General features: G+C 42.6%; 5 protein-coding genes across 12 annotated transcripts; 4 read left to right on the top strand and 1 right to left on the bottom strand.

Annotated features, from left to right (window-relative positions):
- Positions 1–32,134: 32,134 nt before the first annotated feature.
- LOC139537185 (protein phosphatase 1D-like) lies at positions 32,135–43,828 on the bottom strand. 4 transcript variants are annotated; one of them, XM_071338212.1, is made up of 7 exons: positions 43,127–43,828; positions 42,295–42,520; positions 36,853–36,977; positions 36,497–36,678; positions 36,161–36,397; positions 35,846–35,918; positions 32,135–32,988 (listed from the first exon to the last, which is right to left on the bottom strand). In XM_071338212.1, exons 1-6 carry the CDS (start codon positions 43,638–43,640, stop codon positions 35,847–35,849), a joined length of 1,356 nt encoding a protein of 451 aa, XP_071194313.1. In that variant the 5' UTR covers positions 43,641–43,828; the 3' UTR covers positions 32,135–32,988; position 35,846. The 4 variants fall into 4 exon arrangements, with proteins under 4 accessions (XP_071194313.1, XP_071194312.1, XP_071194310.1 ...); XM_071338211.1 differs by having other exon boundaries at positions 32,135–32,985; positions 43,127–43,810; XM_071338209.1 differs by lacking the exon at positions 35,846–35,918 and having other exon boundaries at positions 43,127–43,810.
- Positions 43,829–55,183: 11,355 nt separating this feature from the next.
- LOC139537184 (amyloid protein-binding protein 2) lies at positions 55,184–73,145 on the top strand. The gene is made up of 13 exons (XM_071338207.1): positions 55,184–55,502; positions 63,532–63,620; positions 63,808–63,959; positions 64,033–64,156; positions 64,270–64,438; positions 64,538–64,627; positions 67,638–67,705; positions 67,797–67,902; positions 67,986–68,110; positions 68,496–68,581; positions 68,825–69,015; positions 69,291–69,456; positions 69,572–73,145. The coding sequence occupies exons 1-13, from the start codon at positions 55,365–55,367 to the stop codon at positions 69,826–69,828; spliced, it is 1,761 nt and encodes a 586-aa protein (XP_071194308.1). The 5' UTR covers positions 55,184–55,364; the 3' UTR covers positions 69,829–73,145.
- Positions 73,146–76,077: 2,932 nt separating this feature from the next.
- LOC139537183 (ubiquitin carboxyl-terminal hydrolase 32-like) lies at positions 76,078–103,124 on the top strand. The gene is made up of 34 exons (XM_071338206.1): positions 76,078–76,570; positions 81,584–81,711; positions 83,996–84,101; positions 84,372–84,490; positions 84,849–85,008; positions 85,121–85,252; positions 85,343–85,450; positions 90,772–90,887; positions 91,015–91,077; positions 91,175–91,258; positions 91,349–91,410; positions 91,507–91,609; positions 91,718–91,901; positions 92,061–92,224; positions 92,344–92,484; positions 92,592–92,712; positions 93,381–93,535; positions 93,686–93,767; positions 93,854–93,928; positions 95,378–95,516; positions 95,686–95,791; positions 95,943–96,116; positions 96,302–96,476; positions 96,738–96,889; positions 96,994–97,117; positions 97,462–97,667; positions 97,776–97,960; positions 98,081–98,167; positions 98,259–98,379; positions 99,721–99,912; positions 100,118–100,361; positions 100,465–100,856; positions 100,982–101,074; positions 101,215–103,124. The coding sequence occupies exons 1-34, from the start codon at positions 76,513–76,515 to the stop codon at positions 101,386–101,388; spliced, it is 4,725 nt and encodes a 1,574-aa protein (XP_071194307.1). The 5' UTR covers positions 76,078–76,512; the 3' UTR covers positions 101,389–103,124.
- A 598-nt stretch (positions 103,125–103,722) lies between these two features.
- On the top strand, positions 103,723–113,062 carry LOC139537181 (fibroblast growth factor receptor homolog 1-like). 4 transcript variants are annotated; one of them, XM_071338204.1, is made up of 13 exons: positions 103,723–103,848; positions 103,985–104,120; positions 104,215–104,308; positions 106,017–106,275; positions 106,376–106,514; positions 106,637–106,735; positions 109,149–109,309; positions 109,437–109,574; positions 109,666–109,780; positions 109,872–109,971; positions 110,089–110,188; positions 110,332–110,430; positions 112,924–113,062. In XM_071338204.1, exons 1-12 carry the CDS (start codon positions 103,798–103,800, stop codon positions 110,398–110,400), a joined length of 1,461 nt encoding a protein of 486 aa, XP_071194305.1. In that variant the 5' UTR covers positions 103,723–103,797; the 3' UTR covers positions 110,401–110,430; positions 112,924–113,062. The 4 variants fall into 4 exon arrangements, with proteins under 4 accessions (XP_071194305.1, XP_071194303.1, XP_071194302.1 ...); XM_071338202.1 differs by lacking the exon at positions 112,924–113,062 and adding an exon at positions 110,702–112,243; XM_071338201.1 differs by lacking the exon at positions 112,924–113,062 and having other exon boundaries at positions 110,332–112,243.
- A 3,272-nt stretch (positions 113,063–116,334) lies between these two features.
- Positions 116,335–137,747, top strand: LOC139537180 (amyloid beta precursor protein binding family B member 1-like). 2 transcript variants are annotated; one of them, XM_071338200.1, is made up of 14 exons: positions 116,335–116,485; positions 117,270–118,078; positions 118,240–118,445; positions 118,719–118,781; positions 118,956–119,032; positions 119,136–119,196; positions 123,073–123,219; positions 123,308–123,435; positions 124,606–124,720; positions 124,886–124,970; positions 127,926–128,006; positions 131,171–131,286; positions 131,437–131,613; positions 132,535–137,747. In XM_071338200.1, the coding sequence occupies exons 2-14, from the start codon at positions 117,289–117,291 to the stop codon at positions 132,694–132,696; spliced, it is 2,208 nt and encodes a 735-aa protein (XP_071194301.1). In that variant the 5' UTR covers positions 116,335–116,485; positions 117,270–117,288; the 3' UTR covers positions 132,697–137,747. The 2 variants fall into 2 exon arrangements, with proteins under 2 accessions (XP_071194301.1, XP_071194300.1); XM_071338199.1 differs by having other exon boundaries at positions 127,926–128,021.
- The last annotated feature ends 6,432 nt before the right edge of the window (positions 137,748–144,179 follow it).

The following is a 144,179-nucleotide window of genomic DNA, read 5'->3' as shown; positions in this document are numbered from 1 at the left end:
CAAAATGTTGAAAGTGATGAATGGAGCTCAAACCAATTAGACCACCAGTTTGTACAAAGATTAGGGAACTCCAAACAAACAAATGAAATATGTCACGTACACAGTTTACAGCAGGTATAAAAGGTGCAGCGAAATGCTTGCGTGCTAGCTCCCTCAACGTTAAAGTACAATAATCAATAAGAAGAAGTCAAATAGAAAATGTATTTAAAAAAGCAGCAGTAGTAGAAGAGGGACTACTAATAGCCTGATATGTACACAATAGGATATACAGTATAGAGTATGCATGTTCTCTGTCAAGTATGATTGTATTTACAAATAGAAAGTGGGTAGTGTCTTGGTCACACAGTTGCATAAATAGTATATACTAGAACAGCAGCTTTGTGTGTGAGTGAGTGAGTGAGTGAGTGAGTGAGTGAGTGAGTGAGTGACTGAGTGAGTGAGTGAGTGAGTGAGTGAGTGAGTGAGTGAGTGAGTGAGTGAGTGAGTGAGTGAGTGAGTGAGTGAGTGAGTGAGTGAGTGAGTGAGTGAGTGAGTGAGTGAGTGAGTGGGTGAGTGAGTGAGTGAGTGAGTGAGTGAGTGAGTGAGTGAGTGAGTGAGTGAGTGAGTGAGTGAGTGAGTGAGTGAGTGAGTGAGTGAGTGAGTGAGTGCATGTGTGCGTGTGTGTCCTTGTCCTTGTGTCGATAGTCTCTGAGGTGCAAATAGTCTCCAAAGTGCAGGTCTGAGCAGGTAGACAGCTAGGAAACAGAAACCTCCATGACAAAAAAAAATAGGATTCTTTATGGAAACTTAGATAAATATATGCTTTGAGAAGTGGTCAGTATTAACTAGATATTTCTTAAGAGTTAGACTCTAGCATGTATATGCACAGATAGCTTTGGACTATCAAATCAAATCAAAATCAAATCAAACTTTATTTGTCACATGCGCCGAATACAACAAGTGTAGACTTTACCGTAAGGGCTTGTAAGTAAGCATTTCACGATAAAGTCTACACTTGTTGTATTCGGCGCATGTGACAAATAAAGTTGGATTTGATTTTGATTTGATTTGATAGTCCAAAGCATGCAAAAAGTACTACACGTAAAGTGGTGTAAAACTGTGCTTTCACTAATGTGCTTTTACAAAAACTATTTATTGAGCATATCCAATGTACTTATTAACGACAACTCACTTAGTAATCATTTTATATGTATAATATTCAGTTGACATATTTAGTCATATGTCCTGTATAATGCAATAGATATTACACACTTCATAAGCATGTGACTTCATAACTAAATTGCCCATTTAATCATACTGGTAGTAAAAGGCAACTTTTTACAGGAAAATGTTTTTTATAATAGTTTTTAGTGTGGACAAAGCTAAAACAATATGTTGCATTTGGACCAAACTCACTGAGTGGAAGCCACAACTATTCTGCTCCTCACATACGCCATTTCCATTCTGCCACCCAATCTACACCCACAAAACAGCACTCAGGCAAAATACAGAGAGAGAGCAGTGAAGTAAATCCTGAGGTTGTTTTCTGGGGTTTGTGACCATGTAAAAACTGTGAATGTTTAGTGACTTGGTGAATCTACAGCTTTAACTCCAGAACTTGGAGCACAGATTGTGTGTGCCTCACATGAAACTTATACCATCCTCTCATATTTGGTCCTTTCTAGCACCAGAACTGACGCTCACGCAAACCCCACATTTTGGCTGATGATTTGTGAGAAGTGTCAAGTTTTATTTTGGAAAGTAGTGAATAAATAAAGTGGACACAATGTTTGAATTATCTAACCATGACATCCTCTCCTAGTGCCTGGTGGATAGGGAAGTATTTTTCAAACCTAAAAATATACTTCTATTCATGTGGTGGTTATATAAATGCATGCAGCACAAATGCCATTTTCACATGTATTGCCAGCACTTCTGTTTTAAATGTGTTGTATGAATTACTCCTTACTGGATATGCATTAAATTACACCTTTTAGAGGAGAACGCCTATAATGACCTATCAAATAAATACTTTGAGAATGAAGTTATAACTCATTTATTAAGTTATAACTACGTTATTATTTAGTTATAATTATATGTACATAAATATTCTATCAAACATAATGATAGTGAATTTGAGTCAAAGCTCCCAATATTACTTGAAATTATATTGATCATTTGTTACGGTTACAAAAGCCTTCCTCCACTCAGTTTTAGTGTGGCATAGACGAGAAGTGTCAACACAGAGACTACTCCATTTTCCAGTTATAGACAGGTGAACCTTACAACATGTCTTTGAAATGGAGGCTGATTTACAACACACACAGACTGCTGCTCGGAGACGCACAGTGCTTCACTGCCATGATGTCACTCTGGCCCATTCCACATGTTACATCCCCACTGGTCAGTCATTTAGCTGGGGAAACCAGAGGAGAGATAGGAGTCGCTGTTGCTGGTAAATAATGGGGATATTTATCTGTCTGCTGTTCATCTGCTCTGTATACACTGAGTGTACAAAACATTAGGAACATGCCCTTTCCATGACAGACTGACCAGGTGAATCCAGGTGAAAGCTATGATCGCTTATTGATGTCACTTGTTAAATCCACTTAAATCAGTGTAGATGAAGGGGAAGAGACAGGTTAAAGAAGGATTTTAAAATATTGAGACATGGATTGTGCATGAATGGGCAAAACAAAATATGTAAGTCCCTTTGAACGAGGTATGGTAGTAGGTGCCAGGCGCACCGGTTTGAGTGTGTCAAGAACTGCAACTCTGCCCAGTTTTTCACGCTTAACAGTTTCCCATGTATCAAGAATGGTCCACCACCCAAAGGACATCCAGCCAACTTGACACAACTGTGGAAAGCATTGGAGTCAACATGGGCCAGCATCCCTGTGGAACACTTTCGACACCTTGTAGAGTCCATGCCCCGACCGAATTGAGACTGAGTATATTAGAAACGTGTTCTAAATGTTTTGTAAATTCAGTGTACAACTCTTAAACCTCTGCCTGTTTGGGTACCCCATTCTCAAAATGCTATGGTGTTGTTGCAATAATGACAGTAGGCTCCATATTAATCCCATATCCTCTAACAATAAAAATCTGTTTTAAAGATCTAGCAAATATACTTTAGGTCTAGGTTTGCCTGCAGGACAAAATGGTGTCCTTCGGGTAATGAGATGTAGAGGACAGACATTGATAATAAAGCACGATGTAGAGGCAAAACCAGAGCCAGCAGATCAACAACAATAACATCCACCACAATAAAATGCCATCATTGTATCAAATAAATCTCTCTTTTACAGTAAGTTTCTCAACAAAAAAAACTAATGTTAAGATGAGAAGAATCTTATAAAATAACCTTACAGCATTAACATAGTATCGCATTGATCTCCGTAATCCATTGTTTGTAATGTCTGGCGAGGCTGCCACTCAACAGCCTTCAGACTATCTACCGGGATTCCTCCACTAACAAAACGCACCAGATAAAATCTCTTCAAATATTCCAGACATGCAGCAGAGACAAAGGCGAGAACGGGTGGGGGTAACCAGTGAGACCATCTCAGACAGCACAGGGTCAAATAGGGATGTCTTTGTCACATTTTTGATCCGTGAAATGGGTGGCTTCAGTAGTCTCTGCCAATCCCTGGCCCTGGCCAGACAAAGTCACATGTGTACCTGTGCTTTTCATGTGGGCCGGCCTCAGACACTGAGGGAATAATTGCCTGGGCAGTGACAGATAATGGCTATATCCCTGCCCATCACCCTCTACAATCACATTCCTGGAGGATTGGCTTTCTCCCGTTTAAGGTAGCTGCTACATTGAACAGCTTTGATTAAAGCTCTGGCCTGCGATGGGTTTGGAATGTAAGGTCAAAGCAAAGGCCTCATGCCAACCAACGCTAACCAGCGCTAAGCTGATCAGTCTCAATAGTGTGGCCCCTTGTTTCTCCCCAATAGTCCCCATCATTGAGTTGATGCAGAGTGATACATGATACTGTACATGTACAATTACTGTGTGAGTATTAAGGGATGGTGTTCCATATAAGTGGTTAAGTTTGATATACATACAGCCAAAGCCATACTAAAGGTAATATAATTCAGTTCATTGACTCCAGCATCTTCCAAGCCCTATCTTCAAAGGTCTGGGCAGATTCCAACTCAAGGACATAAAGTCATTCCAGGGTCTAGGACAGAGGGTATATAATGGAGACCACTGGCTTGCCCCACTTGGTAAGTAAGTGTACTGCATTCTAAACAGGTTGACACTGAGTTACTGCCCTGGCCCCCCTGGCCCCACAGTACCCCCTCCCCTGGTCGTCAGCAGGGCCCGTTTCCCTCCACCACCAGCAGCAGCAACACCCGCTGGGGTCAGTCCTGAGAGCCCTCTCAGAGAAAGAACAAGCAGAATCAGGCTGCCAGAAAGATAAGGCAAGGTCCCAGCCATCCGCCGGTCACCATTATCAGTTTACTCTGGGAGAGATAACGCAGCTTTCAGGACGCTTTCTCTCTTCTCTGTGTTTCTACTGTTTACTGGGACCGGGATCAAAGCCTGACGCATGAGCAGCCTGCAATCCTCTGCTGTTCAGTCTTTGACAAATTAACCAGCACTCATCTGGACTGAGGCCTGCCCTCCCATTGCCGGCCCCTGCCATTCTCTCCTCTCCCATGGCTTTGTACACGAGCAGTCCGGCTCCCTGACGGAGCCTCGAGGTGTTTTACACAGCAATTACTCTTTCCTAATGACAGCCCACACTACACTAGGTTGTAAACTACAGGAGGGTCGTAAAGTCGCTGCCACCAGCAGAGGCGCAAGCTTTGTGGCATGGGCCTGCAGCTATATGGACAGCCCACCCACAAACTCTACCTCACTCTCTGGGTCTCGCACAAAACACCTCTGGTGGGGCAAGTGCACCAGCTTCCAACTCAGTCACCTCTCAGATGTCATACTAGTAAAGAATGCTCATCAAGTCAATAAACTGTAAAGAGAAGGGACTCTACCGGAACATCTGACTGTGCCGGCCACAGTGCTTGTTTTCATGCGTGAGCATGAGTGCATGTACGTGTGTGTGTATACCACGACCCTTTGGGAGTAAATATTAGTTCTGCTGAGTCAAACAGAACCTCACAGGTTAGTGAGGTCACAAAAACAGGTTACAGAGAGCGTAATTTTGAGGCCACAACTAGTCTTTACATTTCTACAACATAACAATGAGACACGGATACTTGTTTCAGAATAACCTTTCTAGTGGCCTTGTCACCTCTTTACACCTACATTTAAACGTAGTCTCGAAGATTGTCTCACCAAGCAAACATTTTTCAGGCCAATTGTTCCAAGGACAATAACCAAGACCTCCTATTTACCAAGTACTTCCTATTTACCATGTACTTCCTACAGAGAGACAGTCAGCTATTTACTTCCACTGTAAACAACGCTTTTTTTCAAGGCCAGAGATATTAAAAATGCTTTATTAAGTTTCGATGGGACCATGGCAGACGACACATCAGTGTCCCTAGACACTTTACCTGGTCAGCACTGACGGTGGCCTGAGTATGTCCCAAGGAGAGACTCAGGGATAAACCAAAATACTGAGCTCGCTCTGGTCTCAGACACTATGAGACAGTGAGAGTTTTTTAACAAAAAATGCACAGACTAGAATGCTTCCAGAAGCACTGAAGCTAGATATATAACCCCCACACAAAAAAATGGTTAGATCTATCTAGAAGAAATACAGACCTATAAAATGGAAGAGATAACGGTTGTCATTATTTTCCAAAGGCAGCTAAGTTTGAACTTACAATTTGATTTAGTAGTACTTTAGCCACCAACTTCACAATATTAGATTTTCCTTGTTGAAGCTCTGATAGCACTATCGACGGAGAGAGAAAAAACTGAGCTGAATGAACACACAATCAGCCACTTATTACCACTTTCTAGTCATCACACTAATTGTTTTGGCTTTGAAATATGTTGCTTTGGATGGCAATGACTTGATTCGGAACAATGCTGCAATTCCGCAGCTGCAAGACATTTTGTCGCACAAAGGTCTTGTTTGTAAAAAGCAGTCTCTTGGTCTAAATTATGACTCCCACAAATCAATCCAACTCTTTTGAGAAAAAGAAGAACTATCTGGATTTTTTTCTTCTCTACGGATATCTTCATGGCAGTCCAGAGAGAGTCTGTTAAACAACACCCCCGCCATTTGGGAAAGGACCCTGTATGTATGTTTGTGTATGTGTGTGATGTGTGTGATGTGTAAGTGTGTGTGTGTGTGTGTGTGTGTGTGTGTGTGTGTGTGTGTGTGTGTGTGTGTGTGTGTGTGTGTGTGTGTGTGTGTGTGTGTGTGTGTGTGTGTGTGTGTGTGTGTGTGTGTGTGTGTGTGTGTGTGTGTGTGTGTGTTTGAGGTTTATTCTGCTATAGTACAGATACAGTGATTCTCAAGTGTGTCTGGGAGTCACATCTCTTGACAGTATTTAGAAAACACAGGGAGTTACAAGGGAGGATTAAAGGCATTGGGTGAATGGTGATTTCCAGTTATCGTTGAGACACAGAGCCGCAGTAAACACTGCACTGCTGGGTGGCCCTGCCGGAACCTAAACACACAGAGAGGAGCCATGCACTGTTACAAAACCTGAGAGTAGGGTTTCTTAACATGGCTCCAAGATCTTCTGTACCTCCTACATTACACACAGATTCATCTCAAATATATTACTCCGTTTCTGTTTCTATTTCAGAGAAATGAAAGAATGCGTGATGGGAATGACCTCCACTGAGAAAGCTGTCGTACTTTGGTAATGCAATTAGGATTCCATGTCATGGTTGGTCACCCAAAGTGACTTTAAGATTAGAGTGGTGTTTTGGAAAAACAACTGCTTAAATAGCCTGACTTGTTATTGACATTGTGTATTCATAAGATGGAGCTACCATGCAGACTACAGGAAGTCAACATACCAGTGTCTGTGCGCATGTGACCCATTATTGTAGTACATTTCCAAGAGTGAAGTCTTGGGGTGAGAAGTAATATTCAGTACTTTGATTTGTTGTAGTCCCTTCGTCACATGGTTCCAATATTCTCAATGCAAAACATTTGCTGAATCCAATAAATAGTTGCAGGATGTTTCATATACAGAAGTGAGTTGCCACAGCCTCTCTCTCGCTCTGCAGGACTAAACAGATTGGAAACAGCAGCTGAAACAGTAACCTATGTCTTATAGGCAGCAGTAACAGCATTTTATATTCAAGTGTTGACTGTTGACAGACATTTTGAAGAGAAAAAAGTTGTCTTGAAGAAGAAAAAAAAGAAGTCTCTCAGTGGTCGGAACACATTTGCTGGATTCACCAAGTTTTGGCATTCAGGCCAACTGTCTCTAGTCTAGGCTATAAATCACAGTGTGGAGTGTGCAGAAAACACACAATTGGGAGATGCAAAGACCAGGAAGGTAGCTAAAGATCGGGAGAGACCATGCAGGACACAAGAGAGTGTTGATACTGGGTTACTGACTCACCCACACCTTATCACAAGCCATCTTTCCCCTTGGCCACCCTAGTCTGGAATCCCAGACAGAGTCATCATACAGCACGGTCAGTTAGTTGTTAATGGTTTACCGACAAACCTGACTCACAGTTTCTTCACTTTAATTAATTTCCTAAACAAGGGGTTGCATGCTATTTTGCTCTTTGTTTATGTGTTAGTCTTAACAAATAGTTTCCACCCATTAATTGACATATGCCCAAACTCCTGTTCCTTCTCAGTGACTCCACTGTGACTCACAGAGAACACAGTAGAACAGTGATGATGACTGGGCCTGCACTACTGTGGGTGGCTGGAGCCTAAATGAATCCGAGTGGTGGGAACCATCAAGAGTGAGAACCAGGGGACCAGTATGCAGTGGTGTAAAGTACTTACGCAAAATACTTTAAAGTACTACTTAAGTAGTTTTTTGGGTATCTGTACTTTACTATTGCTATTTGCTAACTTTTACTTTTGCTCCACTACATTCCTAAAGAAAATAGGAACTTTTTACTCCCATACTTTTTCCCTGACACCAAAAAGTATTTGTTACATTTAGAATGCTCAAGCAGGACAGGAATATGGTCCAATTCACGCACCTATCAATACAACGCGTCAACCCTACTGCCTCTGATCTGGCGGAATTACTAAACACAAATACTGCACTTGTAAACTATGTCTGAGTGTTGGAGAGTGTCCCAGTCTGTCCATAAATTAAAAAACAAGAACCCCGTTGCTTAAAATAAGGAATTTGATGTGTAGAATTTACTTTTACTTTGTACTTTTACTCAAGTATGACAATTGAGTACTTTTTCCACCACTGTACTTAAGTACATTTAAAACCAGATAATTTTACTCAAGTAGTATTTCACTGGATGACTTGTACTTGAGTCATTTTCTATTAAGGTATCTTTACTTTTACTCAAGTATGACAATTGAGTACTTTTTCCAGCACTGCCCGTATGGATGATCCAGCAGGGTGGCGCACAAAACACCCCAGAGCTCTCACTGTGACGAGTCGGGGCCACAGCATGCCACATAGGCCCTAGTCATGGGGAGGTGGAGCATTGTTAAGGACTGTTCAGTGGTAACTGAGAGCCATGATACATCCTCAACACAGTGACACCAGCTACAGCGATTTAAGAAAACCACACCCAAGGTCCCTTTGAGGACAGAGAGAGAGAGAGGATGGAAAAATAGCACTGGTAATTTGCTTGATACATACTGAAAACCACCAGCCTACCTAAACCACTGTAAAATCTACAATCTGCTGTTGTCCCATGTTTCCAACTGAACAAGGCCATACCAAATGTGACCAAAACCAAAGAGAGAAATATTAAGATTCTCACAAATGTTTTCTGCGTTTCTAGGAAAAAGAACACAATTTCAAAAGGCTTTAGGGTTTAGAGAATGTGTAACCTTTTACTTCCCCACAGACCACTAAAATCTCAACCAAACCTCCATATCCCAGATTAGATCAAAGATCTGAACAGAGTAGCCAAGTTCCTGACAATCAGGCAGTCTGTAACGCTCCTCTTTGTATCGGAGTGTTACGTTAACTAATTAATCCTCCCAAGCATGTCCAACACACAGGGAAGATTTCACAGTCTTTACCATTCTCTTGTTCCCAATCTAATTGGCTTTGGTGGGGATTAGATTTATTGTAAACTTTTATTTTCGAAACTCTCCATAGTTTCCACAGTACTTCAGTTGTTTTGATGACATACGCGAACGTAAATACAAGTGGCAGAGCCAAATCCTGTTGTAGAGAGAAACTGTCGCCAAGGATGCAACCACAGACAAAATAGTCCTCTCCTCATGTAAAAACAACAACTCCAAACAACCAAACACACTGTGAGGAAGTTCACTTGATGAAATGTTATTTTAACTGAGAGAGATGTGGTGTGTATGTTCCATCAAACCGTGCAGTGTTGTGTGACAAAGTGGCAACCAAAGACAACACTTACACAATCTTAATGGAGACACCATAAAAGAAGCTACTGAGCCTTGGACCTTAAACATTGTCAAGGAACATTACCACCGGGCCCACAGGAAAATGGGAGTCTACCAGTTGAATGAAATGCACATCTCTCTTTTCAGAGCCCATGGCCAAACACAGTCCAAAACCAAGCTAGTCTCTGTCTGACTGCTCTTCTGTGGAAGAGCAAATTCCTTGATTCTTATCAGAGAGGTAATTGAGGAGAATTATAGTGTCAGAGTCTCCTGGGCAGTAAGGATCTGTCCACACCACCGCCACCCCCCTCCACCACCACCACCCTTCACAGGCTCCCATGATTTTACAGCTAATTCAATTCAGGCTTTTCCCTCTCCTCTCTAACCCTCCGACCACTCCTCCTACGAGACCTTTTTGATCATAGTATAAGCATTAAGAATGAGGGAGGCTAAATCACAGCAAGCTTGGCATGCAAGTCCATTTGCATCCTCCTCAGACTTGTTAGGCTCACTAACGCAGGTATAACTGGTGACTGGCTTCATCTTTTTCTTTGTTCTTTTGGTGCCAAACAATTTCATAACTAAAAACAATTATTGGGAAGGTTTTTAGATTTACACTGAATCAAATGAGGTGATAACAGACATCTCTCATTATTTCTAATCAGAACTGACAGTGGAGGCTGGGAGCGTTTGAAGTCCTCCGCATCCTGCTGTTATCTGAAACTAGCCGCCTGCAGACCTCTCGCCATGGGGCATCTGTGTTGGCGGCACTCAGCTTACCCCACTGTTTCTTAGGCCTTTCACAGAGATTAACGCAGTTGAGAAAGGTAAGTCATGGAAAGTGCTCGCCACTGTAAATACAGTTGGTGCCAGAAAATGTAGCCTAACCACATATAGTTTTTATCCCATGTGTTATTATTGTAATAGTCAAACATATAAGAGCTCATAAATGTTTTATTTTGACTATTAAAAAAGTGACTAATTGCAGTACAAGTGCACACTTATTCAATGTGCATCTAGCCTACATGCAAAATCAGTATTTATATAATTCCCATTCTATTTCTCAGTGTAATGTTGCCAACTCCAACAGTGGTGGACATACAGTACATGCATGGCTGTAAGGGAGAGTACTGTTGTGAAGTAGGCATTTACATTACTCTACCCTGTGGAGGGACCAAAGGTTGACCAATAGCGCCCCCTGGAGATAGTGCTACACTGTCCGAGGTTGAGTCTCGCCATACCGTCATATTCTTGTTGTTTGTCAAATCTGTATACCTGACTGTTGCTGCCTACTCCTTTCACCTGTCCTTTGGTTCTTACAAATAAACAATGCTTTGATCCAGCAACAATAGCTTTTGAAAGTAGGCCCTAGATGTGATGCTGATTTCTAGGCTGATATAAGTAATATGATATTCTTCAACGCTCACATGATAAAAGGGCATCTGTAACCAGGTTTCCCTTCAACCTTTTTATGCGGATAAAAAAATGTCATGACAGGCCTTATGGAAACAAAAATGTTTTCGCTAAACTTTCCAAATGTCGACAAAACGCTAAACAATGTGGAATCTTTTTGTGTCGGTAAAATTAATTTATCGAGAAATCGCCGTGGATACGCTTTTAAAGGGAAATAATAACCATTATATCTTAGTCAATTTGGCGTCACGCGATGACATTGTGTGTGGTCCTCCCACTACGCCTCGGGAAACCATGTAGTTTATTAGACTACATATTAAATCAATTATTATGAACTTCACAGGGTGGTGAAAGTGCACGGTGATCTTGATGCTCCTTTCCAATAAATAGCAATGGTCTTATTCTGGTGACATGATGATCGATGTTTGACTGCCGTTTGAAAAATAAACATTATCGCTCTTATCCATAATAATCTCATCATGTAGACTAGTTTACCCACACAGCCTGCCCGCACTTTGTCTGCGAGCTATTGGCTAGAGCGCTTGTGTCAAAGTATTCACATTTGCTGTTTAACGCAACAGTTTATGTGACAAAACTATCGGTCGAGTTGAAAATGCGATGGAAACACACTGAACTTCAGATTTTTATTCTGTACATGAAAATGTAAGCGAAAAAGTACATTTGATGTGCATTACGTCATCACGCACTGATCTTTATCTGTAACAGGTCAGTTTGGTGGGAACACACCACTGGTGGGAAAATGTGCATACTTCTTTATGCTTATTTTTAGAATATTCGCATGAAAATCTGTGACCAACTGGATGGAAACCTAGCTTCTTACAGTAACAAAATGACAAATGAAGTGCTAAATGTTTCAAATCGAATTTCTTGTCAGTAGAGCTGCATTAAATATCTTACCTTTTGTTTAGCTTCAATAACACCATAATCACGACAATGGCTGAGACCCACAGCTAATCTGTGCTGCTTTCCTCCTGGTCAGATTCCTAATATCCCTCTATGATACTTCCTGTCTGCCTGTATAGAGAAGACCAATTAAGACCAAGGTCACAGAATGAAAACTATGCTTTCTTTCTCCACAAGGTTCATTTCCAATATGACACGAGTGCTTAGAGAAAGCAGGTTTACAGTAAGACTGTTGTCATGGTCTGCTCTCACCTCATTAATTAACCTGGATTAACATGCTGCACTGACAACAGATGTGATGATACAACATTACAAAGGATGTGGGACTAGTTTGAAACACATTATTTTGCAAATCAATGACTGATAACGTATCAAGCATAAACTGAGAGGAATCACTTGTACAATACCGTAGCAACAGACTAGGAATTATTTCATGATTTGAAGTATTTTATCTTGTATTTTAAAGTGTGCCTTGCAGTGGAATAAACTCCCAGAAGTCTCAAAGGGCCAGCTTTGTGTTCACAATGGAACATTGTTTCCAATCCTATCTTTTCCTGGAGGAAACAGAGCAGCGATAGGGAGAAGCAGACGCTGTATGATTCAAAGCCGTCCACAGGAGCAATTCCAGCGTGAGGTCAGGACATCTCTACAGGTAGGCCAGGGCTCCAAGGGGAAATAGACAACGCTAAGGTCTTTGACAACTCACCATATATGCAGATTCCCTCTAGAAGTCAACACTACAATTTCATAGTTTCTCTGGAATATAAACATGCCCTAATAAGGATGACAGAGCCTGTTAATATCTGGGCTCGTAGCAACAAACCCATCCAACAGCAAACCACAATATAATCAACAGTATAAAATACAGTACAATAGATTCATTAATTGTGCAATACATTTCTGTATGACGGATAATTGCACCATGAGTTCTATGTTAAGCCTTTAAGCATCAATAGGTTGCCTTGCCAATGTTGCAGAACATAGCTTTATTTCCCTACTGCAGCAGCTGTACCAGGTTACCCCCAGCCTCTTCTCTCCTCCTCTGTTCGTGACAACATCCCTACAAACACTCAGCCTCACACCTACAGAGGCCTGTCCACCATGTCAAGCAGCACTCGGCCATCTTCTCACCCTTTACCAATCAGATCACTGTCTCAGCCGTGCGCTTACAAGCACCATCTCTCTCTCTCTCTGTGTTTGTGTGTGTGTGTGCATCTGCCGGAAGACCAGACTCATCGGAGCATGTGAGAGCCAGTGGAGAGGAGAGGGCCACAGTGTGGTGCGCTGGGGGAGAGAAAACCCTCCTCTGACAGGAGTGAGGAGCTGGCTCGGTCTGCTCCTAATGGACACCCGGTCTAAGGGCTAACGGCTCAGAGTAGACACCGCTCCACTTAAGAAGCCCAGGCTGATGTGTGGGAGAGGCATACTTACCCTTAAGTGCACCAAAGAGCTGCCTCTAAGACAGAAAGCCTGGGGAGGAGAGGTGTGGATGAAATGAAATGTCTGTAGTACTACAGTCTGTCTGTGGTTGGTACAGTGTGTTCGTGTAAAAGCTTTTGTTTTTCCATTTGAAATGAATTGACTCCCAGCTCTGGTGTTCTGATTTCAGGGGGATCTCAAAGTGTTCTCTGTTGAAGAGCTTTAAAGAGACAGGGTGCCATGCCCTATATGCAACTCTATAAGAGTGAGTAGTGTTGGCTCCTACAATCTTTGTCTCTCAACTAGGCACTGTAGCCTGTGTATGAATAAATTAAGCTATGGTAAATCACACCACAACTTTTCAACAACAAAAGTCCAAGGTACACTTTGAAAAGTTGATCCAAAAGTAACTAAACTCAAACATCTACAATTTGAGTTGACCAGGTGATAAATCTGTGGCCACATTGCAATTATGGCCCAATTACGTCTTATAACAGGATCCCCCCCAAAGAACAGCAAAAGCACCACCAAAACACCAAAACACAGACGCTTATTCCGGATGAAAACAGATCCCTTTATTACGGATGGTAGGACAATATTGTCCTGTCGGGTATCCTGTCGTTCTCTTTGAAAGAGAATTAGCAGCAGCCAACGTCTGTGAGGTAATCCTATTACACAGGAGACAGGGGGCTCACTGCACTCAATCAGAGGGTCAGTCCTCTCCTCTGAAGACGCCGCCCCTGTGGGGACAAAGGGCTGAGGAACGGCGCTAAGAGGCCTGGGAGAAGGCATTGCTGAGGTGACCTGAATGGCTGATTCTGTAGGCTCCCTCCAATCTCTCCTTTCACAGCAGCAGAAGGCATTTGGTCCTGACAGAACCCAGGCCTGCACCTTGACAGAGCTGAGAGCCAAGCCTCAGGAATGTGCTTCCAACAAGTCTGTGAGTGCTGGCACTACTGCCAGGGCTGAGGCTGAGCTGAGTATTTGAATGGCAGTGGTCCACCATGAGGTAGGCAGAGCCAACACAGACATCCTCGGCCCCGGCCTCCAAATCTACAGGGAAGCCAACAAGATTATTCCTGCTCTGATCTCTAACAGGGGGAAATGGCCACACTCTCAAACATATATGTTATAAAAGGAAAAAAAGTGAGGTCACTACCAGGACATAACTGTCCATGTTGAAATATAACATTCATGATTCTGGATTCAGTTTTATTTTCACAAAGCATACATCACAGTCCATTTATGAAAATGTTTAAAAGGGACTGGCAAAAGGTGTGTGGGGTCTGGTGGTGATTGCGTAAGGGGTATAACTCAGTTCTCCAGAGCAAATTAAAAAAACTCAGCTCATACCAACTTTTTACAACCCTCGGACAAGAGGTCTGTGTTCCTGGGGTCATGTAGCTCCACCACTGGAGAAGGGAGAAAGGCTCTTACTCAATCAGCCATGTGTGAGCACAGCAAACGTTTAAAGAGCAACTGCCTTTAAAAGGCAACGAATCCCTTTGAAAACGTCCTATGTGACATCAATATGAGTCAGAAACAGTTATTCTACTGTCAAAATTGACTCCAAAGTGTAAAATAGGATCATTCTGATCATAAAGTCAGTCTCGTCTGAAACGGAGTTTGGAACATATGTGCGTCACAACGGGTAAATGAAGGTTGGGTTATGATTTGACGATGTACATTTTTCCACTAACATGGGGTGAACAGCTGCGGTGATTACTCTCTATCCAATAGCATAGACAATGAGACAGACCTGCCCAGCAGCTCCGACTTTGTTTACATAAGACAATCTGTAGCACATTTTTTTAACTTGAGAAATACTGCACCACAGAGGTTGGTGGGACCTTAATTGTGGAGGACGAACTTGTGGTAATGGATGGAGCGGAATGATATCAAATACATGGTTTCCATGTGATGCCATTCCAGTCGCTCAGTTTCAGCCATTGTTATGAGCCGTCCTCCCCGCAGCTGCCTCCGCTGTACTGCACCAAACACCTTAGTTAGATGTAAAATTGCGCAACTAAAACATCCTTGGCAAAAACGTCAAAATGTATTACAGATTTCTAGATTCATTCTGGGGATTGTGAGAAAGTGAAATAGGCTTCTGCGTCTTCAGTGTCTCATGGGGTGACTAACATAATTATCCAAATGGGGAATCAGTCAGGAAACACACCTCCAAGACTGAAATTTCATTTTTTCTAATGAGCAACAGAAAAACACACATGCCAATTGGCATGTTCAGTGGCTCTTTAAACAGCAAACAGTCAAAAGAGCTCCATGTTAGAGGTCATTTTCTTCAGAGTGTGACGTAGGTGGGGGGTAGATATGTTGAGATTTATGGCAAGAGATTTTTTTTTTTACAGTTTCCAGTCCTCAGACCAAACGGAAGGACGAACCTCTCTGAAAATAACATATTTAAAATCTTCTGTTGATTCACTGCCTGCCTTCATTCAGCATAGTGAAAGCTGACATGCGTGACCACACCTGGAGGAGATTGGCAGCCTGTGCTGCCTGCTGAGATGACTAAAGAGCATTTACAGTACAGTGTGTGTTTATCTGGAGCACTGGCAGCGAGTGCGTCCTCATGACAAGGTGATGACAGTCCTCGCCACATGGAGAGATGTAATCTCCACTGAACAGGACAGACGCACAGTCTGATTTAATACAAGGTGCAAACTAAGTGGACCGAACATGGAAACGGGCTACAAATTGTCACAATATCCCCTGACTCACCACTATAGAAGTATATAAAAACAGACTGTTTTCAAGCAGAAAGTAAAGAGAGATGTCTAAACAGCAAATACAAATTCAAACCAAAATAGCACTAAAGTAAGGATTAGATCAGACCAGTAGAAGCTGCTGAGGGGAGGACGGCTCATAATAATGGTTGGAACGGAACAAATGGAATGGCATCAAACAAATGGAAACCTTGTGTTTGAGTTTTCACCATTCCGCTAATTCCACTCCAGCCTTTACTACGAGCCCATCCTCCCCAATTAAGGTGCCACCAACCTCCTGTGGATTAGACAGTATACTACAGTATGTAACCTGACAATGTTATAACTGCATGCATCATTGCATGAAACATTTGCCAATATACCATATCTTCAAATGTAACATTCCAATCACCTCTTTACACAGGACTGTATAAAGTTGGCCACATTGACTCATAAGATGACCCAGGTAAAATAACATCTTCTAATAGCTCGATGAGGTGGAGGTCTGACATAAGACAGTAAAGCAGTGAGTGACTTGCTGTCCGTCACCCAGCAGTGAGTCAGTGACATGATGGGAGTGATTGATGATGAGAGAGCCAGGCAGCTCCCCGCCTTAGTCTGGCTCCAGACTGCTCATCAATACTACTGACTACTCTGATTATCACTAAACACTCTTAGGTGCAGTGATTAGAAAACACACTACAGTTAATCAATCCAGAGGTTAATGCTTCTCTGAATAATTGATGAGGGACAATTTACAAACTGTCAGTGTAGTTAGAGGCTTTACAGACAGAGAGCCCTGCCAAGATGGTTAAAGTACTAATCTATATAGTATACAGTAAGTCACATTGGTTGAAGCTGAAATATGCATAAGGTGAAACAGTGCCCCTGTTCACCCCAGTGCATTTGTTGTTGTTTTGGTTTTGTTGATGAAAAAAACGGAGGAGCATCCAGCAACAATAAAACAAATGGCAGTACATACTCTGCTGTTCTATCGCGCGTGCAATGATGTCCGACGGAATAACAGTGTTGGTTGTTTGAAGCAACTTCTTTGTTGTTGTACTCTTGCGACCAGTCACATGGTTTCACCATGTACAAATTCCAGCTTTAAACACAGCCACTATATAAAAGTACAGATTTCGAATCGTTCTGAGTAGTCCGATTACAGCTTTGCTTGTTGGGCTCCTACAGCTGTTCAGAGTGATTGGAGGGGTCGTTCTAGCTGGCTCCCGGGCTGTCCTGATCCATGGCTGGGCCCACAGACTCACAGGAGAGGAGATGCGAGCGAGAGAGAGGGGGGGGCTGAAGCTCGCCTCGAGGGCATCGTTACAAATTAAGGCGCTGTGCTGCAGACGGGCAGTCTGCACGCTTAGTCCCTCTAACTTAGTTTTCTCCGTTCACCTCCATCTCGGCACAGCCCCTTTGATCTGGCCCACCATTAAGGCTAATGGCCCTTGTCTCGCTCAAGCTGTTGGGAGCTCATTAGGGGGCTTTGGAGTGGCAGGGGGATACAGACGTAACCTTAATAAATCATTGATAATGCTTGAGAGGCTGAGAGAAGACTGGAACCATATGGGAAGCAGAGTGATGCTGATTCATCAACACAGAAGAATAAAGTATTGTATGGTAAGATATGTTACGTTTCAGGACACTGCTGGTCCTGGCCCTCCTGAAGAGATGGGTATTAAAGGTCAGGTAGTATGACATTTTACCCACATGGGTTTCAAGTGTAAGCTAAAGGCCTGCTGTACTCTGATAAGTAGATATCAATATATTCGGGAGATCTGTTGGGAAGGAGAAAGGAACCACTACTCCATGGTGAAAAAGCAAAGTTGTGACTCCTAATCTGCACACACAGATTGCCCCCCACCCCCCAGGTGTTGATGAGTCATGGCTGAAGTCAGAGGCTGGCATGCGGGGGGAGCTGTCACAGGACCGCTGACAGGTTGAGCTGCATCCAGGGATGGACCATCATCACAGACCCCCACCACCACCATACAGGTATCACTGGACTCAGGGAGAAAGAGTAAGGGTAGAGATAGTTACACATCACACAGAGACAGTGAGCCTCTTGGATCAACCAGATACATAGACAGTGTATAACACCAGGTTTGGGCAAGAGAGACAATGTATTGCGTCAAGGGGACAATTTGCAGCAGCCATTAAAATAAATGTCTCCATCTAAACCTATTAGGCCTACGCGTCTTAACTGGCAGCCACGTTAGCCAGTGGCTGGAAGATGGCTCCTGTGCTGATTAACTGACAGACATATTGACCCCTCTGACCCCGCTAAGCCCTAAGGGGGGAAACCACTGTCATGAGCAATCAATTTGACCATCCCACTGCAACAACTGAGCGTGGAGTTCTGCTGAGCTAATGGATCAAAGCAAACACACACACACAGTGTTGGTTAAGTCTTGAGGTTCCTCGGGTCTCCCCCGAATCAGGTAAATCCGCTTTAGTTTTAGTGCCCCCCACTGCTGGAACAATCTGCAGATCTCATAAAAATGGGATGTTTTGGTGCCACTCAGTCAGTTTCAAGTGTTGATTGAGAACCGAGTAGCTAAGAAATGCAACTGTTGTTTATGATTGTTTTTTGCGGATTTTTGTATATTTTAACATGTACTTATGGATGTATAGTTTTAAAAGTACATATTGTATCATGTGTTGTGTGCACAGGGCTCACCTGGAAATTAGACCCTTGTCTCAGCGTTCACTCCCTGATAAAATAAAGGTTACATTTTTTTTACAATACACTATAGGCCAGCGTTTCCCAAACTAGGTTCCCAAAACCTGGGAACATCATGGGTGCACGTTTGTTTCTGCCCAAGCACTACACAGCTGATTTAAATAATCAACTAAGTTTTGATCAAGTTTTGATTACTTGAATAAGCTGTGTAGTACAAAGGCAAAAACGAAAAAGCGCACCCCTTGGTGTCCCCAGGACTGTTTGGGAAACGCTGCTGTAGGATATACAGTGGGGAGAACAAGTATTTGAAACTGCCGATTTTTGAGGTTTTCCTACTTACAAAGCATGTAGAGGTCTGTCATTTTTATCATAGGTACACTTCAACTGTGAGAGACGGAATCTAAAACAAAAATCCAGAAAATCACATTGTATGATTTTTAAGTAATTAATTTGCATTTTATTGCATGACATACAGTAAGTATTTGATCACCTACCAACCAGTAAGAATTCCAGCTCTCACAGACCTGTTAGTTTTTCTTTAAGAAGCCCTCCTGTTCTCCACTCATTACCTGTATTAACTGCACCTGTTTGAACTCGTTACCTGTATAAAAGACACCTGTCCACACACTCAATCAAACAGACTCCAACCTCTCCACAATGGCCAAGACCAGAGAGCTGTGTAAGGACATCAGGGCTAAAATTGTAGACCTGCACAAGGCAACAACTGTTGGCGCAATTATTAGAAAATGGAAGAAGTTCAAGATGACAGTCAATCACCCTCGGTTCGGGGATTCCATGCAAGATCTCACCTCGTGGGGAATCAATGATCATGAGGAAGGTGAGGGATCAGCCCAGAAATACACGGCAGGACCTGGTCAATGACCTGAAGAGAGCTGGGACCACAGTCTCAAAGAAAACCATTAGTAACACACTACGCCGCCATGGATTAAAATCCTGCAGCCCACGCAAGGTCCCCCTGCTCAAGCCAGCGCATGTCCAGGCCCGTCTGAAGTTTGCCAATGACCATCTGGATGATCCAGAGGAGGAATGGGAGAAGGTCATGTGGTCTGATGGGACAAAAATAGAGCTTTTTGGTCTAAACTCCACTCGCCGTGTTTGGAGGAAGAAGAAGGATGAGTACAACCCCAAGAACACCATCCCAACCATGAAGCATGGAGGTGGAAACATCATTCTTTGGGGATGCTTTTCTGCAAAGGGGACAGGACGACTGCACCGTATTGAGGGAAGGATGGATGGGGCCATGTATCGCGAGATCTTGGCCAACAACCTCCTTCCCTCAGTAAGAGCATTGAAGATGGGTCGTGGCTGGGTCTTCCAGCATGACAACGACCCGAAACACACAGCCAGGGCAACTAAGGAGTGGCTCCGTAAGAAGCATCTCAAGGTCCTGGAGTGGCCTAGCCAGTCTCCAGACCTGAACCCAATAGAAAATCTTTGGAGGGAGCTGAAAGTCCATATTGCCCAGAGACAGCCCCGAAACCTGAAGGATCTGGAGAAGGTCTGTATGGAGGAGTGGGCCAAAATCCCTGCTGCAGTGTGTGCAAACCTGGTCAAGAACTACAGGAAACGTATGATCTCTGTAATTGTAAACAAAGGTTTCTGTACCAAATATTAAGTTCTGCTTTTCTGATGTATCAAATACTTATGTCATGCAATAAAATGCAAATTAATTACTTAAAAATCATACAATGTGATTTTCTGGATTTTTGTTTTAGATTCCGTCTCTCACAGTTGAAGTGTACTATGATAAAAAGTACAGACCTCTACATGCTTTGTAAGTAGGAAACCCTGCAAAATCGGCAGTGTTTCAAATACTTGTTCTCCCCACTGTATATACTGAACAAAAATATAAATGCAACATGTAAAGTGTTGGTCCCATGTTCCATGAGCTGAAATAAAAGATCCCAGAAATATTCCATATGCACAAAAATATTATTTATCTCAAATGTTGTGCACAAGTTTGTTTACATCCCTGTTAGTGAGCATTTCTCCTTTGCCAAGACCTCCACGTGACAGGTGTGGCATATCAAGAAGCTGATTAAACAGCATGATCATTACACAGGTGCACATTGTGCTGGGGACAATAAAAGGCCACTCTAAAATGTGCCCTTTTGTCACACAACACAATGCCACAGACGTCTCAAGTTTTGAGGGACCGTGCAACTGGCTTGTTGACTGCAGCAATGTCCACCGGGGCTGTTGCCAGATAATTGAATGTTCATTTCTCAACCATATCTCAACCTCCAATGTCGTTTTCGAGAATTTGGCAGTGCGTCCAACCGACCTCACAACCGCAGACCACGTGTAACCATGCCAGCCCAGGAATTCCACATCCGGCTTCTTCACCTGGGGGATCATCTGAGACCAGCCACCAGGACAGCTGATGAAACTGAGGAGTATTTCTGTCTGTAATAAAGCCTTTTTGTGGGGAAAAACTCATTCTGATTGGCTGGGTAGGCCTGGCTCCCAAGTGGGTGGGGCTATGCCCTCCCAGGCCCACCCATGGCTGTACCCCTGCCCAGTCATGTGAAATCCATAAATGCTGGCCTAATGCATTTATTTCAATTGACTGATTTCCTTCTATGAACTGTAACTCATTAAAACCATTGAAATTGTTGCATGTTGCATAAATATTTTTGCTCAATAGAGTAAAACAACTGTTGGCTGTATGGTATGTGTAGGACTATTTCTAATAGGCCTGCTAGAACCACCACAGTGTGGTGATTGGTGAATAAAAAGTCCAGAGAGAAAAGCTAATCATTTGGAATGCGGGAACAACCAATAGGCCCCTGTGATTAAAACAGTTTGGACCAAGTGCTATCCAAAATGTAGCGATAATGGAAAAGCATGAATAGCAATGCAAATGTGGGTGTCGTTGAATGTGTTATTACCTTAACAACAAAACTTATCCCAAATGGCTTATTTGCAGGTTTTTTCCAAGGAGCAGCTGTCCCATCCTGCTTTGCAAAGCCAACCAAGTCCTCCAATTACAAGAGGTGTTGCGAAGCCATCCTATTAAGAAAGGTGTTTCAGACAGTGTTGCCAACTTAGCGACTTTGACTTTGACATTTTCCTAAAAGCGACTAGCGACAAATCTAGCGACTTTTTCTGGTGTTATTGGAGACTTTTGGAGACTCTGACGTGAAAGCATGTATCGTTCTTACTCTTCTCAACGAGCAACGGGTGCTGCCGTGGTCCCCACCCCCGTCCTCGTGCAGCAGTCCCTCCCAGCTGCAGTCAGAGCAGGAGATGTTCACCCCTCCGCTTCCAGACTGAAAATGAATTGCGCATGCGGGAAGTCGCCGCTAGCTGTTTCTGGCCTGGCTTACATTTTTTTTAAATATTTACCTGAATTAGGGCCAGACTAGTTACCATAATTGTATCACATTGCCATTGACAGTTTTTTCTATTGTCTCTTTTTGGTCCATTTAGATTGTTATGTAGATTGTATACAATTTTTTTTTTAAACATTTTATGGTTAAAAATGTTCATGTTTTACTGTGACTTGTTGTAGGCTCCTAAGTGGACCATAAGGTTAAAAACCAAACCAAATTAGGAAAACTAAAATAAAAAAATATAAAATAATATAAAATAAAAAATGTAATTTAAAACTAAGTAACTCTGCCATAGTGTCTCTTTTGGGTCACTTTTGCCGGTCCCAAGCCCGGATAAAGGAGGAGGGTTGGAATTGTGACATAAAAAAAAACAAGAATCAACAAAAGAAAGTTCATTTGTAGTTCTAAACATATTTAGGGTGTTTTTTACTCACTTTTTGTCTCTCCTACGATGTTATTCCTCTCTCCTACAGCGTCCGTCACAATTACATGCACATGGCCAATTATGCAAATTAGGTGATGACGTCATTTAGCGACTTCTAGCGACTTTTAGTACAGCCAATAGCTACTTTCCTTACTGAGGAGTTGGCAACACTGGTTGCAGACCTCACGTAAATGAAATAATTCCTCTATAACCAAATCTGTAGAGCTAACATAATGCCTTGGAAAACACTTAATTCGGTGGTATAGCCAATAGCCACCTTCTACAAAATCCCAATTCTCGCTGCCTAGTCTATTTCAAAGTATGTCGGCTAAATTAATGCGCAGGCATTCTTGCATTCGTAATTAAAGTACTCCTAATGTTCTTAGATATTGCATTATTATAGCTTCTCAAATAGGCCTACAACAGAGATCGAGGCCCCTTGAGAGTTAGACAGGCAGAAGTAAATAAAATACATCTCACACCCATAACTATAGTAGGCCTACGTACGGTTAACCCAGAACTAAAGTCTTGCGTAATTGGTCAGATGTATGTTTACATAGCCCCCACATTATGGTAAAACGTCTTAAGGGACAGTTGACAATTAGGAACATGCCACTTGTATTTTGCGCAAGGGCCTTGAATCAAATTTTTATAGATTCCCCCTCTTCTGATGAACAATTTCCCTTTACTGATGTAGCCTAATGTAATTTTTACATACTGGAAAACAAAAGCACGGTTTTAGATTGCAGTGATTATTATGAATAATATCTGAATGTCAGACCCTGAGCAGCGTCTTCCAATCCTGTCTAATATCTGGTATGATTGCATTACATTAATGTATCAATTATGGTGAATCCGATTGTCCTTTAACTGGATATCCCAGAGGACCATCAGGAGACAGATCATTGGATTAAACTGGGGTGATGGCTGCAACATATACAGAGCCATTATAATCAGTTTAGCTGTGAGAGCCTCACAAGAGCATTGCCTTTGATAGCAAAGATCAGCGTGGTCTATTGTAATAAGGTCATGTCTGATTTGAACATGGTTTGAGGTTTACTCAAAGGCATATGTTATATCTAAGCTGACAAACATCCATACCCTTCAAATACCAAGTTGGTACTACTTCAATTTAGAGTCGACCAGCACATCTCGGAAAACCCTTAATAATCAGTGAACCCCAAAGCCTATGCCCACAGATATGTATGGCTATCCACATTAAAGGATTCATTTAAACAGTGATGAGTATTCATAAGCATTGATGGCAATAGTGCAAGTCCTCTACTCAGTTAGGAAAGTATTTCCATTGTGAGTGCCTTTGGCACAAATTCTAGGTAAACGGAACATCACACATGCTTTTTTCCTTTTTGTAGTTTCCTACTTTTTTTTGTAGATCTTATAATCTTTGCCCAAAGCTGAACAAATCAACGTCTAAACCCAACAGAGCCACATTGGCCCACAGCAAAAATCTGTTTTCCATCCATGTGTGAAGAACAAGTCTGCATCTTTTTAGGTGGTCAACAAAAGCCATACTTTTGAAATGATTATACAAAACATTGTGTGAGGACATTTGCAAGTTTATGAGCTGGTTTATGGAAAGGATTATTCCCTCTGGAGGCTCACAAATAGCAGGTTATTTTCCGAACTCTTGTGTTGAGATGACATGGTCTCTGGTTATTCCAAGGCCTGCTCCGAAGACAAGGCTATGCTTGAGAGGGATAAAGTATCAGATGTGGGTTCCTTCAAAACAGTCATTTCTTATGCGGTTGTTTGAGGAGACACATATAGTATGACAATGTCATGTTGCTTTGGCTATGATGAGGGCTGGAATGGGTTGGGACTTTGGAGGAACACTGCAGCTGAGACATCTAGGACAGAGAAGTACAGTGGAGGGCCCCCAACTGTGAGGTCTGAATGGTGGATGTAGCTCATGGCCCTGATAACTGTGAGGTCTGAATGATGGATGTAGCTCATGGCTCTGATAACTGTGAGGTCTGAATGATGGATGTAGCTCATGGCCCTGATAACTGTGAGGTCTGAATGATGGATGTAGCTCATGGCCCTGATAACTGTGAGGTCTGAATGATGGATGTAGCTCATGGCCCTGACAACTGTGAGGTCTGAATGATGGATGTAGCTCATGGCCCTGATAACTGTGAGGTCTGAATGATGGATGTAGCTCATGGCCCTGATAACTGTGAGGTCTGAATGATGGATGTAGCTCATGGCCCTGATAACTGTGAGGTCTGAATGATGGATGTAGCTCATGGCCCTGATAACTGTGAGGTCTGAATGATGGATGTAGCTCATGGCCCTGACAACTGTGAGGTCTGAATGATGGATGTAGCTCATGGCCCTGATAACTGTGAGGTCTGAATGATGGATGTAGCTCATGGCCCTGACAACTGTGAGGTCTGAATGATGGATGTAGCTCATGGCCCTGACAACTGTGAGGTCTGAATGATGGATGTAGCTCATGGCCCTGATAACTGTGAGGTCTGAATGATGGATGTAGCTCATGGCCCTGATAACTGTGAGGTCTGAATGATGGATGTAGCTCATGGCCCTGACAACTGTGAGGTCTGAATGATGGATGTAGTAGCTCATGGCCCTGACAACTGTGCACTGTTTTATGTGTTTGTTTCATATTAAATGTTATACTGATCAAAGAATAAATGACAGACCTGTGCTGAAATTGGGGCAGGACTGTGTATCGTCACTAGTTACTTGAAGTGGTTTCGTCTAGAGGGTGGTCTTGTCATTGCCAAGCTGTCACCGGGTTCCAGAGGACCTGTGAAGTGCACAGGAAAATACAAAAGTCTAAACAAAGCGGGTATTCTGCTTTAAAAGCCTTTTGAAGTCTCTTGTCTATAGTGTCCCCTACTGAATTACTACAGGCGGCAGGAAGTAGGACTCAGTCACCACAACAGTGGTTCTGTGATTAGATTAGGCCCTGAAAAGTCATGCAAAAATATGGTACAAATAAATCTGTACCATCTTTTCCCTTTCCTGACAACTTACTAACTTGTCTTTCCTGACCACAAAATTATGCAAGGTTTGGGAATGAGAAGGGCAACATGCAAACCCACTGAGAAGAGACAGGGAACAGGCACAACACTGTTGAACTGGAGCCCTTAGTTTCCAGAGGATGGTGAGGAGAGGGAAACAGTCAAGAAGAAAATCCCCAATAGTTCCCAAATTGTTTGCAAAGAAAAAAAGGCAGAAGCCTATTTAGATGTAGTCCACCATAATCATGCTGGCTAATCCTGGTCATTTAGACAGTGTCACTATTGGACAAATTGTGCTGTCAGTCATTCACAAACCAACACCGTAGATTTGACTCCTTTTGTGTTTCAGCCAACCAGCCTTGAAACATGCAGCATTATTAAGAAAGAAATAAAGCTCACAGAGTTTCTGATCTGTTATATAAACTATGCGAATTGATGACATAGGCTATGGCTACTCTTTCTTTTGTGTGTGCTTGCACTGGCCTCCTTTAGGCGTTTGGAAAAACACCATTACTGACACCTCACCTCTATGTCTGAACATGTCATTCCCAGCAACACCTCCTCATCCCAACACGTTCTCAATTAGCCCAGCAAATCCTCCCACGTACTTCCCAGTGGAGACGTACACCTCGCCAGTCAGAGATCCCTCGTAGTGAAGATGTTAATGTGCACACACACTCAGGGTAAATAGAGGCACACACTGCAGCAGAGACGTGGGGGAGAAGTGTTTCCTTGCCATTAACGAGGGTGTCTGCTTAGTGGCTGTCATGAACATTTCACAATCACTCATGCCCTTAGATTGTGCAGCTTTCAACACTTTCCCAAAGGGAAAAACATAAGCATGAAAAACATTTGGTTCAAAACCAGAGGAGGCTGGTGGGAGCAGCTATGGGAGGGCATGATCATTGTAATGGCTGGAACGGAATAAACGGAATGAAGTCAAATTCCGTTTATTCATATTCAATTCATATTCCATTACAAGCATCTTAACTTGTTTTTTCATGTCAAATGGTTCAAACTATATTCGGCTCTGTGCTGGGTTTCCCCAAAGCATCGTAGTACTAAGATCATCATAATTCCTCTGACACTCCATGGATGAAAGATCATCATAATTCCTCTGACACTCCATGGATGAAAGATCATCTTAGTGCTACGAAGCTTTTGGGTAACCCAGCCCTGCTTCAAACTTGCCCTTGTCACCCACCTGAAATTATTTTGATGTATTTGGTATTTGATATTTTATTAGGATCCCCCTTAGCTTTTGCAAAAGCAGCAGCTACTCTTCCTGGGGTCCACACAAAACATGAAACATAATGACATAATACAGAACATCATTAGACAAGAACAGCTCAAGGACAGAACTACATACATTTTTAAAAATGCACACGTAGCCTACATATCAATGCATACAAACAAACTGTCTGGTCAAATAGGGGAGAGGCGTTGTGCCGCGAGGTATTGCTATATCTGTTTTTTGAAACCAGGAATGCTGTATATTTGAGCAATATGAGATGGAAGGAAGTTCCATGCAATAAAGGCTCTATATAATACTATATGTTTTCTTGAATTTGTTCTGAATTTGGGGACTATGAAAAGACCCCTGGTGGCATGTCTGGTGGGATAAGTGTGCGTGTCAGAGCTGTGTGTAAGTTTACTATGCAAACAATTTGGGATTTTCAACACATTAATGTTTCTTATAAAAAGAAAAAGTGATGCAGTCAGTCTCTCCTCAACTCTCAGCCAAGAGAGACCGGCATGCATAGTATTAATATTAGCCCTCTGATTACAATTAGAGCAAAACGTGCCGCTCTGTTCTGGGCCAGCTGCAGTTTAACTAGGTCTTTCCTTGCAGCACTGGACCACACGACTGGACAATAATCAAGATTAGACAAAAATAGAGCCCGCAGAACTTGCTTTTTGGAGTGTGGTGTCAAAAAAGCAGAGCATCTCTTTATTACGGATAGACCTCTCCCCATCTTTGAAACCACTGAATCAATATGTTTTGACCATGACAGTTTACAATCTAAGGTAACACCAAGTAATTTAGTCTCCTCAATTTGTTCAACAGCCACACCATTCATTACCATATTTAGCTGAGGTCTAGCACTTAAGGAATGATTTGTACCAAATACAATGCTCCTAGTTTAAGAGATGTTCAGGACCAGTTTATTACTGGCCACCGATTCTAGAACAGACTGCAAGTCTTTGTTAAGGGTTTCAGTGACATCATTAGCTGTGGTTGCTGATGCGTATGTCATCAGCATACATGGACACACATGCTTTGTTTAATGCCAGTGGCAGTTCATTGGTAAAAATAGAAAATAGTAAAGGGCCTAGAGAGCTGCCCTGCGGTACACCACACTTTACATTAGAGACGCTTCCATTAAAGAAAACCCTTTGAGTTCTATTAGATAGATAGCTCTGAATCCACAATATGGCAGAGGTTGAAAAGCCATAGCACTTAAGTTTTTTCAACAACAGGTTATGGTCAATAATATCAAAGGCTGCACAGAAATCTAACAGTACAGCTCCCACAATCTTCTTATTATCAATTTCTTTCAACCAATCATCAGTCATTTGTGTCAGTGCAGTACATGTTGAGTGCCCTTCTCTATACACATGCTGAAAGTCTGTTGTTAATTTGGTTTCAGTGAAATAGCATTGTATTTGGTCAAACACCATTTTTTCCAATAGTTTGCTAAAACCTGGCAGCAAGCTTATAGGTTTGCTGTTAGAACCAGTAAAGGCCGCTTTACCACTCTTGGGTAGAGGAATTACTTTGGCTTCCCTCCAGGCCTGAGGACAAAGACTTTCCTCTAGGCTCAGATAAAAAATATGACAGTTATGAGTGGCTATGGAGTCAGCTACCATCCTCAGTAGCTTTCCATCTAAGTTGTCAATGCCAGGAGGTTTGTCATTACTGATCGTTAACAATAATTTTTTCCACCTCTCCCACACTAACTTTACACTGCTTTCTTTTCATTATTTGTTTTTTTACACATGAATATAATTGCTCACTGTTTGTCATTTCCTGCCTAAGTTTGCCCACTTTGCCAATGAAATAATAATTAAAATAATTGGCAACATCAAATGTTTTTGTGATTAATAAGCCATCTGATTCAATGAAAGATGGAGTTGTCTTTCTACCCATAATTTCATTTAAAGTACTCCAAAGTCTTTTTCCATCATTCTTTATATCATATATCTTGGCTTCATAAAGTTTCTTCTTTTTGTTGAGTTTAGTCACATTATTTCTCAATTTGCAGTAAATAAGCCAGTCAGATGTACAGCCAGACTCCTTTTGCCCCATCTCTTTTAACCATACAGTTTTTCAATTCCTCATCAATCCATGGAGCCTTAACAGTTCTGACAGTCAGTTTCTTAACAGGTGCATGTTTATCAATAACTGGAAGAAGCAATTTCATAAATTCATCAAGTGCAGCGTCTGGATGCTCCTCATTAATCACATCAGACCAACAAATATTTTTAACATCATCCATATAAGAGTCACAGCAACATCTTTTGTATGATCTTTTATATACTATTTTAGGCCCAGCTGTTGGAACTTTGGTTTTCCTGGATATAGCCACTATATTGTGATCACTGCATCCAATGGGTACGGATATAGCTTTAGAACAAAGTCCTACAGCATTTGTAAAAATGGAATCGATACATGTGGATGTGAACTAGTGTGCTGTGCACCTCCCTTTGAAATGCAGCCGTCCCTCTCCTAACCAGCTAATGAAGCAAATGCAGTCTTTGAAGCAAATGCAGTCTTTGTTGGCATCTAGTGGAGAGATTATGACTGTGCAACACCCAAGAGCAAATCCACTTATCAACATGGTGGTAGCGATGGCTATTTTGAGGGCCCTGGCACTCTTCATAGATATCTGTATGTGTTTGATTGTTTTATAAGATGTTGATGGTTGTGCATTAGTAACATGTAGTCATTCTAATGCCTGACTTGATTTACCTTGACAAATATACTTAATCTCACTCATTTTGGTTTTTCCAGGTTACACCAGTTGAGGGCACTGTCTGTCATCTCTGACTGCTCTTTCTTTTAGCAATAAGAAAAACATAAATTCATTTGAAACGACAACGTATTTATTCAACACACTTATTTAGTCACATTCAAGGCAGGTATTGCAGTTTGACATCAAGCCATACATTGATTATCACTGTAATTGACGTAAAGTGGAAATTTCTAGCAAATAATATTTTCTATGAAATAAAGCCATCTCTTTATACACTTCACCACAAACAGAGCTAATCATGCCACATTCATGTACAACTCAATGCCTGGTTTTGCATAATATACTGTACAAATAAAATCATATTTACAAAAGCACTTCAATGCTATGGAAGATATTTTTCTGTTTTCAAAATAACACACAATTTTATTAATCTATGCCTGTACAAGATCAACATTATTCTGCAGAGTGTCAATGGTACCACAATGGTTGGTGTAAGAACAATTATCTGTGCTGCAAATGTGCAATTATCCGATTTGTTAAGTCCAGTGAGCCATGGGTGCACTAAATATGACATCATACACCATATATATACAAAAGTATGTGGACAGCCTTTCATATTAGTGGATTCTGCTATTTCAGCCACACCCATTGCAGACAGGTGTATAGAATCGAGCACACAGCCTTGCAATCTCTATAGACAAACATTGGCAGTAGAATGGACTTACTGACGGGCTCAGTGACCTTCAACGTGGCACTGTCATAGGATGCCACCTTTCCAACAAGTCAGTTCGTCAAATTTCTGCCCTGCTAGAGCTGTCCCGGTCAACTGTAAGTGCTGTTATTGTGAAGTGTAAACATAGAGGACAACAACGGCTCAGCCACAAAGTGATGGCCACACAAGCTCACAAAATAAGACCCCCCCCCCCCCCCCGAGTACTGAAGCGCGTAAAAATCGTCTGTCCTCGGTTGCAACACTCACTACCGAGTTCCAAACTGCCTCTGGAAGCAACGTCAGCACAAGAACTGTTAGTCGGGTGCTTCATGAAATATGTTTCCATGGCCGAGCAGCCGCACACAAGGCTAAGATCACCATGAGCAATGCCAAGCGTCGTCTGGAGTGGAGTAAAGCTTGCCGCCGTTGGACTCTGGAGCAGTGGAAATGCGTTCTCTAGAGTGATGAATCACGCTTCACCATCTGGCAGTCTGACAGATCAATCTAGGTTTGCGGATGCCAGGAGAACACTACCTGTCCCAATGCATAGTGCCAACTGTCAATTTGGTGGAGGAGCAATAATGGTCTGGGGCTGTTACTCATGGTTCGGGCTAGGCCACTTAGTTCCAATGAAAGGAAATCTTATCGCTACAGCATACAATGACAGTCTAGACGATTCTGTGCTTCCAACTTTGGGGCAAAAGTTTGGGGAAGGCTCCTTCCTGTTTCAGCATGACAATGCCCCCATGCACAAAGCGAGGTCCATACATAAGTGGTTTGTCGAGATCGGTGTGGAAGAACTTGACTGGTCTGCACAGAGCCCTGACCTCATCACCCTAATTGCCTAACATCAGTGCCCGACCTCACTAATGCTTGTGGCTGAATGGAAGCAAGTCCCTGCACCAATGTTCCAACATCTAGTGGAAAGCATTCCCAGAAGAGTGGAGGCTGTTATAGCAGCAAAGGGGGGGACCAACTCCATATTAATGCCCATGATTTTGGAATGAGATGTTTGACAAGGTGTCCACATACTTTTGGCCATGTAGTGTATTTGAGGTGTATTCCACTTGTCAGGTTATGAGAACTCAGCTTTGTAAACATAGCACTATTTGACTGATTGAAGTTTAAGGTAATTGTCAAACACATTTTAGCTGAGTTTAACTCCAAATTTCTCATCATACAAGCAAGGCCAACTTCCCAACGGGGTGACATAATGAGCTGTCATTTGTTGATGGTTTTAAGATTTAATTCACACTTTTGGATTCAGAAACCCAAGAGGGCATTAAACTGACACAACAATCATAACTTTCAGGAGATCAAATCCACTATACATTATGTATATGTGGTATTTGAACACTTGCAAAGTAAATCACACAGCACTGAAACTACTTGACACCACGTTTACACTTGCAGTGGGTGCCCTCCAGTGGATAGCTGCAAACAATACATGAGAACAATGATGCAAGGCCAACTATTCATGGAGAACCAGGGAAAGATTAAACTATTTGAACTAACAATAAACTATGGGGATATATAAAGTATTTATAGCAGGTAGCACATTCTGGATATTCTACATTTAACACATGTAGTTGCGAAAACACCATGGATCCCCCCCTCTCCCGATTCAAAACACCATGGATCCCCCCCTCTCCCGATTCAAAACACCATGGATCCCCCCCTCTCCCGATTCAAAACACCATGGATCCCCCCCTCTCCCGATTCAAAACACCATGGATCCCCCCCTCTCCCGATTCAAAACACCATGGATCCCCCTCTCCCAATTGAAAACACCATGGATCTACCTCTCCCGACTCAAAACACTTATTTGGCATTCCTGACTGCTCTTCACCTGTCCAGTGATAGAAACTAGGCACCTTGATCTCCGCATGTAAGTTAAAACAAGGTGTGGCGTTTATCACCAAATTCATTCTACCTCTGTGGTTTAGTTCAGGATAGTCAATTCATTATGATTTTTAAAAATACACATTACTAAGTATGAAAAAATAATGTACAGTTTGGAAAGAATTTAGTATAATATTTCTCTATTGGTACAGAATATGGGATTTTTATTTATTTATTATTTTAAACATAAAAGGGGGTGGAAATATGACCAGCAATATACACTAGATAAAATATGTTTTCCATTAAAACAGTTAATAAACAAAAGATCATAAAAACATTTTAGGTGTAAAGTAAGCATATACACAAACATCACATTTTTACAATTTTTTTTAGATGGTACCAGACTCCACTATAAAAGTATACTTAATCTATGAATGGAACAGTGGCATACTGTTGATACATGAGCACACAATGTTCAGATGCCCTTATGCATCTCTCTTTGCAGAATGATAAAGGTCATCATCCTAGTCAATCTGTCTGTCTGTTCATCCGTGGTAAGATGAGTTTCAGCATACACACAAGGCAGCTTTACGTTTCTGTGGTAGGATGACAGGAACATTGGGGGAGCGTCTCTGTCCCTTTTCACCTCGCCTCAGAGGGGTTCGGTCACCGAGTCTACGGCGAGACGTTCTAGGGGACAAGGGACTGCGTGAAGAACGGGCCAGGCTGCGGCGAGGCATCCTGGGAGACAAGGGACTGTGCGGGGACCGACCAAGGCTGTGGTGTGCTATGCTGGGGGAGAGGGGAGTGTGTGGCGGCCTACGAAGCCTCCTCACCAGAGGGGTGGATGGTGCAGAGAACCCTGGAGTCCCTATGCCTTCAATTGCACAAACGTTCAAGGTTCTGTCTGTTGGGGTCACTCTCTGAGAGTCCACCTCTGCCAGGGGCTCTGAAGGGGGACAGAGACCAGCCTCACACAGGCTACTCCTCCACTCCAGAGCTGGGAGGGGGAGAGGCTCACCCACAGAGGACACAGTGTTTACCTCTGGGTTCTGCTGGAACAGGGCAGATAAACAAACAAAGGTTAACATTCTATATTCCATCAGTCATGATATGAAGCAAACAAAGCACACCTGAGTAGATTCCAGAAAATAAAGGTTATTGCAACACTAATGTAGTGCTGAGCGATTAAACCAAATGTTGGTTACTTTCTGGTTTTCAAAACAACTAATTGACTGACATTGGTTCAATTATTTTTTATTCAATTTCACTCAGTTTTGTTCTGTGAGCTTAAATGCGCACATTGTGCAGTATCTCTAGAGATAAATCAGATCAAGCCCGAACAGGGCAATGTAGAAGACAATATTCTACATAGTTTACCGCATAGGGAAAAAATGGTAATTAACTACAAATGACCATAATTCATTGCACACCTACTTGTCGGGTGTGTTTCTTATATGCCTGTTAGGTTAGTGTGCGGCAGACACGGAGAGCAAGAGAAGAGACAGAATAATGTGCGATTGAGAGGGATTGAGTGCAGTTGCTTTGTGAGGCATCTCTAACCTGATGTGACCGAAATTATTGATAGTCAATTATTGATAGTTGGTATTCAGCAGTCAGAAAAGTATGTCTTATTTATTTTGAAGAACTACTAAAATAGTGATTTTGTCAGACAGCATCTCTATAGAGATGAGATGACATGGAACAAAATAAAGTAATCAAATAAAACAAATGTAATATACACAACTGAAATATTTTAGTAAAGTAAAGTGAATAAATTGGTGAATAAATGGTTAATAAGTGAATTTAAAGTGAATAAATGGTTAATAAGTGATACTCAGTAATGGGCAGTCACTCCCATCATGGGATTTTTATTCATGGGTTTATTCTGTTTTGTTACAGCATTCAACCCATATACTGCATAGTGCATTTAATGTTTTTTTAAATGATCTTGACTGAAAACCAACCCGAAACGACCTCAGAAAGCACTAATCTCTCAGCACTACATAAATGAGAAAACAAGGTGGCTGCCTTCATGTGGAACGTAACTGCCAATGACAGACATCCTCCAGCTCTCCCGGAGTTCTGGTCAACATCATTTTGTTAGCTTAAATCAGAACGATAAGAGAATGCAGATATGCAATTAACCAAGATCCATCACCTAACCCTGAGTCAGAGGTCTGGACTGGATCAAGATGAAAAACCATAGCCAGACCACAGGCTACCTTTTTAGCGTCTCTATGTCTAATCGTTGTTTTTAGTTCAATTCTGCATTATCAGCATCACAAGTGCACTGCAGGGAAAACAGGAGAAGATCAAAGAGTCCCTCCCCTCACCCTGAATAAGCCCACGCTCCACTTAAAATGGCTGTGAAAAGGCTGTGGCAGCAGAAACCTCTTTCTCAAAGCTAAGGATCCAGATCACATTCTGCGCATGTGTTATTTAACACGTTCTTTTTCTACATAGCTGCTGCTCACACGCCCATTCCTTCAGTTTCTCTCTTTACTCACCCTCTTTTGAACCATGTTCTAGCCAGTCTATGCCTCATTTCTGAACAGCTGAAATAAATAAACTGCAGCGATTTGAACGAACATTCCAAAAGAGATATAGCCTATTATGAAGGCTACAACCTTCCCTGTCTGTTGTAACGGATATTGCAGTTGCACAAGCAGGACGCAGTCCCTACAAAAATCTGTGTTTTGTGTGATGTAGGCTATAGTTGCTGCCATAACGTAGACACAGTTCCTGGGGGGATAAAGTAACACTACTACTTAGAATGGCTCTCTGCCTTCTGCTTAGCCAATGTTTGCAATGAAGAGACATTCAATCTCTAATTAGACTAACAGTACGTGTCGGTGTCTTGCTTGTGTTTTATATGCTGCCTAGATAGCTTCATGTAAGTCCCCACTTCAGTTTTGCATTGGGGCTAAACACAATCTGAGTTTTTCGCTTCTTTCTCAATGATCCTGAAAGAACCGCACGAGTAGGCTACCTAGCTGTTCCATCTCTGGGCAGACGAACGTTCTAGGCAGCCAAGCCGGTAACTAGAGTCTGACAAGGGGCGAGTTCGTTTTGCGTCGACTGGTGCGCCAACATGTAAATAGTTTTGTATGTAGTCTTAACTCCCCCTCTGGAAAAAAAAGAACACAACATCGTGATCATGCTTAATACCCTAACCTTTTGCAATAGTTTGAATATGTCGACCATGTCTTTTGTGTACAACATGAACTTTGAAGGCTACACCAGACAAAGGCGTTCATCGCCGATTTAGGAGGGGCAAGCGGCAGCGGAGCAGGCAGCTGAGTGAGCTCAGCTATGTAAAAAAAATCTGAAAGGACAGGAAAGCGGTATGGGAGTGTGCAGCAGCAAGTGTAAAAAAAAAATTAAAAAAAATAAAATTATGCACATGCGCAGAAATATCTGTATCCTTATCCGCAGCGTTATCCACTCCGTTTCCAGAAAACGTCTGCCTGCTCTCTAGCTTTCCTCTCTTACTAAAACACTAGACGGCTGCTTCTTTGAATGGGCCAACAGTACACAAACTACATGCACAGGTCTGTTAAAGTCAGAGTCCCTCTTCATTTGTGAATACAGAAATCGGGGCCCACTCATCGTCAGCAGCTTTGTCTCCCTGTTCAAAAACAGCATCCATGAGGGTAGCTACACTCCAACTGCTTGGTGTGAACACAAGCAACGTAGCCTAGCAGAACATTTAACAGCTGAGAGTAGTGACACTCCTAAATGTTAAATTATTTTTTACAGTTCCCTACATCAGTATATATCTGAAATGTGACACCTTCAAATCTTAAAAATGTTTATGACAACAAATGTCAATGAAGTGGCGTTCATTTGAACAATTATCAATCACACGCTTGTACACTTTCATTTACAATTCACTGAGTGGACAGTCACCTCACTCCCATTCTAGGTGTCGCCAATGCCCATGATCTTCATCAAAATAGACCTCCCCCTCCTCCTCCTCTGTCTGTCCCAAAAAACAAAAAGTCATCTTGGTGAAGAAGCGGTCAGATTCCACAACGCAGCCGTAAACGACTGGAAAGACCCACTGACACTGGGGTTCCAGGTCGCACTAGCAATTCTGCTTTTAATCAAGGCTTCAAATACAATGTTCAATGAAATGCAAATAAAACAAACACTGGTTACATTTAAACCTGACGGAAGTATTAAAATGTGATGGTGCTTTTCCAAGTTACCCTTGGTACGTACCATAATGGGGCCGTCGTAACGGCGGGGAGAGTTTGCGGTTGTAACGGGGGGGATCTTATCAAGGCCCTCTGCCATATTGACATAGAGCTCCTGTAGGTGCATGGTCATGGGTGGCTCATCAGGGTGCTGCACGGTTATCACTATGACCGTTGTGTTGTCTGCACGGAGCATACGCTGGCGCCAGAACAGCAAGGCCGTGCATCCTAACCGTTTGGCACAGGACCATCCCTTAGGGCCCTAAGAGCAGACATAGTGACACCATCAACCTGTTAGAAGGGCATCGGCAGACATCCAAGACGGTTGGGTCTGAATGGGAAACAAGAAGCTCTGGCTTACCACCATCTGGTCGTGGCACTCACACATAGCGACAGCATCCTTAGCTGGCATCATGTTCCACAAGCCATCACTACCCAGGATGATGTAGCGGTGCTTCTTAGGGTCAATGGTCATTACAGTGACATCAGGCTCTGGAGAGACCACAAACTCCCCACTGTAGAAGTCATAGCTCCACAGGTCCCCTGTCAACAACAAACCACACACGCTTCATCACTGGGCAAATATTAAATGAAATGATTGGATGACAAGCTTACTGGAAATCATACTGTTTGCATAAAGGCAGCAGCTATGGAGCGGTAAGGTATCTAGTGGAGGGCAGAGGAAACTTGTGTTTAGGCCAACAGTGTAGTGCTTACCCAACGCTCTGGCCACAGCAAGAAAGGGAATCTGGTCTATGACAGTGCTCCTCCTGACAGGGCCATTGTGGGTCAGTCTGGGCCTCTTCCACACCACACGGTTCACCCCGGACTTCTTCACTACACTGAAAAAGGACACAAGCACAACAGGCACGGAGGATTTATTATGTGATCATATCCTGAACAAAAATATAAAAACGCAACACACAACAATTACAGTTCATACAAGGAAATCAGCCAATTGAAATTAATTCATCAGGTCCTAATCTATGGATTTCACATGATTGGTCAGGGGTGCAGCCATGGGTAGGCCTTGAAGAGCATAGAACCACCCACTTGGCAGCCAGGCCCAGCCACAGAATTAGTTTTTCCCTACAAAATGGCTTTATCACAGACAGAAATACTCCTCAGCATCCCCCACCCCCACTCAGACGATCCCTCAGGTGAAGAAGCCGGATGTGGAGGTCCTGGGCTGGCGTTGTAACACTTGGTCTGCGGTTGGACATTCAGCCAAATTATTCCTGGTGACAGCATGCCAATTGCACACTCCCTCAAAACTTGAGACATCTGTGGCAAAACTGCACCTTTTAGAGTGGCCTTTTATTGTCCCCAGCACAAGGTGCACCTGTGTAATGATCATGCTGTTTAATCAGCTTCTTGATCTGCCAACCCTGTCAGGTGGATGGATTATCTTGGCAAAGGAGAAACGCTCACTAACAGGGATGTAAACACATTTGTGCACAACATTTGAGAGGAATATCAAATCACTGTTGCGCCGCAGGACAAACATACTGCATCTCTAACCCCCCCCAAAAAGAAACCTGCAGGTAACAGACTCATTGGTCGGCCAGCTACTTGTTCTACTTCATAAATTAAACTAGGCTTCTTTACTTTTAAAAGGTTAAATTCCCTAGTCAGAAAAGTCTGTATAGCCTTCTCCCGCTAGAATGAACGATATACAGTACATCTTCTAGTAATCTATTGATAGAACAGGCGCCTGTCAGTCACAAAGTGAGTGATGACAGGGAAACTGCTGGTCTGCCGTCTGTCCTGCCTCTCGTTACCCGTGTTATTTATGTGCGCTGCGGTTGGCTGCAGTCAAACTTATTTTCATGTTAGTTAATTTACACGTAATGCAAGTGGTAACGATGAGTTGAAACACTTCATTGTTGTGTGGCACATACATTTTTTCACATAGCCATCCACAGAGTCGGGTCGCATAGGCTATTTACTGTGTGCTTTGATTGACGACCGAACAGTAAGTGTTGACTAGTTCAGTGTTTCTCAACTCCAGTCCTCCAGGACCCCCAACAGCACACATTTTTGTTGTAGCTCTGGACAAACACACCTGATTCAACTCATTGATGATTAGTTGACAAGTTGAATCCGGGGCTACAACAAACAAAAAAAGTGTGCTGTTGGGGGTATTGGAGGACTGGAGTTGGGAAACACTGGACATGCATTTATTTAAAAGGCGTCGAACTGACTGAAAAGTCGATCTCCTCTATCCCTTTGCTATTTATAGATCATAAAACGTAGTTATATGTCCATCGTATCGCAACCAGTGAACCAAAGATCTCGTTTGTATTTTCCTAGGATTCGAAGCCTATGTTGAGACTTGCCAGGGACCGCTAAAATGACTTGTCAGTGTAGCATACTGATGGTGACGGGCTGTTCGAACTATCCGCTCTTTCTGAATGGCTCTTTTAGGTGAACGTCAGGAACCGAATCGTGATAGAGACATTCATTTGGCCCTCATTTGCATACTGGAAGGTTTCTACTGCTTTTTGGCAATTATCTGCAGCTAAATTATGAAAATATTCAATGAAGATGGTGAATCCTCACTGCAGGAACAACAGGTAGTGGCTAGTCTCATTCTGGTTCAAAATACAAAAAGCTAATCATACTTACACTACATGACCAAAAGTATGTGGACACCTCCTCGTCGAACATCTCATTCAAAATCATGGGCATTTATATGGAGTTGGTCCCCCCTTTGCCACAATAACAGCCTCCACTCTTCTGGGAAGGCTTTCCACTAGATGTTGGGGATTGCTTACATTCAGCCACAAGAGCATTAGTGAGGTAGGGCACTGATGATGTTGGGCGATAAGGCATTGCTCGCAGTCAGCGTTCCGATTCATCCCAAAGGTGTTCAAATAGGGTTTAGGTCAGGGTTCTGTATAGACCTCGCTTTGTGCACGGGGGCATTGTCATGTTGAAACAGGAAAGGGCCTTCCCCAAACGGTTGCCACAAAGTTGGAAGCACATAATCGTCTAGAATGTCATTGCATGCAGTAGCGTTAAGATTTCCCTTCACTGGATCTAAGGGGCCTAGCCCAAAACATGAAAAACAGCGCCTGACCATTATTCCTCCTCCACCAAACTTTACAGTTGGCACTAGAGGTCGACCGATTAATCGGAATGGCCGATTTCAAGTTTTCATAACAATCGAAAATCGGTAATTTTGGACGCTGATTTTTTATTTTTTTATTTAATCTTTATTTAATTAGGCAAGTCAGTTAAGAACACATTCTTATTTTCAATGACGGCCTAGGAACGGTGGGTTAACTGCCTTGTTCAGGGGCAGAACGACAGATTTTTACCTTGTCAGCTCAGGGATTCAATCTTGCAACCTTACGGTTAACTAGTCCAACGCTCTAACCACCTGCCTCACGAGGAGCCCGCCTGTTACGCGAATGCAGTAAGAAGCCAAGGTAAGTTGCTAGCTAGCATTAAACTTATCTTATAAAAAAACAATCAATCATAATCACTAGTTATAACTACACATGGTTGATGATATTACTAGTTTATCTAGCGTGTCCTGCGTTGCATATAATCGATGCAGTGCGCATTCGCGAAAAAAGACTGTCGTTGCTCCAACATGTACCTAACCATAAACATCAATGCCTTTCTTAAAATCAATACACAGAAGTATATATTTTAAACCTGCATATTTAGCTAAAAGAAATCCAGGTTAGCAGGCAATATTAACCAGGTGAAATTGTGTCACTTCTCTTGCGTTCATTGCACGCAGAGTCAGGGTATATGCAACAGTTTGGGCCGCTTGGCTCATTGCGAACTAATTTGCCAGAATTTTACGTAATTATGACATAACATTGAAGGTTGTGCAATGTAACAGGAATATTTAGACTGATGGATGCCACCCGTTAGATAAAATACGGAACGGTTCCGTATTTCACTGAAAGAATAATTGTTTTGTTTTCGAGATGATAGTTTCCGGATTCGACCATATTAATGACCTAAGGCTCGTATTTCTGTGTGTTATTATGTTATAACTAAGTCTATGATTTGATAGAGCAGTCTGACTGAGCGATGGTGGGCACCAGCAGGCTCGTAAGCATTCAATCAAACAGCACTTTCGTGCGTTTTGCCAGCAGCTCTGCTGTTTATGAATTCAAGCCTATCAACTCCCGAGATTAGGCTGGTGTAACCGATGTGAAATGGCTAGCTAGTTAGCGGGTTGCGCACTAATAGCGTTTCAAACGTCACTCGCTCTGAGACTTGGAGTAGTTGTTCCTCTTGCTCTGCATGGGTAACGCTGCTTCGAGGGTGGCTGTTGTCGATGTGTTTCTGGTTCGAGCCCAGGTAGCGGCGAGGAGAGGGATGGAAGCTATACTGTTACACTGGCAATACTAAAGTGCCTATAAGAACATCCAATAGTCAAAGTTATATGAAATACAAAAGGTATAGAGAAATAGTCCTATAATTCCTATAATAACTACAACCTAAAACTTCTTACCTGGGAATATTGAAGACTCATGTTAAAAGGAACCACCAGCTTTCATATGTTCTCATGTTCTGAGCAAGGAACTTAAACGTTAGCTTTCTTACATGGCACATATTGCACTTTTACTTTCTTCTCCAACACTTGGTTTTTGCATTATTTAAACCAAATTGAACATGTTACATTATTTATTTGAGGCTACATTTATTTTATTGATGTATTATATTAAGTTAAAATAAGTGTTCATTCAGTACTGTTGTAATTGTCAATATTACAAATACATTTTTTTAAATTTAATTGGCCGATTAATCGGTATCGGCTTTTTTGGTCCGCCAATAAATCGGTATCGGCGTTGACAAATCATAGTCGGTCGACCTCTAGTTGGCACTACGCATTGGGGCAGGTAGTGTTTTCCTGGCATCCGCCAAACCCAGATCCGTTCGTCGGACTGTCAGATGGTGATTCATCACTCCAGAGAATGTGTTTCCACTACTCCAGAGTCCAATGGCGGCGAGCTTTACACCACTCCAGCCAACGCTTGGTATTGCGCATGGTGATCTTAGGCTTGTGTGCAACTGCTCGGTCATGGAAACCCATTTCATGAAGCTCCTGACGAACAGTTCTTGTGCTGACGTTGCTTCCAGAGGCAGGTTGGAACTCATTAGTGAGGGTTTATTTTAATTTTTACCCATTTGTCTCCCCAATTTCGTGGTATCCAATTGGTAATTACAGTCTTGTCGCTGCAAGTCCCGTACGGACTCAGGAGAGGCAAAGGTCGAGAGCTGTGCGTCCTTCGAAACACAACCCAGCCTGCTTCTTGACATAATGCTTGCTTAACCCGGAAGGAGGAAACACCGTACACCTGCCGACCGTGTCAGTATGCATTGCGCCCGGCCCGCCACAGGAGTCGCTAGATGGGACAAGAACATCCCTGCAGGCCAAACCCTCCCCTAACCCAATTGTGCGACGCCCCATGGGTCTCCCGGTCGCGGACGGCTGCGACAGAGCCTGGACTCGAACCAGGATCTCTAGTGGCACTTCTAGCACTGCAGTGCCTTAGACCACAGCGCCAGTCCGGAGTGTCGCAACCGAGCACTCGGTGGTCCCATTTTGTGAGCTTGTGTGGCCTACCACTTCGCTGCTGAGACGTTATTGCTCCTAGACATTTCCACTTCACAATAACAACACTTACAGTTGACAGGGGCAGCTCTAGCAGGGCAGAAATTTGATGATCTATATTGTTAATCAACAGGGAATCTGTTTACTTGACAGAACACCACATTTGTTCTTATGTTTTTTCAACAATAATCTAAATTGAAAGAGTACACTATATTTAGTTATTGCCTAAATAAATTACAATAAATGAGTAGACTAGATTACCTTTCTGACTAGGTTATTAATCTACCGCCTTTCCTCAAAGTCCCACCCACAGTGATTGACAGGTCCAAAACCCTACCAACTATGACAAACATCCTGCCCCCTCCCTTATAACCCCACCCACAGTGATTAATTGACAGGCCAAACCGCTAAAGGGATAGTTAACCCAAATAACAAAATGACACATTGGTTTCCTTACAGCCACAGAGCCAATAAAATATATAATTTGAAGAACAATTTGGCTGGCTACTCCATGTACTTCCGGAACACACTGAGCACTGACAAAAACTGAGACTGTAGTGTCCTCTCCAACTCACCTGCCCCCAAGTCTCTCAATGCGCTCCTTCTCTTTGGGAAGTTCAGGTTTGTGGTCCTGTGTGACTTCCAAGGCCCTGATGTTCTTTTCACCGGGCTCTTTCACCCCAACAACCACCGCCGAGTCCCCCACATGGGCTACGTACATCAGATCCCCCCGGATCAGCACTATACTGGCCGTTGTTCCTGCCGTACTGGGCTGGCCGGTCAGAGTCTTGGGCCACTCAGCTGTAGGATTAAGATGGGGAAAGCATTGGAGAACATTATTATGAACAAACATCTTGCGGGCAACACAGATGAGTGGATGTGACAATTTGGCATGAGGCCATCATATGAAGTGTATTCAGATTAGAGGAAATCAGGAGACATTTGGATGACACATGTCAGAGGTTGGGACAAGAGCACGCTTGTCATGAGATAAACTCATCATTGCTTTTGGAACATAAGGTTGACATGCTGACCTTTTATGCTCTACTTGCAGTGCTAGGTATTCACAAACCCCCAAACTTGTTTTGTCTTCCCAAACCCCCGAGCAATAACGTTACATAGAAAAGACCTGCTCATAAAATTGCCAGTTAATAGCTAATATTAAAAGGGATGGATATCAGAACTGTAGCAGAGAGGACGAGGCGGTCATATTTGGTAGTAGCATCAGCAGCAGCAAAATGGGATTAGCTAGCTACACACTGTACAGTAGCTAGCTAAACCACAGTTATTGTGGAGCCATAATTTCGCCACACTAACTTGAGCGTTGTTGGCTAGCTAGCAGGTAGATAGCGTCAGTCAGCGAAGAAGCTACAAACACAAGCTAGGCGAGCTAACTAGTTCACTTACGTAGCTCTTTCCACATATCATGGTGGCAGGCAATGAACCCCTTTCGAATTGCTTCACAGACTTCTCCTTGATCTTCTGACCAAAACCCCCTTTGCTTTTTCAGAATAGCCCACAGATTGTCTCGCGCAAAATGAGCAGCTTCTCGCCCTCCGTGACCGTCAAATACACCAAAAAACGCCACAGACTTCCGAACGACCGTGTGCACTTCTGGAACTTCTGCCTGGGAAATGTCCTCATGCTTCTCGCATGTTATGTTTTCTGTCCACATTGCACAAACAGGCACCGATTCTTGAACGTTGTCGGGGGAATTGCTTATTATGGTCTGCTCAGTATGACCATTCTCCTGTTTCTCTACTTTTGACTCCCCTTGTTGTTCTACCGAGTTCAGACCACCCTCTGCTGGCTCTGGTTCAGGCGGTTCGTACTCCACTTTAAACTCAATAACATCCTCCATGTATCTCCTTCCTCCTTGCTCGGAGAATGCACTAACTCGGAAAATTAATGCGTCGTTCATGGCTATGAAAACTCCAAGCAAAGCTATACAATAAATACTTGTCCACCGGTTATGCTAAGCCGTGTTTGAAGCAAAAATCTGCCGTGATATCTTGATCGAAAAACCTTTTCCCCGTTCCTTCCTTGCTTCTGTTTATTTTTCGACGACTGGTCGTAAGGTATTTGAACCACCTGTGTGAAGCTAGCCACAATAGTAGAATTTGCGGTTTGCCTTAAAAATAAAAGTCCCCAATTGAAACATCCAAACGGATACAAATAGAGGAATAATGCCATACTTGGACTACATCATGTTTAACCAGGTTGGAATGTTTTTATATAGCTTAAAAATAAATACAATAACGAATTAATTTGACAATAAACAGTAAAGTTCAAATCCCACTGTGGATTTATTAGACTGCATAATTGCTTTGGGGGCATACATATATGCACTGTACAGCCTTCCCTATGGAGTGTGCACCCATGAAGTGGGTTATCAGCTTACTCAGTGAAACACGCAGAGTCCAATTCTAAAGAGTTTACACAAATATTAGCATCATAGCTCTTAATGCAGAACTTTGACTGTGCAGAATCCCTCCACAGTTGGTCTATTATGAGTTTTGAACATTCATATTATATTGTATAGCCTTATCTATAGTGTGCACCCATGAGATGGGGTATCAGTCTACTGAGTACACTCACATATTACAATTCCAAAGAGTTTAAAGAAATATTAGCTTCATAGCTTTTATTGCAGGAATTTGAAACCACTGTGAAGTGAGTCACATTAGCTAACCGGTCAGCCTATAATAAATCTTGAACATTCATATTACACTATTGTACAGCCTTACATATAAAGTGTGCTCCGGGGGAGAACAACCTCTCCCTCTCTTTGAAGCCACGGAAGTTCAAGGCCGATCGCGTTGTTAGCAAAAAACAGTATTATAGTGAATGGGAAAAAGTAAACTTTTTTTTAAAGACAATCATGGTACCAATAATTGCTTCTAATACACCAGATGTTTGTCCTTGAACCAATTATTGTAAAATCGAAAACAGAATAAGTGATATGGATAACTTGGTTGCTAATGGTAGCCTGCAGTACCCCAGTCGGCCTTCAATAAAATTACTCAATGAGAGGCTGCAGCACTGAGCTAGCCTGCAATGTCATTTCCTGGAGTATTTCGTATTTATATTGAACACAAATATTACATTTACATTACATTTAAGTCATTTAGCAGACGCTCTTATCCAGAGCGACTTACAAATTGGTGCATTCACCTTATGATATCCAGTGGAACAACCACTTTACAATAGTGCATCTAACTCTTTTAAGGGGGGGGGGGGGTTAGAAGGATTACTTTATCCTATCCTAGGTATTCCTTAAAGAGGTGGGGTTTCAGGTGTCTCCGGAAGGTGGTGATTGACTCCGCTGACCTGGCGTCGTGAGGGAGTTTGTTCCACCATTGGGGTGCCAGAGCAGCGAACAGTTTTGACTGGGCTGAGCGGGAACTGTACTTCCTCAGAGGTAGGGAGGCGAGCAGGCCAGAGGTGGATGAACGCAGTGCCCTTGTTTGGGTGTAGGGCCTGATCAGAGCCTGAAGGTACGGAGGTGCCGTTCCCCTCACAGCTCCGTAGGCAAGCACCATGGTCTACATATACAATATACAATAATAGAAATTTATAATATAAACTACAATATAAACGCAACATCAACAAATTCAAAGATTTTACTGAGTTACAGTTCATATAAGGAAATCAGTCAATTGAAATAAATAAATTAGGCCCTAATCTATGGATTTCACATGACTGGGCAAGGGTGCAGCGATTTTAGCCACTGCATCTCAGTGCAAGAGGCGTCACTACAGTCCCTTGTTCTATTCCGGGCTGTATCACATCCGGCAGTGATTGGGAGTCCCATAGGGCGGCGCACAATTGGCCCAGAGTCCTCCGGGTTTGGCCGAGGTAGGCCGGTTAATTGTTCTTAACTGACTTGCCTAGTTAATTAAAGGTCAAAGAAAAAATAAAGAAATAAAAAAAAACAGCTCTGGTGGACATTCCTGCAGTCAGCATGCCAATTGCATGCTCACTCAAAACTTGAGTCATCTGTTGCATTGTGTTGTGTGACAAAACTGCACATTTTAAAGTGGCCTTTTATTGTCCCCAGCACAAGGTGCACCTGTGTAATTGTCCTGCTGTTTAATCAGCTTCTTGATATGCCACACCTGTCAGGTGAATGGATTATCTTGGCTAAGGAGAAATGCTCACTAACAGGGAAGTATACAAATGTGTGCACAACATTATAAAGAAATAAGCTTTTTGTGCTTACGAAACATTTCTGGGATTTTTTATTTCAGCTCATGAAACATGGGACCAACACTTTACATGTTGCGTTTATATTTTTTTTCAGTGTAGTATTTATTAGGATCCCCAATTAGCTACTGCCGAGGCAGCGACTACTCTTCCTGGGGTCCAAACAGGAAACAACAATAAAATACACAATATACATAGCACTACATTTACATAAAAAAATAAAAAAGAATGATTGGTCGCATACACATATTTAGCAGATATTATTGCGGGTGTTGCGAAATGCTTGTGTTCCTAGCTCCAACAATGCAGTAATATCTAACAATACACAAAATACAAATCAAAAATTAAAAGAATGAATTAAGAAATATATATATATATTAGGACGAGCAATGTCAGAGTCCAGAGTATAATTTTTTTTTTTATAAAACAGTACATTCAGAAAGTATTCAGACCCCTTGACTTTTTCCACATTTTGTTAAGTTACAGCCTTATTCTAAAATTGATTAAATTGGTTTTTTTCCTCATCAATCTACACACAATACCCCATAACGACAAAGGAAAATCAGGTTTTTAGATATTTTTTTCAATTTATAAAATTAAACTGAAATATCACATTTACATAAGTATTCAGACCCTTTACTCAGTACTTTGTTGAAGCACCTTTGGCAGCGATTACAGGGTCGAGTCTTCTTGGGTATGACGCTACAAGCTTGGCACACCTGTATTTGGGGAGTTTCTCCCATTCTTCTCTGCAGATCATCTCAAGCTCTGTCAGGCAGGATAGGGAGCGTTGCTGCACAACTACTTTCAGGTTCCAGAGATTTTAGATCGGGTTCAAGTCTGGGGCTCTGGCTGGGCCACTCAGGGATATTCAGAGACATGTCCCGAATCCACTCCTGCGTTTCCTTGGCTGTGTACTTAGGGTTGTTGTGCTGTTGGAAGGTGAACCTTCGCCCCAGTCGGAGGTTCTGAGCACTCTGGAGCAGGTTTTCATCAAGGATCTCTCTCCAGACGTGACACTTGGCATTCAGGCCAAAGATTTCAATCTTGGTTTTATCAGACCAGAGAATCTTGTTTCTCATGGCCTGAGAGTCCTTTAGGTTCCTTTTGGCAAACTCCAAGCTGGCTTCATGTGCCTTTTACGGAGGAGTGGCTTCCGTCTGGCCACTGTACCATAAAGGCCTGATTGTTGGAATGCTGCAGAGATGGTTGTCCTTCTGGAAGGTTCTCCCATCTCCACAGAGGCAGTGCGAGCTGTGCCACTAGAGATTCAAGTCCAGGCTCTGTCGCAGCCGGCCGCAACCGGGAGTCCCACCGGGCGGCACACAATTGGCCCAGCGTCATCCAGGTTAGGGGAGGGCTTGGCCGGCAGGGATGTGTTTGTCCATTCGCGCTCTAGTGACTCCTGTGCGGGCTGGGCACGTGCACGCTGACACGGTGTACAGTGTTTCCTCCGACACATTGGTGTGGCTGGCTTCCGGGTTAAGTGGGCATTGTGTCAAGAAGCAGTGTGGCTTGGTTGGGTTGTGTTTCGGAGGACGCACAGATCTTGACTTTCGCTTCTCTCAAGTCCGTACGGGAGTTGCAGCGACCAGACTGTAACTACAAATTGGATACCATGAAATTGGGGAGAAAAAGGTGTAAAATTAACAACATTTAAAGAATGATGGAGGCCACTGTGTTCTTGGGGACCTTCAATGCTGCAGACATTTTTTTGGTACCATTCCCTTGATCTGTGCCTCGACACAATCCTGTCTCGGAGCTCTACAGACGTCTCCTTCGACCTCATGGCTTAGTTTTTGCTCTGATATGCACTGTCAACTGTGGGACCTTATATAGACAGGTGTGTGCCTTTCCAAATCATGTCCAATCAATTGAATTTACCACAGGTGGACTCCAATCAATAGAAAGTTGTAGAAATCTCAAGGATGATCAATGGAAACAGGATGCACCTGAGATCATTTTCAAGTCTCATAGCAAAGGGTCTGAATACTTATGTAAATAAGGTATTTCTGTTTTTTATTTGTAATGGATTTGCAAACATTTCTAAAAAACTGTTTTTGCTTTGTCATTATGAGGTATTGTGTGTAGATTGATGAGGGCAAAAAATTATTTAATCCATTTTAGAATAAGTCTGTAATGTAACAAAATGTGGAAAAAGGGAAGGGGTCTGAATACTTTCCAAATGTACTGTGTATATATGTATATGTATATACTTCTGTCAACCCGGGGCCAGCAGGGAGCTACAAAGGTAGGAGCAGGACCTTGGTCAGCTCCAGAGGGCTAGAGAGGCCAAGGTGGGTTAGTGCCATGGACAGCTCTACAGGCACCAACTGCGACTGGTGATTCAACACCAATATTACCCACTCCAGGTGCTGCAAACAATTGGCACCTGGACTAGGTCACACCTGTTACTTGTTACCCCAAATGGGTATAAGTAGAGGTGCAGAGGACCCATTCCCGGGCAGCACGCCACCTGGAGCAAGTTGAGAGAAAGGCTTGAAATCCCGGACTCATCGCTCTCTCTTTTTTGTTCATTAACACAGGAGGTTCGAGGAGCCGCCACGCCGGACACAGAGTGACCCACCTGTTACCAGAGAGGGCTTTCAGTTGTATCCCCCCCCCCCACCACCACCTTTATTACAGAACAACTTTGGTTTTAGCACCACATAACGGTCTCCCTCTGTCTAATTTTATTGTGAATTTCACCTCTGACTCCCCTGGGCTGCCATAGCTGGTGGAGAATGCTGGCACAACCCTCCCATGCTCTGAACTCACAATAAAATAAGAAGCCGGTGGTCATCGTGGTCAGCTGGTTCAAGCCTAAATGCAGCAAGCTCAAAGCCTATTTGCCTTTCAGGAGGTCATCACACAGCTTAGCCAAGCCATGGTCCGGCCGGACCATATGACAGATCCAGGCAAGGTCCTCACCAAGCTAACTGCTTAAGATGACATTGAAGCTTATCCAGAAGTATTTGAGCTCACAGCAGAGAGAGCGATGGCCCAAGGAGGACTGGGCTGGCAAAGTGGCCCCCTTTCTGACTGGAGAATCCCAGAGGGCCTGTAGCGGCTTGGCACTGGCGGACATCGACAACTATGCTGCTCTGAAAACTGCCATCTTGGCCCATTATAGGCACAACCTATCAACCCGGGCCCAACAGTTCCACTCCTGGGCCTATGATGGCCACGCCCCGGTAAGACCTCAAATAGCCGAGCTGGTTAGACTAACTAGAAGTTGGCTTACCACGGGGACGGGCCATCAGCAATAGATCGACTGGTAATGGACAAATATATCCGGGGCCTCCCCACCGCCGAAAAGTGCCATGCTGCCCAGAGCAACCCCCCGTCAGTTGACGCCCTGGTTGCTTTATTAGAATATCACCAGGTTACGGAACAGATGTTGCGAATCAGTAGGCCAGAGCCCAGTAGGCCTGAATTCAAGGCCGAACTAACGTGTGGTAGAAAGGGAGACGCCTATTTGAACCCTGCTTCAAGACGGCCTCCTATTACTGAAGCCAGATCATACCTGAGGCGGCGGCCGCTAGTTAGCGTGGACCAGAGAAGGTATTACACCTGTGGCCAGGAGGGACACCTGGCCTGGAGCTGCCTGGGAAATGACGAGTCCCTGCCGACGGCCAGTCCCTCAGAGAAGACCACCAGAAGGTGCGAGTACATCACGACCTGCTGGGCCCACGAAGCCACTGCAGCCCCACAGAACCCCGTCAAAATAGGCAGTCAGGACGCGGCCGCCTTGTTGGACACAGGTAGTATGGTCACTCTCGTCAAGCCTCTACTTCAGTGGAAGTTCATTAGTATCACAGAAAACAATAATGGTCCAAGCCAGCTGCTTTGCAGTACGCCACACTAGATTTTGCATTAGAGAGGCTTCCATTAAAGAAAACCCTCTGTGTTATATTGGATCGATAACGGTCCATCCATTAAAAGGCAGAGGATGTTAATCCATAACACCTAAGTTTTCAGCAATATGTTATGATCAATGATATCAAAGGCTACGCTGAAGTCTAACAAAACAGCTCCCACAATCTTCTTATCAATTTCTTTCAGCCATTTGTGTCACCACTGAGCATGTTGAGTGCCCTTCCTACAAGCATGCTGAAAGTCTGTTCATTTGTTATCTGTAAAATAACATTGTATTTGGTCAAACATAATGTTTTCCAAAGCTTTGCTAAGAACTGGTTTTAGGCTGATTTGTCTGCTGTTTGAACCATTGCTATAACGTTCGCTATATTTTGGCCGAGGACTGACCTTTGCTTCCCTCCAGGCCTGTGGGCACACTCCGTCTTCTAGGCTTAGATTGAAGATGTGCCAAATAGGAGTTGCAATGTACTCCGCTACTAACCGCAGTAATTTACCATCGAGGTGGTTTGTCCTTTTTTTCAGATAGCAATAATTTTTCCAACTCTTACACACTTTGAAGAATTCAAAGCTGCAGTGCTTGTCTTTCATTATTTGGTCCGTTATGCGTGATTATGAAGGCTCGGCATTTGTTTTTTTGTATGTAGTGTCTAAATGTGCTAATCTTGTCAACAAATTAGTTATTAAAGTAGTTTGAAATATCAAAGGGTTTTGTTATGAATGAGCCATCAGCCTCAATGAAGGATGGAGCTGACTTAGCTTTTCTGCCTAAAATGTCATTTTAGGGACTCCAGAGCATTTTACTATCATTCTTTATATCATGTATCTTTGTTCCATAGTATAGTTTTTTTCTTATTTTTGTTTAGTTACTTGATTTGTCAATTTACTGTATGTTGCCAATCTGCTGTGTTGCCAGACTTATGTTCCATTCCCTAGCCTCATCCCTCTCAGCCATACAGTTTTAACAGTCAGTTTCTTTATGGCTGTCAGTAACCGGAAGAAGCAATTTCATCCTGACGCTGCTTTACATCATTACACACTTCAGACCAACAAATAGTTTTCACATCTTTAACATAGGAATCAGTGCAAAACCTATTGTATGACCGCTTATACACTATTTTAGGTACAGTCTTAGGAACTTGGGTTTCCTAGACATGGCTATATAATATGTTCACTACATCCGATGGGTGTTGATACTGCTTTAAAGCGGATTTCTGCAGCATTAATAAAGATGTGGTCAATACAAGTGGACGGTTTAGTTGATGTTCTGTTTGTAAATACCTTGGTAGGTTGACTGATAACCTGAACCAGGTTGCAGGCACTGGTTATAGTTTGAAGCTTTTTCTTGAGTGGACAGCTTGATGGAAGCCAGTCAATATTTACGGCACTGAGAAATATACCTCTCTGTTGATATCACATACATTATCAAGCATTTCACGCATATTATCCAGATACTGACTGTTAGCACTTGGTGGTCTATAGCAACTTCCCACAATAATAGGCTTTAGGTGAGGTAGGTGAACCTGTATCCATATTACTTTGACCGCATTTGACATGAGATCCTCTCTAAGCTTTACAGGAATATGACTATGAATATAAACAGCGATACATCCTCCATTGGCATTCCTGTCTCTTCTGTAGATGTTATAACCATATATTGATACCACTGTATCATCAAAGGAATTATTTAAGTGAGTTTCAGAGAGTAGCTCAAACTGCGCATGTTATGTCTTCATGAGACTCCATCTTAACCGACAGTCAGCATATTATACGTATTGAACATTCATATTACACTGTACAACCTTACCTATAGAGTGTGCACCCATGAACTGGGGTATCAGCCTGCTCAGTGACAACCACAGATTAAAATTCTGAAGAGTTTACACAAATATTACCGTGGTAGGTCTTATTGCAGGTCTTTGACTGTGGCAAATCCATAGTTAGTCTGTTATGCGTAATTGAACATTCATAACGAATTATTGTCAAATTAGTTCATTATTGTATTTATTGTTAAGTTATGTAACAACATTCCAACCATGTTAGAATTATCTAGTTCAAATATGGCATAATTCCACTATATGTATCCTTCTGCGTGTTTCAATTGGGAACTTTTATTTTGAAGGCAAACTGCAAATTCCACTATTGTGGTTAATCGTTATTGTGGCTAGCTTCACAAAGGTTCAATGAACGTTCCGACGTCAGATTTCTACACCTATCAATCCAGCCGCTTTTACTGCCTGGCAACAATTTTGCAGTGGGTGCACTTGGTTTGAGCTTGGCGGCGCGTCGGTTGGTTCGCAATTTCTTCACATCCTATTTCGCTTTTACAAGGTTTGTGGACTTGGGGACATATTATGCACATTTGTCCAGTCTTGGCCACAAGAGCTTGTGGTGCTTTCAAAGTTGCTATTATTCAGCCTCTTAGTGGTCTCTGATCAATTTCCACAATGCCTGCTTGTCAAGGGACAAAAATATAAAAATGTATTTTGTGTGCTGCAGATCTGTTACGTTTATGTTCCAGGGACACACATATTTTTTAAATTAAAAAAAGGAATGACGTCCATAGGACAACGATGAATACTGATTATTCATTTTTTAATTTTATATTATGCTGTGAGTATGTGATTGATTGGTGACTGATTAACTGAGCAAGTATTTTGGATGCATTAAGAAAACACCACACACATTCCACTTCCATCTTCTCGCATCGCCAGATCAGAGTTTGCAATCGCTTTGGCAAGATAGCCATACAGCTGACGTTCCAGTACAGTCTACCTAGTAGCCTGACTGACGCGCGACCCACGTGACTACGCAGCAACGCTGTTTTTATGCCGCCTTCACGCACTTGTCGGAAACTCTGAAGTGTCCGATTGCTAACTGGTTGAACGAGGCACGTGTGTAACTACAACCAGTTAGCAAGTTGGACATTTCAGAGTTTTCTAGTTCCGAGTAGCACTTGAATGCATCGTTAGCAAGTGTAAGGTCTTCCCCTGTCTATCGACAGAATCCTGTGACGGGATCATCATCTGCGCAACAGTGAGGGGATTCGATTAATGCCCAGGGCGAACCGGGTTAGCGTTGACTGCATCCGGTTTGGAAACTTGCTACCTCCTTGGCGCGAGCCAAATGCCCGATTTTGGCCGACGGCGATGTCGGCTCAAAACAAAAGTGAAGTAGGTTAAGCACGCATAATGAGTAACGAGTATGATTCTGTTTTCACATGCAAAAGTGATTGCTTTTGATTTCAAAAAATTAAAAAAAGTATATCTGCCTTCCCAATGAAAACTAGTTTGAAAATTAGAGAATATATTTTTGGGAAACGAGATGTATGTTTCTGAATGATGCATCAGTTAGTTACTTTAAGGAGCAGTTCTCTCTGTGGGTCTAACCCCAAGAAGTTCTGGAAAACAGTTAAAGACCTGGAGGATAAACCCTTCTCACAGCTGCCCATGTCCCTTAATGTTGATGATGGGGTTGTTACTGACAAGAAGCACATGGCTGAGCTCTTTAATCACCATCATGATGACAGGATTCCAACATTTCCTCATCTCCCCCCCTTCTAATGCGACTATCCCAGATGCTTCTCCCTCTTTTTCCCATGCCCTGTCCTGGTTTGCTAACTACCTCTCTCAAAGAGCGCAGTGAATAAAGTCAGAACATCTGCTGTCTCAGCCACTGCCTGTCACCAAGGGAGTACCCCAAGGCTCGATCCTAGGCCCCACATTCTTCTCAATTTACATCAACAACATAGCTCAGGCAGTAGGAAGCTCTCATCCATTTGCATGCAGATGATAAAGTCTTATACTCAGCTGGCCCCTCCCCAAATGTTGTGTTAAACACTCTACAACAAAGCTTTCTTAGTGTCCAACAAGCTTCCTCTACCCTTAACCTTGTTATGAACACCTCCAAAACAAAGGTCATGTGGTTTGGTAAGAAGAATGCCCCTCTCCCAACAGGTGTGATTACTACCTTTGAGGGTTTAGAGCTTGAGGTAGTCACCTCATACAAGTACTTGGGAGTATGGCAAGATGGTACACTGTCCTTCTCATCACATATCAAACCTGCAGGCTAAAGTTAAATCTAGACTTGGTTTCCTCTATCGTAATCGCTCCTCTTTTCACTCCAGCTGCCAAACTAACCCTGATTCAAATGACCATCCTAACCGTTTTAGATTACGGAGACATCATTTATAGATCGACAGGTAAGGGTGCTCTCGAGCGGCTAGATGTTCTTTACCATTCGGCCATCAGATTTGCCACCAATGCTCCTTATAGGACACATCACTGCACTCTATAATCCTCTGTAAACTGGTCATCTCTGTATACCCGTCACAAGACCCACTGGTTGATGCTTATTTATAAAACCCTCTTAGGCCTCAATCCCCCCTATCTGAGATATCTACTGCAGCTCTCATCCTCCACATTCAACACCTGTTCCGCCAGTCACATTCTGTTAAAGGTCCCCAAAGCAAACACATCTCTGGGTCGCTCGTCTTTTCAGTTCACTGCAGCTAGCGACTGGAACGAGCTGCAACAAACACTCAAACTGTACAGTTTTATCTCAATGTCTTCATTCAAAGACTCAATCATGGACACTCTTACTGACAGTTGTGGCTGCTTTGCGTGATTTATTGTTGTCTCTACCTTCTTGCCCTTTGTGCTGTTGTCTGTGCCCAATAATGTTTGTACCATGTTTTGTACTGCTACATTTACATTACATTTAAGTCATTTAGCAGACGCTCTTATCCAGAGCGACTTACAAATTGGAAAGTTCATACATATTCATCCTGGTCCTCCCGTGGGGAATGAACCCACAACCCTGGCGTTGCAAGCGCCATGCTCTACCAACTGAGCCACATGCTACCATGTTGTGTTGCTACCATGCTCTGTTGTCATGTGTTACTGCCTTGCTATGTTGTTGTCTTAGGTCTCTCTTTATGTAGTGTTGTGTTATCTCTCTTGTCGTGATGTGTGTTTTGTCCTATATTATATTTTATTTATATTTTATTTTTAATCCCAGCCCTAGTCCCTGCAGGAGGCCTTTTACCTTTTGGTAAACTGTCATTGGGCGTCATTGTAAATAAGAATTTGTTCATAATTGACTTGCCAAGTTAAATAAAGGTTAAATAAAAAAATAAAAATGAAATCATGCTGCATTTTGAAAACGCCCGAGCGGCGTAGACGTTCGCTCCTCCCGTTCACTTCAGGTATGAACGGGCGTCACGGGCCATACTCCCTGTCTGTTTAGCCCGGTGCGGGTTCAACTAATCAAACTCCCTCAGGAACGAAGCGAAGTACATTTGACTCTGGCGAATCAGACCCAGAGTGTGAAAAACAGGGTGGGGGCAGAGATAGACCTTCGGGCAGACTGCACTGGTTCAGTCCGTATCCTAGGAACATGGCCGATGGTTAATGCTGGTGCTTAACCAGATGAGACAGTCAAAACTGTTTTGTTACATGAGAAGGTACAAGAAAATAAGTTTAAACTTGGCAAGGTGGTTAGCTAGCTACCGACCGTCGATCGAGCAGAGGGGGTGTTATTGGCTGGAGAAAAGGAAAACAACATGGCGGCCTTGGAGCTCGAATGGATCCCAGAGACACTGTACAACACTGCTATATCAGCAGTGGTGGACAATTACAGTCGATCGCGAAGAGATATTCGTTCCCTCCCTGAAAATATTCAATTTGATGTGTATTACAAGGTAAGTTCTTAGTCTAGTTTGCTAACTGACGTTATACAATGTGATGTTCCCGAGTTGATTCGTTTTAGCTAGCCAATTAACGTTACAGCTAACGTTGCAAACTCGTTACAAAGCAAATCAGCTGATTAACTTGCTTGCTAGCTATCCTGCTTAAAAGGTTAACAACAATATATTCCATTTAGCAGACGCTTTTATCCAGAGCGACTTGCAGTCATGCGTGTATACATTTTTACATGTGGGTGGTCCCAGGAATCGAACCCATTATCCTGGCGTTACAAACACCAAAGCTGGGGAACGATGGTATCTTATTAAGGGGAGAAGAAAAATGTGGGAAAAAATTAACATTTTTAAAATTGAGGCTTCGTCGTAATGTAAGTGTTTATTATTCATTTATTTATTATGGTAAGCTGAAAAACAATGAAAATGTAGTTTTTTCCCTCTGTTTAAGGAAGGGGAAGAGAGGACCCGAAGGTCTCCAGTTCGAATCCTGCCTCGGCCAGAAATAACATTTCTAAACAACTACCAAAAGTGTTAATTTTTTTCTCACATTGGTCAATATGAGTTAATGTTACGATTATGGTAGCATAATCGTTATATATGTGTTCTAATTAAGTTGGTTTATGTACTGTACTCCCGCAACCTTGTTTATGCAATTAGTGTCTTAAATGATCAGTTATCTGTTGCAGTGTCTTGTGGACTGCATATTACCTGATGTATTTATAATTACATCATATCTCTGAAACTTTACTCAGAGCCACATATGTTATTTAAAGTGAATAATGATTGACCTACAATCAAAAGTCATTCAAATAATTGGTTGAAATATAGAACCATGTTTATTAATGTGAAATGTCACACACACACAGTCCCTAGGGACCCAGGGTAATGAGTGGTTATGGCACTGCCTGATTCTGAGTGAATGACACAATCGGATCCAAACATATGACAACATCCATGCAAAACAGAGGAGAAAAACTAATTCTAAAAGTTCTAGGGCTCGATTTAATCAGATTAGCGTTGGTCAACACCCGCATAGCGGTTGTTTTGGCGGTATCGGAGGTGAAACTGTGTTAGAGCTTTCAAATTCACAAGCAGAACCTTGTTACCTTATCACCTACACTGCCATTGAATGCAACAAAACCACCCAACTTTATATCCAACAAATCCCATGCAGCCGTGTTAGAAACACTGAAATACGTGATGTTCTATAGTAGGCTATAGGCCCTACTCCTGACTAGACTGATAGGCTTTAAATCCCCCCATCCAAATTTACATGAAAATTATGCAAAAGCCTACACTTTCTAATGCTGTTTTGAACTTCTAATGCAGTAAGGATAATAAAGAAGGGAGTGGTTTATGACACATGAGCAACATTGGGTTAATGCTTGATCTGATTGAATCAAGCCCCTGGTTGTAGAAATAAGATAAAAAGGACTAGAGTACAGCAGAGTCTAATATGGAAACTATTGATGTGTTGCCACTTCTCAAACAATCAGGTTTTTTGCATGGGTGGAGTTGGCTGGCAGCAGACTGGGCTGTGGGTGAAGCAGGCCAGGTACTGGTGGCAGCAGACTTGGCGCTGGAGGAAGCAGGGTGGGTGGACTGTAGTGGGAGCATCCTGGGTGGGGCTGGGAGCAGAGAAGTCAGCAGTAGTGGTGGTGAAGTCATCCAGAAGACTACCAACTGTGGGGTCCGTTGCATGGTTCTCAAAATCAGTCTCCAAGTCGGGGAGGGTCCATGTCCTGCATATCCTTCCCAGTCTGCCTAAGCAGGTAGTCCACACCAATCAGCTCTCCTGAAAATGAAAAAAAGCAAAGCAAAACAAGGCAAAAATGTACTATTACTCACAATATCTTCATCATATCAATACACTGACGCGCAGTTTTGTTTCTGCCATGTTTTAATGTATATCATTATATTGGTTAAGAAATTACATTTCGGTATGTCTTAGAGGCTATAGCAGAGGAGAGCACTTAAGGTGTCGGCATGCTTCAGTTTGGCTGGCAGCTAGCCTAACCGACCAAGTATGCTTGCATACTCCCTTAAAAGACCTTCGCTTGAAAAAGTGGTACTGTTTGTCCATTTTGAGATGCCATTGCCAATATACACTTCCTCAAAATAGTCATTTAATTTGGACTTTTTTGCAGAGGAGACCTTAGTCGTGAAATTTTACGTCTAACTAAGATGTTTGGTGCAGTATTTCTTAATGAAATAATGTGCATGAAAACGGGTCGTCTCTTGTTGAATGACAGACTACTGAAGATTCCCAACAGTTGACCTCGGCTACCAACTTTGGCTTGCCTCAAGAAAAATAGTGTGCTCGACTAACCTTAAAAATGGAAAAATAAATGTCACAATGTTGTCATAATATATGCACAATCTATTCAAAAGCATGAGGGCGCCTTTAGAGGCTCTAGCAGAGAGCTCAGTTCCCTGAGAGACAACAGAGGCAGTGGTGGTCTTCACAGAGGCCCGTAGCTGGGGAGAAGAGCGAGGTGGTCTTCACAGAGGCCCGTTGCAGGGCTGGGGAGGAAGGGGAGGTGGTCTTCACAGAGGCCCGTTGCAGGGCTGGGGAGGAAGGGGAGGTGGTCTTCACAGAGGCCCGTTGCAGGGAAGGGGAGGTGGTCTTCACAGAGGCCCGTAGCAGGGAAGGGGAGGTGGTCTTCACAGAGGCCCGTAGCAGGGCTGGGGAGAAAGGCGAGGTGGTCTTCACAGAGGCCCGTTGCAGGGCTGGGGAGAAAGGCGAGGTGGTCTTCACAGAGGCCCGTTGCAGGGCTGGGGAGAAAGGCGAGGTGGTCTTCACAGAGGCCCGTTGCAGGGCTGGGGAGAAAGGCGAGGTGGTCTTCACAGAGGCCCGTAGCAGGGCTGGGGAGAAAGGTGAGGTGGTCTTCACAGAGGCCCGTTGCAGGGCTGGGGAGAAAGGCGAGGTGGTCTTCACAGAGGCCCGTAGCAGGGCTGGGGAGAAAGGTGAGGTGGTCTTCACAGAGGCCCGTTGCAGGGCTGGGGAGAAAGGCGAGGTGGTCTTCACAGAGGCCTGTTGCAGGGCTGGGGAGAAAGAGGAAAAGGTATAAGATTATTATGAAAATGATTTGAGCGTAAACCGTATTAAGAACAAATATGTAATCAAACAAGCTCTTGACAGGTTAAGCTATAGCTGGCACGATACACAAAAAATTATCACCGATCACTTATCGCAAGAATTTGGCTGATATCGTTCATTACGTTAATTAGCCGATATTAGAGAAATGTAAAGCTTGAAATGATATAAGTTTGCGAATATGGGTGATTTGTTATTGGGACAATTTTGTCAGCTCAATAAAAAAATTTTTTTTTTCACCTTTATTTAACCAGATAGGCCAGTTGAGAACAAGTTCTCATTTACAATTGCGACCTGGCCAAGATAAAGCAAAGCAGTTCGACACATACAACAACACAGAGTTACACATGGAGTAAAACAAACATACAGTCAATAATACAGTAGAAAAATAAGTCTATATACAATGTGAGCAAATGAGGTGAGATAAGGGAGGTAAAGGCAAAAAAAGGCCATGGTGGCGAAGTAAATACAATATAGCAAGTAAAACACTGGAATGGTAGATTTGCAATGGAAGAATGTGCAAATTAAAGATAGAAATAATGGGGTGCAAAGGAGCAAAATAAATACAGTAGGGGAAGAGGTAGTTGTTTGGGCTAAATTATAGATGGGCTATGTACAGGTGCAGTAATCTGTGAGCTGCTCTGACAGCTGGTGCTTAAAGCTAGTGAGGGAGATAAGTGTTTCCAGTTTCAGAGATTTTTGAAGTTCATTCCAGTCATTGGCAGCAGAGAACTGAAAGGAGAGGCGGCCAAAGGAGGAATTGGTTTTGGTGGTGACCAGAGAGATATACCTGCTGGAGCGCGTGCTACAGGTGGGGGCAGCTATGGTGACCAGCGAGCTGAGATAAGGGGGTACTTTACCTAGCAGGGTCTTGTAGATGACCTGGAGCCAGTGGGTTTGGCGACGAGTATGAAGTGAGGGCCAGCCAACGAGAGTGTACAGGTCGCAGTGGTGGGTATTATTATGGGGCTTTGGTGACAAAACGGATGGCACTGTGATAGACTGCATCCAATTTATTGAGTAGGGTATTGGAGGCTATTTTGTAAATGACATCGCCGAAGTCGAGGATCGGTAGGATGGTCAATTTTACGAGGGTATGTTTGGCAGCATGAGTGAAGGATGCTTTGTTGCGAAATAGGAAGCCAATTCTAGATTTAACTTTGGATTGGAGATGTTTGATGTGAGTCTGGAAGGAGAGTTTACAGTCTAACCAGACACCTAGGTATTTGTAGTTGTCCACATATTCTAAGTCAGAACCGTCCAAAGTAGTGATGCTGGACGGGCGGGCAGGTGCAGGCAGCGATCGGTTGAATAGCATGCATTTAGTTTTACTTGTATTTAAGAGCAGTTGGAGGCCACGGAAGGAGAGTTGTAATGGCATTGAAGCTCGTCTGGAGGGTTGTTAACACAGTGTCCAAAGAAGGGCAAGAAGTATACAGAATGGTGTCGTCTGCGTAGAGGTGGATCAGAGACTCACCAGCAGCAAGAGCGACATCATTGATGTATACAGAGAAGAGAGTCGGCCCAAGAATTGAACCCTGTGGCACCCCCATAGACACTGCCAGAGGCCCGGACAACAGGCCCTCCGATTTGACACTGAACTCTATCAGAGAAGTAGTTGGTGAACCAGGCGAGGCATTCATTTGAGAAAACAAGGCTATCGAGTCTGCCGATGAGGATGTGGTGATTAACAGAGTCGAAAGCCTTGGCCAGGTCAATGAATACGGCTGCACAGTATTGTTTCTTATCGATGGCGGTTAAGATATCGTTTAGGACCTTGAGCGTGGCTGAGGTGCCCACATGACCAGCTCTGAAACCAGATTGCATAGCGGAGAAGGTATGGTGGGATTCGAAATGGTCGGTAATCTGTTGACTTGGCTTTCGAAGACCTTAGAAAGGCAGGGTAGGATAGATATAGGTCTGTAGCAAGATTAAGCTACACTGAGTGGACAAAACATTAAGAACACCGTCTTAATATTGAGTTGCACCACCTTTTGCCCTCAGAACAGCCTCAATTCGTCAGGGCATGGACTACAAGGTGGTAAGTCTTCCCCAGGGATGCTGGCCCGTGTTTCTCATGATCTTTTCAAATTGGCTGGATGTCAAGAAATGTGGACCATTCTTGATACACACGGGAAACTGTTGAGCGTGAAAACCCAGCAGCGTTTTAGTTCTTGACAAACTCAAACTGGTGTGCCTCACACCTACTACCATACCCTGTTCAAAGGTACTTCAATATTTTGTCTGCCCATTCGCCTTCTGAGTGGCACACATACACAATACGTCTCAATGCTTAAAAATCCTTATGTAACCGGTCTCCTCCCCTTCATCTACACTGATTGAATTGGATTTAATAGGTTACATCAATACGGGATCATATCTTTCACCTGGTCAGTCTGTCATGGAAAGAGCAAGTGTTCTTAATGTTTTGTACACTCAGTGTATATCATTTTTATCCAAACAGGCTTCCTAGGCACATGCTGAAATTATAAAGGAAGTAAAGAAATAAAAATGTATTTGAATACTGACAATACGGTCATGTGAGATTTAAAACGTGACAATAGTTTTTCTCCATGTTTTGATGAATGTTAGTTCTAGGTGTTAGTTCTAAAAGGACCATGGTGCATGATGTAGTAAGTAAAAGGCCACTCGCAGACAGCGGTTTGGGGCACTTGCAGACGTTGTTTATGGGCGGGACACTCAGAGGCTGGTCCAAGTGTGGGGGCACTCACAGAGGTCGTAGACAACTTGGCCAGGCTACAGACAACTAGTGTCTGTTTAAAATATATATATTAGTTACATTTGAAGGTTGTACTGTTATAAAAACCAATCAAATTTTATTGGTCACATACACGTGTTTAGCAGATGTTATTGCTGGTGTAGCGAAATGCTTGTACTTCAAGTTCCGACAGTGCAGCAATATCTAACAAGTAATATCTAACAATTTCACAACATGTACCCAATAAACACAAATCTAAGTAAAGGAATTGAATAAGAATATATGGACGAGCAATGTCAGAGCAGCATAGACTAAGGAGCAGTGGAAACGTGTTCTCTGGAGTGATGAATCACGCTTCACCATCCGGCAGTCTGACGGACTAATCTGGGTTTGGCAGATGCCAGTAGAACACTACCTGCCCCAGTGCGTAGTGCCATCTGTAAAGTTTGGTGAAGGAGGAATAATGGTCGGGTTGTTTTTCATGGTTCGGGCTAGGCCCCTTAGTTCCAGTGAAGGGAAATCTTAACGCTACAGCATACAATGACATTCTAGACGAGTCTGTGCTTCCAACTTTGTGGCAACAGTTTGGGGAAGGCCCTTACAGGTTTCAGCATGCACCCGTGCACAAAGCGACGTCATTACAGAAATGGTTTGTCGATTGGTGTGGAAGAACTTGACTGGCCTGCGCAGAGCCCCAACCTCAACCCCATCAAACACCTTTGGGGTGAATTGGAACGCCAATTGTGAGCCAGGCCTAATCCCCCAACATCAGCGGCCAACCTCACTAATGCTCTTGTGGCTGATGAAAGCAAGTCCCCAACATGTAGTGGAAAGCCTTCTCATAAGAGTGGAGGCTGTTATAGCAGCAAAGAGGGGACCAACTCCGTATTAATGCCATGAATTTGGAATGAGATGTTCGACGAGCAGGTGTCCACATACTTTTGGTCATGTAGTGTAAAACGGTATGTTTTCTAGATGAACACACAGTTCAAATGTCACAGGCCTATGCATGTTTTGCCATTTAACTCTTGTCATAACCATACCACTTCTGCCTCGGAGCTGGCCTGTTGCCTGCATTGGCAGGCTTATGGGTCTTTTTAGGCATCTGAAACCAACAGGATGAATGTATCACACTAGCACAAGAACAATTAGCAAACCTAATGTGAACTAGGCTAATGTAGTCAGCCTAAAAGAATACACTGTGTTATTGGAAAACAAGTCCGTATTCAAGCAAGTAGGCTCATTGCAAATTTGTAAGCTAGGCTATATCATGGACTGACTGATTTAAAAAAAAAACATGACATAGATGTGTAAGTTGCATTCGCTAAAGCTGTTTATAACTAGAAGTTTGTCCCCTGGATATCAAAGCATTATCTAATATAGCTGGCATAATCTAGCTAGCTAGTCAAAAGAAAGTCAGGTGACACTGACAGCTCCCCCCATTGAAAGTGGATGCTACTGTGACGTTACCAAATGATATGTGACCGTACTGTAAGCTGTTTATACATGGCTAGCTAGCCAACAAACTTAGCTAGCTGAAAATAATTTACCCAAATGGGCAATAACCTTGTTAACGTTAGCAGATTGCATGATATTTTAGCTCTCACAAACTTTGGCAGTACTCTTGCCTATGAAAACAAATGTTAGAGCTACTGTAATGTTACTGTACAGTTACCATGCTAGCTAGCTTGCCAGGCAGCTAAGCTAACCACTTTCCACAGGGTGATCTTGATGCTCCTTTACGGTACATATTGAGGGTCTTATTCTGGTGACATGACGATACTTGACTGCTGTTTTGACAAATAAAAAATATTCTCGCTCTTATCCATAATAATTTCATCATGTAAGCTAGCCTACCCACACAGCCTACCTGCACTGTACCCACACAGCCTACCTGCACTGTACCCACACAGTCTACCTGCACTTTATCTGCGAGCTGTTGGCTAGAGCACACGTGCCAAGACCAGAGTAGACACGTTTGCTATTAAACGCAACTTTTTGAGGAAAAACTATCGGTTGAGTTGAAAATGTAAGTGTACACAAAAATGTGTTTCCATATTTCGGAAACGCCACTGGTGTGTGAATGCGCACATTTTCTTCATGCAGATTTTAGAATATTCGCATGAAAGTCTGTGACCAGTTGGATGGAAACCTAGCTTCTGACACTCCTGTGCTTTTTTTGCTATCCTAACTTTGTCTTCATGTTTCTCCAGCTGTACCAGCAGGGTCGGCTCTGCCAGCTGGGAGGGGAGTTCTGTGAGCTGGAGGTGTTTGCCAAAGTTCTAAGGGCATCTGACAAAAGGTACTTTGCTCGTGTGTGTATATACATTTCATATTCTGTATGGTAATCTGACTTCATGATCATGTGAAGCAAAAGGGATATGATGATCCTCGAGCCAACCTTGAATGTCAATGTCACACATTTTGACCGGTTCTCATGTATGTTTGTATCACGTCGTCATGCCCGGTCTTTGTGTGTGTGCGTGCAGACACCTCCTGCACCATTGCTTCCAGGCCCTGATGGATCATGGGGTGAAAGTGGCTTCTGTCCTGGCCAACTCCTTCAGCCGCCGCTGCTCCTACATTGCAGAGTCTGATGCCCATGTGAAAGAGAAGGCCATTCAGTTTGGCTTTGTTTTAGGTAGGCACCCGCACCCATCAACTTTCTTTACCATTTTGTGTCTGATTGTACTAATGTTGACCCTGTCCTGTAGGTGGCTTTCTGTCTGATGCAGGTTGGTATGGTGATGCAGAGAAGGTGTTTCTGTCGTGTCTGCAGCTGTGCACACTGCATGACGAGGTGCTTCACTGGTACCGGGCTGTGGAGTGCTGTGTCAGGTCAGTGGGTCACAGAGCGTTAGTATATTCGGCTCCAATTCTAGTTCTATGGCTGGTTACTCTTAGTCTGTATTTTTCCACAAAAGCTTACCAGATTCACTAATTTCTCTTAGGTTGCTTCATGTCCGGAATGGCAACTGCAAGTACCATCTTGGTGAAGAGACTGTCAAGCTGGCCCAGTTGTATATGGACAAATTGGCCAAACATGGTCATCAGGCCAACAAAGCTGCGCTCTATGGAGAGCTGTGTGCGCTGCTCTTTGCTAAGAGCCACTATGATGAGGTATGTTGCCTGGTAAAGATATATCAATTGGTTCTGTTAGATTGTTTTTGGTGTTCTGGTTTTTCATGTAGATCTCATCACTGATATTGTCTTTTGCAGGCCTACAGGTGGTGCATAGAGGCAATGAAAGAAATCACAGTGGGTTTGCCTGTTAAAGTTGTGGTAGATGTCCTGAGGCAGGCCTCCAAGGTACGAGTGTTCCCTTTTCCTGTGTTATAGACATGTCTATGAATGTATAAATAAATACTTTTTGAGATGTCCCCATACTATTGTCACTGCAGTACTCTGTTAGTCATAGATACTGCTTCGGACTTTAGTTAGTAGGGATGTAACGATTCACCAATACGCATTGGTCCCAGATACAAGTGCTTTGGTCTGCGGACCCCAAACCGATCCAAATGTAGCATACATTGCTCAGAAAATCGATTCAAACGTTACGAATCGCATTCACATTTGTTTTTTATGCTGGTTCACTAACATTTATTACATTAATTCTGTGCTTTCAGAAACTATTCAGGCCCCTTGACTTTTTCCAAATGTTGTTACAGCCTGATTTAAAAATTGATTTAAATTTACACAAAAAATTCAATGGCCTACACACACAATACCCCATAAAGTCAGTGGAATTATGTTTTTTTATTTATTTTTTTACAAATTAATTAAATGCTGAAATGTCTTTAGTAAATAAGTATTCAATCCCTTCTTATGGCAACCTCATCTGTACCTCACACATACAATTATATGTAAGGCCCCTCATTCGAGCACTGAATTTCAACCACAAAGACCAGGGAGCTTTGCCTCGCAAAGAAGGGTACCTATAGGTAGAAGTGTAAAAAATAAAAGTCTAAAATAAAAATCAGACATTGAGTATCCCTTTGAGCATGGTCAAGTTTTTCATTATACTTTGGATGGTGTATCAATACACCCAGTCACTACAAAGACACAGGCATCCTTCTTAACGCAGTTGACGGAGAGGAAGGAAACCACTCAGGGATTTCACCATGAGGCCAATGGTGACTTTTTTTAATGGTTGTGATAGGAGAAAATTGAGGATGAATCAACAACATTGTAGTTACTCCACAATACTAACCTAAATGACAGCGTAAAAAGAAGGAAGCCTGTACAGAATAAAAATATTCCAAAACATGCATCCAGTTTGCAACAAGGCACTGAAGTAATACTGCAACTGTGGCAAATTTGTCCTTAATACAAAGTATAATGTTTTTGTGGCTAATACAACACATTGCTAAGTACCACTCTACATATTTTCAAGCATAGTGGTGGCTGCATCATGTTATGGGTATGCTTGTCATCGTTAAGGACTATGGAGTTTTTCAGGATAAAAAATAAACGACTGGAGCTAAGCACAGGCAAAATCCTAGAGGAAATCCTGGTTCAGTCTGCTTTCCACCAGATACAGGAAGGTTAAAACACCTTTCAGCAGGACAATGACCTAAAACACAAGGCCAAATCTACTCAAGTTACTTATCAAGAAGAAAGTGAATTTTGTTGCCAAGTTATAGTTTTGGTTTAAATCTACTTCAAAATGGTTGTCTAGCAATGATCAACAACAAATTTGATGGTGCTTGAGGAATTTTGAAGATAATAATGGACAAATGTTGCACAATCCATGTGTGGAACGCTCTTAGAGACTTACCCAGAAAGACTCGCAGCTGTAATCACTGATAAAGGTGCTTCTACAAAGTATCAACTCGAGGGCGTGAATACTTATGTAAACGAGAGTTATGTATTTCATTTAAAGTTTGTAACAATTTCTAAAAACTTGTTTTCACTTTATCATTATGCGGTATTGTGTGTAGATGGGTAAGAATCTATTTAATCAATTTTGAATGTGTAACAAGTCAAGGGGTATGAATACTTTCTAAAGGGCACTGTACCTCATCTTCTGTGACAACCAATGCATCCGCTCTCCTTCAGTGTCGAACTGCATGTAACTGTGTTGACGGTCATTGATCTACAAGTCATTTTGCATGCAGAACAACCCCAGGCAATAACAGTAGACTAGTCAAACTGCGCACTGTACCCAGCTTGGCGTTCTGACCAATGCGAGGTTGGCGGCCTGATCTTGCACATCTGCGCAGCACCTTCAGTATTCAAATGCTAAAATGGCATGCGTGATATTAAGCTTTATTCGTTGAGTGCATTCGGAAAGTATTCGGACCCCTTCACTTTTTCCACATTTTGTTACATTACAGCCTTATTCCAAAATAAATTACATTCATTATTTTCCATGTCAATCTACACACAGTACCCACCCCATAATGACAAGGCAAAAACAGTTTTTTTTGTAATTTTTTTGAAAAATTATTAAAAAAAATAAAAAAAACTACATTTACATAAGTATTCAGACCCTTTGCTATGAGACTCGAAATTGAGCTCCGGTGCATCCTGTTTCCATTGATCATCCTTGAGATGTTTCTACAACTTGATTGGAGTCCACCTGTGGTAAATTCAATTGATTGGACATGATTTGGAAAGGCACACACCTGTCTATTGTCCATAGGATTCCGAGACAGGATTGTGTCAAGGCACAGATATGGGGAAGGTTACCAAAACATTTCTGCAGCATTGAAGGTCCCCAAGAACACAGTGGCCTCCATCCTTCTTAAATGAAAGAAGTTTAGAACCACCAAGACTCTTCCTAGAGATGGCCGCCCGGCCAAACTGAGCAATCGAGGGAGAAAAGGGCAGTCTGGTCAAAGCTCCAGAGTTCCTGTGGAGATGGGAGATCCTTCCAGAAGGACAACCATCTCTGAAGCACTCCACCAATCAGGCCTTTATGGTAGAGTGGCCAGATGGAAGCCACTCCTCAGTAAAAGGCACATGACAGCCCGCTTGGAGTTTGCCAAAAGGCACCTAAAGGACTCTCAGACCATGAGAAACAAGATTCTCTGGTCTGATGAAACCAAGATTGAACTCTTTGGCCTGAATGTCAAGCATCACCTCTGGAGGAAACCAGGCATGAATGTTTATGCAACAAATATTAGTCTATCGCATCTATTCATTTTCTAATTAAACCAAATCTTACCGAATCATTTCAAACTAAAATGTATGGTTCCTGTATCGTATCAGAGCCCATGTACTGTATCTCGATACGTATCGAATTTTCTGGGAAAGATGCACATCCCTAGTAGTTTGAACTTAGTGTGGTTTCATGCCTTTGTGTTTGGACCAACAGGCCTGTGTGGTAAAGAGGGAGTTCAGTAAGGCAGAGCAGCTGATAAAACATGCTGTTTTCCTGGCACGGTAAGTTAGGTTCACCACACTTTTTGTTTGTGTGTTGTAGTCCTTGTCTCTGTCTCCTTCAGTAATGTCTGTTTCCTTATTGTTTCTGCAGTGAGCATTTTGGACACAAGCATCCCAAATATTCAGACACTCTCCTTGATTATGGGTTTTATTTGCTGAATGTGGATAACATCTGCCAATCAGTTGCAATATACCAGGTGAGTGAGTCAGTCTGAGATGTCGATAGACAGCAGAGAGGGTGTATCAGATGTGTGATATTGAAACTGTGTTAATATTCCAGACGGCTCTAGATATCCGGCAGTCGGTTTTCGGGGGAAAGAATATCCACGTGGCCACAGCACACGAGGACCTGGCATACTCCTCCTATGTCCATCTGTACAGCTCTGGCAAATTTGACAACGCGCTGTGAGTAAACAACCAGGGGTACTAGGACCCCTGGGGGTACTTGGCCTATCCACAGGGGGTATTTGAAGACTCATGAGACCATAGCTTTACTGGTAAAATGGACATGAGGGGTTACTTCTAGTGAACTCCAGGCAGAGCAAAATTCAGTTGGTGGTACAGTAACCGAGAAAGGTTGGAAACCACTGCTGTAAGGTACTTGTTGTCCATTTGATGTTATGTATGTACTTTTAGTCTCTCTTGTATTTGGAAGTTCATGCAGGCCAATTGCAGTGTCCCTCCCAAAAGTGATGTTCCTGCCTTATTTTGTTTCCTAGGAAATGTTTGTGCTTTAGCTACTGTGGCACATCTGTTTCTCTGCTGTGCCCCCTGGGTATGTTGTGTACAGATTCCACGCAGAGAGGGCCATAGACATCATCACTCACATTCTCCCTGAGGATCATCTGCTACTGGCCTCCTCCAAAAGAGTCAAAGGTAAAACGGCTTTCACAACCATCTGTTTACTCCTGTCCCACGTTGTCCGTGATGGGCACGAGGATGTCTGTGACAACTGCTGCCGAGTCAGTTACGGAAGAGGAGTTGTTTTATTTTGGAGGAGAGGTCCGTGTTATTTGGATTAGATCAGTTGATACCTTTTCATCTTTCATTTCCTGACTAACTTGAGGTGTACGTCTGACTCTCTGTACCTCTTCTGACTGTGCTGTGCTGCTCACTCAGCTCTGATCCTGGAGGAGATCGCTATTGACTGCCACAACAAGGAAACGGAGGAGAGGCTGCTCCAGGATGCCCATGACCTCCACCTCTCCTCTCTCCAGCTGGCCAAGAAAGCCTTCGGGGAGTTTAATGTTCAGACAGCGAAACACTATGGCAACCTGGGCCGCCTCTACCAATCCATGAGGAAGTTCAAGGTCAGAATCAGATCATCCCTCCCTTCCAACCCCTGAGACAAGTGTCTGTAGAAAGCATGCAGAAGGTGACCTGTGACACACTTTCATCATAAACTGCCATCCAAATGTTCTCCACAGTGTTTACGAACCCTGTGACCCACTTTTGGAGCAGGAATCTGCTCTCTAAGTAGGCTAAAATGTCACAGAGGCTCTGGGGTTTAATGGTAGCTGAAAAGCTGTATACAGACCCCAAGGCTGTGGATGACTGGGAGATCTCATCTGTTTCTGTTTTTTAGGAGGCAGAGGAGATGCACATCAAGGCCATCCAGATCAAGGAGCAGCTTCTGGGTCAGGAGGACTATGAGGTGGCTCTGTCTGTGGGCCACCTAGCCTCTCTCTACAACTACGACATGAACCAGTATGAAGATGCTGAGAGGCTCTACCTGCGCTCCATCGCTATCGGTCAGTCACTAGGCTAGATGGAGTCTATTTTACCGTTGTACTCTTCTTTTGTAATCTATTCTTCCTCATCGTTCTATTCGATATTCTTACCAGTATGTGTGTTTCTCCCCTGCAGGTAAGAAGCTGTTTGGCGAGGGCTACAGTGGACTGGAATACGACTACAGGGGCCTAATTAAACTGTACAACTCTGTGGGGAACTATGAGAAAGTCTTTGAGTACCACAATATTTTATCCAATTGGAACCGGCTGAGGGACCGGCAGTTTGCTGTGGCTGATGCCCTGGAGGACGTCAACACCAGCCCCCAGGCCACAGAGGAGGTGGTGCAGTCCTTCCTACTGTCACAGAACCATGGGGCCGGACCACCTGCTTAGGCTTCCTACACAGACACATGCACACACATGCCCACACGCAGATAGAAACGCTAAGGTGTTCACAGCTCGCTTAAATCTATTGAACACACCCTCTCCACATCAAGTTACACAGTTGGCCTTGCAATCTGCCAACTGGCTTTAGGGAAATGCACTATGGCCTGTGGAATGCATCTGATCCAGTCTTTTTGTCGTTCTCCTGTGATCTACCCTACAGAGAACATTTGATGGGAGGATTCACTTGCTATACACTTTGCATTAACTAACACCGCTTTCATCACCGTCAGTCTTCTGTTAGAGGAATTGAGTCCAGGGGGGAAAGAAAACAATGAGAACATAGTGTTTTATAGAATAGTACATGGGTTTTGTTTTCTGCTTCATTTTTGGTCAGAGCTTGCCCTTTATTGACCATTGATGTCTCCTGTAAGCATGGATTCAGCACCTCTTGGCTTTTTGCTTTGGTCAATTATAAAGAGCCAGAGTGACTTTTTCTGGGTGCAATCCTTCTGTTATTGTGCTAATGTCATGAGGGAGTTTACAACACCTTTCATCCGTGGACCAAATCTTCAGTTCTATTTCTTTTTGGAACACCTGTTTCTGCCTCTAAAGATGTTGTTGGTGCAGTCCTTCATGCATGCGTTTAAAGGTTGTCTGTGATTTGATGAATTTGAAATGCACCAGCATGTGTATTGAATTGAAGCACAATTGTGCTCAATAGATTCATTGTTGGACCACTGACTTATGGAATATTTGAAAGTGTACGTTAGAGTACCTTTGTGGAATTAAAATGGCAAGTATTTATAAGGAATTTCATGAAGCTAAACCAAAAACAAGTCAGCTAAAACCTGCTATTGAGATGACTCCCTCCCTGTCTTCCAGTGCAAATGCTCAGACAGACCCTCAAAACACAACGTTAACAATATAATAGGTCTCGTGTTTTCATTTTAGAATGAGATGGTAAAGGTAGTAGTGCTAGTGAAGGGTTACCTAGTGCAAAGTTAAGTAATAATGTACCCCATTTTGTATGGACTAGGTAAATAGAACGTATTGCCTTGCTTTTAAACATGCATGTCTGTCTCATGGCTGTTAATTTTACATGTGCTGTTATAGTCCTACTGAAGTCCAAGCCTTAGCCTTAAAGGACGATCAGCCCAAGGTGCTCTTGCTCTGGTTATTAGCATGCTTGCTTTCCATATGCAGACAGAGACAGGAAGTCACATGTTTGACCTGACATGCACTACATGGCCAAAATGATGTGGACATCCCTTCAAATTAGTGGATTTGGCTATTTCAGCTACACCCGTGCTGACAGGTGTATAAAATCAAGGACACAGCCATGCAATCTCTAAGGACAAACATTGGCAGTAGAATGGCCCATATTGAAAAGCTCAGTGACTTTCAACGTGGCACCATCGTAGGATGCCACCTTTCCAACAAGTCAGTTTGTCAAGTGTCTGCCCTGCTATAGCTGCTATGGTCAACTGTAAGTGCTGTTATTGTGAAGTGGAAATGTCTAGGGGCAACAACGGCTCAGCCACGAAGTGGTTGGCCACACAAGCTCACAGAACAGGAGTGTAGTGCATAAAAATGGTCTCCTTGGTTGCAACGCTCTCTACCGAGTTCCAAACTGCCTCTGGAAGCAACGTCCGCACAAGAGCTGTTCGTCGGGAGCTTCATCAAATTAAGCTTCATGAAATGGGTTTCCATGGCCGAGCAGTTGCACACAAGCCTAAGATCACCATGCGCAATGCCAAGCGTTGGCTGGCGTGGTGTAAAGCTCGCCGCCATTGGATTCTGGAGCAGTGGAAACGCGTTCTCTGGATTGATGAATCATGCTTCAGCATCTGGCAGTCCGACGGACTAATCTGTTTGGCGGATTCCAGGAGAACACTACCTGCCCCCAATGAATAGTGCCAACTGTAAAGTTTGGTGGAGGAGGAATAATGAACTGGGGCTGTTTTTTGTGGTTTGGGCCAGGCCCCTTAGTTCCAGTGAAGGGGAATCTTAACACTACAGAATACAATGACATTCTAGATGATTATGTGCTTCCAACTTTGTGGCAACAGTTTGGGGAAGGCCCTTTCCGGTTTCAGCATGCCCCTGTGCACAAAGCGAGGTTTTTATCGGCGTGGAAGAATTTGACTGGCCTGCGCAGAGCCCTGACCTCAACCCCATCGAAAACCTTTGGGATGAATTTGAACGCCAACTGCTAGCCAGACCTAATCGCCCAACATCAGTGCCCGACCTCACTAATGCTCTTGTGGCTCAATGGAAGCAAGTCCCCGCAGCAATGTTCCAACATCTAGTAGAAAGCCTTCCCAGAAGAGTGGAGGCTATGATAGCAGCAAAGGGGAGATCATATCCATCTTAATGCCCATGAATTTGGAACGAGATGTTCGAACAGATGTCTACATACTTTTGGCCATGTATTGTCTCTTCAAGCTAAGACTGATCATGTTGTTCTCAAATCAAGGACACCCAGTCCTTCTGAGGGAAGACCGCCAGCACTGTTTGTCAGCCAGCTTTACTCAACAGCTTTGTTGTGAAAAGTATTGCACCATGGGTGATGAATTAGGATGAACCGAGTTCAAGCTTAGAGACAGAAGGTGACAGGGAAGGCCGTTCTGAGGCAGATCAAGGGACAGCCATCTTAAAATCTGAACAGGTGAAGCAAATGGACATTCTCAAATGTCAACCCTTTTACCCCCAAGTGCTTTGCCTGTGTACATCTGAAAATAAAAACATTTTAGATTTAGGAAATTGGATGTTCAAAAAAGTTATCCACCTCCTTGTAAACTGGGGTGGCTGGTATATGGTTGTCTATGTCCCTAGTTTTGTTTACAAGGCTTTAATTGTTTCTGGTGAATGTTACTGTTTGGGTCTGAATATCTAATGGTATTTGTGATTGCTGCACACATGAATTTGGGGCTGAGCCTCCCTGTCCTTTACATCTGTCAGTGTCAGCAAGACTGCTATAAGATTCATTGAAGACGTCTCTGGAATAAGGCATAGCTCTCAATCAGGAATTTCATCTTTGTATGTTATAGGTGGAACATCTATTGAGAGTTGATCACTTCTAGACACGTTTTCCACTGAAACTGGAGCAAATGCAGCCCATGTAGCTTTTTTTATTTAGTTTTTATTACGTGCTGTCTATATCCTCACATGCATTGCAAGGCGCCAGCCTTTTGTAAAGCACATTTATTTCCACACTAACATTTTAACCGTTGCTCACTCTGAAACTCCCATGTAAATAGAAGATTGTCTAATTCTAGAAGTATAACTATGGGCAAGTTTCACAGACCTACATTAAGCCCACTCTTGGACTAAATTGTACTTTTGAATAAGACTATGATGACTGTTATGGCTAAACTTCATTTTAAAAGGTTTGCATCAGAAACGACCCTGTATTTCATCCATAGTTAGTTAAACAATGTTCTTGAAATTTTAAGGTCTTTATTATCGAAAGGTAATTTGGCCAACTCCTGGAATCATTTAATCTTGGTCTGTGAAACTGGCCCTAAATGTGTTTTTAAAAGAGGAGGTTACACACAAACACATTTTGAGTTTAGGTATGACTCAGAAGTATTTGCAGAACTAGATTGCAGATATTCCATACATGCTGTATCAGAGTTTTTAAAGAACTGTGCTGTGCATTAATCTTTTGAGATATTGTATTTATTGTATACTGCGTGAAGTGCTGCCTGCTGCATAGGTGTGGATACAGTCCTCTAGTAAGAGTGGCTTTAGTGGTTGTTCATCATGACATCCATGGCTACCCAGAAAGGTAAGAGGAAATTGGTGGAATGTGTGTACTGAGAACATGTAAATAATTTTCATTTTATGTTCTGCCTTCTGCAGTACCCCTAAATTTGAACAGATGGCAACAGTGACAGACAGATGGCAACAGGTCAGCCCATTATTCTGTCATAGGATGGGATCTTTAAATGAAATTGCACAAACAATATGAAATGAAAGGACTTTCAGTAATCTCCTTTTGTTTCATATCAACACTACTGTGTTTTTGTACATTTTTTCATTAACATTTTACAAAGCTCTGAAAAGATGAAGGAATATTGACATGTCTATGAATTAAAAAGATACATGTAAATGTCGACATCATCATTAGTGTCAGTGCGCTTTTTTATGGATAGATCAACGTTATTTGGCTTGTGTAACGCAATGCACCACCATTAAATGATATTAAACTTGTTTGTACATTATGAATCTGTGTCGGTTATTCTTTGGCAATAACACAAACTTACTAAAGTCAGTAAGTCTTGATTATGTAAACTTGCTGAAATATTTCAAGGGCTTTGATGAACTGCATCCAGCTGCAGCCCCGTAGCAGCCTGTAACTAAAACTAGCCTGTCACTAAACCAATACTATCGCCGTCTACTGGCCGTGGTTAATCCCTACCACATACATGCGAACTCCTTTTTTTTCTCGGTCCTTGCTGTCCGGGAATCCTTGGGACGTCCCCACCCCATTTAAATTGAAAGGTAAAATGATAATTTCCCTTTATAATCATCCTTTCCTAGCTTCCTTTCCTACTTTATTAGCATCCTTTCATCCTTTCCTAATTTAGGGAATGAAACTATGTCCCTTTCCTTAGCTCCTTTCCTTGTTACCTAGCTCCCTTCTTCCTTTCCTAACTACTGGCCGTGGCACAAATAGAACATTGAGCCAGATGTTTCATCGGATTTATAGATCTGAAGTATCCTGCTGGCGTTTCCACTCACCACCAAATATGGTGATGATAGGAAGCCCAGTGGTCGGCAGTGAGAGAAGATGGAGCGAGATGGATTTTGGCCGACTTTCTGCTCATTTTCTCATCGATGAAACATTTGATTTCAAAACAGTTTTCTATTCCCAAAACGAACATTTGTTGCCAACAGAGTTGACTAAGTTTTGTACACCTTACAATATGCAAAATTAAAATAATAATATATATATATAAACAAATAAAAATAAAAAAGGATGTTGTTCAGAATCAGTGCAAGCGCGAATTGAGTTATTGCACATGCGCACTTCACAGAGTAGGCGCTCCCTAATGTCAATATAAAATACATGCTAGATTAGGACCTGCCCAGGCCTGTAGGAACGAGCCAATAGGCACTCGCCAGCTGCTCGTTCTGCCAACTATGAAAGAAGGAAAAGAAAGGGACGAGGAAGAGAGGAAAGGGTTCTAGGAAAGAAAATGAGGAAATTAAAGGAAAGAGAATAGGAAGCAAGCAAAGGGAGCTAGGAAAGGAGGAAAGGAGCTAGGAAAATAAAAAAGATAAGAAAGCGAGATTGGGAAGGAAGCGAGGAAATGGGGGTAGGGGAGAATAGGAAGCCAGGAAAGAAGGAAAGGAAGCTAGGAAAAGAAAGGAGATAGGGAAGGAGAAGAGGAAAGGAGTTAGGGAAAGAAAGGAATCTAGGAAAGAAGCTAGGAAAGGAGGAAAAGAAGGGAGCTAGGAAAGGACAAAAGGAAAGGGAGAGTGGAAAGGACAAAAGGAAAGGGAGCAAGGAAAGGAATCTAGGAAAGAAAATTATGGAAGAAAGGGAAGAAGGAAAAGGAAGAAGGAAAGGGAGCTAGGAAAGGTGGAAATTAGCTAGGAAAGGAGATAAGGAAAGAACTATGGATGGAGTTGAGGAAAGGAAGCTAGGAAAGAAAAGGAAGCTAGGAAAGGAGGAAAAGAAAGGGAACCAGGAAAGGAAATGGAGCGAGGAAAGGAATCTAAGAAATAAAAGGAGGAAAGAAAATGAACAAGGAAATGAAGCAAGCAAAGGTAAAAAGGAACTAGGAAAGGAGGAAAGGAAGCTAGGAAATGAAAGTAATCTAGGAAAGGAGGAAAAGTCGCTCTGGATAAGAGCGTCTGCTAAATGACTTAAATGTAAATGTAAATGAAAAGAAAAGGAGCTAGGAAAGGAGGAAAGGACAGGGAGAGAGAAAAGGAGGAAAGGAAGAAAGAAAGCTAGGACAAGGGAGCTAGGAAAGGAAAAAATGAACTAGGAAAGGTAAGGAGATAAGGAAAGAGAGATTTGGAAGGAGGAGAGGAAGCTAGGAAAAGAGAGGAAAGGAATTTCAAGAAAGAAAAGGAGGTGTTTACATGTATGTGGTTGAGATTAACTATGACCAGTAGAGAGGCAAGGAAAGGAAGCTAAGAAATTAGGAAAGGCAAGGGAGCGAGGAAAGGAGGAAATGAATCTAGGAAAGAAAAATTCACATCTATGTGGTAGGGATTAACCACGGCCAGTAGATGGGTATTGGTTTAGTGACCGGTTAGCTTTAGTGACAGGCTAGATTTATGGTGTTTTCAAGACAAATGGGAACTCGAAAATAACCGAGGTCAAATCATGAAGTCGGTGATCTTCAGGTTGGAAAGTCGGAGCTTTAGAAATACTGTATCGTTTTTTCCCCGAGTACCTAGCGGTCTTGAAAGCCCTGATTTAGTTATCCGAGGTCCCAGTTGTTTTGAACGCGGCAATAGTCACTGCCTGCTGCAGCTGGATACTATTGGCCTTGACAGGTGATCACGTGACTTTTAGTCGAAGAGGCATCGGCAAAGCTTCGGTATACGCAAGGCTAGCTAGACATAATTAGATAGTTTTGACCGCAGTGTACAAGCTAGATAAACGAACAAAGCAGTTGCTAGCTGCCTTTTATATTTGTAAGGCTGCTGCTATGAAATGAGGAAAGCATGGGAGCCAAAGAGTCAAGGATAGGTTTCCTTTCGTATGACGAGGCTATCAACAGAGGTAAACATAATTGACAATTTGCTAACCTTGGCTAGCTAGCTGTCAACATTAGCGTTAGATTCATTAGCTAGCTGGCTAACTTAGCTTATGCTAGCTCTGTTGGATGGGTAATACGTTGCTAACGTTACTAGCTAGCTAACGTTAGTGGACTAAGGTTTAATTTAAATGGGTAGTTAGTACTGCTAGCTTCAGGCTATCATTAACGGTAATAAGACGCAGTACTGCGGTTAGCTAGTTTACATACTATTCTTTTTTTTTACCCCAAAAAATGTACTTTACAGTACTGCCCTCGGGATCAGGATAGGTTGATGATGACATAGGTATTGGGGAGAGGCCAACGACCGGAAAATAAGGCCTAGAGCTACTGGTAGTTAGCTGTCTACAGTAACTGTCAGTGCCCTGTCATCTAGAAGTGCATGAATGACACCACCAAGTAGCAGCTGCACTGAGAGGCTAACGCTAGCTGTTTGTTGACATTGTCAATTTTACCCGTTTTCTCCCCAATTTCGTGGTATCCAATTGGTAGTTATAGTCTTGTCTCATCGCTGCAACTCCAGTATGGACTCGGGAGAGGCGAAGGTCGAGAGCCGTGCGTCCTCCGAAACGCAACCCAGCCAAACCGATGGTACTGGGCCAATTGGGTCTCCCGGTCGCGGCCGGCCACCGCAGAACCTGGACTCGAACCCAGAATCTCTAGTGGCACAGCTAGCACTGCGATACATTGTCAATTTAATAACGTTTTTTTTTTGCATACGTTTACTGGCAAGAGTCATATTCAACGGGTGTTGGGCGTTAATTATTAAGTCTGTTATTCTTCGCTCTGGCACGCTCGGACAAAAGTGCTTTTAAATCGGAGTATTTGTATTTATTAGGGATCCCCGACTCTTCCTAGGGTCCAAGGCACTTACATTACATATAAAACAGTACATAATATAACATAATTACACCACTATATATCTACAATGCAAAATGTATAATACCACCATGCAACAATATTACAATGTACGTGTGTGTAGAGTGCAAAGATAGTCAGAGTGAATTTATCAACAAACCCTGTGTCTTTCTGGTGTTCTAAGTTTTCAATTTATCATATTCATGGTATGTTATGATATTCAGGCCTAGCCTAGCGCTGGAACAGCAACTGGCCATATTTTAATTGTTTTTATTTGTATTTAACTAGTCAGTTAATAATTATTTCTTATTTACAATGATGGCCTACCCCTGCCAAACCCTACCCCGGACGACATTGGGTCAATTGTGCGCCGCCCTATGGGACTCCCAATCAGTTGTGATACAGCCCAGGATCAAACCAGGGTCTGTAGTGATGCCTCTAGCACTGAGATGCATGCCTTAGACCGAGGCACCACTCTAGAGCCCTACCGGTAGTTAGAGCTGACAGAGCTAACTAGTAGTAGTTATACTGACGACGATGATGGCCAGTACTGTATCGTTGACATTGTCTGTCTGGTGCTGTGCCAATGTTTCATTTTATCATATTCATGATGATAAAAAAAAAGTTTTAAGTAAGAATATGCATTGGTCTGAAGACGAAAAAGAAAAGAAATTCACATGAGCACCACAATGTCTATTCCACCCATGCTCTACCAAGTTTTCCAGCACACCACTTTGACCTACTACAATAGCTATGTTGGTATTGTGCTTCAAATTACGTATGAGTAGGCAGGTTGCTTAGAATTCAAACCTTCTCAAACAGCCTAATTTGAACTCTTAGAGGAGGTGCTTCCACAATAATGTGATTTGTACCGCATACAAGGTAAAGTATTGGATTCTTCACACACCACAGTTTGACATTATCCCATTACGCTACTTTTTCATACTTTTTAAAATTAATTGAATGCAAGCTTTGCTTTTATACTTACAATACCATCAGGCTTGATTGAGCTGTTTTTTCTTGTAGTAATGTGGTGCCTGCCTGTATTTCCTTAAACCTTTATTTTAGCAAAACATGTAATCATAATAACATCCTTTTTTTGGTCAGTAGTTGCCCATCATAACAGAAAGTGGTGGTGTGTTGGACACAGTAGCTCAGATAGAGCCTGTCTGCATTCCTGATTTCTGTAACTGTTAGCTTACCTGTGTAATATTTAATTAAGCTCAGAATCACTTGTGTTTCAAACATGGTTATGTTTTATCAATTGCTGTGCTGATCAATGGAAAGTTCATTACCTCTGTCAAAATAATATGTAGTTTCAAGTTATGTACTTCTTTTTGCAATAAATATGGGGACGCATCAACAATACGCATTTATAATAGGCCTATATCTAAAAATACATACGGCGAAATGTATTTCTATTAACAAGGTAGTTAACCCACTGTTCCCCAGTAGGCTGTCATTGTAAATAGGAATTTGTTCTTAAATGACTTGCCTAGTTAAATAACTAAAATAAATATATACAGTACCAGTCAAAAGTTTGGACACCTACTCATTCCAGGGTTTTTCTTTATTTGTACTATTTTCTACATTGTAGAATAATAGTGAAGACATCAAAATTATGAAATAACACATGGAATTATGTAGTAACAAAAAGCGTTAATCAAATCAATATATATTTTATATTTGAGATTCTTCAAAGGAGCCACCCTTTGCCTTGATGACAGCTTTGCACACTCTTGGAATTCTCTCAAACAGCTTCATGAGGTAGTTTTCTAGAATGCATTTCAATTAACAGGTGTGCCTTGTTAAAAGTTAATTTGTGGAATTTCATTCCTTCTTAATGTGTTTAAGCCAATCAGTTGTGTTGTGACAAGGTAGGGGTGGTATACAGAAGATAGCCCTATTTGGTGAAAGACCAAGTTTATATTATGGCAAGAACAGTACAAATAAGCAAAGAGAAACAACTGTCCATCATTACTTTAAGACATGAAGGTAAAATTTAAAGAACTTTGAAGGTTTCTTCAAGTGCAGTCGCAAAAACCATCAAGCGCTATGATGAAACTGGTTCTCATGAGGACCGCCACAGGAATGGAAGACCCAGAGTTACCTCTGCTGCAGAGCCTCAGAAATTGCAGCCCAAATAAATGCTTCACAGAATTCAAATAACGCATATCTCAACTGTGTGACTCAGGCCTTCATGGTCGAATTGCTGCAAAGAAACCACTATTAAAAGACACCAATAAGAAGAAGAGACTTGCTTGGGCCAAAAAACACGAGCAATGGACATTAGACTGGTGGAAATCTGTCTTTTGGTCTGATGAGTCCAAATTTGAGATTTTTGGTTCCAACCGCCGTGTCTTTGTGAGACGATGAGTAGGTGAAAGGATGATCTCCGCATGTGTGGTTCCCACCGTGAAGCATGGAGGAGGAGGTGTGATGGTGTGGGGGTGCCTTCCTGGTGCCACTGTCTGACTTATTTAGAATTCAAGGCACACTTAACCAGCATGACTACCACAGCATTCTGCAACGATACGCCATCCCATCTGGTTTGCGCTTAGTGGGACTATGATTTGTTTTTCAACAGGACAATGACCCAACACACCTCCAGGCTGTGTAAGGGCTATTTGACCAAGAAGGAGAGAGATGGAGTGCTGCATCAGATGACCTGTCCTCCACAATCACCCGACCTCAACCCAATTGAGAGGGTTTGGGATGAGTTGAGCCCACAGAGTGAAGGAAAAGCAGCCAATAAGTGCTCAGCATATGTTGGAACTCCTTCAAGTGTTATTTCATAGTTTTGATGCCTTTACTATTATTCTACAATGTGGAAAATAGTACAAATAAATACCCTTGAATGAGTACATGTGTAAACTTTTGACTCGTACTGTACTCGTACTCGTACGGTTATGTTATTTTCATGACAGTCTTCATCAATAACAGTCGGGTATTAGTAATTTTGCCATTTCCTTTGGGTCGCAGAGATGCATCTTCCTACAATTATTGATAAGTTACAGGGCCTAAAATTAACACCTGCCAAATGTGAGTAGATTTTGGCATTGATGGGTCAGATGTCTATTTCACCAGCCACGTTGGCAGGTGGTCAGGGCTTCACCTGCAGTCAATAAGTCAAGTATGAGCACATTTTATAGCTAAATTAATGCAGCAGTTTTCAAAGTGTTTGTCGTTTTGTTTCGTAGCTGGAAGTGAATCTCACACAAATACTAATCCTATGATATATATCCCACCTTGTGCAACGCGCAGCAATACTGCCTGGGTGGGGAGCTGTGTGCACTGATTGATGGGCTGAAGGTACATTTTTAGAAGTGCTGTGCACATGCATAAAAGTTGATCTAATTTACTCACGTACTAAAGTGAGACTTTGTTATTGTGTTTCTTGGTTATTTACCTTTGTTTTGTTCACAAGAAAGATTGTTTTTCAATGTTTGCTTCAAGTGCTAGCATCGGCTACTATTTTATTTAACCTAACTAGGCAAGTAAGTTAACACATTTTTATTTACAGTGACGGCTTACCCCTTGTTCAGTGGCAGAACGACAGATTTTTATCTCGTCAGCTCGGGGATGTGATCCAAAAACCTTTCGGTTACTGGCCCAACGCTCTAACCACTAGGCTACTTGCCGCCCCTAGTCAGATTCTTTATCTAATAGGCACACTGTCACTGAGGACTCGAGCGGCTTGAGTGACCTGCCCTTGTTGCCACGGGAACCTCCCCAAAAAATGAAATAAAATGTATCAATTTACCACATCACTTTTTACTAGTAATACATTTATTGTGTAAGAAACATTACAAAGCATGCTCATCTTTTTTGGGCGGGGGGTTGTGTGTAATTATGTCCCCAAAAATATTTTGGCTGATGAAAAATCTGTTTGTGTTAGGCCCTGATTTTAGTTATGATGGTTGCTATTGTAATACAATTTAACAGCCATGGTGGTTGGGGTAAAGGAGTTAAGCAGATAGCCTTTGCTTGTATTGGTGACCATGGTTTGATGCTCTGCCGTGACCATGGTTTGATGCTCTGCCATAACCATGGTCCGTGTTTCATTTACAGAAAAGCGATTTATATTTTCTAAACACTTACGGTTTCTCTCTCCCTCCCAGTCACTGATGTGGAGCTCCAGCGTCTGAAGGATGCCTTCCGCAGGACCAGTGGCCTGTCCTGTTATATGAGCCAGCAGTGCTTCCTCAGGGAGGTGCTGGGAGACGTCGTACCACCCAGGGTTGCTGAGGTGAGCCTATTTCAACTGATAGAGGGCCCCAGTCTGATGGGAGGGATTGTAGCCTATTGTGCTCTTCCAATGTTAGTTCACATTAGCAGCAAACGGGCTTGACTCTTCCTAACAGCTTTTGGAATGTGGTCCTGCAAGTCAGAGCATGTGATGATTGGGTTTCGCCCTTTTTCTTCATAATTTCACTTATGCTTGACAGTGAAATTATGTCGAGCATAACTTTTGCCCTCAGAACAGCTTCATTTCGTCGGGGCATGGACTCTACAAGGTGTCAAGTGTTCCACAGGGATGCTGGCCCATGTTGACTCCAATGCTTCCCACAGGTGTCAAGTTGGCTGGATGTCCTTTGGGTGGGGGACCATTCTTGATACACACGGGAAACTGTTGACCAGAAAAAACCCAGCATCGTTGCAGTTCTTGAAACAAACCAGTGCGCCTGGCACCTACTTACATACCCCCTTCAAAGGCACTTAAATCAGGCTCTGAATGGCACACATACACAATCCATGTCTCAATTGTCTTAAGGCTTAAAAATCCTTTAACCTGTATCCTCCCCTTCATCTGTACTGATTTAAGTGGATTTAATGTGACATCAATAAGGGATCATAGTTTTCACCTGGATTCACAGGTTATGGAAAGAGCAGGTGTTCTTAATGTTTTGTACACTCAGTGTATGTCTAATCAGTAGTCAAATTTTGGTTACCCAAGTGACTAACAGAGATGTTTTTATGTAAATGGAATGTTATAGAAGGGTCCAGACACTTTTTGTTGTTGCAATTTCCCTTGATTTTGAGAAACTTACCCCAACCACTAATTCAATTCCAAATCCTCGTTGTGCAGTATGGGGGCTCAAAAAACATGAACAAATGCTTCAAAAACACACATACATCCTTTTAAAAACTGAAACGCTCTCAGTATAGTGACACAGGTCTTTAGATGTTGTACACATGGAAATGGTCATTCCGAACTTTATCCGCATCGTTTTATACCATTTTGTGCACATCGAGCTGTTTCCCCTATCTAACATTATCCGTGTAGCCTACTGTTAGGATAGACGGTGAGGTATTGCTCGAGTCACAACAACATTGAATATAACGTTGCGGATAAAGTTCTGAATGACTCTTTCACGTGTACAACATCTAAAGACCTGCATCACTATTAGAGGTCGACCGATTAATTGGAATGGCCGATTAATTAGGGCCGATTTCAAGTTTTCTTAACAATCGGATATCGGTATTTATTATTATTATTTTATTTTTTTACACCTTTATTTAATCTTTATTTAACTAGGCAAGTCAGTTAAGAACACATTCTTATTTTCAATGACGGCCTAGGAACGGTGGGTTAACTGCCTCGTTCAGGGGCAGAACGACAGATGTTTACCTTGTCAGCTCGGGGGATTCAATCTTGCAACCTTACAGTTAACTAGTCCAACGCTCTAACCACCTGATTACATTGCACTCCACGAGGAGCCTGCCTGTTACGCGAATGCAGTAGAAGCCAAGGTAAGTTGCTAGCTAGCATTAAACTTATCTTATAAAAAACAATCAATCAATCATAATCACTAGTTAACTACACATGGTTGATGATATTACTAGTTTATCTAGCGTGTCCTGCGTTGCATATAATCGATGCGGTGCGTATCGTTGCTCCAATGTGTACCTAACCATAAACATCAATGCCTTTCTTAAAATCAATACACAGAAGTATATATTTTTAAACCTGCATATTTACCTAAAGGAAATCCAGGTTAGCAGGCAATATTAACCAGGTGAAATTGTGTCACTTCTCTTGCGTTCATTGCACGCAGAGTCAGTATATATGCAACAGTTTGGGCCGCCTAATTTGCCAGAATTGTACGTAATTATGACATAACATTAAAGGTTGTGCAATGTAACAGGAATATTTAGACTTATGGATGCCACCCGTTAGATAAAATACGGAACGGTTCCGTATTTCACTGAAAGAATAAACGTCTTGTTTTCGAGATGATAGTTTCCGGATTCTACCATATTAATGACCTAAGGCTCGTATTTCTGTGTGTTATTATGTTATAATTAAGTCTATGATTTGATAGAGCAGTCTGACTGAGCGGTGGTAGGCAGCAGCAGGCTCGTAAGCATTCATTCAAACAGCACTTTCGTGAAAAGAAAAAAAATGATTTCTACAACAGTGGTCACTCTACAAAAAACAACAACCTGTCAAAGAAAGTAGGTCAGGACTGGGCATGAATGAGTTGACATGTTTACCTGAACTCAACCCAGCTCCCTTCCCCTGTCTCTAGGTGATATACAGCTCATTCGGCGGGACCCCTAAAGGCCTGCACTTCAACAACCTCATTGTTGGGCTGGTTCTCTTGACTAGAGGACGTGATGAGGAAAAAGCTAAATGTGAGTATTGTAAGACAGACTTATGAAACCACTACAGATGTTTGTGTTGACCATGTAATTTCAAGAATAATCATAGAATAATATAAATAATTCAATAGGATCTCTGTTAGAATAATATTTAAACAAAGTTTAAACCATCTTCACACTTAGTTTTTAGAGTGGTATGTCATTTATTTTCTTGAAAATATCTTCTGTGATTCATCCCCTTGTAAATATCACATGTGACTGAGTTGCATAACAGGCTAAGCTTCTTTTGTGGTTCTCCTTCAGACATTTTCAGTCTGTTTGCCAGTGATTCGGGCAATCATGCAACGCGAGAGGACATGGAAAGCATGCTGCAGACCGTGGATGGAGAGATCCCACTTTCTCTCAGGAAGTGTTTCTCAGAGGTCCGCTCGTATGCCTTAGTTGATTGAATATGTATTTTACTGTTTTTAACTCAACTTTTGACAGCCATGTTTTCACATATGACCTCCAGGGTGGGTGCAAATCTGTTATTACCATTCAGTGGCCCGTTACTTATTAGGCTACCTTTTTGTTCTATTACTAGGTCTATTTTTATCTGCAACATCTGTTCACTACAAAATAATGCCACATCCTAATCTATCCTCATGCCTTATCTAATTGTAAACTGCTGACAGGACTTAGCACACCTAGGCTTTCTTATCTGTTTAACCAAGTGCACAGGGCTGCTAATGCTACTTAACACAGAAAGATAATTGCACCTTTTGTTCTTTTCTTTACCAGGGTGAGAAGGTAAATTATGAGAAATTTAAGAGCTGGCTCCTGCAGAACAAGGATGCTTTCACCTTCTCCCGCTGGCTCCTGTCCAGTGGGGTGTGTGTCACTCTGACAGACGATAGTGACACACCCACCTTCTACCAGACCTTGGCTGGAGTAACACACTGTGAGTGACGCTCATCCTGAGCCTTTGGGAGATATACTAAACAATAGCCTAGGCTAAGGGTCCGATATGATCACTAGTCTTGTCATGCCGCTTATTGATTTTTCTCTTGCAGTAGAGGAATCGGATATCATTGACCTGGAGAAGAGATACTGGCTGCTGAAAGCTCAGTCTCGGACCGGCCGATTTGACCTGGAAACCTTTGTCCCTTTAGTTTCTCCCCCTATTCATGCATCCCTAAGTGAAGGTAAGAGAATACACAGGATTTATTTATTGGATACTTATTTTGAAGGCAATCGTTACTACTTCCATTTTCAACGTTTCTCTTTGTGTCCAGGTTTGTTTCATGCCTTTGATGAAAACAGGGACAATCACATAGATTTCAAGGAAATCTCGTGTGGCCTATCTGCTTGCTGCAGAGGGCCTTTGGCAGAGAGACAGAAGTGTAAGTGGATACACAAGCATTAATCCTTGCTGTTTGTCATTTCTTCATTACGTTAGCAATGTTTCTATTAACTTGTCCAGTGTTTTTTTTTTTACAGTTAGAAAATAGATACGAGAATTGCCTGCTACAGTGCGTTTCTATTAAACTATCTTGTGTCGATTCAAAACAGCTGGATGTAGTGACGTCACACCTAGGGCTGTTATGGTGATGTGACTGTTATGGGGACACCAATAGTCACGAGTCATGACCGCAGTCAAATTCCATGTGATCGTTTGTCACGTAATTAGGCTTCTCCAAGCTCTGATGCTGCCGATGGTCATTAGTAGCCTACTAAACTTGCTAACTGCCTGGTACTCAGCACTCTATTGTTCCTGTAATCACTCGCGCAAATGTAATAGAAAATCACATTTGATTTGTCACATACACATGGTTAGCAGATGTTAATGCGAGTGTAGCGAAATGCTTGTGCTTCTAGTTCCGACCATGCAGTAATATCTAACAAGTAATCTAACCTAACAATTTCACAACAACTACCTTATACACACAAGTGTAAAAGAATGAATAAGAATATGTACATAAAAATATATGAATGACTGATGGCCGAACGGCATAGGCAAGATGCAGTAAATGGTATAGAGTACAGTATATACATATGAGATGAGTAATGTAGGGTATGAAAACATTATATAAAGTGGCATTGTTTAAAGTGGCTAGTGATACATTTAATTACATCAAGATGGCAAGATGCAGTAGATGGTATAGAGTACAGTATATCCATATGAGATGAGTAATGTAGGGTATGAAAACATTATATAAAGTGGCATTGTTTAAAGTGGCTAGTGATACATTTATTACATACATTTTTCCATTATTAAAGTGGCTAGAGTTGAGTCAGTATGTTGGCAGCAGCCACTCAATGTTAGTGATGGCTGTTTAATCAAACACTTCATGAGTGCCTATGAGCTCATGTTGGGCAACATTTCTATAGGCTATGCAATTGCGTGAGAAAACAGAGGATCCCATCAGATTTCTATAGGCTAGACCTACTATATTTATTTCTCAACTATTAAGCACATTGCTTCGCTACAACAGGAGTAGAGCCTACCTGCTGGCATGGAAAAGGGAAAAAATGGAAAAGCGTCCTCCATTCGCAACTTAAGTACATAATTGTTTTTTTCCCCCCATGCCCCCTAAAATCATAATTATTATCACACATATATGTAAAGACAACATTAAATTAAGAATAGTTTGATAGGCTAATATTGTCACCCATCACTTGTGAATGATGCCCATCTTTTTTATTTACTTTTTCAAATCATAGTCACACACCTCATGTATCCTAACCTATAGGCCTATATGTTTTGAGAAGGTCTGTATCACAACTAAAGAGGCCAAATAACATATTTGTAAATTAACCACATTAATCTGCTTTATAACCGGTGTAGAGCCTAACTGGCATACAGTGCATTCGGAATGTATTCAGACCCCCTGACTTTTTCCACATTTTGTTACGTTACAGCCTTATTCTAAAATTGATGAAATTGTATTTTATCCTCATCAATCTACACACAATACCTTGGGGCGGCAGGGTAGCCTAGTGGTTAGAGCGTTGGACTAGTAACCGAAAGGTTGCAAGTTCAAATCCCCGAGCTGACAAGGTACAAATCTGTCATTCTGCCCCTGAACAGGCAGAACAGGCACTGTTCCTAGGCCGTCATTGAAAATAAGAATTTGTTCTTAACTGACTTGCCTAGTAAAATAAAGGTAAAATAAAAAAAAATAATGACAAAGCAAAATATTTTTTTTTATTTTTTTTATTTTTTAATATGACATTTACATAAGTATTCAGACCCTTTGCTCAGTACTTTGTTGAAACACATTTGGGAGCGATTACAACCTATAGTCTTTGGTATGATGCTACATGCTTGGCACATATGCATTTGGGGAGTTTCTCCCATTCTTCTCTGCAGATCCTCTCAAGGTCTGTCAGGTTGGCTGGGGAGTGTCGCTGCACAGCTATATTCAGGTCTTTCCAGAGATGATCGATCGGATTCAAGTCCGGGCTCTGGCTGGGCCACTCAAGGACATTCAGAGACTTGTCCCAAAGCCACTCCTGCATTGTCTTGGCTGTGTGCTTAGGGTTGTTGTCCTGTTAGAAGGTGAACCTTCTGAGGTCCTGAGTACTCTGGAGCAGGTTTTCATCAAAGATCTCTCTGTACTTTGCTCTGTTCATCTTTCCCTCGATCCTGACTAGTCTCCCAGTCCCTGCCGCTGAGAAACATCCCCACAGCATGATGCTGGCACCACCATGCTTCATCGTAAGGATTGTGCCAGGTTTCCTCCAGACGTGACGCTTGGCATTAAGGCCAAAGAGTTCAATCTTGGTTTCATCAGACCAGAGAATCTTGTTTCTCATGGTCTGAGAGTCTTTAGGTGCCTTTTAGCAAACTCCAAGCAGGCTGTCATGTGCATTTTACTGAGAAGTGGCTTCCGTCTGGCCACTCTACCATAATGGTCTGATTGGTGGAGTGCTGCAGAGATGGTTCTCCCATCTCCACAGAGGAACTCTGGAGCTCTGTCAGAGTGACCATCGGGTTCTTGGTCCTGACCAAGGCCCTTCTCCCCCGATTGCTCAGTTTGGCTGAGCGGCCAGCTCTAGGCAGACGAGTCTTGGTTCTTCCGTTTAAGAATGATGGAGGCCACTGTGTTCTTGGGGACCTTCAATGCTGCAGAAATGTTTTGGTACCATTCTCCAGATCTGTGTCTTGACACAATCCTGTCTCGGAGCTCTGCTGACAATTCCTTCGACCTCATGGAATGTTTTTTTTTGCTTAGAAATGCACTGTCAACTGTGGGACCTTATCTAGACAGGTGTGCGACTTTCCAAATCATGTCCAATCAATTGCATTTACCACAGATGGACTCCAATCAAGTTGTAGAAACATCTCAAGGATGATCGATGAAAACAGGATGCACCTGAGCTCAATTTCGGGTCTCATAGCAAATGCTTATGTAAATAAGGTATTTCTGTTTTTTTTTTATACATTTGCAACAATTTCTAAAAACCTGTTTTCACTTTGTCATTATGGAGTATTGTGTGTAGATTGCTGAGGAAAAATAAGATTTAATCAGTTTTAGAATAAGGCTGTATGTAGCATAACAAAATGTAGAAAAAGTCAAGGGGTCTGAATACTTTCCAAATGCTTGTGAGATTCAAGTTTGGGCAAGATAATTTTCACCATAAAAATGCCCCTTTATAATAAAGCATTACATGCATAATCGCATTTGCCATCACTTGTTTACCCGCTATTTGATTGCATATTGTTACATTTATGCTTATAGCCTACTGCGGGTGTGCGGAGCGCGGTGCTTATGTGAAGGAATAGCCTAATAGTTGATCAACATTTTAAGCTAAATGGTCAGCCTCTTTGCTTTTAAAAGTTTTTTTGATACTAGTGGTTGTATTTAATTTGGGGAGCTGTCGCATCCCACTACTGTCGCAGAGATATGTTTGGAATATTTATTTATTGCACAGAAAGACAAGTTGACCAATAGAATAGGTCAACTTTTGTACTTTGGGGGATAGTAGTTCGACATAGGCTTGTGCTTTTGCTATCCGTTAGGGCTACTCATCTTATTGGCTGATGAAAAGTAGTGAACAGTTCTAACATCTTCAATATGCGACTTGGAATTTGAGGGATGCGCGCAGTTGCGTCCCAGATGTGTCTGTCTTCATTCATTTGTAGCCTACTTAGGTAAAATGCCTGTCAGAAGGACACGATCACGTGACGGGCATTGGCTACATCTGAGAGAGCCATGTGACTGAGCGGTACTTCGGAGCACGGCAGTCGGCAGAAGGGAATTATAATTAGCCTATTATATTCAGCTCAAGGGCACAATGGCTGTACAATTATTGGATTTTTTTAGGGGGCATCACGGCCACACAAGGGAGATGCCGCCGGGACATTCGAGGCCTGGAGAGAATATTATCAAGTGCTTGTCAAATTGTGAATGAGAGACTGAAGTGTGTGCAGCGTACAACTTTTTTCAAATCATCATTAGTCCCATCATGTAGCCTTAGAATGTATTAAACATCAAAACATTTAGCCCAACGTTTGTATCATAACTTAAGTTGCATAAATAACTCTAAATTAAGCATATAGGAGGTCTTTGTTACCTGCTCAACACAGAATAGCCACATGCACTTCCTATGAAATATCCTTTATTTTATTAAGCTATGCTCAATTGTATTCTTCATACTGTAAAATATTTTATTTTTTAAATGATGCCACGGAATTCTAAGCAAATATTGTCTGCTAAATGAACTAGTGTTGCCTACAGCCATATGCCATAGTCTTATCAGGGCCTAACATAAGGACAACTCAAAGTATATGCTATTCTGTTCTTCTGAAATGGACTATGATGGTGGAGGCTATATTAAATGGATTTATTTGACTTTTTAAAATGTAGATGTGCCAAAGGTCCGCATCAGTGTCTTGTTGGTTATGCTTGGAAGCCAGGACATGCTAAACGTGTTTATGCTAATTAATGGTCAATTACAGTGAGACCGGCAGTTATTTGCTTGACAATCACCAGCTGACAAAATTTCATGACTGCCACAGCCCTAGTCACACCTAAAATAAAAACTTTGTTTCTCAAAAAACTACAGTGTTGAATAAAAATGAAGTGTTTCCATTACCCATTTAGGCAAATTGCGCATTAATAAATTGTTGACTGCCTGCCTATATGCCCTCCCACCTGTCTGTATGTCTCAGGTAGCCTGCGAAAGCCAGCATGAATGGAATGCAAGAATTGATGAATATTTGCCATATTGTAATAATTCTCACGTGACAACATATAGCCACGGTCCGTAACATGGCGAAACTTGCACTCCTGTAGATCTGAAATAATTCAGCCAACAAGAAAAGCATGGCGAAGGAATTCAGGCATTATTGAAAGTCAGGACAATCCTTGTCCTGCAATGGAACATAATTTTTATAGATGTTGCAAGCAGTAGGCATTAGAATTAATTGTGGAGTGGCGTTTTATAGTTGTGTGATTAAATTATGTGCCCCGCATACCTTAAATTATTCAGCAATCGTAATTTATTCTAAAAACACAGTTTTCATAATTTGTCGCAAATAAAATTAGACAAAATTGAACTGCTAAAAATGTTGAAATTTCTCATATCGGTCAGTTCCATTACACATGGCGCAAGGATTTTGTTTACGACATTGCTTTTGTCGAATAAACCTGGGTCAATGGAAACCTGCCTATTGACAGTTTCAATGTGGGACTTTCCCCTTGTTTCTTCTCCCCAGTCTGTTTCAAAGTGTTTGATGTTGACCATGATGGGCTTCTGTCTCGGGAGGAAATCACAGAAATGGTTGGGGCATTACTGGAGGTGTGGAAAGACAATCGCACAGACCCTCTACCTGTAAGTAACATTTGGCCAGACTGGACATATGATGGACATAATGTAGAAAATGATAACTGTTGTAGTGTTTGTAGTTAGTTTGTTTGTTTTACCCTGTTTCATAACCACTTACACTATGTCCCCTTAGGAAACGCACAGTAATGTCCATGCCATTGTGGAAGACATCCTGAAGGAGCATGACACCACTAAGGTATTACCTTACTGCCTGCATTGCTTTGAATTCTTACATATTTCTTCAATTTTGTCAGAAGATGTTGAAACTGGAATTTTGTTGTTTTGTTCTTAAGAAAGGGCATTTGACCCTGGAGGATTACCAAATATGGAGTGTGATGAGTGCACTTGCCAATGAGTTCCTCAACCTGTTGTTTCAGGTAAGAGCCAGCCACTGTGTTTCTACTTTGGTCATCATTATGTGCTTTTCTGCTGGTTCTCCAGTCTTCTGCTCTCCTGTTGGTCCCTAGGTGTGCCATATTGTCCTGGGGCTGCGGCCTGCCTCGTGTGAAGAGGAGGGAAAGATAATCAGGTGTGTGTGTGTCACCATGTCATTGTCCTCTCCTGCTGTCATACACATGCCCCTCATCAATCTACCACTCACAAACTCATTGACTTGTGTCTGCAGGGGCTGGTTGGAGAGAGAGAGCAGACACGGCCTCCAGCCAGGAGACTACTGGTTCCTCATAGCAGTGCTGTGGTGGCAGCAGTGGAGGGACTACGTCAAATATGTAAGCAAGGCTTTTTAGCTGCTTGACACCATGATCATCTGTTTCTCATAATGTGCCCACTCTACAGTATAATTTCTTTGCTGTTGTGGTTGTTGGTGCCTCGTCCAGGACAACACGCACATCGTGGTGGAACAGCCGTCAGTGTTTGGCACAGGGAAGAGTGGTGTAGGGGCCCAGACGCAGGCCAGGGCAGAGCAGGGCCCAGAGGGGGAGAGCATGGCCAGCTCCCCAGAGGAGAAGTTCTCAGACAACATCTCCAGTGCATCAGAGGCCTCTGAGACAACCAGTGGCAGTGAGTGGCTAAGAATTCTCAGCATTGCATTTAGCAAAACAGTTGGAAACTAGTATAGCTTAAGGAAATATTCCACTTAGTTGTTAACTATTGCATACATGAGAGTGAGTCTTCCATTGAATGTCACTGAAAACAATTAAAACAATTTGCTCTCTTTAGGCCTTCTACCCCTGGGCTCGACTGCTACGGATATTTGCTTTGCCCGGCAGCATGAGACCCCAGATGTAGACAACCAGTGCTTCCTGGGGGCTGATGTGAACATGGCGGTTCTAAGGCCTGGGGCCATCGACAACCAGCCTCTGGTCATGTCGGAGCCCTTAAAGGTAAAGGTAGACACTACCACCACCACCAACAACACTGTGGAAGTATGTTCCTATTCCTCAAACTGACATTGCCATATTGTTTCAGTTTTAAACCTGTCCCTCTTGAACTGTTCCCCCAGGCTCCCACATTGACCATGGAGGGGGGCCTACTGAGGCGCTCCCCATCCCTGATTCTAAGCAGGGACTTTGAGGTTGTGCCAGAGCCGGTGTGGAGGGCACTCTTCCACTGGTACGGAGCCAACCTGAGTCTCCCCAGGCCGGTATGTACATTTTAACTTGTTGATTTTCCATTTACAGTTATTAATCCTGATATTGTGTTAACCTCATATTCCCGTCCCCTCTCCTCTCCTCCTGTGGGCATTCCCAGGTGATCAGAAACACCAAGACAGACTGTGCTGAGCTAGAGCTGTTCCCCCGACACCTGCTCTTCCTGAGGCAGCAGCAGCCCCCCGCCCGCACCCCCCAGAACAACGTCTGGGTCAATATGGGTAAGAGCTTCCCCTGCATGTGTCTCCAGCACCTCTCCAAAGGCGGGACAAGAGTAGCACAACGGCCTAGTGACTTTCTGCTCCAAGAGTGTGGCAGGGTCAGTGCCACACTGTGAGTCTATTTTTACATCCGTGTTGTAATCTGATTATCTGACAGTCAGACCTTTTTGTCTGAAGCGTGTCTGATTAGATCATACTCTACATTCAACTCATTTCAAAAAGTTGTACTATTTTTGCATTTCTTTAATTCTAGAATAGTTTGTCCTGTTGAATAATAGTTCCCGTGTGTGCAGCTTGTGAGATCAGCTCTCTATTCTCTCTCCACACAACCAATAAATCTTTTTTTTTTTTTTGGCCTTTACGTGGACGTCACAAGACTGGTGGCAGCACAGGGTCACATTAATCTCAGTCATGTGAGATCACTTCTGTGTGGGGAAGTGGGTGCTCACTATGCATACACCCTTTTTTTCTGTGACACTCAGGGCAATATCCTAAGATGTGCACGATCCACTGACGTCAATTCATGATCTGCTCGGATCTCAAGTTGGGCCTCAATGAATGGCAGAGCCTTTGGCCACAGCAAAATATTCTGGAAATGAGCTAACACAAGCGTTTACAGTTTTCCATCTATGAACAGTAATCAATGGTGTCTCCCGGTCCATCCCCAGGTAATGTCCCCTCTCCTAGTGCCCCCTTAAAACGTGTGCTGGTCTACACGGGCTGTTTCAGTAGGATGGGCACCATCAAAGACATCCATGAGTACCTGGCCCAGAGACTCCGCATCAAGGAGGAAGACATGCGCCTGTGGCTCTTTAACAATGAGGTGGGTGGGGACTCAGAAGGTTGACCCATCATCAACATACACACGCACAGTAAACACTCAAGCTCCGATACACACACAAATTATCTCCACATTTTATTTATATTTTTACAGTTCAATCTCCAATATCTTTCAAAACAATGTATTCCACAGAATTATCTGACCCTTCTTGATGATGAAGACCATTCCCTGGAGGGGTTGAAGATCCCAGATGAACAGTACATGGTCATAGAAGGTATGTATCATAATGAATCTCTGTGTTAAATGGATTCATCATGTATTGTCAGGATGAGTAGATGAAGGTTTCTTTGTGTTCATTAGTAAGGAGCAAGGACATGAGCTGGCCTGAGGAGATGTCCTTCATCGCTAACAACAACAGGATGAACAGACACAATGGTAAGACCATTACTGCATACAGCTACACCAATAGTACTACTATTGTGTGATCCTTATTGGGTCAGTCCACCTGAAAAAGCACAAGAAAGAGGATTTTGACCCCCACCATCTCAATTTCTGTAGTTGGAAAAGGATAAGAGTAGCATTCCTGAAACATTATTTTGTTGAAATATAATTTGATCTCTGAGAAATTAAGCTAATTGATTGCACCCAAATTGGCAATTTTTTATTTATAGTATTCATATACCGAACATCTGATTTTTGATCTGATCTTCCTAACAATGAGTAAGACATGAGGAATTCAATACAATGATCAACAGCCACCCACAAGCAACATAGGGATAGCCCTCAGAGAACTGCCATTTGTTGGATTATTCAAAGAGAATTGGGTTGAAGCATTAGGTTGCTAAGAGAAGGACAAACTGAATTGCTTTCATGGAGGACTGGCTTAACGATTTATTTTCACCATGAGCAAAAGCTATTGATTTTCTACCCAAAATTGCAACGAACATTTTGTGATCCATTTAATAAACACAAGAGACCAGAAAATTTGACAAAAGCGTGTGGCCATAGCAGGAACTGCGGCATCTAGTGGGAATAACCTGGTACTTTCACACTAATTTATGGTAAATAATGCAAGCAACTTCAATGGCTAATTCCTCTAAACGGGAGGGGACATCGCCAGATTCACAGGGAATACATTACGTAGGATGAAGAATCAATACTCCAAGCCTCAGCTCCGTACTGATACTGTATATACTGGTTGTTGTGGTGGTGTGTGTGGGGGGGTCCGTGGGTGGCTTTTTATTGTCTTTCAATGGTAGGAAGAAGTTTGGTCCAAATTGGATGTTGGGTACTATATTTATTGAATATATTATGTATATCCTATACATTTAAAATGGCCAATTTAGGTGCAATCAATTTCTCAGAGATCAAATTATATGTCAACAAAATAATGTTGCAGGAATGCTAATCTTAGCTCCCGAGTGGTGCAGCAGTCTTAGGCACTGCATCTCAGTGCTAGAGGCGTCACTACAGACCCTGGTTCGATTCCAGGCTGTATCCCAACCTGCCGTGATTGGGAGTCCCATAGGGCGGCGCACAATTGGCCCAGCGTCGTCCGGGTTTGGCCGGGGTAGGCCGTCATTGTAAATAAGAATTTGTTCTTAACTGACTTGCCTAGTTAAATAAAAATATGTTTCTAACTTTAGAAACAATTTCAGAATAATCTGTGATGGTGGGTGTCATGGCTTGCTGAATTGACATGGAATGACTCTATTAAGAATTTAACACTAACTGAGCTGATAAGTACTTTGATATATTATAGATAAGCCTGTCAGACAATACTCGTTTTGCTTTCACTCAACATTAAAGGGGTCGTACTGACTGTTGTAGAAGCTTTTGATGGTTAAATAGCCTTCTCAAACTGTTGCCTCCTCCTGTTCACAGTCCCTACTGAGAAAGGTGCGACTGGACTGAGCAACCTTGGTAACACGTGTTTCATGAACTCCAGTATCCAGTGTGTGAGCAACACCAAGCCTCTCACAGACTACTTCACCTCAGGAAACCACCTCTATGAGCTCAACAGGTATATGTGTGCATTATCTTAGATTTACAAGAATGCATTCTTATTATAAAATAATGTATTTTTATTATACATGCTTATTATATACTTTGAGCAAAACGTTGGTTAAATAAACCCACAGCAAGCAGAGATGAGTGTGCAAGTTTATTTGTACTGTTTCTCTTCATAACAGGACCAATCCCATTGGGATGCGTGGTCACATGGCCAAATGCTATGGCGATCTGGTACAAGAGTTGTGGAGTGGAACACAAAAGAACTTGGCCCCTCTGAAACTCAGAGTACGTCCACAAACAAGCCTTCAACTGACACCCCCCCCAATAACACTAGAGTCTACCAACCTAAAAAGTACAGTCTTTCAACCTAAAAAACAAGAGTCAAATGGTTGTATTTTCCCTTCTGTCCTTGTCTCTCCCCTGTCCCTTCCGTCAGTGGACGATAGCGAAGTACGCCCCGCGGTTCAATGGCTTCCAGCAGCAGGACTCCCAGGAGCTGCTGGCCTTCCTGCTGGACGGCCTTCACGAGGACCTGAACCGCGTTCACGAGAAACCCTACGTAGAGCTGAAGGACAGCGACGGGCGGCCGGACTGGGAGGTGGCTTCTGAGGTCAGAGTTCATAGACACTTTTCCTATTTTCATAGTGGAGCAATCCAGAAACCAGGCCCTGGGTGAATTACCTCATGTAACTGTTGAGTGTAAATGTTGATTTGTGGGTGTAATATTAGCTTTCTGTGCCATCTTGAACTGCTAGAAGTTGTCTGGTGTGAGGATGTGGTGTTGTGTTCCCCCAGGCGTGGGAGAATCACTTGAGGAGGAACCGCTCCATTGTGGTGGATCTGTTCCATGGCCAGCTCAGGTCACAGGTCAAGTGCAAGACCTGTGGCCATGTCAGTGCACGCTTCGACCCCTTCAACTTCCTCTCTCTCCCCCTACCCATGGATAACTCCATGCACTTGGAGATCATAGGTGAGCCTTATTATGCAGTGTATACAGTACTACAGTTCAACATCCAGAAAATATTTCCCAAAACATCAAAGATTACCATCATATTGGAGATATTTGTCTCAGCATGTCTGTCGCCTGTCCACCCTTTCCTGTGCTAGCCTCAGAGCTTTACAGTAACAGTGTGGTTTTGAATAGAAAGCTCCTTTGTTCCTGTTGTCTTGTGAGAGAAAGTATATTGGATCCCGTGCCTCTGCAACACTTGTCTTTGTTTCCTCTGTCCAGTCATTAAGCTGGATGGGTCATGCCCAGTGCGGTATGGCCTCCGGCTCAATGCGGATGAGAAGTACACAGGCCTGAAGAGACTCCTGAGTGAACTCTGCTGCCTTAACCCTGAGCAGATCCTCCTGGCTGAAGTCCATGCCTCTAACATCAAGGTAGAGCTATCACCAGCCATCATCTGTCCTCATCACTGTCCATCCAACCATCACTCTGTTCATATGCACATAGACTAGTGAAAGTCTGTCTACCCAATTTTTAGAATTTTCCACTGGACAACCAGAAAGTGCGTCGGGCGGTGAGCGGCTTTCTGTGTGCGTTTGAGATCCCGGTGTCAGGCGTATCCACATCTGTGGTGTCCTCCCCCACGCAAACAGATGGTGATGGTATACCGATTTGGTTCTTCTGTTTATCAGTTTGTTCTTCTCTTTTCAAAGGCATTTTTTTGTAAAGTTAGTCAATCAAAGCCTTTGTCATATAAGGCTCTTTTTAAAAGCAATCAGCGAGAAGTGATGAAAGGGATTTAGAATGCATAGTAGCAACCAAGAACGTTTTAGAATTTCAAGAAATGCACAGGTTTTAGATAACTGATGGAAAGGTAGCTACTTTGACACTGAACAATATAACAAAGCTAAATGACCATCACAGTAGCTGTCAACACTGCTGTTATGTCTTATTTAAGCCCTCACTGACAACTTGACAAGCTGTTTGTTCCTCATGTCATCTCCAGAAGCTCCAGCGCTAGCAAATGGGAATGCTGCCAAGGTAACTGAGAGTAACTCTCTGAAACTAGGAATGATCCCCAAGGGCATGCCCAGCACTGTAGTGCCCTGTGTCACAGAGGGCAGCCTTGCCAATGGTCTCCCCAACGGCCACGTGATGCACCCTCTGGACAGCCCCTTCGCTGGGTACATCATCGCCATCCATAGGAAGATGGTGAGAACTGCAGGATGGGCTAAAGATGGAGACAAGATTATCAGTGCATCAAGATTAGCCAAAGTCTATATAATGCTCACTTCTAAACTGTTTTTGTTTGTTTTGTAGATGCGGGCAGAGTTATACTTCCTGTCCAGTCAGAAAAACCGACCCAGTCTGTTTGGGATGCCGTTGATCGTGCCGTGTACAGTCCACACCAGGACCAGGGACCTGTATGACGCTGTTTGGACCCAGGTGTCCCGCTTGGCCAGTCCCTTACCCCCTCAGGAGGCCAGCAACCACGCCCAGGACTGGTCAGTCTCTCCAGACCACTCTGTATGTTCTGTCAGGTGGCTTTGCAGTGCTCAGTCTTGTCCTAATGGCACAGGTGTGTGATACTGTTCTGTGTGTTTTTGTTTGTTGTGAACACACAGTGATGACAGCATGGGCTACCAGTATCCCTTCACCCTGCGCGTGGTGCAGAGAGATGGCAACTCCTGCGCCTGGTGTCCGTGGTACAGGTAATTGTCTGCCCTGACAGTACAACATATCACAATACGGTTGAAGTTGGAGAAGGCGTTAATTGATACCCTCTGTTGGTGTCCCCCACAGGTTCTGCAGAGGCTGCACAGTGGAGTGTAACGATGACAGGGCTGCTGTGGGGAATGCCTTCATGGCTGTGGACTGGGACCCCACTGCTCTACACCTCCGTTACCAGACCTCTCAGGAGAGGGTAAGAGAGACATGAGGCTGGGGATAAACACAGCAGTGGGACCCTAGAGGTCATATCAATATATTTATTCTAGGGATGTAATGATTTAAAAAAAAAAATGTGCATATTGGTGAATCAGGTAGCCTAGTGGTTAGAGCGTTGGACTAGTAACCGGAAGGTTGCAAGATCGAATCCCTGAGCTGACAAGGTAAAAATCTGTCATTCTGCCCCTGAACAAGGCAGTTAACCCACTAGGCCATCCTTGAAAATAAGAATTTGTTCTTAACTGATTTGCCTAGTTAAATAAAGGTTGAATAAAAATAAATGTATTGTCATTTTTAGATATTCAGGGTAAAGTTGATAATTTCATAACAAGGACAGCAATCACTTTTGCTACCCACATGGTCGAAGCGAGAGAAGGGAAGTTCACTCCGAGTCTGTCAACTTCCAAACAGTCTAAACCATTAGATTATGAGACAGAGGTGAAATCCAAAGTTGTGCTATATATTAATTGGTTATGTCATAGAAAATGTAAGATAAATATTGATGCATTACTAGCTCTAACACTTTTAATCTGCAAAAAGGACATTAATTAGTGGTTGATGCTGATTTCAGATCATAAGTGGGGGAGAACAAAAAGCAAGCATTGCACCCCCTAACTGATAGTGGGGTGGCAGATGCCCAGTTTCCCTTACGGCTCAGGTCAGGTGCCTATATACACCATAGACCAGCTGTATTCAAACTTTTTCAGCGGGGAACACATTTTTTTCTGTTGGAAATTCTGCCGACCCCCCCCCCCCCCCAAACCAAATCTAATGGCACACCCCTAAAATCTGTATTAAAAAAATAGATTTTCACATCAACAAATAACCTTCAATTCATTACATGTTCATCTTAAGAGAACCAATACATACATTTACTAAATTAACTTTCTCACTAACGTTTGTATATTGTCCCATAAAATAACCTGTACTTTTATTTTTTGTCCCCCCCCCCCCCCCCAAAAAAAACATTTTTATTTGCCGACCCAACGGCAATTCCACCGATCGCGACCCCGACATTAAATACCATTGCCATAGACACATACATTTATATATACACACACACACAGAGACAGACAGATGTCAGCTCAGAGAGGCCCGTCAGCAGCAGATTTTACTGAATGTGTTTATGCAACCAATGTTAATGTATCACATCGATTCGTTCCTCTAATCAAACCGAATAATTTCAAACTAAAACTTATCGTTTCTGTATTGGGAGCACATGCATCGAATTGTCCTGAAAAGGAAAGATGCACATGCCTAATTTATTCCATATCTAATGGAACAACGACATAGACTAAGTAATGAGTGTGTCCTGTAGATCGTGGAGGAGCACCCCAGTGTGGAACAGAGTCGCAGGGCCCAGGCAGAGCCCATCAGTCTGGACAGCTGTCTGCAGGCCTTTACCAGTGAGGAGGAGCTGGGAGAGGATGAGCTCTACTACTGCTCCAAGTGCAAGACCCACCGCCTGGCCACTAAGAAACTGGACCTGTGGAGGCTGCCGCCCATCCTGGTCAGACATACAGCTCGTTCCCTCTGCATTAACTCCCCAGTCCTCTCCCTATTCATCTTAGTGTCTATGGGCAACAGTTGAAACCTATGCAAAGAGAAAGAAAGAAACCCCCAGTCCAACAGCTTGAATGCCATGTCTGAATTGCAAGACTGCACAGGACATCACCCACTCTAAAACGCTTTTATTCTGTCCATTTGAATTACAGATTATTCATTTAAAACGTTTCCAGTTTATGAATGGGCGGTGGATCAAATCCCAGAAGATTGTGAGGTTTCCCAGGGAGACATTTGATCCCAGTGCTTTCCTGACCCCGAGAGATGCAGACCAAAGCCAACAGAGCTGGAGGGACGGGCTAGGGGAGGAGCTACACGACACAGAGGGAGGAGTATCAAAATCTGGGGGTGGAGACACTGTCTGTAACCCCACTCCAACTCTCAACAATGGGAAAGGTTTGTAAAGAGTCTTGACTGGGGTTTCAGATGTAGCTGTCACATCCCACTTATTCCTTTAGAGAGGCTGGTGTTCATCTATGAAAGTATGTTCTATTTTCAGAGTCTCTGTGCTCAGGGAGGATGGCCAGCACTCCCCTCAGCAGAGATGTCAGCCCCAACTGCAGCCCACAGAGTGAGGGCAGGAGGCAGGGCCATGGACGGGTGTTGCCCCTGGAAAGCAGGTACCAGCTATCCCTCAGTAAAGAGAGTCTGGACAGTGGCAGGGAGAGCCCCATGGAGCTCGAGGCCAGCGGGGTGGGGATGGGGAGCAGGGGAGAGGGCCTCAGCGACTCTACCTCTGGAGAGGACACGGCCAGGGACTGTGACAACACAACGTCTGTGTCTGAGCTGGAGAGCAATGGCTACACCGAGGACAGCATAGATCTGGAGGCCTCCCAGGACCAAAGAGACAAAATCTGCTTAGACCCCATGTACAACTTGTATGCAATTTCAGTAAGTATTAAATATTAGTTTTTCTCTAAGAATATTGCTCTTATAACCTGAAGACACAGGAGTGCAAAGTGACTATCTACCACCTGAAATATCCTCTTAACCACCAATCACTTTTGTGTCTGCAGTGCCATTCAGGGATCCTTGGAGGAGGCCACTATGTGACATATGCCAAAAACCCAAATGAAAAGTGGTACTGTTACAACGACAGTAGCTGTAAGGTAAGGGAAGTCATGAGTTTGAAATGCTGTTTTTGGAATACAATCTCTGGTATGTGATGCATTGTCCATTTGTCATCTATAACTCAGTTATTTGAAGTTCACAAGTATAAACCAAGCCGCACTGTGTTTTCTGTGTTCAGGAGTTGCGGTCAGAGGAGATTGATGCAGACTCTGCCTATATCCTGTTCTACGAGCAGCAGGGAGTGGATTATTCTCTGTTCATGCCCAAAACTGACGGCAAAAAGATGGCCGACACAACTAGCATGGACGAGGACTTTGAGTCTGATTATAAGAAGTACTGTGTTCTTCAGTAATGAACTGTTGATGTGTCAATGTGCTGCTGGTTCATCGACATGCTTGTGCTAGAAAACCACCTTCCTATTTGAATCTGAAATCTCTCAGGTTGAGATGAGCTGAACCTTAGAAATCATCCCTGGTGGTTAGAAGTGGACCACAAACCATTTTTACACCACCTCTTCTTAGTGGATAGACATTTTTTTCAAGCAATGGTACTCAAGTTATTTCGCGCTAGCGATGTCAAACAAAACGGAGGGCTGTGTATTGGTTTGTTTCAGCATCAACACCTTGTCGGAGGGTGACCATGCTTAGGCCCATGGTGCTGGTCCTAGGCCAGATGTGACAAGTGTGTGTGTGTGTTTGTTTGTTTGTAAACCAATGCCAGTGGCAATATGTGTAGACACTAGACACATTTGATTGGTATTCTCTGTAGTTAAAGATGTTATAATACAATTGATCTAGTGAAATGTAACTGAACCCCCCCCCCCCCCCCTCATTGAAATCTACAAAAAATGATTGCAGTAGAAGCAAGTGTTCACTACCTCATCATACCCTGCTTTGGACAGTAGTCAAATCCATAGTCACAATTCTAAAATGTCTCTTTAGAAAATACCCTTTTTTGTTGTCCTCAAATGTAAAGGAGTCAGACTCCGGACCGATAGGCCTGGATTAAATTCAGTGTTGCTGAACTACATTCATGTATTTGGATTGCAATGTATCTGTCTTTGGTGTTCATCATGCCAGGTCTGCTAAGAACAAAGCCTCAGACCCCTTTACCTATCTGAGACAATCTTCCTGTAGCGTCTGCTTGTCCCATTCTGTGTGCAGGTCCATTCCAACAACATATCAGTCTGTGCCATTACAACATTGTGATGTTATCACATCAACAGTTGACTTTCATTATAGTAGCTACCAGTAGGCCATGTCATACTTTATTATTGTGCCCAATTTAACACAATTCTTTATGCAAGTAATGAGATCACAACTTCAAAGAGCATAAGTTGTGGATAATGTTGCATCTTTCTGAATGCCATAGGTATGATGTATTTGATTTAGGCAGAGGGACATTTCTTACAGTTTTGAGTGGTTGCACCTTACCGTTATGCGACAAGTGAATAGATAGCTTTTCCCCCACGCGCTTCGGAAAACATGTATTTATTGTAGCTATGTTGACATGCACTATGTGAAACATTGTCACTAGGAGTTCAATTAATCTAATCGTATGAAGACACAAAAATCTAACTATTTAGGCCCTGAGCTACATCTGTTACAATCCACAACTCTCATTTCTGCTCTGTCTTTAAAGGCTTGTTGAGGTGTATGCTTTTATTTGGTTAATCAATTACTGATTATAACATCTGGACAGAAACCTACCCACTCTACCTGACGTATGATGGTAGTATGGTAAGCATTCTGATGTCTTTACATTTTTAACCTTAGCTAACTGCTGCGGTGGTCATTTTCAGTATTGTCCCTCTGAAAACCTTGATACAGTGATTACTACTGAATGTTTTTTTATTTTTGTCTATTTAGTTGTAATGTTTTCTTTTGATTTATTATTAATTTAATGTAATTTTCTAAAATGTTTATAGTCTAAATTTACTTTGCACTGACCCATGTGGGAAAATCAACATGTATTGTACATAAATACTTTTGGAAAAAGGATGTATTGGAATATGAACTGTAAAGATCTGTCTTGTATATGGCGTGATTAGGTTATCTAACTATTAAAGCAGGCAGCCAATAAAATACACAGCTTTTGTGTCCCTTTTCATGTACAGTCTTATCAGGATGGGTAACATGAGCAATTGGATGGAATGTACATTTTATATTGGTCATAACTTAATAACATGTCCAGCAGCCTAGGTAAAGCTAGACAACATATTCTCAGGGCCACATACTTTCGATAAGCACAGCTCAAATAACTGTCAGGAGAAAATACATTTTAGTACTATTTCTGAAAACAAAGGAAACCACAAAGAGGCCATGTCATCTCCACCTCCCTTACAGCCTAGAACTCTGTGTGGGCTTTGTCAATCTATACTCAAACCTTTTTACTGTTGGTGAAAGTGAGCTTTGTGCATCAGAACACAGCATGAAAATGCCTCCCACCCATAGCACTATCTGACACACACTTCCCTTGATAACCGTTAATCATATTGGAGTCCAATATGGTCATGTTTCATTAGAAATGATTAGTGGCCAGTTGTAAAATGTTAACCAACTGCCGTTGTCACCCAACAACTCATACAAGTACATGAATATAGAATGACTTGAAAGCTTGACTTATCCGGCGAGACATAGTGATGCTGATGACAAAGCCGCTCCTTCCTGTGAGTGAGGGACGACAGGAAGCCACATAACAAAGTGAGGTGAAGAACGAGTGTAAGTGGTCATCTCAGTGGTTGCAATAGAAAATATTTCACATGAATTTGGACAGAAGTTGCTTGAATATCTTACCAGCTTGGGCACTGGGGGTGAGGTGTACTCTCTTTCTCCATACAATTTAAATGTGTATAACTCTGAAAAAAGTAATAGCTCTTTGCCTACTTTAGAACCCTTTCAATGTAATTTGTTTCATACCATTTCATATTTTTGCTCTTGACTCCTCAGATGAAGGCAACATACACACTCAAGAACAGAAAAATGTCATATCGGAATGCAACAAATAATCACACAGGAACTTCCCTCATCAGGAACTCAAATATAACAAATGATCTTGGTCATAAATTCTCAGATCCTATAGTAGGTGAGTCGTGTAATCATATATAATGTGAGATGGAAAGCTTACTGTTGACAGTTTCTCAAGCTCTGATGTAACTGGTGAAAATGTATTTTCTCAGGTGGCAGATTAAACGGGATGTTCTACATTCTAATCAGTATTTCTGGGTTTACTGTCACCATTGTCATTTTAATGGCAATTCTGTGGATGAGGAAGTAAGCTTACACCACTTGTAAAGATATCAAACATTTGTACCTTTCCTAAATACAGTATCGGCAGTAGATGTAACTGTTCCATACTGGATGCAACCTTACTATACCAAATACAGCTGATAACATACAGTACCAGTCAAAAGTTTGGACACACCTACTCATTCCAGGGTTTTTCTTAATTTTTTACATTGTAAAATAATACTGAAGACATCAAAACTATGAAATAACACAAATGGAATCATGTAGTAACCAAAAAAGTGTTGAACAAGTCAATCAATATTTTGTATTTTAGATTCTTCAAAGTAGCAACCCTTTGCCTTGACAGCTTTGCACACTCTTGGCATTCTCTTAACCAGCTTCACCTGGAATGCTTTTCCAACAGTCTTGAAGGAGTTCCCACATATGCTGAGCACTTGTTGACTGCTTTTCCTTCACTGTGGTCCAACTCATCCCAAACCATCTCAATTGGGTTGAGGTCGAGTGATGGTGGAGGTCAGGTCATCTGATGCAACACTTCTTCACTCTCCTTCTTGAAATGTTTCCCCCTCTCTAATTAATACCGCTACAGACTGACCTTCATGTCTTAAAGTAATGATGGACTGTTGTTTCTCTTTGCTTATTTGAGCTGTTCTTGCCATAATATGGACTTGGTATTTTACCAAATAGGGCTATCTTCTGTATACCACCCCTACCTTGTCACAACACAACTGATTGGCTCAAACACATTAAAAAGGAAAGAAATTCCACAAATGAACTTTTAACACCTGTTAATTGAAATGCATTCCAGGTGACTACCTCATGAACCTGGTTGAGAGAATGCCAAGAGTGTGCAAAGCTGTCATCAAGGTAAAGGGTGGCTACTTTGAAGAATCTCAAATATAAAATATATTTTGATTTGTTTAACCTAAATATATTTTAGCCTAAAATGACATACCCAAATCTAACTGCCTGTAGCTCAGGCCCTGAAGCAAGGATATGCATATTCTTGGTACCATTTGAAAGGAAACACTGAAGTTTGTGGAAATGTGAAAGGAATGTAGGAGAATATAACATAATAGATCTGGTAAAAGATAATACAAAGAAAATAATAGTTATTTTGTATTTTTTTGTACCATCATCTTTGAAATGCAAGAGAAAGGCCATAATGTATTATTCCGGCCCAGGTGCAATTTGGTTTTGTCCACCAGATGGCAGCAGTGTATGTGCAAAGTTTTAGACAGATCCAATGAACCATTGCATATCTGTTCAAAATTTTGTATCAAGACTGCCAAAATGTGCCCAATTTGTTTATTAATAACTTTTCATGTTCAAAATTGTGCCCTCTCCTCCAACAATAGCATGGTATTCTTTCACAGTAATAGCTACTGTAAATTGGACAGTGCATTTAGATTAACAAGAATTTAAGTTTTCCACCTATATCAGATATGTCTATGTCCTGGGAAATGTTCTTGTTACTTACAACCTCATGCTAAGCGCATTAGCCTACATTAGCTCAACTGTCCCGTGGAGACAGAACATCGATCCCGAAAAAGTAAACTTTTTTTGGTTGCTACATGATTCCATGTGTTATTTCATAGTTTTGATGTCTTCACTATTATTCTACAATGTAGAAAATAGTAAAAAATTAAGAAAAACCCTGGAATGAGTAGGTGTGTCCAAACTTTTGATTGGTAGTGTATAATACTACTAACATGCTTCATATCCTTTCCAGGTATCGTACTTTGATTCACACCATTCGAGAGCTGCAGGGTGTTGAGGGTCTATTGGGCAGAGCTCCTCCATCTAACCCCCCATTTAGAAGTCCCCTAACCTTGAGGAAGTGTTTGGGGCATGAGGCTAGAAGCCATCCCACACGAGAGCTTGTCTCCGTCACTCTGGGACAGGAGTCACAGGACACCAGCTTAACCACTCCCCTTGAAAGGCAGACAACCAAGTCTGCTTCTAGGTCTCTCTGGAGACCACGGCAAACTGTAAACTTACTGTGTAGAAAAAGCAACGGTGTAAAAAAAAACATTCTCATATTTGAATATAGCTGTGAAATGGTGTAACAGTGTGGACCTAATTTCCCAGGGTTCCTGCTTCAACACATCTGGGCTAGGTCTACAGCATATCATGAAGGCAGGGAGGGAAGGGGTGTACTACAAGGCTAAGATGATATGTGGCACCTGCAAGGGCCACTTCATTGTCACCTGCAAGATTATCAAAGAGGGTTAGGACACATCCATCAAGCTCACTAACACATTCATCATCAATACCAAAGAGACATTGCACTTTAATCATTACAATAATATCAATCACAGAGTAATGCCCTCCAACCCTCACCATCTGTAGGGGCTACTCTCAGGAGAGTAGCCAGAGAGGTGAGCATCATGAGGAAGCTGGGTACCCACAAGAACGTGCTGCAGCTGCTAGACTGGAACATCACACAGGGTAGGAGTCACATACTACTCAGCAAAAATATAAACGCAACATGTAAAGTGTTGGTCGCATGTTTCATGAGCTGAAATAAAAGATCCTAGACATCTTCCGTACGCACAAAAACCTTATTTCTCTCAAATGTTGGGCACAAATTAGTTTACATCCCTGTTAGTGAGCATTTCTACTTTGCCAAGATAATCCATCCACCTGACAGGTGTAGCATATCAAGAAGCTGATTAAAAAGCATGATCATTACACAGGTGCACCTTGTGCTGGGGACAATAAATGGCCACTCTAAAATGTGCAGTTGTCACACAACACAATGCCACAGATGTCTCAAGTTGAGGGAGCGTGCAATTGGCATGCTGACTTCAGAAATGTCCACCAGAGCTGTTGCCAGAGAATGTAATGTTCATTTCTCTACCTTAAGCCGCCTCCAACGTTGTTTTAGAGAATTTGGCAGTATGTACAACTGACCTAAAAACCGCAGACCACGTGAATGGCATTGTGTGGGTGAGTGGTTTGCTGATATTAACATTGTGAACAGAGTGCCCCACGGTGGCGGTGGGGTAATTGTATGGGCAGGAATAAGCTATGGACAACGAACACAATTGCATTTTATCGATGGCAATTTGAATGCACAGAAATACAATGACGAGACCTGAAACTTTTGTGAGGCCCATTTTTTAAAGGTGTCTGTGACCAACAGCTGCATATCTGTGTTCCCAGTCATGTGACATCCATATAACATACAGTGGCTTGCGAAAGTATTCACCCCCTTAGCATTTTTCCTATTTTGTTGCCTTACAACCTGGAATTGTATCATTTGTATCATTTGATTTACACAACATGCCTACCACTTTGAAACAAACAAGAAATTAGACCAAAAAAAATTGAAAACTTGAGCGTCCATAACTAGTTACCCCCCCAAAGTCAATACTTTGTAGAGCCACCTTTTACAGAAATTACAGCTGCAAGTCTCTTGGGGTATGTCTCTATAAGCTTGGCACATCTAGCCACTGGGAGTTTTGCCCATTTCTTCAAGGCAACCAGCCCCAGCTCGTTCAAGTTGGATGGGTTCCGCTGGTGTACAGCAATCTTTAAATCATACAACAGATTCTCAATTGGATTGAGGTCTGGGCTTTGACTAGGCCATTCCAAGACATTTAAATGTTTCCCCTTAAACCACTCTAGTGTTGCTTTAGCAGTATGCTTTGGGTCACTGTCCTGCTGGAAGGTGAACCTCCGTCCCAGTCTCAAATCTCTGGAAGACTGAAACAGTTGCCCTCAAGAATTTCCCTGTATTTAACACCATCCATCATTCCTTAAATTCTGACCAGTTTCCCAGTCCCTGCCGATGAAAAACATCCCCACAGCATGAAGCTGCCACCACCATGCTTCACTGTGGGGATGGTGTTCTCGGGGTGATGAGTTTGCGCCAGACAGCGGTTTCCTTGATGGCCAAAAAGCTCAATTTTAGTCTCATCTGAACAGAGTACCTTCTTCCATATGTTTGGGGAGTCTCCCACATGCCTTTTGGCGAACACCAAACGTGTTTGCTTATTTTTTTCTTTAAGCAATGGCTTTTTTTTGGCCACTCTTCCATAAAGCCCAGCTTTGTGGAGAGTGCGGCTTAAAGTGGTCCTATGGACAGATACTCCAATCTCCGCTGTGGAGCTTTGCAGCTCCTTCAGGGTTATCTTTGGTCTCTTTGTTTCCTCTCTGATTAATGCCCTCCTTGCCTGGTCCGTGAGTGTTGGTGGGTGGCAGGTTTATTGTGGTGCCATATTCTATAATGGATTTAATGGTGCTCTGTGGGATGTTCAAAGTTTCTGATTTTTTAAATAATTCAGCCCTGATCTGTACTTCTCCACAACTTTGGCTCTGACCTGTTTGTAGAGCTCCTTGGTCTTCATGGTGCCGCTTGCTTAGTGGTGTTGCAGACTTTGGGGCCTTTCAGAACAGGTGTATATATACTGAGATCATGTGACAGATCATGTGACACTTAGATTGCACACAGGTGGAATTTATTTAACTAATTATGTGACTTCTGAAGGTAATTGGTTGCACCAGATCTTATTTAGGGGCTTCAATTTTTCCCCACTTTTTTTTAAACAAGTTATTTTTTTTCCTTTCACACCAATTTGGACTATTTTGTGTAGGTCCATTACATGAAATCCAAATAAAAACCATTTAAATTACAGGTTGTAAAGCAACAAAATAGTAAAAACGCCAAGGGGGATGAATGAATACTTTTGCAAGGCACTGTATGAACTGCAACTCAGTAAAATCTTAGAAATTGTTGCATGTTGCGTTTATATTTTTGTTCAGTATCGTTTATTTAGCATTGATTGTTTCTGCATCTTGTCCCATGGCAAAAAGTGGAAAGGTGGTTTTGTGTGTGTTTTATTTCCCTTTACTCCAGCTCCTTACATGCTGATCCTAGAGTCGGTGAGCAGTGGGACACTGCGCAGTTTCCTTCAAGTGAATCAAGACCAACTGAGCAGGGACAGTCAACTGCAAAATCTCTTCACCACAGCAGCATATCACATTGCCCATGCAATGAGACACCTGTGCTCTAAAATGGTACAATAAAATAATTCTAAAAATCCATCAACAATGTCATATATTAAATTTTCTTCCTGTGGTCACCACACATACATATTTGACTACAGTCCCCATCAGTTCTGTTCCACAATTGTTCATACTCCAGGTGGTGCACTGTGACCTAGCCCTGAGGAACATCATGGTGAACCACTTTCCCAGAGAGGTGAAGCTGGCAGAGTTTGGACTGGCCCAAGACCTGACTCACAAAAGGAGCTATCGCAGCAGCTGCAAAGGGGACTACATGGTGAGGAGGACTGTACTGAAGTCACCCAGACATTATGACCAGAGCATAAAGCTATCTCTAACTTGGCTGTTCTTTGTGCTTCGGTTCACAGCAAAGTGTGCCCTTGCGTTGGTATCCCCCAGAGTACTTCAAAAAAAACAACTACTACAGCTTCAAAGGGGATGTCTGGGCATTTGGCATTGTGCTGTGGGAGATGCAAACATTTGGTAAGATGGAAAGAGCACCTGAGATGAACTGAAGGAAATGTATTCACTAATGTTTTAATAATGAGTCATTAATGATTCATCTTAATCTTAGGGACCTTACCATATCCTAACCTGGAGGCTCCAGAGTTGGTGGTGCGCTATGTCTGCTCTGGACAAAGGAACTCAGTCCCAGAGACATGTAGGCCAGAGATGTGAGAAATGGTCCCCTTTCTGGTTCATTTTTACATGTAATATTTCCATGAATATCGACTGCTTTTGTCTATTTGCATGATACTGGTGTGCTAGTAAATTGGCCCCTTTACTTCTAGACTGCAGACGATTAGGGACTGTTGGCTGGAGCCGAACACCCAAAGGCCCTCCTTCAACGACATAGTCAGAGACCTGGAGAACATCCTGGAGGATGATGAAGTAAGTGTGGCTTCTTCAGTTAGCATTCCTTCTGCATCTCATATCCTTCTCTGTGGATTCAAATTATTTAAGAGGCAATCTGGGCATGCAACATTTTACCTTTTCATGCAGTTCCTTGTGTTTGTATATTGTCTGCACTGCAGGATTACGTCAAAGTGGACAACGGAGTCCTAATGGCCAATATTGAATTTGGCGACCAAGGTCAAATCTAACCCACTCTCCTTCACGGAGACTAAATATGTGTAAGTTACTTCAAGTAGCATAACATGTTTGGATGTGCATGTTTGCAAAATCTGTTTTTTTCCCCTTTACTTAGGGTAGTAGGCAGTGGTGTAAAGTACTAAGTAAAAATACCTTAAGTGCTACTTAAGTATTTTTTTGGGGTATCTGTACTTTACTTTACTATTTATATTTTTGACTACTTTTACTTTAATTGCACAACATTCCTAAAGAAAATAATGTAATTTTTACCCCTTACATTTTCCCTTTACTCGTTACATGTTTAATGCTTAGCAGGACAGGAAAAGTGTCTAATTCACACACTTATCAAGAGAACATCCCTGGTCATCCCTACTGCCTCTGATCTGGCAGACTCACTAAACACAAATACTTTGTTTCGAAATTATGTCTGTGTTGGAGTGTGCCCATTGCTATCAGCAAATTTTAAAAACAAGAAAATTGTCTTGTCTGGTTTGCTTAATATAAGACATTTTAAATGATTTATACTTTTACTTTTGATACTCAAGTATATTTTAGCAACTACATTTACTTTTGATACTTAAGTAGATTTAAAACCAAATACTTTTAGACTTTTACTCAAGTAGTATTTTACTGGGTGACTTTCACATTTACTTGAGTCATTTTCTTTTAAGGTATCTTTACTTTTACTCAAGTATGAAAATTGGGTACTTTTTCCACCACTGGTAGTAGGTCTACTACAATGAAACGATATAAAATAATGCATCCTAAAAGGCCTACAGATCCCCTCAGGTACAAATAATAAGAACATTATTCACATGATACAGTACCTAACTAGTGCACAGGATTTGGTTCCAATGCAACATTTTCATTGTGTGTGTTAGAAAAGCTGTACATGTCATTAAATAGACTACAATTGTTAGTGATTTTGACATTCTTTAAATCAATTTATGTGTAGCATAGCCCAGGACTCAGGGTTTTGTCCAGAGGTTCATGCAAGAATTAGGGTTAGGCCTACTAAGATTTATGGAATTGAAATAAAGGGGAGTAGCTAGTTAGCCAGCTAAGTTCTTGATAAAAGACACCACAAACACTGCTTGACAGTCTAGAGACCCAATCCCATGCCTATCTTTGGCAGCAGTGGGTAGTAACGCTCTACAAGTAACATGTACTTAAAGCTGCAATATGTACCTTTTTGGGTGACCCAACAAAAATTCACATAGAAATGTGAGTTATAGATCTGTCATTCTAATTGAAAGCAAGTCTAAGAATGATATGTCTAAGAAGCGGTAGATCTGTTCTTTGTGAGCTATTTCTATGCTCCCCATTTTTTACTTTCGTTTTTGTGTCTTTTATTTTTGGTTTTGTACACCAGTTTCAAACAGTTGAAAATACAATATTTTTGGTTATGGAAAAAATATTTCACAGCGGTTCAGATGGTACAATGATTCTCTAAACTAAACGTGTTTGTTTTGTCACATAAAATTCAATTAGGCAAACTATTAGAATTTTAGCAACCAGTAAATGGCAGAGCGATTTCTGCATAGTGCATCTTTAAGCACATTTTCCCCTTACAAAAAAAGACTGCAGTTTTGAAAATGCAGTAAAAGTGCAGCAACTGCAGTCGACTGTGGTATTTTGGACGCAGTAATTTCAGAATAACTGCTGTTAAACTGCACGGAGACTGCAATCTTTTTAAGTAAGGGTCACTAGTCACTATTACTTTTCTAGTTACTCTCTGTGGGCTGTACTTGAAGTAGCATGTTCCCGGGAGGGACATTATGTTCACTGTCAACAACTGGTGCTGGTCATAGTGCTGGCAGGCTGAAATAATAAATTAATGTCAAATCAATTACACTAAGTTGTTGTTCTTTCTGTTTGCTGTTACAGTTTACCATATGGTATAACAATTACCAAACTAAATTTGTTAGTAGGCAATTCTGCCACTCTATCACCAGTTATTATGCTGTTATTAGTACTGCTGTAAGATTTGCTAAACATTTGTTGCCCTTTCTTTGTTAGTCTTTGTTAATGGAATTATGTTCCCCAGGTTCATAAACTGAACTTCAATGAAATACTCTGTCTGTAGCCCAGAGTTTGTAAGGTTCTGGTTGAAATGAAACAGAGGCCAGTCACAATAGTCAGAATGTTTATTCCCGAGAGCTCTGCCAATCATACCATGCACATAGGTTTATATACCTCACATTTCGTCATAAATGCCCCTCCTCTCTAACAATGACAATGCTGTTTTACAAGTCTTCTCCTATGCCTACATTGCTTATCATATGCTACAACAAGCCCACGCTTGGATTGCGTCCTACCTGACAGGTCGCTCCTACCAGGTGGCGTGGCGAGAATCTGTCTCCGCACCACGTGCTCTCACCACTGGTGTCCCCCAGGGCTCTGTTCTAGGCCCTCTCCTATTCTCGCTATACACCAAGTCACTTGGCTCTGTCATATCCTCACATGGTCTCTCCTATCATTGCTATGCAGACGACACACAATTAATCTTCTCCTTTCCCCCCTCTGATAACCAGGTGGTGAATCGCATCTCTGCATGTCTGGCAGACATATCAGTGTGGATGACGGATCACCACCTCAAGCTGAACCTCGGCAAGACGGAGCTGCTCTTCCTCCCGGGGAAGGACTGCCCGTTCCATGATCTCGCCATCACGGTTGACAACTCCATTGTGTCCTCCTCCCAGAGTGCTAAGAACCTTGGCGTGATCCTGGACAACACCCTGTCGTTCTCAACTAACATCAAGGCGGTGACCCGTTCCTGTAGGTTCATGCTCTACAACATTCGCAGAGTACGACCCTGCCTCACGCAGGAAGCGGCGCAGGTCCTAATCCAGGCACTTGTCATCTCCCGTCTGGATTACTGCAACTCGCTGTTGGCTGGGCTCCCTGCCTGTGCCATTAAACCCCTACAACTCATCCAGAACGCCGCAGCCCGTCTGGTGTTCAACTTTCCCAAGTTCTCTCACGTCACCCCGCTCCTCCGCTCTCTCCACTGGCTTCCAGTTGAAGCTCGCATCCGCTACAAGACCATGGTGCTTGCCTACGGAGCTGTGAGGGGAACGGCACCTCCGTACCTTCAGGCTCTGATCAGGCCCTACACCCAAACAAGGGCACTGCGTTCATCCACCTCTGGCCTGCTCGCCTCCCTACCTCTGAGGAAGTACAGTTCCCGCTCAGCCCAGTCAAAACTGTTCGCTGCTCTGGCACCCCAATGGTGGAACAAACTCCCTCACGACGCCAGGTCAGCGGAGTCAATCACCACCTTCCGGAGACACCTGAAACCCCACCTCTTTAAGGAATACCTAGGATAGGATAAAGTAATCCTTCTAACCCCCCCCCCCCCCTTAAAAGAGTTAGATGCACTATTGTAAAGTGGTTGTTCCACTGGATATCATAAGGTGAATGCACCAATTTGTAAGTCGCTCTGGATAAGAGCGTCTGCTAAATGACTTAAATGTAAATGTAAATGTAACATGTTACACAATCTACTGCAAGCCCAACGGTTTCTCCCCTCCCTGGATGGGGACGAGACATATTTCCTGTTAGTTTCACAGTGGTCACAAGTTGTCTGTTAACACTTCCTCTTTGCCTATGTATAAACATTCTTCATCAGACAGGGTAGAATTATGTTAGTTACAGTCCTATCATTACTTTTAAATGTATACATCATTTAGTCATTATACATAAAATCCTTAACAGTCTTACTGCACGATTTCTTGTTTTTGTCATTTTTAAGCTTCTGTATTGCCCTCTACAGCATATTACGATTCCTAGGGTGCATTTCGTCTCCCATGATGCAACGCTCCGCCTAGTTAGCCTGCAGTTAGCTTAGCTAGCTGGCTATCAAGCCCAGATTAAGCTTAGTCTAAATATATTGCTTACAGTATGTCATAAATTATGAGTACATTTCACATTACTTTCGGGTTGTAAATATATGATAATGCTTGCATTATGCTGAATATATGTTCATGTAATTGTCATCAACCAACTGCAATAGACTCAAAAATAACCTCCCTCTGCAACTAGATCCTGGACATCCTGAAGGGCCTCCCCCAGGTGGTAAGGGTAGGCAACAACACATCTGCCACGCTTATCCTTAACACTGGGACCCCTCAGGGGTGCATGCTTAGTTCCCTCCTGTACTCCCTGTTCACCCACGACTGCGTGCCAAGCACAACTCCAACACCATCATTAAGTTTGCTGACGACACAACAGTGGTAGGCCTCATCACCGACAATGATAAGACAGCCTATAGGGAGGAGATCAGAGACCTGGCAGTGTGGTGCCAGGACAACAGCATCTCTCTCAATGCGAGTAAGACAAAGGAGCTGATCGTGGACTACAGGAAAAGGAGGGCCGAACAGGCCCCCATTAACATCGACGGGACTGAAGTGGAGTGGGTCGAGAGTTTCAAGTTCCTTGGTGTCCACTTCCCCAACAAGCTATCATTGTCCAAATACCCCAAGACAGTTGTGAAGAGGGCACGACAACACCCTTTTCCCCCTCAGGAGACTGAAAAGATTTGGCATGGGTCCCCAGATCCTCAAAAAGTTCTACAACTGCACCATCTAGAGCATCCTGACTGGTTGCATCACCACCTGGTATGGCAACTGCTCGGCATTGCACCGTAAGGCACTACAGAGGGCAGTGCCTACGGTCCAGTACATCACTGGGGCCAAACTTCCTGCCATCCAGGACCTCTATACCAGGCAGTGTCAGAGGAAGCCCAAAGAATTGTCAAAGACTTCAGTCACCCAGTTTACAGATATTATTAGACAAAGACAGCCTGAGCAACAAATTGCAGGGAGTTCCATTATAATCACAACTACAGACAGGTTATTATAAATCGCTGAAAATGACTGTCCATAATTTAAAGTCACCTCATGGATTTTATTCAAAAACGTCACAGTGAAGCAATTTCCGGTTTTCCTCATCACTAAACAGTTAATAGACATGAAATCATAAAATTACACTAAAACTGTGTTGGACATCACTAAATGCTTCATAATAACCAACCAAATGTTAAAAGGGGCTGACTTGTCCTTTAAGTAGTTTTCTGATACTTCTTTATGCTTACGAGTAGTTTCTTAAGAGGGCTACTTTTACTTGAGTAAATTACATCTAAATAACATATTTTCCGTACACTACTCACCTCTGATCTTTGGCTTGTCTGACTATTATTATTTACAGAGGACGAAGCTCCTACACACTGTTATAAGATCAGCTTTAAAATGTTTTCCATAACAGCAAAGGTTTAAATGTAGGAGGGTAACGCTGATCCTAGGTCTGCATTGTCAGTGGCCTGCAGCAGCGCCTACTTTTTCTTAAAATTTTCTTTATTATTATTATTTTTTGTTGTATTTTTTGTATATAAAAAAAAAATCATAATACAAAAATCAACTTACATTGCTACATCAAACATGTCTAGCAAACCAAACACAGGTATTAACAATACTCAAACATACAAAAAATAAAATTAAAATAATACAAAAAATAAACAATTTAAGTGCAATTATATTCACTCTGAAAATATCTTATTATAATGCTTCATGAAGATGTTATTCTTGTTGTTATTCACTAGGAGTTAATGTTTCAATAAGATAATTAAATTCAATCAGAAAAATTGGTAATTTTGGTATAGAATTTTGGAATCTTTGTTTGTGTATAAAGTATTTGGCAACAAGAATAGAAAAATTAACAATCATTTCAGTGGTTTTGTTATCATTGCAATAGTAACATATTATATATTTTATGTTAAAAATATAGGCAGTGTTCATAATGCTAAATAAGTACTTTGCAAGGTTTCCCCAAAATTCTGACACAAATTTACATTCAAAGAACAAGTGAGACAGATTCTCACCTTCTTTTTCACAGAAAACGCAGATATCATCAATAGCCACAAATTTGGAAATCATGCAGCGGATAATTTCGAATCTACGGAATGACGTTCACGAGTGACGTTTTTTGCAGCTGTTGCGGTTCACAAAATTGTTTTCGTTCCACGACGTCTTCGATGTCGCAAACCATTACATTTATCTATTTACCACTGAAATAAAGGCGTGGAAAATACAATTCAGGGTAAGTTACCATGTCGCTGGCACCCAAGACAAGGGTGTGTTTATAACTGGAGAATGATAGTGCTACGAGAGTCACAACTAACGTTACTGTAGCTAGCTAGCTAGCAAACAGCTTTCTAGTAACTCGAGCTAACTAGCTAATGTGATGCATTTGACGGCTTCTAGGCTATTATACAAAATATAAATATATAGTTAGCTAATATGTGTGCCATACGTGGTTTAATATAAGTATTGATAGCTTTTTTTTCTTAAATTTTGGCAGCTTTAGCTAGCAAACTAGGCAGCTAATTTAGGTAGCTAACGTTAGCTAACAAACAAATATTCCAAACATTGTTTATGTAGGGCAAACTAGCTCGCAAGATGACATGTCCTCTGCCCCTAATTTTTTTGTGCATAGTAGCATTTAACTTGCTTACAGGCTTGCAACGAGCTAGACATGCAGTGGGCCTTTACGAGCCAACGTCAGCTAGCTTAACATGTAACGTTAGTGTGGGCTTTTACCTAACTTTAGCTATTCTATAGTTTGTGTTGCTTGCACAGCCTTGGAGTCCAACTGGGAGGAGCTGAAATCACTGCATGCCAAGCTTTGCTAGTAGTTAACAGGTTGCAATCATATTTATGCTACATTTTAGAAATCAGATGAGACTCAAATTAGATCTATTTAATGCAGACCATTTAAACACTGATACATGAACTCTGTCTCCACACAGTTGTGTATGCTGTCGTAGACAAACACCCATGTTAGTCTTTAGGCCTGATTTTCTGTTTCCCCCACTTCCCAACAGTGGCGCTAAGCTCTCTGCCATGTCTTTGGAGAAGACCTCCGACCTGGCCAATGAGAACACATGCTTGCCATCCTCGCTGACCCTTGACCTCCGCTCCCCTCAGTTTGATTCTGACCTGAGCAAGAAGGCCAAAGGCACCACCACCTCCTCCACCAAGAAGCGCCACAACTATGCCACATCCACACCTTTGGACCTGCTGAATGGCACCATGGGTAGCAATTGCATCGATGAGGAAGAGTCCAGTCAACAGAGAGAGGAGGAGAGGGTCCGGAACCAGGAGAACGAGCAAGGACAGCACTGCACCGGGACCAATGCCAAGTGGCTCAAGGAGGGTCAGAATCAACTTCGCAAAGTGGCAGAGAGGCAGCAGGACCAGAATATAAATTCTGACCAGGATTTGAATCACAACGAGAGCCCAGATGGAAACCCCAACCATAACTCTTTAGTGATGGACCAGCAGGAGGAAGACAGTGAGCAGAACCCTTCTTCTAAGACCCTGAGGTCCCTCTGCTCTGACCTGAATGAGCCTCTGCTGATCGACACCTCAGAGACCCCTCATGGGAAGGAGGAAGAAGAGAAAGAGGATGGGGATGAGGAAGAGTCTCTACTACTTCCAACAAGTGGAGAGAAGGACACGGACTCGTCTGAGGCGCAGAGTAGCAGTGAGTCTCAGACATATGACAGTGGAGAAGTGAAGAACACATGCCTGCTGTTTCAGGGCAGAAATGCAGCACCCAGTGATGAGGACTCCAGTTGCATGTCACTGTCTCAGGGCAGCACAGCCAACAGCACGCCAGACAGTGACCCAGGTAAGCGGGGCAACAAAATGTCTTAACAATGGATGGGCTTTGAATGTAGGTTTTTGTGTAAGATTTGCACTTTGTTTTTGTCACAAACAGGAAGTGGGACACAATCCAATTGTGTTCTGGGTTATCTTATATTTATCTCACCGTTCCTCCTTGTTGTATAGAGTCTTACTGGGACCGCAGTGCATTTGAGACGGACACAGACCTGCCTGCAGGGTGGATGCGGGTCAGAGACGAGTCGGGTACCTACTACTGGCACATCCCCACAGGCACCACCCAGTGGGAGGCCCCCTCTCCCCTAGAGGAGGGAGAAGCCCCAGAAAGACCCTCCAGTACCTCCCCTGCCATCACTCCCAACGCGGAGCCAACGGTGAGAGCTAGAGGATAGAGCGATGGGAGCTGTGTGTATGTGTTGAGGACATTGTTCTTGCCATGTGATAGAAGACTACATTGTTCCACATACTGTATCAGGACTGTGAAGAAAAAATTGTCTGAGCAAGTGGATTGTACGTGCATTGACCCATCTGCCGGTACTCAATGCCTGCCCGTGCCGCACAGTCATTGTATTTCCATTAAGCACCCACTGCTAGTGCGAACTGATTTAGTTTTCTAATTGGGCCTTGTCTCTTTTTTGTATTTTCAGTTGATGTGGAATAGTCTCACCCAGTCCCGCCCCAACAGGTTTAATGACGAGGAGTTCTGGAAGGTAAGGGCCAACTACTTGAAACAAGCCCAACATCAATGCAGTTTTAAAACCTTTACATAAACATTGAACATTGAGATGTTCAATGTTTAGGTATCAACTGCTTACGTAGACATTTGTAGAAATTGTAGACATTTGATTGGTGATTTTGACTTCTTACTGTTGTTTTAAATTCAGGAGGAAGATGCCATGGCTGATCAGACCCTAAAGGATTTTGAAGGAGCCACATTGCGTTATGCCTCTATCAACCTCAAGTGAGTCTCCCACCCCCACCATGTATGGTGTCTGTTATCATTAGATGCTCCTGACTTGTGTAGATGAAAACTAACTGATAGTCTGATTCCTTTCACCTCCTAGCTGCTCACAATCTGAAGAAAAGGAAAATATGAACTCGCTCATCAATGACCCGGAGGCTAAGGTATGTACTCTCACTTGGACACATGGACATAACCATCATTCCACTCCAATCCCACACATATTTTTATCTGTCAACATTCAACCTAAGGTCAATCGCTCTTTCTCTGTCCTCATGTCTTTGTGTGGCTTTATTAATAAGTGCATCGACAACATCGTCCCCAAAGTCACTGTACGAACATACAGTGCATTCAGAAAGTATTCAGACCCCTTGACTTTTTCTACATTTTGTTACGTTACAGCCTTATTCTAAAATGTATTAAATAAAATACAAATCCTAATCAATCTACACACTACCCCATAATAACAAAGAAAATACAGGTTTCTAGAAATGTTAGCAAATTTATAAAAAAAAAAAAAAAAAAACTTATTTACGAAAGTATTCAGACCCTTTGCTATGAAACTTGAAATTGAGCTCAGGTGCATCCTGTTTCCATTGATCATCCTTGAGATGTTTCTACAACTTTATTGAAGTCAACTGTGGCAAATTCCATTGATTGGACTTTATTTGGAAAGGCACACACCTGTCCATATAAGGTCCCACAGTTGACAGTGCATGTCAGAGCAAAAACTAAGCCATGAGGTTGAAGGACTTGTCCGTTGAGTGTCGAGACAGGATTGTGTCGAGGCACAGATCTGGGAAACGGTACCAAAACATTTTGTCAGCATTGAAGAACACAGTGGCCTCCATCATTCTTAAATGGAAGACATTTGGAACCACCAAGACTCTTCCTAGAGCTGTTAGCCCGGCCAAACAGAGCGATCGGGGGAGAAGGGCCTTATTCAGGGAGGTGACCAAGAACCCGATGGTCAGAGCTCCAGAGTTCCTCTGTGGAGATGGGAGAACCTTCCAGAAGTACAACCATCTCTGCAGCACTCCACCAATCAGGCCTTTATGGTAGAGTGGCCAGACAGAAGCCACTCCTCAGTAAAAGGCACATGACATCCAGCTTGGAATTTGCCAAAAGGCACATAAAGAACTCTCAGACCATGAGAAACAAGGTAATCTGGTCTGATGAAACTAAGATTGAACTCTTTGGCCTGAGTGTCAAGCGTCATGTCTGGAGGAAACCTGGCACCATCCCTACGGTGATTCATGGTGGTAGCAATATCATGCTGTGGGAATGTTTTTTAGCAGCAGGGAATACGATCCTGACTAGTCTCCTAGGAAAGATGAACGGAGCAAAGTACAGAGAGATCCTTGATGAAAACCTGCTCCAGAGTACTCAGGACCTCCGACTGGGGCAAAGGTTCACCTTCCAACAGGACAACGACCCTAAGCACACAGCCAAGACCACGCAGGAGTGGCTTCGGGACAAGTCTCTGAATGTCCTTTAGTCGCCCAGCCAGAGCCCGGACTTGAACCCGATCAAACATCTCTGGAGAGACCTGAAAATAGCTGTGCAGCGATGCTCCCCATCCAACCTGACAGAGCTTGAGAGGATCTGCAGAGAAGAATGGGATAAACTCCCCAAATACAAGTGTGCTAAGCTTGTAGCGTCATACCCAAGAAGACTTGAGGCTGTAATTGCTGCCAAAGGTGCTTCAACAAAGTACTGAGTAAGGGTCTGAATACTTATGTAAATGTCATATTTCAGTTATTTTTAATAAATGTGCAAACATTTCTATAAAAAAAAGTTCTTTTTTTTTTGTCATTTTGGGGTATTGTGTGTAGATTTAGAATAAGGCTGTAACGTAACAAAATGTTGAAAAGTAAAGGGGTCTGAATTCTTTCCAAATTCACCTTATCCCAACCAGAAGCCATGGATTACAGGCAACATCCACACTGAGCTAAAGGCTAGAACTGCCGCTTTCAAGGAGCTGGACACTAATCGGGACACTTAAAAGAAATCCCACTACGCCCTCCGATGAGCCATCAAACAGGAAAATCATCAATACAGGGCAAGGAATGAATCTTCCTACGTCGGCTTTGACGCTTGTCAGATGTGGCAGGGCTTGCAAACTAACACGAATTACAATGAACTGCCCAGTGACGTGACCCTACCAGGAGAGCTAAATGCCTTCTATTCTCGCTTCAAGGCAAGCCACACTGAACCATGCATGAGAGCACCAGCTGTTCCGGGCGACTGTGTGATCTCGTTCTCCAAAGCTGACATGAGTAAGACCTTTAAACAGGTCAACATTCACAAGGCCGCAGGGCCAGACGGATTACCAGGATGCGTACTCCGAGCATGCACTGACCAGCTGGCAAATGTCTTCACTGACATTTTCAACCTCTCCCTGAACCAGTCTGTAATATCTACATGTTTCATGCAGAACACCATACTCCCTGTGCCTTAGAAAGCCAAGGTAACTTGTATCAATGACTATCGCCCCGTAGCACTCACATCTAGCCATGAAATGTTTTGAAAGGCTGGTCATGGCTCACATCAACAACTTCAACCCAGACATCCTGGACCCACTCCAATTCGCATACCGCCCCAACAGGGCCACAGATGACATAATCGCAATTGCACTCCACACTGCCCTCTCCCAGCTGGACAAGAACACTTATGTGAGAATGCTGTTCATTGACTATTGCTCAGCGTTAAACACCATAGTGCCCTCCAAGGTCATCACTAAGCTCAGTACTCTGGGACTGAACACCTCCCTCTGCAACTGGATCCTGGACTTCCTGACAGGCCGCACCCCCGGTGGTGTAGATAGGTAACAACACATTAGCCACGCTGACCCACAACATGGTGTGGGCCCTCGGGTGTGTGCATTGTACCCTCCTGTACTCCTTTTTCACCCACGACTCTGCCCGCGAACGACTCCAACACCATCATTAAGTTTGCTGACGACATGACTGTCAACGACGATGAGACGGCATATTAGGAGGTCAGTGACTTGGGAGTGTGGTGCCAGGATAACAACCTCTCCTTTTAACGTCAGCAAGGCACAGGAGCTGATCATGGACCACAGGAAACGGCGTGCCGGGCACGCCCCCATCCACATCGATGGGGCTGTAGTGGAGCGCGTCAAGAGCTTCAAGTTCCTTGGTGTCCACGTCATTAAGGAATTCACATGGTCCACACACCAACACAGTTGTGAAGAATGCACGACAATGCCTCTTTTCCTTCAGGAGACTGAAAGATTTGGCTTGGGTCCTCAGATCCTCAAAGTTCCTCTACAGCTGCACCATTTTTAGAGTATCTTCACCGGCTATATCACAACTTGAATGGCAACTGCTTGCCATCCGACCGCAAGGCGCTACAGAAGGTAGTACGTACGGCCCAGTACATATGGGCCAAGCTCCCTGCCATCCAGGACATCTATACCAGGCGGTGTCAGAGGAAGGCCTTAAAAATGCTCAGACTCCAGCCACCCAAGTCATAGACTGTTCTCTCAGCTACCGCACGGCAAGCGGTACCAATGCACCAAGTCTGGAACCAACAGGACCCTGAACAGCTTCTACCTCCAAGCCATAAGACTGCTACATAGTTAGTGCAGGAAGCGATTTGACTATCTGCATTGACCCTTTTTGCACTGTCTCTTTTGACTCATGCACACACACTGGACTCTACCCACACACTCACACATACCTACATTGACACTCCTACATACACTCACACATAACACGTACACACAGGCATACTGTCGCGAAACACACACAATCCTCACAGAAGCTGCTACTACTGTTAATTATCTGTCATGTTGCCTAGTCACTTTACCCCTACCTATATGTACATATCTACCTCAATTACCTCGTAGCCCTGCACATCGATTCTGTACTGGTACCCCGTGTATGTAGCCAAGTTATCGTTACACATTATGTATTTATTCCACGTGTTTTTATTTTTGCATTGTTCGTAAGCATTTCACTGTTAGTCTTCACCTGTTTGCGAAGCATGTGACAAATAAAAATTGATTTGAATAGGTTTTTGCAGTCCGGTCTCTGGGCTGGGTGGAGATATCAGAGGAGGAGATGGCTCCAGGGAAGAGCAGTGTGGCTGTCAACAACTGCATCAGACAGCTCTCCTACCACAAACACAACCTGCACGACACGGCTGGGATCTGGGGAGAGGTTAGAGAATGGCTTGTGTGTGGGAATATAACCTCGTAATGTTGGTAGAACAATGTTTAGAGAAATGTTGTGTAATGTTTCCACACAGGGAAAAGACATGCTCCTTGTTCTGGAGAATGAGATCTTGAACCTGATAGATCCGTTGGGCCAGACTCTGCTGCACACCCAGCCTATCGTCAGCATCCGAGTGTGGGGAGTGGGCCGGGACAACGGCAGGCCAGTCCCCTGCTACTCTTAACTCTTCTTTCTTCTTTTATTAATATAATCTACAAATATCAGTTTTTGCCAGTTTGCTATAGGAAACTTTTCTTATTTGAGTTTTATTTGCCTGGCTTTTAAGTGAATCTCGAGTTGCCTTTTGTGAATCCTGCTTTGTTTTCTGTTGAATTGATTTGGTGTTTTCTCTCTAACCTGCTGCACTTGGGCACACAGGGAGAGGTAGTGTATTGTTGTAACCACCATCTTCTGTCACATAGGTTGTGGTTGTCATAGTTACAACATTGGCTTGTCAGTTGTTGATTCCACACCCCCATCCCATAATGCTTGATGTTTCTCACTCACACCCATGACTTTCGATCAGTTTCTCTGTGAAAGTAACACCTATACACTGTACAAAACATTAAGAACGCCTTCCTAATATTGCCCCCCCCCCTTTTGCCCTCAGAACAGCCTCAATTCGTTAGGGCATGGACTCTACAAGGTGTTGAGAGCGTTCCACAGGGATGCTGGCACCTGTTGACTCCAATGCTTCCCACAGTTGTTTCAAGTTGGCTGGATGTCCTTTGAGTGGTGGACCATTCCTGATAAACACAGGAAACTGTTGCGTGTGAAAAACCCAGCAGCATTGCAGTTCTTGACACATCGGTGCATCTGGCACATACTAACATATCGCGTTCAAAGGCACTTTAAAACTTTGGTCTTGCCCATTCACTCTCTGAATGGCACATACACAATCCATATCTCAAGGCTTTAAAAATCCTTCTTTAACCTGTCTCCTCCCCTTCATCTACACTGACTGAAGTGGATTGAACAAGTGAAATCAGTAAGCGATCATAGCATTCACCTGGTCAGTCTGTCATGGAAAGAGCAGGTGTTCTTAATGTTTGTACACTCAATGTAGACTAGCCATCAGTAATAGTCAGACTACGTTAAGTGTTCTCTGTCATAATTGTGGTTACGTTTGTTCATTGTATTTTTGAAAACTTACACTATTAGGTTGATAGTTCTCTTGAGTAGAGACGGAACAATATTGGTCAAAGATCCTGATCAGTATTGACTGATTTCAGCATTGTCTGTTTATCAGCCTCATTTGTCATGATCAGCCTTTATAACAGCCTCTTTCTCTGGTGATGCCTCTTTTCGTTTGTGTGTTTGTGCTAACTTTAGGGACTTTGCCTACGTGGCGAGAGACAAACTGACTCATGTTCTGAAGTGCCATGTGTTCAGGTGTGACACACCTGCTAAGAACATTGCCACGAGCATGCATGACATCTGCTCTAAGGTAAGCCCATCTGCTATGGTGCACTGCAGCATACTCTGGTCTCCACATTTAACTTTTTTCACATGACTTTGAAACTGTGGTTCAGGGGTGGATGTTTGTCCTCATTTTTTCCAAATGTTGAATTTAAGGCTAAACTGTGTCTTTCCTGTCTTTCCTTATCTGTAGATAATGGCCCAGAGGAAGTCATCCAAATCCTCTCTGAACAGACTCAACACAGACCCCTCTAAACTGGCAGACATTCCTTTCCAGGGTAAAACACTGTACCATTACATCCCTAATAGTCATACAGTAAAAGTGCCAGTGTGCCCACGGTTCGGTATGTATCACGGTTTGTGGACCACGGTACGGTTTCAGTGTCTTTATATTTAAGAAAAGTGTGCTTGTATGACACTCATACAGAGGATGAGTTTGCAACACGTAGCTCTTCATCTTCCAATCCAGTACATAGTGAACCATCACAGTGAGGTAGCTTCCAGTACATAGTGAACCATCACAGTGAGATAGCTTCCAGTACATAGTGAACCAGCACAGTGAGGTAGCTTCCAGTACATAGTGAACCAGCACAGTGAGGTAGCTTCCAGTACATAGTGAACCAGCACAGTGAGGTAGCTTCCAGTACATAGTGAACCAGCACAGTGAGGTAGCTTCCAGTACATAGTGAACCAGCACAGTGAGGTAGCTTCCAGTACATAGTGAACCAGCACAGTGAGGTAGCTTCCAGTACATAGTGAACCAGCACAGTGAGGTAGCTTCCAGTACATAGTGAACCAGCACAGTGAGGTAGCTTCCAGTACATAGTGAACCAGCACAGTGAGGTAGCTTCCAGTACATAGTGAACCAGCACAGTGAGGTAGCTTCCAGTACATAGTGAACCAGCACAGTGAGGTAGCTTCCAGTACATAGCGAACCAGCACAGTGAGGTAGCTTCCAGTACATAGCGAACCAGCACAGTGAGGTAGCTTCCAGTACATAGCGAACCAGCACAGTGGGGTAGCTTCCAGTACATAGCGAACCAGCACAGTGAGGTAGCTTCCAGTACATAGCGAACCAGCACAGTGAGGTAGCTTCCAGTACATAGCGAACCAGCACAGTGAGGTAGCTTCCAGTACATAGCGAACCAGCACAGTGAGGTAGCTTCCAGTACATAGCGAACCAGCACAGTGAGGTAGCTTCCAGTACATAGCGAACCAGCACAGTGAGGTAGCTTCCAGTACATAGCGAACCAGCACAGTGAGGTAGCTTCCAGTACATAGCGAACCAGCACAGTGAGGTAGCTTCCAGTACATAGCGAACCAGCACAGTGAGGTAGCTTCCAGTACATAGCGAACCAGCACAGTGAGGTAGCTTCCAGTACATAGTGAACCAGCACAGTGAGGTAGCTTCCAGTACATAGTGAACCAGCACAGTGAGGTAGCTTCCAGTACATAGTGAACCAGCACAGTGAGGTAGCTTCCAGTACATAGTGAACCAGCACAGTGAGGTAGCTTCCAGTACATAGTGAACCAGCACAGTGAGGTAGCTTCCAGTACATAGTGAACCAGCACAGTGAGGTAGCTTCCAGTACATAGTGAACCAGCACAGTGAGGTAGCTTCCAGTACATAGTGAACCAGCACAGTGAGGTAGCTTCCAGTACATAGTGAACCAGCACAGTGAGGTAGCTTCCAGTACATAGTGAACCAGCACAGTGAGGTAGCTTCCAGTACATAGTGAACCAGCACAGTGAGGTAGCTTCCAGTACATAGTGAACCAGCACAGTGAGGTAGCTTCCAGTACATAGTGAACCAGCACAGTGAGGTAGCTTCCAGTACATAGTGAACCAGCACAGTGAGGTAGCTTCCAGTACATAGTGAACCAGCACAGTGAGGTAGCTTCCAGTACATAGTGAACCAGCACAGTGAGGTAGCTTCCAGTACATAGTGAACCAGCACAGTGAGGTAGCTTCCAGTACATAGTGAACCAGCACAGTGAGGTAGCTTCCAGTACATTGTGAACCAGCACAGTGAGGTAGCTTCCAGTACATTGTGAACCAGCACAGTGAGGTAGCTTCCAGTACATAGTGAACCAGCACAGTGAGGTAGCTTCCAGTACATAGTGAACCAGCACAGTGAGGTAGCTTCCAGTACATAGTCAACCGACACAGTGAGGTAGCTTCCAGTACATAGTGGAGGTAGCTTTGAGTTGCTCTGGAGGTCCAACTATCAGTGGAGAGAGCTAGATGGGTTATCTGTGTCAATTTGTTTTCTATTTCTCTCCGTGATGTTTCATCGAGTTTGGGAATTACTTTGCTGCTGAAATGTGTGCAGGAGGAAACATTGTAACGCAGTTACATTTTTTCCATCAGGTGACAAAGTACAGAGTTAGTAACCACCGAATAGGGCTGCAAATCTTTGGCTATGAATACTCCCACTGCTTTCGTTATTTCTTTGTTTTTCTGAATTTGTCGCAAATTGTTGTTAGAAGGCAGCAACGAGAGAATGTGGTGTTTTCGTTAACGGGTGGACTCTCCTTGCTCCACCTGCAAGGGATACGGCTGGGTGATGGCCACGTAAATTACATATCATGTTAGACGTGTTTCCACTCGAGTGGCAAAGCAATGCTTGCAGACTGTACTTTGTTTACGGTCTTCTTACACTCGTCATTGTATTGAACGCTGAATGCTTCTTCAAATTTGCTTCTCTGTCTCGCTGGCGCACGCCATTGTCACGTTGGAGCTGAGAGAATATTTATTTTTAGTTTCCCCTCTCTTCATGGGGCCCCGTTAGGGAAGTTTCCTACTGAGATGTCATTGCAAATCGTCCATTGGTTGTTTAAGGGGCGGGGGGGGGGGGTCACTGCGGTTGCCACATTTTGAGACATTGCTGTGGAGTAAAGTTTGTCAGCCCCCAGGAGCCCCCTACCAGCCACAAGCTGCACGTTTGCTTCTGTGGATTTGAATGTACAATGTGCGTGTAGTCTGCAGCGCAATAAGCACGTTTTGGAAATTATAGGAAAATGACAGGCATACCATAATTCCGCGGTTCACGTGTGCGTATTGAACCGAAGGGGGCATACCGAACGGTTCGATAACATGCTGTTCCATCCCTAATGACTATATACTTCATGTATAATCTGAAACCAAATGCATCTATGGGCTCTTTCAGGTCCTTTGTATGGTTTTAGCAGGAGGTTTTCTGTCTCTCTCACTCTGCTCTATTCTCCCTGCAGAATTCCCTGCACCAAAGAATGAGCTAGTCCAGCGCTTCCAGGTATGTTACCTGGGGAACGTGCCTGTGGCCAAACCCGTAGGTAAGGAACGCTTTGGTAAGGAATGCTTATTCTTCTCTTTCCTAGTTGTTGTGTTGGTGTATCTTGTGGTGTTTTGAACAATGTTTCAGGGAAACTTCTCAGTCACTGCCTGTTTAACATTCCACTTGTCCTCCTGTATTTTGCTACTGTGTTTAAATGAATGCTAACTTTCTACTAAGTTCGGTTTCACTCAATGAAATGCATTCAATACACATTTACTTAATTGAATGTTTCAAATTATTGCACGTATTCTACTAATTTCTCCGACAGATTGTGATACTGATTTCTTACTGTGTGAAGTCTCAACTTCAATGAGCTATCCTCTTGTTATGGATATTGAGCTTTTAACTCCCTTGGTTTTAAGTGAATTATGAACGAACACATTTCTTGTAATTTCTTCCTTCCATTTTCCTAATATTCTCAGGTATTGAGTGTACTCAGACAGATGTACAGTGCATTTGGAAAGTATTTAGACCCCTTGACCTTTTCCATGTTTTGTTACGTTACAGCCTTATTCAAAAATGTATTATGTTTTTTCCCCCTCAATAATCTACACACAGTACCCCATAATGAGAAGGCAAACACAGGTTTTTAGAAATGTTAGCAAATGTATATTTTTTTTAAAGTAATACATTTACATAAGTATTCAGACCCTTTACTCAGTACTTTGTTGAAGCACCTTTGGCAGTGATTACAGCCTCGAGTCTTCTTGGGTATGATGCTACAAGCTTGGCACACCTGTATTTGGGGAGTTTCTTCCATTATTCTCAGCAGATCCTCTCAAGCTCTGTCAGGCTGGATGGGGAGCGTCGCTGCACAGCTATCACTTCAAGTACGGTCTCTGGTTGGGACACTCAAGGACTTTCAGATACTTGTCCCGAAGCCACTCCTGTGTTGTCTTGGTTGTGTTCTTTGGGTCGTTGTCCTGTTGGAGGGTGAACCTTCGTCCCGGTCTGAGGTTCTGATTGCTTTGGAGCAGGTTTATATCAAGGATCTCTCTGTACTTTGCTCCGTTCATCTTTCCCTCGTTCCTGACGTGTCTCCCAGTCTCTGCCTCTGAAAACATCCCCACAGCATGATGCTGCCTCAGCCATGCTTCATCATAAGGATGGTGCCAGGTTTCCTCCAGACTTGACGCTTGGCATTCAGGCCAAAGAGTTCAATCTTGGTTTCATCAGACCAGAGAATCTTGTTACTCCTGGTCTGATAGTCCTTTAGGTGTCTTTTGGCAAAATCTAAGCTGGCAGTCATGTGCCTTTTACTGAGGAGTGGCTTCCTGGGGCGGCAATGGTTAGCGTTGGGCCAGTAACCGAAAGGATGCTAGATCGAGTCACCGACCTGACAAGGTAAAAATCTGTCATTCTGCCTCTGAGCAAGGCATTTAACCCAATGTTCCCCGGGCGCCAAAGACGTGGATTCCAATTAAGGCAGCCCCCCACACCTCTCTGCTTGAGGGGTTGGGTTAAATGCGGAATACACATTTCAGTTGAAGGCATTCAGTTGTGCAACGGACTAGGTATCCCCTTTCCCCGTCTGGACACTCTACCATAAAGGCCTGATTGGTGGAATGCAGCAGAGATGGTTGTCCTTCTGGAAGGTTCACCCATCTCCACAGAGGAACTCTGGAGCTTTGACCATCGGGTTCTTGGTCATCTCCCTGAACAAGGCCGCCCTCCCCCGATTGCTCAGTTTGGCCGTGTGGCCAGCACACGCGGCCACACGGCCACAGGTCCCCAAGAATGTTGGAGGCCACTGTGTTCTTGGGGACCTTCAATGCTGCAGAAATGTTTTGGTACCCTTCCTAATATCTGTGCCTTGACACAATCCTGTCTCGGAGCTTTACAGACAATTCCTTCGACCTCATAGCTTGGTTTTTGCTCTGACATGCACTGCCAACTGTGGGACTTTATAGAGACAAATGTGTGCCTTTCAAAATCATGTTCAATCAATGAATTTACCGCAGGTGGACTCCCAAGTTGTAGAAACATCTCAAGGATGATCAATGAAAACAGGATGCACCTGAAATTAATTTTGAGTCTCATATCGAAAGGTCTGAATACTTATGTAAATAAGGTATTTCTGTTTTATTTAATTTTTATATATTTGCACAAAAATCTAAACATGTTTTTGCTTTGTCATTATTGGGTATTGTGTGTAGATTGATGAGGATTCAATCCATTTTAGAAAAAGGCTCTAATGTAACAAAATGTTGAAAAAGGGAATGTGTCTGGATGCTTTCCGAATGCACTGTAGTTGTAGCTGCTAGCTAACATTTACATTTAAGTCATTTAGCAGACGCTCTTATCCAGAGCGACTTACAAATTGGTGCATTCACCTTATGATATCCAGTGGAACAACCACTTTACAATAGTGCATCTAACTCTTTTAAGGGGGGGGGGGGTTAGAAGGATTACTTTATCCTATCCTAGGTATTCCTTAAAGAGGTGGGGTTTCAGGTGTCTCCGGAAGGTGGTGATTGACTCCGCTGACCTGGCGTCGTGAGGGAGTTTGTTCCACCATTGGGGTGCCAGAGCAGCGAACAGTTTTGACTGGGCTGAGCGGGAACTGTACTTCCTCAGAGGTAGGGAGGCGAGCAGGCCAGAGGTGGATGAACGCAGTGCCCTTGTTTGGGTGTAGGGCCTGATCAGAGCCTGAAGGTACGGAGGTGCCGTTCCCCTCACAGCTCCGTAGGCAAGCACCATGGTCTTGTAGCGGATGCGAGCTTCAACTGGAAGCCAGTGGAGAGAGCGGAGGAGCGGGGTGACGTGAGAGAACTTGGGAAAGTTGAACACCAGACGGGCTGCGGCGTTCTGGATGAGTTGTAGGGGTTTAATGGCACAGGCAGGGAGCCCAGCCAACAGCGAGTTGCAGTAATCCAGACGGGAGATGACAAGTGCCTGGATTAGGACCTGCGCCGCTTCCTGCGTGAGGCAGGGTCGTACTCTGCGAATGTTGTAGAGCATGAACCTACAGGAACGGGTCACCGCCTTGATGTTAGTTGAGAACGACAGGGTGTTGTCCAGGATCACGCCAAGGTTCTTAGCACTCTGGGAGGAGGACACAATGGAGTTGTCAACCGTGATGGCGAGATCATGGAACGGGCAGTCCTTCCCCGGGAGGAAGAGCAGCTCCGTCTAACCTAGGTGGTTGTTATTCCTATCCAGGTATGGACCTAGTTAACGTTGCCCTCGACACAGCAATGAATTCCAAAGACAAGGAAGAGTGGACGTCAGTTACTGTGAACGTGGCCTCAGCCACACTTACCATAATCGCTGCTGAGGTGAGTACACATATAGGTGGTCGCACTCAAATGTACACGCACAATCTCAATTATTATATATTTTTTTTATGTCTTTCCAATTTGAAGGTCTGAGGTTGTTTAAGTTTCTGTGAGAATAGAACCCAAGGTGTTCTGTTGTGTTTCTTGCAGACAGAGGAGGTTCTGTCAGAGTGCCGGGTGCGGTTCCTGTCCTTCATGGGCGTGGGGAAGGACGTCCACACCTTTGCCTTCATCATGGCCGAGGGCCCCGGGGACTTCATCTGCCACATGTTCTGGTGTGAGCCCAACGCAGCCAGCCTCAGTGAGGCCGTGCAGGCCGCCTGCATGGTGAGTGCAATGTTTCCATCAGCCAGGAATTGCTGGCTTTTGTCCGATACAAATTAATTGTCCGGCAGAAAATATCCTATTGAAAATCAATATCCTCTATAAATCTCACAGGCTGTTCATGGAGCTTGGTTCAGGTTGTCTTTCGATCACATCATTTCTTTACTCTGCCTGTCTGTTTTGAGCTCACACTCTCGCTAGCAAACGTTCAACATTGTATCAACTGAGCTCTGCCCGCAAAGATTCAAGCGCCATTGAGTTTGTGACAGCTGTGTGCAGACAGGAGAGAAGTGTTCCGCTATTTTATGTTTTGCTAGATATCCCTGTAAGAGAACGTTGCCCCCTATAAGAAAATGTACGGAAATGTCATAGAAGTCCAGCATGGAGGACTATTTAGATGAAGTCATTTTGCTTCCCTCCTCTACCTCTAATCTAATGCCTGGTTGTGTAGTTAGATTAAAAATGCCCAAAACAATGCAAATCAAGCTAGCTAGTTGGCTAACTAGCTACTGTACCAAGGATGGAGGCACAGACAAGTGGAAAAATAGATTGACACTGAAACAGAGAATATTTACAAGCCAGGTGGACAGAGACGTGCATTGTTCAAGTAGCCAACGTTGACTTGGTAGGCTATCATTCCTCCTTGCATGATTGTTGTAGTCACTTCCATGTGATGTCAGTGTGTAGTCCTGAAAAAGCAATACCCTACAAATGACTGCATTCAGATGGGTTCTTATTTGATATGGCAACTTTTTCAGAAACACTGGGTGAGTGGTTCTTCTCGATATGAGGAGTTTGCAGGGATTGGACTGTTTTACGAAGAGACAATAGTAAACATACACAGCCTTGTTGCACCATATATTTTGAATCCCAAGTTTATATTTCGAATGAGATTTGGTGCTAATGTTGTGTGCCTGTTGACAGCTGCGCTACCAGAAGTGTCTGGACGCCAGGCCGCCCAGTACCAGCTCCTGCCTGCCAGGCCCGCCGGCTGACTCCGTGGCACGCCGTGTGGGCTCAAGTGTCAAGAAGGGAGTTCAGAGCCTGCTGGGCAGCTTCAAGAGGTCTGGGTCCCAGACGCCCTGAGAGGTGCCAACTAACCCACTACACACCACTCTACCCCCAGGCCAAGCCCACCATGATAGCCATGGCTCTCCTCACTCCTCCACTGCCTCTCTATCGCCCCCATTCTGAGGTGTTATGGTAGAACCTGCTTCCCTTCTCATGGGCACTGTGGGTTGGGGTACCAGTAAACCTAGCGCTGCCCACAGCTCCTCTATGCGTTACACTTCCTTCACTTCACCTTTGGTTGGACAAGTAGGCCATCTTTTTCTTCAGTTGTTTGTTTAATCTGTGAATTATTAAAGGTCCAATGCAGAAGTTATCTCAATATCAAATAATTTCCGGGTAAGAAGTACCTTACTGTGATATGTTTTCAGGTAAAATGGTCAAAAATAAACAAAAATAGCTTCTTAGCAAAGAGCAGTTTCTCAAGAATTTAGCTAGGACTGTCAGGGAGTGGTCTGAGGGGGGGAACCGAAAATTATATTTTATCGGAAGAGATGTTTGGAACTCTTTCTAATTGGTCTGTTAAGAGGAAACTGCTGGACTCTTGGACAGTGGTTTGAATGACAGCAAGAGTTGATTACATTTGGTCTAGTTTACAAAGTACCAACACTAATTATGCTTAGGAAAACAGTTCCGTTCTGTAACATTGTCTCTGCTATTTGTTTTGCAGAACAAATATAGTATATTATTTGTGAAAATAGAAATGGAAGATGTGCAATTGAAATTGTGAATGTGGTTGAGCTCATGCCATGTGCTTGTGGAACTATCATGTTGGTTTTCATTTCAAAATGGATATAGACTAGAAAGTGGCATGAGAAGTCAACATAAAATGCAGCATGGTGAATGAGTGTTGAGCTGGAAGCACTAAAACATGCTAGCTAGCTAATATAATATTTGGCAAATATTTTGGATATATATAGTTTGTATAGTACATTTGTTGTAATGCCGTTTTGTTTTAAGTTCCCTCTTCCTTCTGGGGGAGCTGGAAAACCAGCAACATTTTTATTTGTATGTGTATTGCAAATTGCAGTAAAATGTGTATAGTTCAACTCCTCAAATCTAAAATGGAGATGGCATACTTTTAGAGCATGACTCAAGTTTTAGTGAAACCTCATGTCTCAAAGAAAGCTTAGGCTATCTGTTACTGCACTCCAAGTGGACAGTATGTTGGAGGAAGATGGAAGCGTTCTATTGTGTGGAAATGGACCTGAAGTTGATTTTGTCATCCTTTTTTTATGACCAGATGTTGTATGTTAGTCTGTTTAACCACATTCTTTTTTATCTGTTTAACAATTATGTTTTTTACACGTGTCAAGTGTTATAATTGTTTTCCTTTACTCCATTCTGTATGTCTAAACATGTTTTGTGTGTTTAATTTAGTTACATCTGAGCAGTGACAGAGCTATTTATAGCTACCCCCTTGTCCTTTCAAACTGTTTATAAGATCTGACAACTTTTATGCCTCCTAATTAATTGGGTCTAAGGGATGAAACACTACTATCATTGTGATAGACATGTCACTGAACTTGACAGCGTCTGTCAGTAACTCACAAGTCATTTAACTCCCACTTCCTTTCTTAATTTCTATCTTTAAACTCCTGACTGCCCTCTGCTGGGCTTTAGAATAGTAATTTTTCATTAGCAGTGTGTCTGACAACACAACAGGAGAGCTAACAAGCCTGATGAATTTTGTTGTGCAATGGAAAGTGTTTTTTACCCACAAACAGTGTTTGTCTATGAAAGAGTCAGACTGAAGTATGTGTGGAAGTTTCCTCCTTAGCGTGCAGTATGTGTAAATCATATGAACACTTCGCTGCATATAAACACATCTTTAAAATACACTATCCCATAGTTGACTGACGAGAGCATAGTCTTCCCTTTTTGTTTTTGAATGCAGTTGGTTAAAAATACTTTCTTTAATGAAGTTATTATATTTTTCTAAGTGTGTGTGTGTGTGTGTGTGTGTGTGTGTGTGTAACATATCTGTGAGATGGAGATGCCTTTTTAGCCTCAGTTCCTACCACTATGTGGTCACTGGTGCAGCAGTGTTTCCAAATCTGTATCGCCATACTAGTTATCCCCCGCCACTTTATTGCGCCACAGTTCTCCAGCTCTCATCTGTTTTGGACAGCAATTTGACCAGACAGGAAGCCATAGGTTAGGCTTTGGCCTGGCTTTAGTTGCTCGCTCACTCTTAAGTACTGACTAATAAAAACATAGATACGTGTATGTACAATGTAGTTTTTTTTAGTATGACATTGTTTTTTTTGTAACTGAATTTGTGATTTTCATCACGCCTATAATTTTTACTCCTTACTCTACACACTAAGTACTCTACACTACTTACTGTAAATGTCAGACATTGGTTGCCTTGTAAAAACAGAGCTTCCTGGTGTTAGTATATCATTTATTTTTAATTCACACTGTAATATTGCACCATGCTTTGAGCCCTCAAAAATACTTTCAAGAATTTGTACATGTTGTGGCTATAGATGTTACTGTACATTTCACGTGTCAAATGTTTTCCCTTCCATTTCAATAGTGACTTAATACACATGTCCCTAATCCACTTATTGCTCACCCGTTTCTTTTGTTTAGCTGAGAAAGAGGTTATAACCCATTTATATGATCACTCAGTGTAGATGTCAACCAGTGGGCGCACTTTGCATGGCTGTTATATAAGGACTGACATTAGCTTTTCAGAACAGGGGCGCACAGAGGGTCCTCAGTGTGTTTTCAGCTCTGTAAGGACAAATATAGGCCACGATGGGAAGTCTGAGTACGGGTATACGTTAGCCCTACTAACAAAAACCCCATCGGATTGTCAATGTAGATTCCTTGTTGTAATGCTCAAGATATTTAGGTTGCTTTGGTGATGTTCAAGGTTAAATATTTGTCTTAAGGATTAATCATTTCAATAACAATTAGTAATACAGGCTTTTCTTTTAACTTAAGATAAATGATTGAATGATTTACATGTGTTGAAGATAAGAAACAGACTTTGATCCAAATGTACCGCAACACTAATATGATAGGGCTGTGATCATGTCCTCTGTCATAGGCCATGGAAAATATCTGTGTTCAGTTTTTAACAAACGTCAACTTTTGTCTGCCTTTTTGTTTTTCAGGTGTGTTCAGTGTGTTAACCTTTCGATGTGAGGTATTTATTAAGCCTTAAGGAAACCTTACAATGAAGTGATACCTTTTGCTCACACTCCTGTATGTCAGCCATGTGTATTTTTTAGCTTCTGTTTTCTTTAATATCCACTGGTGACTGTAATGCAAAAAAAGTGGTCATTTACATATCTGAAGAATGTAAGTGATGTGTGTGTGTGTGTATGTATATACAGTACCAATTAAAAGTTTGTACACCTACTCAGTCAAGCATTCTTTATTTTTACTATTTTCTACATTGTAGAATAATAGTGAAGACAAACTATGAAATAACACATGGAATCATGTAGTAACCAGGAGAGTCTTAAATTAATCAAAATATATTTTGAATTCTTCGAAGTAGCCATGCTTTTCCTTGATGATAGTTTGCACACGCTTGGCATTCTCTCAACCAGCTTCACCTGGAATGCTTTTCCAACAGTCTTGAAGGAGTTCCCACATATGCTGAGCACTTGTTGGCTGCTTTTCCTTCACTTAGTGGTCCAACTCATCCCAAACCATCTCAATTTGGTTGAGATCAGGGGATTGTGGAGGCCAGGTCATCTGATGCAGCACTCCATCGCTCTCCTTGGTCAAATAGACCTTACACAGCCTGGAGGTGTGTGTTGGGTCATTTTTAGTGGGACTAACAAATGATAATCTCACTAAGCGCAAACCAGATGGGATGGCATATCGCTGCAGAATGCTGTGGTAGCCATGCTGGTTAAGTGTGCCTTGAATTCTAAGTAAATCAGTGTCACCTCGTGTTTCTTGGCCCAAGCACGTCTCTTCATCTTATTGGTGTCCTTTAGTAGTGGTTTCTTTGCAGCAATTTGACCATGAAGGCCTGATTCATGCAGTCTCCTCTGAACAGTTTATGTTGAGATGTCTGTTACTTGAACTTTGTAAATTGCAGCCCATTTATTTGGGCTGCAATTTCGGAGGCTGGTAACTCTAATAAACGTATCCTCTGCAGCAGAGGTAACTCTGGGTCTTCCTTTCCTGTGGCGGTCCTCTTCATGGGAGCCAGTTTCATCATAGCCCTTGATGGTTTTTGCGACTGCACTTGAAATGTTCAAAGTTCTTGAAGTTTTCCAGATTGACTGACCATGTCTTAAAGTAATAATGGACTGTCATGTATCTTTGCTTATTTGAGCTGTTCTTGCCATAATATGGACTTGGGTTTTTACCAAATAGGGCAATCTTCTGTATACCACCCCTACCTTGTCACAACACAACTGATTGGCACAAACATTAAGAAGGTAATAATTTGTGGAATTTAACTTTTAACAAGGCACACCTTGTTAAATTGAATTGCATTCCAGGTGACTACCTCATGAAGCTGATTGAGTGCCAAAGCTGTCATCAAGGCAAAGGGTGGCAATTTGAAGAAACTCAAATATAAAATATATTTTGATTACTATATGATTCCATATGTGTTATCATAGTTTTGATGTCTTCTATTACTCTACAATGTAGAACATAGTAAAAATAAAGAAAAATCCTTGAATGAGTAGGTGTGTCCAAACCTTTGACTGGTACTGTATACATATACATGTATATTAATATTGTGTCACAGGACAAAATAAAAAGTGGAACTGTATTGTTTTGTGGGCCATTGTGGTGTTTGCTGAATAACACTGTGAGTAGCTACTTACACCTCACCTCATATTCATGATGCACTCCAGGAATGGTTTAAAATTAATAAATGCAGAGTTAATGCATACACAAACAGTTCACAATGAGTTACTTGGATATGTTTATTTTATCATCAATGTGAGTGCCACTGTTCAAAAGACTGAACAGTATTGAGAATAATTGTCATGCCCTTGGTTAGCTCAGTTTACAGCTGAAATGAAGACTTACTAACATGAATATTTATGAGGCTGTGTCAATAAAACAAAGCCAACACCATCTACAATTATTTCCACGTTTTATTCCCCCTTTTCCACTTTGCCTGCTGTTAATATCCTAAATGAGTTACACACACACACACACCCAGCCAGGGGTAAATATTTTCACATGTAAATGTACTGTGTTCCAGTTGACGCAGTCAGTGGATTACCAGTTCCATATTCTCCCGTCCCTGTATTTGCTTTCATCCCGTTTCTCTAATCGTCACAGACGTTGGGTTCCCCAGCAGTGCTTCTGTTGATTTTCAGTATGCCGCCTCCTTTCTTGGTCCAAACTACGCTGTTGTCGCACAGAGCTTTGTCATCATAGAGTATTACTTTAGATGCAGCTGATAGGCCTACAGCTCCCCTGTTTGAAATGAAGAAGAAAGAAAGGCTGTTTTTATACTCTGCCTGTATTCACAAGGTGCTAATCATGATTTAATGTAATTCAGCTTTTTAAGACTCATCACATCATTCATTATTTCCATAATTTTCTCCTATATTTCGAGGTTTGTTTAAACAATGAATGAGCCCACTGGGCACACTATGTTATTTCAACGTGGAGAATTTGGTAGATATGTTGATCAATAAAATTCCAACCTTTTTTCACCTGCTCAAAAGGAGAGCCAAAAGTCTGTTGAGTTCCTAATGTGTTATCGCTATGCTTTCAACCATCTAAAAGCACAACCAAATTCCAATGGAAAATCAATGTCTGATTTTTGGTTTAGTTGTCACCTAAATGTTTTATCACTGCACTTTCAACCATTTAAAAACACATCAAAGTTCAAATGGGAATACGATGTCAGATATATTGTTTATTTATATAAAATTGTAATGTGTTGTCACTGTGCTTTATCTAATAGCACAACCAAATGACCTGGATTGCAGTTGATATTACATTAAAGTACATGGCGCAAGTGATCAATGCTGTTTGAGATTCTGTGCAGATTATTATAGCAATTGTGAAGATTTCCACAGACCTGGGACCCTGAACATGCACACTTTCTATGATTACATAAGAAGACGCATTGTTACAGTAACCTCAAAATGTGGCCATGGATGTGTTACTCATTTTAAGGTTGAATAAATACTCTTACATTCGTTTGTAAAATAGCCTTAATCAACCTCTTGGGGATGGGTGTCCCTAAACCGGGACGGTTTTTGCTAACGTGCGCTAATGTGACTAGAATGACGTTGTACACAACAGCCAACTTTCCGGGACATACAGTCGTGGCCAAAAGTTTTGAGAATGACACAAATATTTATTTTCACATAGTTTGCTGCTTCAGTGTCTTTAGATATTTTTGTCAGATGTTTTTATGGAATACTGAAGTATAATTACAAGCATTTCATAAGTGTCAAAGGCTTTTATTGACAATTACATGAAGTTGATGCAAAGAGTCAATATTTGCGGTTTTTGACCCTTCTTTTTCAAGACCACTGCAATCCGCCCTGGCATGCTGTCAATAACTTCTGGGTCACATCCTGACTGATGGCAGCCCATTCTTGCATAATCAATGCTTGGAGTTTGTCAGAATTTGTGGGGTTTTGTTTGTCCACCTGACTCTTGAAGATTGACCACAAGTTCTCAATGGGATTAAGGTCTGGGGAGTTTCCTGACCATGGACCCAAAATATCGATGTTTTGTTCCCCGGGCCACTTAGTTATCACGTTTACCTTATGGCAAGGTGCTCCATCATGCTGGAAACGCTCACCTTGTCTTCTCCAGACAAGCTTTTTTCCGGATGCCCCAAACAATCGGACAGGGGATTCATCAGAGAAAATGACTTTACCCCAGTCCTCAGTAGTCCAATCCCTGTACCTTTTGCAGAATATCAGTCTGTCCCTAATGTTTTTCCTGGAGAGAAGTGGCTTCTTTGCTGCCCTTCTTGACACCAGGCCATGCTCCTAAAGTCTTTGCCTCACTGTGCGTGCAGATGCACTCACACCTGCCTGCTGCCATTCCTGAGCAAGCTCTGTACTGGTGGTGCCCCGATCCCGCAGCTGAATCAACTTTAGGAGACGGTCCTGGCGCTTGCTGGACTTTCTTGGGCGCCCTGAAGCCTTCTTCACAACAATTGAACCGCTCTCCTTGAAGTTCTTGATGATCCGATAAATGGTTGATTTAGGTGCAATCTTACTGGCAGCAATATCCTTGCCTGTGAAGCCCTTTTTGTGCAAAGCAATGATGACGGCACGTGTTTCCTTGCAGGTAACCATGATTGACAGAGGAAGAGCAATGATTCCAAGCACCACCCTCCTTTTGAAGCTTCCAGTCTGTTATTCGAACTCAATCAGCATGACAGAGTGATCTCCAGCCTTGTCCTCGTCAACACTCACACCTGTGTTAACGAGAGAATTACTGACATGTCAGCTGGTCCTTTTGTGGCAGGGCTGAAATGCAGTGGAAATGTTTTTTGGGGATTCAGTTCATTTGCATGGCAAAGAGGGACTTTGCAATTAATTGCAATTCATCTGATCACTCTTCATAACATTCTGGAGTATATGCAAATTGCCATCATACAAACTGAGGCAGCAGACTTTGTGAAAATTTATATTTGTGTCATTCTCAAAACTTTTGGCCACGACTGTATACATGTCTTATATGGGCAGAAAGCTTAAATTCGTGTTAATCTAACTGCAGTGTTCAATTAACAGTAGCTATTACACTGAAAATAATGCCATGCTATTGTTCGAGGGGAGTGCACAACAACAAACTTTAATCACGTCAACTGGTTTGATACATTCACTTCTGAAGGTAAATAATGTAATTACATTCAGTAATCTTGCTCTGATTTGTCATCCTGAGGGTCCCAGAAATAAAATGTAGCATAGTTTTGTTTGATAAAATCTATTTTTATGTTAAAATGTAGGAACTGGGGTCTACAGTTTGACCCCACTGCTGTCTCTGGCTCCACACCCACCCCACCCGGCCATCTAGATGTGTGAAAGTTAGTATATATTCATGTATGACATTCCTGGGATTGTGTAAACTTACATTTTTTAGTACCATATCATTTTTGTATGTTCTCTAGTTATGTACTTGACCAATTCGGCGCATTTGTGAAAACTCCTGGCAGACTTGATCCAAAATATTGTGCTGTAATGTAATTCTTCACTGGATCAGTCTGAAACTTTGCACACACACTGCTGTCATCTGGTGGCCAAAATCACACCTAGACTCCTATCTGAAAGTATGGCCTTTCTCTTGCAAATCAAAGACGATTTTACCAGATCTAATGCGTTATATTCTCTTACATTAATTTCACATATCCACAAACTTTAAAGTGTTTCCTTTCAAATGGTATCAAGAATATGCATATCCTTGCTTCAGGTCCTGAGCTACAGGCAGTTAGATTTGGGTATGTTATTTTAGGCGAAAATTGAAAAAAAGGGTATGAGCCTTAAGATGTTTTTAAAGGGAAACTCCGCCACTTTTCAACCTCATATTTATTCTCTTCAGCACCAAACCAGTGTCTACATATGTGAAAATGGTGCATGTCTATGTTTGGTATAAAACATAATGTTAAGTTCTACCCGATGACATAAAAAGTTAAAACAGTAATTTTCAAACACTAACCATGTTTCCATCCAAATTTTTTTATGCAAGTAAAGCATACCGTAAAAAAAAAATGTATCACAACAGCTGTGATTGAAACGTGTATTTTTTGTATAATTTTTAAAAACGTGGACATATAATATGTTCGTTCTATGTGGTGGAATTTTTTTTCTTCTGTAAAATGAAATATGCGGGAAATGGAGGTCTAAATGCCTTAATGCGCATATATTGATATAACAGCCATTATATCGAAGTAAGCCTGGAGTCAAGCTACGACCTGGGAAACCATGCAGTTTATTAGGCTACAGATGAAATAAGTTATGACAAACTTCACAGGGCGGTGAAAGTGCACGGTGCTCTGTGCAAATAAAAATATTATCACTCTTATCCATAATAATCTCATCATGTAGACTAGCTACCCGCACAGTATCTGCGAGCTGTTGGCTAGTGCTCATATGCCAAGACCAGAGTAGGCACATTTTGTTTTTTAAATTATTTATTTATTTATTTAAACCTTTAACTAGGCATGTCAGTTAAGAACAAATTCTTAATTACAATGACAGCCTACCCCGGCCAAACCTGGACTACGCTGAGCCAATTGTGCGCCGCCCTATGCAGCAGTTTTTGTGACGAAACTATTGGTGGAATTGAAAATGCGATGGAAACACATTGAACTTTTGATTTTAATTCAGTACATGAATACTTACGCGATACGTCATCACACACTGATTTTTATATGTATATTTTATATCAGCTGATGATGATTTATTGTCAAAACTGGAGGATGCTGCCTGCCTATGAGAGCCAGGGGGAACAGAGGCCCATCATACAAGCAAGAGGAGAAATCGAGTACACATGAACACACAACGAGTCTGTTTTCAGCACGCAGTCGAAGCACAGAGGTGCAACCTTCATAGTACTGAATAATGTCTCAACTGGATCAGATACGGCTGTTTTGTTCACACCTGGATAAGGAACAAGTTCCATTTCTGTTGCTTTTGTCACAGAATGAATGTTCCCTAAAATACTGTGTTGCGGTGAAATTGTAAGGCAGTAATTCCAATCACTATGGCCTATCAAAGACGTTTGTTTTTGACCCTCCACTATGCAGTCACACTCCTTGTATTGTCTGTGGTTCAGATGTTTATGCTCATTAGACTTAAATGATCTCTTCTGTGACGATTAAAGATTCAATGGGGCTTCATTAATCACATTTTAGCTGCTGGCAATTAGAGCTTTCTGCCACACACACACACACACACACACACACACACACACACACACACACACACACACACACACACACACACACACACACACACACACACACACACACACACACACACACACACACACACACACACACACACACACACACACACACACACACACACACACACACACACACACACACACACAGAGGCTGGAGTCCCATGTGGTCAGCTGAACACTATACTTTTAATCCTACCCTGTGATGTCACAGAAAAGCATTATTTAGGATCTTGTCATTTTTACCACAGATCATAGACTGGTTTGGTGCTGGAGATAATGAATATGGCTATTTACTGTCTTACAAAAGTAATATTGAATTAGGTTTGGTTGACAACCCAACCAAATATCAACATTTAAAGGAGATGTATCTACTGCTTGTATAAAAATAAATACAAATGATTGTCACATACACCAGATAGATGCAGTGAAATGTGTTTTGTTTTACAGGGACAGCCATAGCAGTACGGCGCCCCTGGAACAAATTAGGTTTATGTGCCTTGCTCAAGATCATATCGACAGAATTTTCACCTTGTCGGCTTGGGTATTTAAACCAGCGACCTTTCTGTTAGTGTCCCAATGCTCTAATCGCTGAGCCACTGGCTAAAACCTATTTCATTTTTTTAACTTTTATTTTTGGTTTAGATGGAGACGTGAATCCAACAAAAGTGATCTTGAATTGTTTGGTTGTCAACGCAACCAAATTTCAACATTTGAAGGAGACGTTTCTGCTGCTTGGATAGCTCCAATGTATTTTCCATGAAGATTCCAAGTCACAATACGTTGACAAATTACATTGAAACAACGTTGATTTAACTAGTTTGTTCCCAGTGGGAGAAGTATTTTGGACGATAGCTTTGTGTCTCCAAGGTGATGTGGTGTTTGTAAAGTGTCCCTACTGTACAGATGTTTTCCTCCCTATAGGTTAGTGTACAGGACATACCACTTTCCTTGACAGCAAACTAAGTTTTGAGGCCAATGTGGATGCTATCTGTGCAAAGAGAAATCAGTGCTTGTTCTTCCTGAGGAAACTGCAGTTTCAGGGTGAATAAGACGCTGATGACCATCTTCTGCAGATCATTCATCGAATCGTGAAGATGTCACGACAAAACCTGGTCAGTTATGTTTAGGCATAGGTCCTCAGATCCTCAAAAGGTTTTACAGCTTCACCATTGAGACCTTCCTGACGGGTTCTATCACTGCCTGGTATGGCAACTGCTCGGCCTCCGACCGCAAGGCACTACAGAGGGTAGTGCTTACGGCCCAGTACATCACCGGGGCCAAGCTTCCTGCCATCCAGGACCTCTATACCAGGCGGTGTCAGAGGAAGGCCCTAAAAATTGTCAAAGACTCCAGCCACCCTAGTCATAGACTGTTCTCTCTGCAACCGCACGGCAAGCGGTACCGGAGCTCCAAGTCTAGGTCCAAGAGGCTTCTAAACAGCTTCTACCCCCAAGCCACAAGACTCCTGAACAGCTAATCAAATGGCTCCCCAGACTATTTGCATTGTCCCCCCTCCAATTGCTGTTTACTTATTTGTTATTCTTATCCATTACTTTTTTATGGATTTTCTTAAAACTGCATTGTTGGTTAAGAGGTTGTAAGTCAGCATTTCACTGTAAGGT

Source organism: Salvelinus alpinus, chromosome 13 (assembly GCF_045679555.1).
Source record: "Salvelinus alpinus chromosome 13, SLU_Salpinus.1, whole genome shotgun sequence".
Classification (NCBI taxonomy): domain Eukaryota; kingdom Metazoa; phylum Chordata; class Actinopteri; order Salmoniformes; family Salmonidae; genus Salvelinus; species Salvelinus alpinus.
This window is presented reverse-complemented; position numbering and strand designations above follow the sequence as displayed.

What these genes read in the sequence shown, in the direction of transcription:
- LOC139537180 (XM_071338199.1), top strand. Translation starts at nt 117,289, where the DNA reads ATGTCTTTGGAGAAGACCTCCGACCTGGCCAATGAGAACACATGCTTG. An exon ending in GGCAGACATTCCTTTCCAGG is followed by an intron (nt 124,971 to 127,925) that starts GTAAAACACTGT and finishes TTCTCCCTGCAG; the next exon opens with AATTCCCTGCACCAAAGAAT. An exon ending in TTACCATAATCGCTGCTGAG is followed by an intron (nt 131,287 to 131,436) that starts GTGAGTACACAT and finishes TGTTTCTTGCAG; the next exon opens with ACAGAGGAGGTTCTGTCAGA.
- LOC139537181 (XM_071338204.1), top strand. Translation starts at nt 103,798, where the DNA reads ATGAATTTGGACAGAAGTTGCTTGAATATCTTACCAGCTTGGGCACTG. An exon ending in GCTGCAAAGGGGACTACATG is followed by an intron (nt 109,575 to 109,665) that starts GTGAGGAGGACT and finishes TTCGGTTCACAG; the next exon opens with CAAAGTGTGCCCTTGCGTTG. An exon ending in GTGGGAGATGCAAACATTTG is followed by an intron (nt 109,781 to 109,871) that starts GTAAGATGGAAA and finishes TCTTAATCTTAG; the next exon opens with GGACCTTACCATATCCTAAC.
- LOC139537185 (XM_071338209.1), bottom strand. Translation starts at nt 43,640, where the DNA reads ATGAACGACGCATTAATTTTCCGAGTTAGTGCATTCTCCGAGCAAGGA. An exon ending in TGATATGTGGAAAGAGCTAC is followed by an intron (nt 42,521 to 43,126) that starts GTAAGTGAACTA and finishes TTAATCCTACAG; the next exon opens with CTGAGTGGCCCAAGACTCTG. An exon ending in AGTGCCACGACCAGATGGTG is followed by an intron (nt 36,398 to 36,496) that starts GTAAGCCAGAGC and finishes GTCTGCTCTTAG; the next exon opens with GGCCCTAAGGGATGGTCCTG.
- LOC139537184 (XM_071338207.1), top strand. Translation starts at nt 55,365, where the DNA reads ATGGCGGCCTTGGAGCTCGAATGGATCCCAGAGACACTGTACAACACT. An exon ending in TCAGTTTGGCTTTGTTTTAG is followed by an intron (nt 63,960 to 64,032) that starts GTAGGCACCCGC and finishes CCTGTCCTGTAG; the next exon opens with GTGGCTTTCTGTCTGATGCA. An exon ending in CATGCTGTTTTCCTGGCACG is followed by an intron (nt 67,706 to 67,796) that starts GTAAGTTAGGTT and finishes TTGTTTCTGCAG; the next exon opens with TGAGCATTTTGGACACAAGC.
- LOC139537183 (XM_071338206.1), top strand. Translation starts at nt 76,513, where the DNA reads ATGGGAGCCAAAGAGTCAAGGATAGGTTTCCTTTCGTATGACGAGGCT. An exon ending in CTCTGAGACAACCAGTGGCA is followed by an intron (nt 91,902 to 92,060) that starts GTGAGTGGCTAA and finishes TGCTCTCTTTAG; the next exon opens with GCCTTCTACCCCTGGGCTCG. An exon ending in ACAACTTGTATGCAATTTCA is followed by an intron (nt 100,857 to 100,981) that starts GTAAGTATTAAA and finishes TTGTGTCTGCAG; the next exon opens with TGCCATTCAGGGATCCTTGG.